Source organism: Populus trichocarpa, chromosome 2, assembly GCF_000002775.5.
Source record: "Populus trichocarpa isolate Nisqually-1 chromosome 2, P.trichocarpa_v4.1, whole genome shotgun sequence".
NCBI classification, from domain to species: Eukaryota; Viridiplantae; Streptophyta; class Magnoliopsida; order Malpighiales; family Salicaceae; genus Populus; species Populus trichocarpa.
Genome location: NC_037286.2, coordinates 1,259,850 through 1,399,162, shown reverse-complemented (window position 1 = coordinate 1,399,162; position 139,313 = coordinate 1,259,850). Strand labels below are relative to the sequence as shown.

Sequence of the window (139,313 nt, the reverse complement as noted above, 5' to 3'; positions counted from 1 at the left end):
AATGCCTAACAGCAATTTTGCAATAGCAGAACCAAGTTATATCCCAAAATCTAAAAGGAGTTTGAAGACGCATCATCAAACCTGGAGGACCCAGTGTGCACAGCTCAAAAACCTGGCAACTCCAAGTGCAAATACGTAATGTGCTGTGAATGGTTCAACAATCTGAAATCAGACAAAAGAAAGATGAGCAAGAATAGTCATGTGAAGGTCATCTACACATTAAAAAAAATACCAATATCATCTGGGCATTGACTAAGACGAAAATCTGCACAACCATCAGTCCCATATTTGCAAAAAGTATGATCCGTTAGAGAAAGTTAAAAAGAGTGCACATTTTATTCTCAGTCATACCTTTGTGTTCTGCATCACTCGCAGCTGAGGCAACACTGAAATGGATTCAAGGTAAACACAAAAGGCCCAGGAAATCCTGTTGAATATGTTATGATGTGTTGTTGGATGAATAATCAAAGCTAGTAAAGCACATGGTATCACCTGTTTGAGAAGAAGAGAAGACACGTGTTACTTCTAGGGGAAAAAAAACAATAAACAGCAAATTGAGACTAAAAAAATCATGATCAAACTATATTATAAGCCTGATTAAAAGAAAGAAAAGAGCTACTATATCATAAGAAATTTGTTTATTCCTTTCTTTGTGGGTTTAAAACATCATAAGCTAAGTACAAATCTTGCAAATTGATGGCAACACCAACATGAAACCAAGAATGCACATAGCGTGCCGGCCCACCAATTCAATAGGCGCACATCACGATGGTTTTCTTTAAACTCGCTTAAGCACTGCATGCACGAGTAACTGATAAAATCTTGAAGGGTGGCATGGTATAATCAGGGATGTTTAGTGTACAGGACAAGCTAGCTGTTTAAAGACCTGGGAAAAATTGCAGTTTAACTTAAATGCTAAAAATAGGCAAACTATTAGGTCTCCTATTAGAATGGTTTTTGGTTAAAATCATTTAATACTTAAGCCAAAGTAACTGATAATCTTGTTGAGTGGAGTAAAATCAGGAATACTTAACTAAAAGGATTAGCTAACTGATTGAATATCTAAGAAAACACTTGCAGTTTAACTTCCATACTAAAACATACTCACTCCCAAATCCTAAGTTCCTAACACTGAAATTCCAAAAAAAGAAAAGAAAATTCTATCTGTGGATTATTTCAGTTCAACAAATGCACAAGACTCACCAAATAGTAAATTGCAAAGTTATCTTTGTCTTCCATGTAACTGGACCTCAAGTTGAAGCGGATCATATAGATTACCCAAAGGGTTGTCAGCAAGGTAGCAGAATCAAGTAGAGTGTGTATGTCATACTCCATGACAAAACTGCAATAGAGCCTAGCAGCTAAAAATATAGCTGTGAGGTCCTGTGATTTCAGTGAAAGTCCTACAAAGTTCTAAAATTAGAAAAGTCCAAAATAGAGACAAAACAAAATACCAGAGTTGAGTTGGTGCGAAACACAGAGACAGAATGTAGAACATGCGCTTAATCGCAATGAGTTACATGATCGATATTGAAAACTATTGCACTCACGAGACAGATAGTAGCATCTACCGAGCAATTATCTATACATTATACAAAGAAATTTGATCTTGCTTTCTTCAATAAAAACTGCTTATCCTCAATTAGCACATTAGACCCTCACCCCTCAACACAAATTCTTGACACCAACAGATTTCCCCGTATGAAAAGATTAGACACCATATACAGAAAACAAAAGGAAACCCTGGTAAAACCATTATGCAAGATTGACGTAAACCCCGTGACTATTGCACCAAAACCCTAACATCATCCAAAAATCTTTGGATAATTTTTTATGGTCTAAGCTTTTCAGCTTGAAATTACCTGCAAAAGACTCGATGGTCCTCTTCAATAAAAGTAATCTCAAAAAACCAAACCTTTTACACTTTACAATCACAAATAGAACTAAAATGACTAAACTCATACCCTTTAACATCACAAACAAAAACCCAATTGCATTTCACAAGCAATTGCTTAGAAAATTAAATCAGCGGAATAAAATAAATAAATTTGAGATAATCATAAAAGAAAGAGAGAGATGCATCATATCCATTACCAGCACAAGTCTTCTCCTTCATGAGCTTGTAAATAAGAACAGAGATTCCAATAGAATGAACAGCCTCAGCAGCAACAAAGAGGTTGTCATGATCATGAACAACCATTCTGAGAAAAACCAACGCTGCCAACCCTGAAACCACCGCTAAGAACACCTTGATCTTCGGTGGTTGCCTCCTTGCCCATGTCGCCACTGCCTGGACTGGCCTCTTCGTTGCCTTCATTTTATTCCTCTTGCTAACACTCTCTCCTCTCTCTCTCTCTCTCTCTCTGCGCTCCTAATTTCGATGCGGCGTATCAGTTACGGGAGAGTGAAGTGATCACGTATAATTAAGTAGTTTTGTTGTTGATGTAGTAATAAATGCTAGATCCGTGGATCGTTGATGTCTATGGAGGAGGTACACGGAAGAAGGTTGTGATCAAGATCAGCTGTGGGAAGGGACAGGAACAGGAGCAAGGAGTGCTGATCAATGCGAGTTATGTTAGAACACGTGGAGATGAGGAGAGTTTGGTAAGAAGAAGAAGATGGACAGTGGGCTGCTACTTTGTATTTTTGCTGCAGTAATGGGATAGGCTGCTCAACAACCATTATAGTGGATGATTATGGTGGCAAGCCCACTTTGAATTTATGTGGTCACGGTGGATGGCCTCTTTTTTGTACGTGGTTTGTTAACGGAGCTGGTTTTTCGTGCGCACCGAAAAAATGGCATTTTCCAGGTGGGTGATAAACCGGTTACCGGTCTGCCGTATCGGATTGATTTATAAAATAAATCATATGAATGCATCAGATGATTTTCTGAAAAAATTAATCTGACAATTTCATAATATTTTTATTTAAAAATAAGGTTGGATTACGGATTAGCATAATAAACATTAAACTAATTAAGCATGTGGATGGTACGTGTGGGGTAATATATTTATTTAAAATGAACAGGTGGAAATTAAGGATTGATCTAATTGACCATAGAGTAATGAAGAATGTGTGTGCGTTGAGATTTTCTTTATTTGGTAAGGTATCACAATTAAGGTGAGTTAGGTGGCCTATCTTTTTTGGAAGTATTCAGTAAAATTTTAAAATTGAATTTTTTAATATTTATATTCTATCTAATATTCATTAAATAAATAATTTATACAATTATTTATTGAGTTTCAAGTATTTATTGTCTAATTATTATTTGTTATTTAATTAAAAATAATAGTATATATATATAAGGCATGTGTGTATTAAACGATATAAATTATAAGTATTATACTTATATATATGGATGTGTGTGTTTTATATTAATATTAAGATATGTATTTATCGTATTATTTTAAAAAAATCTAAATATTTTATAAATATATCTATACAATATAAATATATAATTTTAGATTAAGTTCTAATGAGTTTTTTATTGAATTTGATAATATTCAAAACCTATCTATTATCCATAACCTGTTCACTATTCAAAAAATAACCCTTACTGGTTTGGGTGAAATAATGGTCTGAGATAAATGAGATCTTAGTCAAAACTATAAATGAAATATTTAAAAATATTTAAAAAATATTTTATAATTATTATTTTTTTATTTATATATATCTGATAAATAAAGTTTGGACAATTTAAAGGAAAACAAGCAAAATGAAAGCAAAAACACATCCATACCAGTAGAGAGGGAACACAAAGAATCATAGTTATTAAACCCGGCTCGGGGGTTGACCCGGTCAAGGGGTCGGGTCCCGAGTTTCATGGGTCAACCCGAATCAATCCGGAAAAATTTTAAAAAAATTAAAGTTTTAATATTTCATATGAAAAAATCCATGTAAATATAAGCTATACATATTAACAATGAAGTTTAAAAGAATATTTTAAAAAGTTTTTTATCCCATATTATGTTAAGCTTTTAGGTTAAAGTATTTAAACCAAAAAAGTTTTTTATCCCACATCGAAAAAACATAATTTTTTTCTTGGAAACATAGAGTATATATACTAATAGGTTTCAAATCCCACATTGAAAAAATATAACTTCTTTCATGGGAACATATAGTATATATATGAAAGGGCTTCAAATCTCACATTGAGAAGATACTATATTATCCTTTTAAGTTGAAATATTTAAACCAAAAGGTTTTTTATCCCACATTGAAAAAACATGATTTCTTTCTTGGGAACATAGAATATATATACTAAAGGGTTTCAAATCCCACATTGAAAAGATATTATGTTATCCTTTTAAGCTGAAATATTTAAATCAAAATGTTTTTTTATCCTACATTGAAAAAACATGACTTTTTTATTTGAAACATAGAGTATATATAGTTATATACTAATAGGTTTCAAATCCCACATTTGAAAAAAAAAAAAAAAGGGTCTCGCCCAGGTTTGACCAGGTTATTGCTCCAGCCGGTCTTTTAGTAAACTTGGACCGGTTCAGCCACCGGGTCGACCCGCCGGGCCGGGCCGGGTTTAATAACACTGTAAAAAATGTAAACCTTGGTAATATAACAGATGAAAAGGGATCCTAAAGAGAGTAACATTAAGATGATACAAACATATATAAAGGGAAGAAGTAGGCCTAGGAAGTGACGAGGATCTGCTCGAAGAAACCTACACTACCTCCGTAAACATTAACTAATGAAAAGAACATGCTTTTTTCATGTCTGGCATGTTAAATATAGAAGGTAAAAAATGTTGGCTTGCGTGGAAATTTTTTTTTCTTTTTCTTTTTTTGTAATATGGATATCCGGGTTAATTTACAGGCATCTCAACTAATCCTACATGTTTTGAAGTTAATAATTATATAAATATCCAGTGATCCTAAAATTTATAGAACTTGAATTGATGATTTCTAGAAAGTAAATACATACTCTAACTAATTAAATTACACCTTTCAAAGCAATTTTCGTGGAAATCTTGTAAGATCTGGTGATGGCGTGGGAAGTTTCATGCATTAACTTGTCCTTCCAAAGTTTATCCTTCCCTTGAGAAAGGATAATAATTGGCATAATCTCCATTGTCTCAAAGACTTCAATTGGAAATGATATCAATTTTATTTTATTTTTAAGCAAGAAGTGAAAACTACCACACCATTTCTCTACTCGCACGACACCATGTCAAATTGTATATCGGCCAATTTTTAAAGCCCCCTGACGAAGCTCATCTTCTTTTGGAATAGTGTCATTCATTCCAAAATGGACAAGTGAAAAATTTGTCAGGGATTTTTCTCCAAGTGAAGAACTACATTATTCCCATAAATTCCTTAGAAAATCTCCAATGAATTTAATTTAGCTATGTCCTACTGAAGTATCCATCAAGATTTTTTTATAAAAAGTAATAATATAAATCATGGATTTATGGTGTGATGTGGGGCCCATGTGTTTTTTTAATGATAATAATAAAAATACATTGAGATTCGTTACATGTGATTGCATCAAAAATCTAGAAAAAATTACAATCTTTTAGAGCAGGTCTAAAATGATAAGAGTGTTTCTTCATTAATGCAATAAAATAACTGTTGCAAATACATTTATGGACTGAAGAAAATCTAAGAACATATATTTCTAAAAACAATTGCAATTGCATTAAATTCGGTAAAAAATGGTGCTGGCCAATGGGGATAGCCCAATTAGATCCATCACATTAGTCAAAAAGGGAATGAAAACCCAATTACATCAATGGTTTTTAATTGAAAACGCAGAGACAGTTCAGGCCCAATAAGCGCAAAATCACCATAGCTAGGAAAAGCCCAATTTCCTTATCCTTCTAAGTTTTAACTACGCACAGGTACTGCTCTAGGAAACCCTCTTTTGAATTTACAACGGTCGAATCCGCTCTGAAACAGTGAAAGCCCTAAAATCTCAATCATTCTCTTTCAATTCAAAAAAAAATCTTCATCTTCTCCTCCTCCTCTCTTCTTATATAACAATTCGATTCAAAAATGGGTACTTCAAAGCGCACTAAAGTGGTAACTTCAGATCGTGAAAAATGGGATAAAGTGTTTGGCGGGCTGGTAAAATTACTAAAGAACCAACAAGAACAGCTCGAAACTCTTTTAAAAGAGAGGAAAATCCTTGAAGATCGCATAAAAACGCAACATGAGAGATGGGTTTCTGATATTCGTCTCTATGATGATCATATTTTGCAGGCAAGTTTAATTTTTTGTGTAAAGTTTGGTTCTTTTTGGATTTTAAAATTAGGGTTTTGAAAGTTTGAGGCTTTTGCGATGTCCTGCGTAGATTAAGGGGGGTTTGGTGGAGAAAGACATGGCGTGTTTGCTTGAGGCTGCTAAAGGTGATTTGATGTTGGGATTGAAGCAGAGAGAGGTTTCTCTTCACAAATTGAAATTAGGTCAGTGACTTTTTAAAGGGTTTTATCCATTCTTATCTTGGTTTGTACATCATTAATATGAAAATAATGGGAATCTTGACGATTTAAGTATCTGCTGCAAGTTCTGATTTCAATATAATACTAATAGAGGCTGAATGATTAAAGATTGTCTTTATATATATATATATTCAATAAAGTATATGGAATGCATTCTGAAATTAGGTGATTGTTTTTTTTTTCAAGTGTTTTTATGTATTTTTTGTTTGAATTATATAACATAAATGGAAAAAAATTGAGAATTTTAGAATCTGTTGCAAGATTTTTGAATATGGGATGAAGTAAGTTGGGGCTAAATCATTCAATCTTTTTTCCATGCTATAATGAGAAGGGAATGCTTTTTATGATTTTAATGATGGCATGAACAGAAGGGGTAATAGAATATAGTAAGACACTGTTGTCCTTAAGATATCTTGTTGGCATAGGAGCGATACTCCTTTGACTACAAGTGGTTTTTTAAAAGTTTTATGAGAATTGCATATAAATCACTTCACAAATTTCATCCTTTCCAACTTTTCTGTGTGACTATCTTGATTCAGATTTATTAGTCTTTACTTAGGTGTTGATATGTGGTGAGTTTCACATAGATTATGTTGTTGGGAATGCACTTGTTCGTGGAGGGCTTTGTAATGACTCTACATGTTTTAAGTCTGCTTTATTTGATTGGTGTTTGTGATTGCAGAGCAAACAGAAGATGAATTGGCAGATTTCCAAGCATTGTTTGGCTACCTCTCTCAGAGCCTAAAAGTATGTTCCATTTCATATTTTGGTTCTTAGGGACTTTTCCTTAAATACCATCGTAAGATTTTTAATTCTCTGCTTGATATACATCAGGAAAATTCTGAAGAAACTGCCAATGGAAAGGGTCCCGGGCATAGTGATTTAAAGTCTGGTGAAGCTAAAAAGTTGGAAGCCGAAGTAGAAAGGCTGAAGCTTGAGAACGAGAAGCTTGTTTTTGAAAAGAATTCTGAAGTATCTGCTCTCCAGAAAGGGAAAAACTTTGTGTGGAATCAATATGATATTCTAGAAAGCAATCTCACCAATAAATTAAGGATTAAAGAAGCTGAAGTTGAGAAGGCAAATGAGAAGATAGCAGAAGTTCTTGCCACTGCAGAGTTGCTCCAATCTTCAAATGATGAGAAGAATGAAATTATTCAAAGATTGAATACTAAGGTGGCCAAGATAGAAGCTGACACAAAGAAATGGAAGGAAGAAACTTCTAAACTCTCCCGGGAGTTGGAATTGTTAAGAAAGTTAAGAACTGCCCAAATTACAACTGTAATGAAACCTTGTAGTGCACCAGTTAGAACTTTCACTTCGGGAGTCAAAAGCTGCGGCAGAGATTGTAACCTTGTTGACAGGAAAGTATTGCAATCCGCTGTTCCTTCCAAGGATGCTGAAAAGGTATTAAAGAATTAATGATGCATTATATGTAGTTAGATTTTGGTATGAGATGATGACTGACTTGGCATGTACATCATTGGAGGTCTAGTATAATCTTTTTTCTCTTACGTATGAAAGAACAAAAATAGATACCAGCTTTTAGAAAACCCTATCTGTTGGAAGACTATTGTATATGCATCTTTAGAGCGGAAAAAACAATCTGATTACCACCAGTCATTGCTTAAAAAATGCCCGAATATCAAATTTGCTTCTTGTTCATTCATGTTGTCATGTAGCATTGAGGCTCTTAATTAGATAGTCAAAAGTTGCATGTTAATCTACATCATTCTTTGTGATTTGCCCACAGCATAACCATTCGAACCTCAAAATACTAGACATTTTGTCTTGATCCTGTAAGCTAATTGTACTTCAAACCGTTTTTGATTTCAGAGTATCAGAAGCTTGAAGAAGAAAAGGATGGATGCTTCTGTTTTTGAAGCTCCAAGATTATTCTCTTCTTCCTTCAAAATTCCTAAAGTGAAGGTCCCATCTACTCCTGTCTAAATGACACCTTTCACGCCATTCTTTAACCTTTCAGCTTAACAAAGTTGCAGCTTCTCCATGCAGTTTTTCATTCAGCTCTGATGTTTGGCTCTGTATAATTTTCTTTTCTGTATTCCAGTCGATCTGATGTAAGTTAAGTTGTTGCCAGACCTTTGGGAAGCCATTCTTTTCTTCGACCTTATTGTGCAGTGTAAGTTAGCATAGGTTGCAGTGCTGGATTCAGTTGGCATTTGTAATGTCTTTCAATTACAACAAATACCTAGTGTGGCTCCGCAATGACTCTTTTGCCATTATCCTGTACTGAAACTCTGAAACAGGATTCTACCATTTTGTTATCTGCTAAAGTGAATATATAATATCTAAAACTGAAAAATCTGTTTTGCCAGATATCTATAAAATGACAAAACAAACTAAGTTTTCACTAGAATTTTACAAGTACAGTGGTAAAACCATAGAAGATTTCAACATATTCAAAGATGATGCACATAGCTGACGACTAAACGGACCTCCATACAATTGGAGACCACATGGACTGAAAAGAAGACCTATAATTTACCATCACCAGAAGCACCACCACCAACACCGCCAATCCCCAAGGCAAGTTCCAACTCCTATTATCCGCCGAGCCATACTGTGCTTTTGTGTTGGGAAACATGAAGGTCTCAACCTTAGACGCAAACATAGCCAGAAATATCAGGAGCACAGGCAAGAACAAGAGTAGCAACTTGAAGTTGATCAGTGCGTGCTGCATCTGGTTCTTGTAGCTCATAAATGATGATACAGACAGGAGGAGAATAATTATAAAGAAAATAGCAACTAAGGGGAAAGGAGGTAGAGACAAGGAGGCTAGAGTACGCTGTGTCCACTCTTGCTTCCATGCAGGCCCCCTTGTATGTTTCAACAGCCAAGCCATCTTTCTCTCTCGGGAGTAGCTTCCCTAGCCCTATATTTCTCGAGGTTACTTCTCTTATGAAATGGGTTATAATTATATAGGAGGATGGAGGGTTTTGAGTGTCTGCTTTAGCATAAATTCTGGGTTTCGATTCGATCCTCAACCGACTATATATCTTTTGGACTCATGCCCACTTAGCTGGTATTGATACCAAAGCAGCTGTTTAATAACTTTTATTACTTGAATATAGAGGTAGAGAAATATGGAAAGAGAAGGAATATATTCCAACAGGACTTCTTTGTCATTACCATCTAATTGTGTTTTTTTTTTAATTATTGATTTTTTTAATTTTAAATTATATTTTTAATTTTGTATTAAAAAATATATTTTTTGATATATTTTTAAATAAAAACTTTTTAAAAAAAATTACTTCAGTTATTAAATACTTTTTGAGGTGGTAACTTCAACGAACGCAGTAAAAATTTGAAAGACATGCCTCCCATGGATCTCCGGAAAAATGATACACTGAGGTCCACGTGTGATGCAAAGACGGAGCTAATTTTTCAAAGGATAGCAGTGGTTAATGTTTGAGGATAAAAATACAGATATAAAATAAATATAAATATATTTAATTAAATAGATATAAATATATTTTCAGAAAATTTAAAATAAGTTTTTATACTTTGAAACAAAAGGTACATAAAAATATGTTATTTTTATTCAATTGTTTTTGTCTCTTATGTAACAAAATAAAAACCAAATACTATCACAAAATGATTAAAACATGGATATTCTAATTTTTTTAAAAAATAAAGTAAATAAAATTAAACATTTTATTTAAAATTAATATGTTTTCATCTAAAAAAGTGGAATTTTTTCTATATAAATATACACGGACATGGGGAGACATGTAATCTAAGTAAAAACAAACTCTACCTATTAAAACAAAAAATAAAAGAAAAGAAAACTTTATACTAAAATTAATAGAAAAGATGTGGTATTTTTATTTTACATCAACACTTAAAGCACTATTTATTTTAATAGTATTTTTTTTAATTTTTATTTTAATATTTGATTTGTTAGAGATTAGGCTTATGATTTGTTTCGATTTGTTTTTTAAAAAGGTTATCCCAATTTTATGACCCTAGTCACGGGTAACTTTGGTTAATTAGAGTTATTTTTTTGTTTTCTTATGAGATTATCTCGGTTTCATGATCTAGATCACATGTTTGGTGAGTTAATCCAGATTGAAGTAGTTATTTTTTATATTTTTTTTAATCATTTGTTTTTTAATTTCATGTTTCAACATTTAACTTGAGTTTTTTTTATATTTTTTTTTAATTTTATATTTAAACACTTGGTTGATTATGAATTAAATTCATAATATGTTTTTATGGGGTTATTATAATTTTATAACTAGAATTATAAATTTAATAGGTTAATTCAGGTGACTTGAGTAAATTCAATATATTATTATCTTAAAATTATTATTTTTTTAAATGTTATCCCAAATATTTTTTTATCATACTATATTTTACCTATCAATCATATTAGATTAACACCTAAGAAAAAAATCAATAAAAAACATTAGCAACGCTGGACATTTTTTTTAACATTAAAAAAAATTTATCTACGCTCGAAATAATATGGGCCGATTATCTATTATTTCCTATATTGAAACTTGAATATCAAAAGATTCAACTTTCAAGGGAACGACGCCGTCGCATCAAGATCCGCAACTGCTACTACTAATCAATACGACATCGCGTAGGCTACCCCTGAAAGGCTGAAACAGCTCTTTCCCCTGACCCAAGTCCTGAATTCCCAGAACACAAGGATTTTACAGAACTCTCAACCTCCATAGAAGCTGTCTCCGTATCTTCTCCAGGTTTTCTCTAAATAGATGCCATCAGAGGACGCAAAACCCGTGAAGAAAGAAGAGTTAGTAAAGAAAGAACAAGGAGGAGAAGGAAAAGAGGAAGAGAAGAGCTTGAGCTCGAAGCCCAGAAAAAGAACCCAACAAATGCTGGTTCTTCAGCTACAAAAGCTGGGTCTAAAGTTATCAAATTTAAGAAAGAAGAGCCCCAAGATGACGATTTTGATGAACCCATTAAAGGAAAGGGCAAGGGTTCTTCTGGTTCTAGCTCTAAACCAGTAGCTAAAGTGAAGAAAGAAGAAGCCAATAGCGATGATGATGATGATCATAAACCCATCTTCAAAAAGACCCCTGCTTCCAAGACTGATAAGGTGATTTGGTTTTTTTTTTCTTTATTACGTGTGTTCCTTTTCTAAAAGTTAAAATTTTTGGTCTTGCATTTCATAAAGGTGTAGGTTTTATAATTTTTGTTCAGTCCCTGTGGCTTGCTGACAGACAGAAGTAGTGCGTGGAAGCAAATCTTTTAATTTCTCTGGTACTGAAATGGTGAAAAAGATGTGATTGAAGTGTAAAATTTTAGGATTATTTTATTTTATTGTTTTTAATTTAGATAGAAGAATGGAGTTATTTGATTGATGGGTGTGGTTTTGTACTATTTTGCGGATTGGTTTGAGATAAAGGAATTGAACAAGAAGAAAGTAAAAAAAGAGGAAGATAGTAAGAAGACAAAGGGGTCTGTGGCAGCTGAGCAGAATGTGAAGAAGAGGGAGAGGAAGGTTTATGATTTTCCTGGACAGAAGAGAGATCCTCATGAGGAGGTAATGTAGTTTGGTTGATTTGTTTAGGTTTTTTCCTTCTGATTTTCCTGATTTTTAAGCAAGATGTTTGTTGCCTTCTATGATTGCAGAGAGACCCATTAAGGATATTTTATGAGACTCTGTATGAGCAGATTCCGGATAGTGAAATGGCACAATTCTGGTGAGACATTCTGTCTTATTTATTTTTTTGGTGATGAACCTTCTTTAGGGTCCAGTCCCTTTGTTATCACACCAAAATCTCGGTCCTGGAAATTGGGAAAGAAGTTTGTTGTTAGCTAAGAAGGACCTGCTTATCACCTACAATGCCTTCCTTGACCCTCTTTGTACCTTTAATGAGGGCACCATGATCTTCCAAACTCTGAATCTATAGTTATTTGAATTTATCATGCTGGCTTAACAAATGATGGAATTGTTTGAGCTTTGATGATAAAGAGAGTGGTCAAACCACCCTAACTAAATTTACTTGAGAGTTTTTTATACGAAGTGGTTATGGAAGGCACTGGATAGGTTATATTCTCAACAGTAGACATAAAGGCGTGCCTCTTGGTAAGCAGATAGCACAATGTTTGCATGATTTTTCTGCCCATGCACATATGTTTCACATTTTACATAGGAATTGTACAGTGCAAGGTTGTAAACAAGAGTTTGCAAAAGGCTTGCCATGGCATAGAAGGATGCCGAGCATCGGTGCATAAAATCAGCTAAATGGATCTTGATGCCAAATAGAAATGTCATAAATGTCAGCTTAGAAGCATAAATATACTGCACCAGTGTGTACATATTTAGTCACCTTATTTTTGGTTTAGATTTTTCCTATTTTTAATGTGCCCAACAAGTATTAATGGGTCTAATTCCCTATTCAGCCTCTCGTTTGATGTTTGGTTGTTGAGGATGTGTAGACCATATGAGAAGATTGTGGACAACTTATGGTGCCTGCAATGTAACCATATGATGAATTGTGTAGAATCTGTTGCTTTTGCCAACGCTAACACAAAGATTTCTTTGATAATGTATTAAAACAACATCACTGTCTTATTTCTTGTACTTGTTTATATTAGATTATAGTAAAAGGGTTTGCTCCCTGAATTGTAGTTTTATTGGCATAAATTCACAGATTATTTCTGGGACATGGCATCTTTATATCCAGGTATCTTTAATAAAGGTCACAGTGTACTATTTTCATGTTGGATGTTTGAGCCATTTTTTTTAATGAATTCCCTTGAATTTGACACAAAATATGACGTTTGTCTAAAAGCAATCACAGCTTCTTTATTCTCAAAAATAGTGGTAGGTTCAGAAAGGGGAAATACAGCTGTTCATGATCATCTCATAACGGTCATGGGAGGAATGCATATATCCTTGTCTCAAATGTTATTCTTGTTTGTTTATCATACATGGTATCTGGAACTGAAGAACTGGGTACTAATTTCAGTTCTCTGAAAAGAAGTTGACTTTGCTCTTGGGTTCATCGCGCCCAGGTTTTATCTCTGCTCCATCATCTGCTACACCACTCAAAGTTTGGGTATGGTTATTTGTATAGTGTAGCAGATGAGCAGTTTAATTCTCTGGCTAATCACAACCCCTTTTCTTCTATAATGTATTGCAGCGCGGCCTCCTAAAAACATTCAACAATTTAGACTTTCAATGAAGTGAAAAGGTATGATACTGGTTTATGAGTGGTCAGATGAGACAGTGTTGTGAATGTTGACTCTCCTTTTTGGATTTGAAATTTGACTATCTTTCTAAAGATCGCCCATCTAGTTAGTTTTTAGGCCAATCAAAAACAAGTATACGGATCATGTCATGTAGTTTGACTTGATCTGATTGATTTTAGCAATCCAATCCATGTGGGCTATTGGGAGTGCAATGGCGATGTTCATCCCTTCAGAACTATTGTCTGCTTTATGATCTTGATACTTATATTTTGCGTGTATTAGGGTGCATTTTTAAACATTGCTGCATCTGACTGTAATTGCAGGTTGATGGAATCTGGTTTGCTCTCTATGGAAGTGGCCAAGAAAGTTTATGAGAAGAAACAGAAAAACAATAAGCTCACTTCGCCGTGAAAGCAGCTAGTGTCAATAAGAAAATTCAGTCTGCAACTGTTACAAAAAAGACAGCATCATCTGCAGTATCTTCAACCAAAACGAAGACAACAGTCTCCAAAGTATTGTCTTCAACTAAAACGAAGGCAACAGACTCCTAAGTTGCATCTAGACAGCCTACGAAACGCAAGGCCGGAGATGAAAGCTCCAAAGATGACTTCTTAATCACTAGGAAAAACACAAAGAAGCAGAAAACATCTTAAACTAACCAACATTTTCTCATTTTTTAACTCTCTCGAGGACTGTTATTGTTTTGGCTACTTTGCAGTTGCCAGTGCTGCATTTGTGGTGATCATTTGTTTACCTTGAATATTCCATGGTTTGATAAAGCACTGGCTAGCGATCCCAGAATCTTGAGAGAGGGCTCCTTACCATGGACATTTCAATTAATTGAAGCTTTTTTTTTTCTGGGAATTTTCTGTCTTCTTTTGGTGCTACTCGTATGATACCACTAATATTATTTGTTTTCTACTTCTTTTTACTATAATTAAGTTAATTGTAGCTTAGCTTTGTTGTTTATCAGAACTAATTAATTAGTTCTTGCGGTATAAAAAATATTTTAACAAGTTTTTATTTAAAAAATACATTCTTTCTTGTTTAATTTTCCTATCTCTTCTTCTCTAAATTAAAAAAAAAAATGGAATCCACGAAAAATATAAGTTATTAACAAATTTAGAAATAGAGATTGAATAATGATTTTTAAAACCACAAGACTAATTAATTGAATTTGTTAAACTACAGGAATAGAGTTATAATTAACTAATTAGAATTCTATCATATATATTTTTTTAATTATCTGTGGTCTGCCCAGAGTGTGGCTTGGCTACATGAACATGGCTTGCCTTTAGACTACTAAGAGCACGAAAAGCTTGCGGGGTAACCAATTTCCATACTGATTTTTACATAAATGCACTCAAATCACTTCAAAACCCAAAATTAACTTGGGGTAGAACCGTGGGCATTCGTGTAAAATCAATATTGAAATACAGTATAGCATGGATAAATTAATAATCTTGATTAAATAATATTTGTGTTGTATCTTAGTTGAGATTTAAAGTTTAAGTGATATCTTAAATTAAATGATATATTGATTAATTAATAAGTTTGCAAAAAAAGTAAAACATTAGGGGGGGTAGAATTATAATTGCCTTACGAGGATGCACTGAGATTTTAAGGTAATATACATAAAACTAGATTGAGACATTTTCCCAGAACCATTGATTAAACAACGTGGAAGAATGAGGTAATTGGAATTGGGGTTTGCGTGATATTTTTTAAAATATTTTTTATTTAAAAAAATATTAAAATATCTTTTTTATATTTAATACTAATATATTAAAATTATAAAAAAATATTAAAAAAATATATATTTAATATTTTTTTCAAATAAAAAATATTTTTTTAAAAAAAAACATGAGTTACAACTTCCAAGCACCTCCGATATCAAGATCATTGCTTACGATTGCAATCATCGTTACTTTAACGGCCATTGTTCGTGTCATCATGTCTCCAATCAGCTTATTCTGCCCCGGATAAGCTGAAGCTGGTCAGCATTTGAACACGCGTCACTATTGGAGAGTCGCATCACTCCTAGCATCGAGGAATTATTCAATTGCTAAATTTCGTGGATTTTTTTTTTAAAAAAAATAGAATAATAAACATAAAAAATTGTGAGGATAACATCTTTTAAAAAAAAATTAAAAAAATTTAGCAAATACTATAATGTGACTATTTCATGTTTCTAAAGCACAACATGGTCAAACTTCAATCATCTACCTCAGACGACCAGCTAATTAGATCTAATTTTATTAATTGGTTGACCGTTTCACACAAAAATTATAATTTTATAAATTTTTTCCTTTCAAATATATTTTATGAGTCAAAATATACATCTTTGTTTAATCTGTAGACTAAAAAATAGACTCCAATTAAAATCTTAAAAAGTTATTATTCACACAATAATAAATAATTCTAAATAGTCAGATATGAGTATGTCATGACTAAATGAGAATTTGCCCCAAACTAATTTCAAGAATGGTCTGACATATGCATTTATGAACCAGTGAGACAAGTCGAGACTTAAGAGGAGGTCTGGTCGCTCCAAATCAGAATAACAACTCAAAATAACTATAACTCTTGATCCGATCATTAAATCACACTCAATTTTTTACATGAGTTTATGAAGGTCGTTTTCCTATAGTGGTCATTATATCGCTACGTGGACTATCGAATCTTTAGATATTAAAAATCTTGTTAAGTCTCCTATTTTTAATAGTGTTGAGATTTTTCTTGTTATTTTTAGAACTGGTCAACCAGTTTTACTGACCGTTACAAAACCGGTTAACCAACTGAGATAGAATTAGCACGGTTTGACCATTTCATCCTTCAGAAGCATGATATGGTCAAATCGTGCTATTTTGCCAAAACTTTTTGCTCTCATGTCAATTCACCAATTTTTTTTTTTAATTTTGTGTGCTAATTGTCCAGTTTATATGAAATTTGTTCCTTTGTTGTTAGCATCGCTATAGCATCTTATGATAGTCCGTTTATTGGATGATTTTATTAGAGTTAATTTAAGCTTTTGTTTTTTAAATAAAATCTTTGAAACCATGTTCTTTTAAAAATATATGATTTTTTAAATCTTGATAAGGTTCGAATTAATGAGTTCTTATATCAAAGGTTTTGAAGATAATTAGTGAAGTGATATTCATGGGGTATTATTAATATAATGAGCTCAAGAGTTACGTGTTGTTTGTGGTTGTGTTCTAAAAAGTGTTTCCAAAAAACTTGAAAGTATTTGAGATTATTTTTTATGTTTTTTTTATTGTTTTAATGTATTTATATCGAAAATAATTTTTAAAGGAAGAACAAAATATTATTTTGATATATTTTTAAGTGAAAAATATTTTAAAAAATAATCACTACCATACTTCTAAATATTATCGTAGCCAGCACAAAAATTCTCATTCATTTTGTTTTCCGTGATTCTTTTGTTTCTAACCAATGCTAGTAGATGTCAATGGCATGAACCACTATGCTATTCTCTTACACCAAGCTTGACCCAGTAACTAACCGGGTAAATAACTTTGATGTAGTGAATTGATAAATTTGAAAGTATTTTTTTTTATTAATGTGAGTATTCGGGTTAGCTTGCGTATACCTCGACTAATCTCACGAGTCCTGAAGTTAATGACCATGTAAGCCTCCAGTAGCCCTAAGGTTTGTGAGACTCGAACTGGTTATCTTTAGAAAACAAATACGAGGTCTGACCAGTTAAACTACACCACTCGGGTTTAAATCTAAAAGTATTGATTGATATATTTGCTAGTCCAAATTTCACGAGGTGTCAGTTTGTCACATGCCTCAATATATAAAGAGAGAGAGACTATTTTTGGAAAAGGGGACACTCTCCTACAAAAAGTTGAAATAGTTTTGGAGGTACGCCGTGTCTTGTTTCTGAAGCAGGAATTCAGGGAGCTGGTGGTGGTTGCTGATACGTTAACTCACCCACAGAAGACCACTCTTTTCTCCTTTTCTTCCTTTGAGCTCTGTTTTTTTATAACCCATTTCAGGTGAAAAACAAAATAACCAATCCAAAATACAGTTTTCGAAAGCAAATTGCTGCGGTGATGGTTTCAGTTTCCGAACCTCCCTTCACTTGAAATGTGTTCGCATTCAATAACTTGCTCGGGTCAGATAACTATGGCGGCAAAGCTTTTGCGTGGTAGTGGCGCTCTCTTGCACGTAGCAGTGAATCCGCCACTCGGTCTCCTAACTTTGGTACAGGTTTTTTAAGATAATTAAAAGAAAAATCACGCAACTAACTAATAAAATTTAAATTAAATAAGAGATTGAAATATAATTATAGAAAAGAATTCAGAAAAATAACCGTGAAAAAAAAGTAACAATAATTTTCAAGCATGTTTTCGCCCTCAATTATCACAAGCAAGCTGGTTTTGTAAATAATTTACAAAAAATAGACAGGGTGTGAGAAAAATATTGGAGTGCTATTGAGAAATTATTATTGATTATAATAGTGAATTGATAATTTTATCCTTCATTAAATCATTTAGGAAGACTAAACTCAGGGTAAAATAGTCTTTTATATATGATTTATTTGTCATTTTTTTTCTGGAACAGTAAAATATCTTCACTACCCTTGAAAGAAAAAAAAATTAGATAATTGGTTTTTAAAGTTTTTTTAAATTTTCATATTTTTATTGCATAATAAATTTACTAAAATAACCTCAGTTTCAAATTTTATTTAAGCTTTCTTTGGGGCCAATTTTGTATTTTCAATTGGTATTTTTAGTTGTAATAAGGTTGGGTGAGGGGTAAAATAGTCTTTTACAATAGTTAAAAAATATTAAAAAAAACTGTTAGGCGTGAGGGAGAAGTCATGGCGCTTTAACAACGTGTGTGTCATCATACGACAATTACAAATTTTCTTTCACCATGTCATTGGATTTCTCACGGCATCCTTTTTCTTTTTAGGTGTTGCATGTTGGGCTTTCATGAACGGATTGTCACTGGAGTTGTTTCCTTTTTTCTTTTTTTCTTTTCTTTCCTTCCTCGAGATTCGCGCTTGGTATTTAAAATTTTTGGACAGTCCTCTTTGGCTGGGTATATCTGAGTATCCATCCTCATTCTTTTAATTGTTTAATTTTTGTTCTTAGCCCTTTTGTAAGATTTTATTTTTTAAAATTGCATCTTTTAATCTAGATTTTTTATTTTTTTGATTTTTTAAATTTGGTCCCAAGTCTTTTTTATTCCTTTATTTTTTTGCCTCTTTTGTAAACTTTCAATTATTTTTAATTTTACCTTTTAATACAAAAAAATTAATTTGTTGAATTTTTTTAGATTTGGTCCTCATTTTCTTAATGGTTTCTTCTTTAAATCTTTTGTGAAATTGATTTTTTTTCCAATTTAGATTTATTTTTCTTTTCAATTTAGCCCTTCAATCCAAATTATTCATCCTCTACTTTGTTTTTTTTTTTAATTTGATCATCTTTATTTTAATTACTATTTCTTTTTAAAAATATTTTTTGTTATTTTTTTTAATTTCATCGTTTGACATTTAATTTATTAAAATCCAGGTTTCATGGTTCTTTCAAGTTTGGTGCTTCCAATCAAATACCCCGAGTCACGGTTTCACATCGTTTTTCTTACTTATTTTCTTTTTCGATCTCATTACTCAACATTGATTTTTTAAAAAATAAATTTCATGATTTTCTTTGTTTTTATTTTTTCAAGGTTATGTTGATCTTATGACTTTGTTTGTTGGTTTGGCGGGTTAACCTAGGTGGCCTTGCATTTTTTTTAGCTTTTAATTATTGTTAATTTTCTTTTGAATCATTTTGTGTGGTTTCAATATTTGACATGTTAGTAATTAAATTTTGTGGTTTTTTCATGTTTGCTACTTCCAAACAAATGGCTTGAGATATGGGTTTTAAAGGCTAACAAGGCTTAATATCAATTATTATTTTTACTTGTTTTTTTTTCTCATCTCATAATTCAACACTGGTCTTTTTAAAATATGGGTTTCATGATTTTTTTTTATGTTAGATTATTCCGGTGTCATAACCTGACCTGTCGGTTTGGCGGGTCAACATAAGCGGGCCCAATCTATTTTTTGCTTATAATTGTTTTTTTATTTGTTTTTTTTTTATTTTCAACATCCGACAATTAATTTGTTAATAATTGTGTTTCAAGGTTTTTCCAAACTTGTTGCTCTTGGTAAATAATTCAGGTTATAATCTTGACGAGTTAACACATGTTGACATTATTTTTTTCTTCTAATCTAACATTTATTTTTCTCATTTGATATATATATATATATATATATATATATTAACGTGCTTGTATTGACCGAACAATTTTTTTTTCATGGGTCATAGAGCTAGTAGGGTTTATAAAATGTGTTGATGAAATTTCAAGCCGAACCGACTTGTTGGAAATATTTGTTAAATTCAACTTAGCCATCTGCTGTACATCTTCACCTGAGTTATCATGCATCCTAACCACAAAAAGCAACGCCACGTCAATCAATCACACGGTCCAGAGAATGCCCATGCTTTGTGATGATTTAAGTCCCAAAGATCATAAATCTCTTACTGGTATCATCATCACCATACATGTCAAACATTCAAAGTCAAGTCATTCTCCTCTTATTATTCTCCGAGGTAAAAAAGGAAAAACAATGCGGTAGGCTAGACCTTACCATATTTGTTTTTCTTACCTTCCGAATCACTCGATGAATTTTAACCGTTAGAAACTCACCGTGCATGGGTCAATGACTTCAACTAACCCTCAATTCTTACCCCTCTTAACCAGGACAGGAAAGGTACCTGGATCTTCCCACTTTCGAGGGTAGTTGTCAACAACTCCTCTCACGGTCTGATTGAATATATAACCTAGAAAAGAGTTTTTATCATTGAGTTATTGGTGATTCTTACTGGAAAAAAAAAGAGTCAACTGTAACTTTACCAAGAGTCCTTGTTAAAACTGATTCAAATTGAAACTCAATTCAAGTTAGAAATTAACAATTAATCTATTAGATCAAAGTTTGATATGTAAATTTTCAAGCATTATTTTAAACTTGAATTTATCCATATTCAAGAAAAAAACATCTAACCCGATCAAAAAAGTGATTCGGTTGATTTAATTCTGATATGGTTAAAACTCATCCATCAACTTGTTAATTTTTAAAAAAAATATAGGGTCGATCAGATTGATTCTCCTTACTTTGACCCAAGCAACCCGAGTTTTATTTTGTATGTAACCCGGATCGGTTTTAAAATCATGCTTTCAACTTTCAAGTAATATCTCAGGACTATTGTCTCCGTCTTCTGTTTAATTGCGCAAACTAACACACACATATCATCATAATAAACCCTAGACAGAAAATTCATCTTCCTTTTAACGACACGTGGCACATTGCCATCCCTTTTCCTGTTTCATAAACAAGAGAAACCCTGTCCCCAAGGAACACAATTTCTCCCTATATCTCTCTAGCTCCTCATATCTTCTCCTCTTAAAAGTGACAGTCTCTCTCTCTCTCGGCGAAAGAAAGAAACCCCCCATTTATTTTCTTTTTCTCTCTTGAAGGAGAAAAAAATTCAGAGGGAGTTGAACTGAGAGAAAGAAAGCAGAGAAACAATGGCATTCAGGCATGGTTACTGTACTCTTTACGATGAGTTTGGAGATGATGAAATCGAGGTTGCTGAAATCTTGTCAAGTTTCCCTCGTTTAATTGCTATGTCTAAGTATAGTTCTTGGCTTTCATACACATGGGGTGGTAAAAGGAGGAGATCCGCGGAGGCCAATTTGGGTCCACGACCCGCCGTTCAATCACCACCAACATCAGTATCACCTTCGCCGCCACCGATTTTATCTGGTTCCGTGGGTCCTGCTATTACTACTAACACTACTCGTATTGCTGCCTCTGAACCTGAGAGACCCATCATCGTCAAAGTTGAACCGGCGACTAGCCCTGCAACACCTCTTTCTTTCTTTCCTAGTGAATCTGACGAGAGGCCTAAGCGCTCGAACAGGAAAGTCTATACTAAAAAGGTGTGTTCTTTAAAATCTTGCTTCTTTGATGGTCCCTTTCAATTCCCTGTTTGGACATGATACGTGGATTTTTTTATTGATTTTTGTTTGATTTTATGGAGTTTTGATTCCTGTGTTTTATCTGTGATTTTAATTCTTTAATGGGCTTTATTTTCGAGACTTGACTATATTTTTTCTTTGACAAAAATAAAGATGCTTTATTTGCTAATTATTCTGTGGAACATATGCAGAGAAGAGAGGATTTGCTGAAGATTAAAAGCCAACTTACTAAGAGCAATGAATTGCTAACAGGGGTGAGTTCTCTTTATTTTCTTATTATTTCAAGATTTTTGGAATTCTTTTTGTCCTTTTCTTGGATTTTTCCCGTTCACGGAAAACAGTAGACGGGGTTACTAATATATCCTTCATGTTAAATTGTTGAAACAGGAGATACAAATGGTGACTCGACATCATGATCAATTGAAAGCTAGTAATTCATGGTGGATAGCAAGGAAACAAGAGGTAATTCATCGTTTTCCTGATGGATCAAAGCTCCTTTTTTAGTGTGCTTTTTCTTTTTCTGTTTTGTTTTTCATTGCTTTACCTGAGGCTGTTGCTTAATTATACAATTAACCTTTGTCTTATGTTAAAAATTTGCAGCTAACCATGGGTGTTATTAAAAGAGAAGATCAGTTGAATCTTCTACGAATGGATTTAGGCCAAGAAACTGTTAAATGTCCTGATCATGTTGTTGATGATCAAGCTCATCTTTCTCTGCGCGTGCCCGGCATCACATTTTATCAGCAGCAACCATTTATGCTAGATAAGAATGCCAACAATCAAGAAATGGGCTGCAACTATCCAAACCCTTATGGCCAAAGAAGAGTGTCCCTGTTCCCATCTACGACTTCTAGTACCAGTGATGATTTTGGCCCACGTAGCATCCCTGATCTCAATCTAACTATCGGGCAGCCTGCTTGGATGGACTCTGAAGTTAAACAACTGGTTGATGACAAGAGTACTGTGGTTAATGGGGCCATTGTGGGTACTGTGGTTAATGGGGCCATCACTGTCAGGAGTATTAATAAGGCCATCGCTGCTCAGGCAAGACGAAGAAGGATGCTCATTTGCAAGAAGAAGCTTTCTAATGTCTCCAGTAAATTACGATTCCCACTTTGATGATCTTGGTGTTTACATCTTCGATCTCATTTCCCCCCCTCTAATCTATATAGTAATTAATATTGAGATATCTTAGTGATAGTTCGGTGTCTAATTGTAAATTAGAAGATCTCCCAAGGAGATGATTTTTTACGAATTATATTATATTCTCACGTTTTTGCAAAGGTAATAATATAAGAGTTGAGAGGCTCAAGAGTTCTTAGTCGTTGCTTGGTTACTAGTAATGTAGCTTAAGCTTATTTTAAGCTTACTTTGTTTATTTCCTCTTTTGAATGATTATTGTCGCTTGCGATGGTTGGTAAATTATTTAATTAGATGTTTGGACTGACAAGCAGTTTAACTGTTTATATAAATAGTTAGTATATTGTATAGTTTGCTTGGTTAATGTATGGTGTTGATTTAGTGAAGGCTGTGGATTCAAGAGATGAGAAAATTAATATTTTATGTTAGCACTTTTTTTTTTTTATTAAAGAAAGGGACAAAAGCAAAAATAAAAAATAAAGGTTTGGGCATGCGAACTTAACTCCTGCATATGTACGCGGGCTATTTTATAATAGTCTCATGACTTTTTTAACTAGGGATTTTTTTTTATCTGTGAATATTTTTTTATCTTATTATTTAATATTAGATTGAATATAAATCAATATTTATATTTTATATCATATAATAAAATAAAAAATTTAATTTATTAATGGATTTCATAACTCGGTCATGATTTTGGCAAGTTAACTAGAATTAATCTTACAATTTTTTTTTTCTTTGGACCTACCCAACTGACAAGGTCATGTCGGAGCAACTCTCACACGATTTAATTTAAAATCCGAACTAATAAAGAGTCGAGTCAAGATTATTTTTTGCTCTTTTTTTTATCTTTTTCTTTTTACTAATTCCTTCCTTTAATATTTGGGCTTTTATTAAAAATTATCATTTAATATTTTGTATTTTTTATCTTATAGTAAAATAAAATAAAAATAATTAAACTAGTAGACCATAATCCAAGTTTAGAATTTGTCAGGTTGACTACAAAAACTTGTCATGTTTTTTTTTTAAACATATTCCGTTAACACAGACAAGTTAGAGTAACTCTCACGTGATTTAATTTAAAACTCGAGTTACATAAAGAATTGAGTTATAATTTTTTAAGTTTGGATTGATATACTAAGTTTAACAATAATATCAAATTTATTTTGATGATTTAGATATTAATTTTTTATATTCCAAAATTTTTTAATCTAAGTCACATGCCGGAGCTTAAAAAAGAGGGTTCAAATAACAAAAGCTGGAAGTGTGTACAAAAATGGAAGAGGAAAGATTGGGATTCCTCGCATCAATGGATTTTCACAAATTTAGGTTTGGTTTTGTTGGAACCTTTGTCTTGAATGAAATATTGTCCATTATCGTCTTCCTTAGTCTAATTAGTAAACGGATTTGCTTTTTAATGACATGTTTGATTAGAGATAATGGATCATCTGATCAATTATATTTTTATAATTATTTTATTTGATTTTTAAAATTTTAAAATTGCAATGCAATGGAGGATTACAACTGTAATGAGTTGTTGTTACGTTATATATATATATATATATATATATATATATATATATATATATATATATATATATATATAAGCTATGCAATGAATAATTATATGCTTGCAAGGATTTAGTTGAAAAAAAATCCATCATAAGGACTGAATCATTTTTTTAATATAAAATACAATGATAAGAAATTCAAATAATGATAAATATATAAATAAAAATAAAATATAAGGATTAAAAAAAATTATTTTGAAAATTATAAGGAATAGAATAAAAACTAGTTTTTTTGACCTGCACTTCACCGTGAGTAGGATAATGTTTTTGGTGAAAATTAAAAAAAAACATGTAAGCTTCTCAAATGTGTTTTTTTACAAAAAAAAATTCTAATTCTAAATTAAAAAGAATATGTATGCATTTAATTAAATAAATTGAGAACCATTTGTGCCAATAAATATTAAAAAATAATGTTAATACGTTTTTTCGACTTGCCTGGCTGCAAGTCAAATAATTTTTTTTTAATACAAAATAATTGATGTGTAGGTGTTATTGACATGTTTTTTTGATATTAAGTAAAAAATATAATCAAAAATAAAAAAAATTGATGCTTACATATAATAAAATATAGTAAAGATTATATTCATTAATAAAAACATGTAGGATCTCAAGCTAATTTTTAACATAGTAGAAAAATAGAACAATGTTATTATTGCTACTATAAAATACCATTTCTTTATTCTTTGTATAATATTAAAAAAAAAAACAAGTGTAAAGAAAAAAATAAAACATAAATTACAAAAGAATGAAGATAATAATAGAAAGAATGGTATAAATAGATCAAGTGTAAAATGATAAATACTCAAAGAGTAGAGAGTAAAAAATAATATATATTTATAAAAAAAAAAACATGAAAAGAAAAGAAAACTAAAAAAACATGACAGAAAAATAAAGATAAAAAAAAATAATGATAAAAAGAAAAAGTGTAAAATAATAAAAATAACAAGTATAAAAAAAATATATAAGAAAAGCTTGTTTCTTAAAAAAAAAAACATGAAAATTACAAATTTGCCCTACAATACCTGCTAGAGCAACAAAGTTTGAGAAAAATCTATTAAATGAATTTTTAAATTCTATCAAATGGGAAGCTTACCTGGAGAGCGTGACCTAAAAATTATTTAGAAAACAAATATTTTATCCCGATTTACATTGTAAATTGCAAGAGAATACTCCTTGCTGTGCACCCAAAGAAAAACAAAAAATAGCAAGCCAAGCTGGCTGATAAACCTAATTCATAGTTATCCAACGAAGGCCATTTATAGTTATCCAAACAAGCCCAATCCATCACAAATCAGAAGGTAAAAAGCTTGGTTATTGGATCCGGTCCGGTCCGGTCTAATGAATCTACCGACAAACATGCTCAAGCCAAGTCTCGTGATAAATTAAAAGAATTGACACAATATAACCCACTAAAAAATGCAATTAATTTTTATTTATTTAAGATAAATATTTTATTTTAAAAAAAATTTGAAAGATATGGTAAATTTATTGTTCTCCTAGACACGTGTCTTTTACTGTGGATGGAAATTGTGAATTTATCTCCTTGCTCTTTGGAAAAAAGAACTTTAGGCTAGATGTTAAAGATATGGTTATCTTCGCATTGAGGGAATTTTGACGTTTTTAAATTGACCGAAGGAATGGCAAATATCTGCCTTTTAAATTACACAATAAATTATAATTAATACTTTTAAGATTAATATATTGTTTAGTGTCATTTAGAGGTAGATTTATATTTTCACTTATAAACAATATACATTACAATAACCAATTTAACCTTATATATAAAATACTTTGACTTGCTAAGAGAGGTGTTTTGATCTTATCCTTTGAAATTAATTTTTCATGCCTTGGACATGAGAGTATTTTTGTTATTACACTATTGGTCTTTTTTTTTTTTTTGGTTGGGTAAAGTGAGGGTTGTTTTTTGTCTTTTGATTTATTTTTTTTTTTTACGGATGCATGACTTGCCATTTTGGATGGCAGGTGCAACCAATTTTAGCAACCAAAAATTTTATTACGGGGCGTCTTTAGCTTCATCTAGTTTGTCTTCTCCATGTAACGGTGATGCGTGTAGAAAACAAAGCTCTGGTTTGACTCTGATGATCTATTTTTTTTCTTTCCTCTCTCGATTCTTGTGCACAAGAATTGCAGGGGGTTGGTTTTAATTTCATCTTCATTTGATATTTTTTAACTTCTCTTTGTTTTTTATTTAGTCCCTGATAATTTGGTTGCTATATATTTTATTTGAAATAACTTATAAAAATAAATATTTATTTCAATTTCATCATTTGATTTTTTAAATGTCTTATATAGTCTTCATTTTTTAATTGCTATTTATGTCATCTGAGATAATTTTTATAGTGTAATTTTTGTAGCGATTTCACTTTCGATTATTTTTTTTCCTATTAGATTTTTTCCTGCTTTTTTAATTGTTTTTTTCTTTCTTTACCAAATTTTTTAGTTTGATATTTTTTTACACTCAATTATATCATTCAACATTGAATTGATTTAGATTTGAGCTTCTTGATTAAGTCTATTTTGAAATTTCACGGGTTGCATTTTAAAAAATTAACCCAACCCAAGGACATTCGCAGGGGTTGCCTCGGTTTTTCCTCTTATCATTATTTTAAGCTATTTTTTTTTCACTTTTATCCTTTGATAGTTATTTTATTAGAGCATGGGCCCTATGTTTTTTTATATGCTTTCTATTTTTTAAAAAAAAAATTGGTTAGGTTACCCGCGGTCTTTTTATGTTTTGTTTTTTGTTAAATATATTTTCTCAAGATAATTTTTTTCTTGAATTAAATAAATTTGAGTGATTGAATATGGAAGAATATTTACTTTATTATATTTTATTTAGTTTGCTTTTAATGACATTGTTCTAGTGAACCAAATAGCATTTTTAGATGTCATCTTACATCATTTTGCAGAGAAGTTTGAGAATCATTTTGCAGAGAAGTTTGAATTATCTCAGCAAACTCTTTTAGTTATTGGTGATGTCTACGGTGGAGTGGTGGTGGGTCTCCAATGATTTTTTTTTATTTTCATTAAATACATGATATTGATAACTCATTTTTTTAGTTAATTATTATCAAGTGTTTTATTATCGTTTATTTTCTACTGTTGTCTTTAATTTAAATCAAATTATTAAATTAATTAATTTTATTTAATATAGTCAAGTTAACGACCCGAGTATTGAATTTTTTTTTTTAAAAAAAACACCATCGTAGCCTCTCCATCCCTTTTCTTATGTTACAAAAACTAAATCGGCCTACGGCGTAGTGCAATTTTACAGTATAGTTATTCACATGACATGTGAACAGTAACTTTTATCAATTCTACCCCAGGTAAAGATATCAATAGTCAACCATCTAGGTGATGGCTCAGTGGTAAGAGCTTGGGACCCAGAGGTTTGCTCCCTCTGTGGTCTCAGGTTCGAGCCCTGCGGTTGCTCATATGATGGCCACTGGAAGCTTACATGGTCGTTAACTTCAGGGCCCGTGGGATTAGTCGAGGTGCACGCAAGCTGGCCCGGACACCCACGTTAAACTTTAAAAAAAAAAAAAGAAAAAAAAAAGATATCAATAGTCTAGAAGGAGATTCCTGCCAAATCTCAACAAACAACTGTGAGGCTAATATCCTCGTGCTCACAATCACTTGTATGTTTGCTACTTCTTGATTGGTCCGTGTAACACAAAGACTTTGATCCAAAGTCTGAAACTCAATGAATACATTATAAATCCAATCTTGCTGCGCAAAAATCTGGTCCACAGATAGCAAAGGAAATCACTAACTTTATCTCATCAATAACTCCACATCCTTTACAAAACTAACCATGGTTAAGTCTTGGCAGCCAAACTCTCAACCCTAGGGTTTTTTTTCCGCTCCTATAAAACCTTAGCGAAGGAAGCAGTTCCCAGTCGTCAGTTTAAGCTGCCTGCTTCGAGACCCAGATTAGCTTTTGTGCACCTCAATCTTTTCTCTCCTTCCTTCTCTCTATCCGTGCCCTTGTTTTTAATATTTTATGATTTATAATTTATTGCAAGTGGGAAAAATAAAAGGGAAGCAAATGACGAGATTATACCGGATTATGAGAAGCACGCGTTTATTTTAACGCGAGCAGTGTTTAACCTCATACTTCCATGACTCTGATGCTGCCTTTATTTTATTTTATTTTTAATATTCTATTTATTGTTTCTTGCAGTCCTTCATCGATTCCCTTTTCTTTCTCAGATTTGTTCTTACAATACTTGGCATTCATTTTGTTCTTCGTCGATCAAGATCTCCCGTGTTTTTTGTGATCTCTTCGAATCAAGTCCGATCTGTTCTTAACGGGGAGCTATACTGAGTATTGATTTTATTTCCTTCTTGGGAACGATATTCAAGGCGTTAACTCGATTTTTTTAAAACAATGAAAAGTCTTGAAGAAAGAAAAGTCAACAGAGTTTTCACGGGGCTCTAATCTGCCATGGAAGCCATTCATAAGCGATGATGGTCACAAACGGCTAAACATATCAAATCAGCAAAGCATCGAGCAGCTGTTAAAGCTTAAAACAATGTCCGATCGATCTGTAAACTAAACAGCCCATGCTAGAAGACAAACACTCACTTCCTTCAAGCCTAACGCATGAACATTGGCATTCTCAGGGAGCTAGAAAGGAAAGGCAGCGGAGAATTGAAATGCATGAACCTCCGAGAGTGGCTTGGAAATCTTGCTCTGAGAAACGAAGCATGGACAGCAGTAAACCCAAATGTGGATTTGACATCGGTGGATAATAAGAGCATGCATAGCTAATATTTATACAAAGCATCTGCACTGGTGGCTTTCACGTCCATGCTCATGTGCAGTAAATTCACAACTAAATGAACAATCCCCTGCCCCCAGGCGCTTCCAGGAAATAATTCCCGAGCGCTAAGGGAATACAATACAATTGCGGTCCCTTTGCGAAGAGGCACCGACAGATATGAAATTCCTTATTCAAGTGCTTGATAGAAAAGAAGTAACGAAATGACCCTGTGGAAGAGAGAATTTCAAGACAACAAAAGAATATAGTATTAGATACCCAGCAAGGTTGGCAGATGATGAAACCCCATTACAGCTTTGATGAAATAGCACAGCACAGATCATATGCTCCCTAGGCATCATAGTTCTCTTCACCTTCCTCCTCATATTCACCATCTTCCTCAATTGTTGCATCCTGGTATTGCTGGTACTCTGCCACGAGATCGTTCATGTTGCTCTCTGCTTCAGTGAACTCCATCTCATCCATCCCTTCCCCAGTATACCAGTGCAAGAAGGCCTTGCGACGGAACATGGCTGTGAACTGCTCACTCACCCTCCTGAACATCTCCTGGATTGACGTGGAGTTCCCCACAAAAGTCGATGCCATCGTCAGACCTTTTGGTGCAATATCACACACGCTAGACTTCACATTGTTGGGAATCCACTCCACAAAATATGATGAATTCTTGTTCTGCACATTAATCATCTGTTCATCCACCTCTTTGGTGCTCATCTTGCCCCTGAACATGGCTGAGGCTGTCAAGTAGCGGCCATGGCGGGGGTCAGCAGCACACATCATGTTCTTAGAATCCCACATCTGCTGGGTCAGCTCTGGGACAGTGAGGGAGATATACCCCTGGGAACCACGAGATGTGAGTGGTGCAAACCCTACCATGAAGAAGTGAAGACGGGGAAATGGGATCAGGTTTACAGCCAGCTTGCGAAGGTCAGAGTTGAGCTGACCAGGGAACCTCAGACAGCAAGTTACACCGCTCATAGTTGCAGAGATCAAATGGTTAAGGTCACCAACTGCAAGATTAGGCAGAAAGAAGCCACGGTTTAATATCAATATAATAGAATTGTATTTTTATCTAAAGATAGTTACTCCAACAGACAGCTAGTAACTCACAGCTTGGAGTGCTAAGCTTTAGAGTCCGGAAGCATATGTCATACAGTGCTTCATTGTCAAGAACCATGCATTCGTCAGCATTCTCTACCAACTGATGCACTGAGAGGGTAGCATTATATGGCTCCACAACCGTGTCCGAGACCTTTGGTGAAGGGAAAACAGAGAATGTAAGCATCATCCTGTCAGGATATTCCTCTCGGATCTTTGAAATTAGAAGTGTTCCCATGCCAGAACCTGTACCACCTCCAAGCGAGTGGCACACCTGAAAGCCTGGTCAAGAAAAATTGCAACAAGTGAGTTCTATCTCCCAACTCAGAATTAACAGAATAAATTCCAGCATTCACCAACAGCAAACTATAAAATATCAGTTTTATTGGGGAGTTATGTTGAAGGGATAATTATTTTCTTGCTTAAATCCCTCCTGACAAAGAAGTTGCTGACAGATGCATGCACATTCCCAAACAATAGCATTTTCAAAATAGTTCTCAAAATGTCAAGCAGACATGCACACCCCAGAAAAATCCTGAAGAGCACAAAGATATGCAAGATTCAGACATGAATTCATGCAACAACAAAAATTTATACAGATAGCTTTACAAGTAATTTCAAGTCACGGTTCACTTGTTTGGCTAGCCACCATGGTCAAAGTTTACATGTCCACCTTTTCATCATTCCAATGAGGATCAAATTCCTTTAACATTTAACGTTATCAAATCAACATTTAACGTAAAAGAAGACAAATGTGGAAGTAATTGTTGTTGCTACTATTTAAAATTCCCTTCCCATGTGTAATTCACATTCAGATCCAGGTCAGAAACTACAGACATGAGTCCAGACATTTTGACATAATCTGTGAACTACAATTCTCTTCATCACAAAACATTGGACAAACATGAATCAATGCTCATGCCATGTTAAACTAAATCTGTTGACACATGATTATTTGAATGAATGATTTCACTATTTTACTTTGTCTCTCAAAGCTCACTAATATGATTGTTACTTTTTTGAGTGCTCTAAATCTAACATCTACTTTTTAATGTTGGCATGATTAACGTAGAAAAACATGTCGGTGTGCTGTGTTGCTGGTCCATCACAACCATGATATGATAAAAATCAGACACTATTAATCCATATCTTTCAACAACTTGTAATATAAAAGCAGCCAAACAAACAGAACAATCATAATTAAGAATGACAACAACCTAATGAGTGATGACCCACCAACTGAGTACATATGCATATACAATACACATATAACATTCTTGATTATTTCAGTGTCATAATTATCTATAATACAAGGGATTTAAAAAAAAATGTTCATAATTCTACAAATTGCAATAGACATCACAGATTTCATTCCCGAGACTATGATTATGAAATTTGCAAATTGACACTTGATCAAATAATAAAAATTCCACATCATCAAAAAAGGTAATAATAATAATAAACATGAAAGTTATACCACAACATCAATGATGACAAACATGGCTAGCAGGACCCACAATAGGTCAACAACAAAAAAAACCTACAAAAATCAAAAAACCATGTTGGAGATATTTCTGCCGGGTAAATAGAGAAGAATCCGGCAGCTTAAGAACCATAAGATCCTACAAAAATCTTCCAAAATCTTTTTTTTTTTTTAAACATTGATAATCGATCGATTCTCTTCATACATTTCGCAAATTTATGATCAACATTTATTAAAATTCAGATCTAATAAATCCTGCGATCAGCGATGTTAAAGCTGTGTAAATAAATGAAGAAAAAATAAAAATAAATAAATAATATATCGATATACGCATATACCTTGCAAGCAATCACAATTCTCAGCCTCTTTTCTGACAACGTCAAGAACAGCATCAATCAGCTCAGCTCCTTCAGTGTAATGACCTTTAGCCCAATTATTACCAGCGCCGGACTGTCCATGCACAAAATTATCAGGTCTAAAGATCTGTCCATACGGACCGGATCTAATACTCTCCATAGTACCCGGTTCAAGATCCATAAGGACCGCCCTCGGCACATATTTTCCACCTGAAGCTTCATTGTAATACACATTGATCCTTTCCAGTTGAAGATCAGAAGACGCCGCGTCGCCGGAGTACTTTCCGTTTTGATCGATTCCGTGCTCGTCGCATATAACTTCCCAGAATTTGGCACCGATTTGGTTACCGCATTGGCCTCCTTGAATATGAAGGATCTCTCTCATGTTGTTTGGTTGCTTTTTCGAGAGGAACGAGTCTCGAGAGAGAGATGGGGGAGAGGAAGAGGGAGGGGGTTGATATATGGAAGGAGAGGGAGGGAGAGACGGGGGTTAAGATGGTAAAAACAGGAGAGCGGGACAGGATATTTTCAAGTGTTGTGCCGTTTCCATGTGAGGCAACAGAAGAGAGAGGGAACAGATGGACAGACAGGCGCTGGCTAACTGCCTCTAGGGAGGATGCTCACGTTAAGAAGGTGGGCCCTGTCGTAGTTTTGGATCACGATCTGGATTTTTTATTTTTTAGTGCAAAATCTTTATCTTAATTACATACCTAGCATAAAAATAAATTCTCAATAAGACCCTTCACTCGTTAATAGGAAATAAGATAATTCTCTGAGATTAATGTTTTGAAAAGTAATTTCGAATAAAATTCACACGGTGATCGGCCAGATTTTATAAATAAACACAGAGATCTTACGTTTGTTTATATAATTTATTCAATTACACGATGCGGGAGATTTTTTCTCGTAATTACTTAACTATTATATTAATTTACATTGACACAAGGACTTGATTGAGACTTTATTGATACTTTGAAGACTTAAGTGAAAAATATGTTGAGGATCTATTTGAGATTATCCTTATATGGTGGGAGTTTTTTTGAGGTTTGCCCTCTTTTTTTTTACCTGTATGTCGGTTGTCCAATAGTCTGATGCCATCCAGTCATTTACTATTATAAACACACGCACATGTGCAATGGGCATTTATTTATTTTTTTATTTATTTCTTTGGAGATTAAAGGTTTTCTGGAGTTGATAATCGACAGACAAAAAAATGGCACTATTTACTATTAAATATTTATGAGTAATTTATTTTGAATTTAATTCGATGATGATAATGCAGAAAAAAATACACTTTTTCCATCTTATTCATTTGATACCATTTCTTGTTTTTCGGTTTCTATTTTTGAAAACCAAATTCGAAAATAAAGACAAAAAAATGATTATTTTTGTCTAAAAAAACTAGCAATTGCTGTAAGAAAATTTCAAAATCAAAATAGAAAATAATTTTTTTATTTCTATTTTCAAATTTTGGGAATAGAAACCAAAAATGAAAAGAAAATCAATCATTTAAGTATGTGAGTGATTGATCGGTTAATTCAAATCCAATGAATTTCTTAAAATTATATATGAAATTACTTTTTATTTTTTTAATTTTTCCTCGGAATAATGTTTTTAAGTTTTTTTTTTATCCGTAAATAAATTTGATAAATAAGTAATCCGGGCTCTAAATTGAATAAGATCCAGAGCTAGATTTGACAGCTATGATATTTGCTGTACTGGGACATGTTATCATCGTCAATTTGATGTGGATTTGGCCCCATATAGACAGACAGGGGGGGCTAATGATGAAAGATGCATATATATTTGGTTTAATCCTTCCTGGTAGGATCATGAAAACCATTAGATGAATAAAATATGTTCATCCAGCTGGGTCCTGCGGCGGACTAAAGATCTCACCGGAAATACTTAATCTAACGGTGCCTCCGCCATTTTTACCGTTAATGGAAGCTTAAAAACGTAAGGATGCCACCACGGAGACAACCATTACAGTTATCAAGGAGTGCTCGGTGAATCCTGCATTCTGATATCCAGAGGAACCAGACAGTTTCTGAACTCGATGAGAATTCTAATGGAGCCACCATTAATGGCCGTCTCCTCCATCTCAACAATCTGCCACTGAACTATATACTTTACAGTACCAAAGACAAACAAGAATGCCTAAGGGAGGGAAAACCTGACATTTGAATGGATTATATTACTTTTTTATTAGAACCAGGGAAGAAGATAGCTTTAAGCAGGTGACAGCTAGCAATTTTAGTTTGGAAAAGTCTAATTAAAGAATTTTTTTTTTCTAAATTTCTGTTTTCAAGGCTAAAAATATAATTTATTGAAGGAAAAGGGCTGGAAATTTTTTTTTCCTTGCAAGCCCTATATATACCCTTTTTAGCCCCTCTAATTCGTTAGAAAGCATTTTTGTATAAAATTGATTTTTTTTTTTGTTAAAAATTATTTTTTTTTGTATTTTTTAATCGTTTTAATATAATAATATCAAAAATAAATTTAAAAAAATAAAAAACCATATTTTCAAATTAAAAACAACTTAAAAATCAAACGCTTGCAGGTCATAAATGTTGAATTTTGAGACTTGGGGTCATTCAATGACTAAGAACTAATCAATTAAATGATTTGATTAACATTTTATCTAGTAAATGATCATTTTCCCATTGTTTTCGAAATACTTAATACGTTAATAGTGCCATTTTCATTTGTTACTGAATCTTATGGTTCAAGATTCCATATGATTCACGGTATCAAAATTCGGTTTTCCAATTCAGGAGTCGAATCTCGATTTGACAACCATGGATAGATAATACTAGCAAACTTTTCAATGCTATCAGAACAGAAGAAAAACTTATTTGCCATCGAACTAATTACAACAAAAGGGAGGGCCAGCTTACTCCACACTGATTGAAAATGGTACTATTAAGGAGTTTCATGCAGCGGTTTTGGACAACTTGAATGGTGTCGGGTATTAGGCATCAAGGAAAGCTAACAGCTTCTCAAGACATTGCTCTAGTGTTGAAGTTGAGATTCGTTGCAGTGCCTTTTGAAATTTAGAGATTCATCCACCAAAAAGTCACTAGTAAAAATTGGATCACACAACAAGCAAACAGCACATGAAGGTGATTAAAAGGATTAGTTACTGGAAAAAAATACTAAAAAGTAAACGATTACGAACTGAGAATAAGAACTCACGAGATCCGCTCAGCCATTTGTGAGGGTTCCCATCTAGGACTCCATAGATACTCTGTAATCAGAGGTGACTTGACCGGGATGCCAAGGGAATTGAAATGCTAAATACAGATTACAAGCCAATCAGGAAGAGGACTTGCATGCAAACCAGTTGCTCAGTTAATGATAGGAAATAAATCGTAAATCAAACGTGCCTCAATTATTACTGCAAGATTTTCTAGCCAAATTGAGCAAATGACAATACAAGAGACTACAGCAATCGACTTTAGATTCCATAACCAGCATTCTTTAAATAAAAACTTAATCAATAGACTACCAAGAATATGCTGCACGTGAGAAATAGGATATCAAGTATGCAATGCATGAAAGTATCTGGTGGGACCTGATCCTGACTCCGCCCAGGATTAGGAGCGATACTGGTATTCTTGATAAATGGCACATGAAAAAGGAATTTGCACCAGATGCATGTCTTAATATCTTTCTAGCAACACCTTCATGGATGAAAGAGAATGGTTGGAATAAAGAAAAAAACATCACCTGAATACTTTGAAACATTAGAGAAGGCCGCTGTTTTGGAAACTGAGTTGAGAGGAAAAAATGCACCTGCAGTTCAAGAAATCAAGCACATATAAACAGCTAAAGTACGTTAAATATGTGCAGTGAAATATTTCCATTGAAATAAATCTGTGATGAATGGTACTTTCTAAACTTTTCCGACTATCCCCAGTATAAAACTGATTACCAAACATGATCTCAGCTTAGGCTCTCATTTGTTTCGTGTAAACTATGCTTTTGCAAATATTTTCCTCATTTTCTCATGTTTGCCTCACCTAGGAAAAGATGATCATAGGAAAAAAACTATATTACCCCCCCCCCAGCAACAAATATAAGTGGATTTGCCACTGGTGAATATCATACTATACCAGGAATGTAAATGGTCCAGAACAGACAAGAAATGAAGCCTTTCTGCAAAAAACCTGCCAAGGAAAAGCAATGGTTAATGCCATTCATTTGTGATAGATTGAAAGGTGTCCAAATATGAAGTTCCCAGGATGCATACTGGATCAGCTTCTAGCGGCCTTCCAATTACTGGAGATAATGCCTCGATAAACTGCCTTCTAACATCAATTAACGTAACTGCCTCTAAGACCTACAAAATGGGAACAAAAACCCTTTATTAGAAGAACTGGTTGTGAGCAATGTCTCAACTAAAGGCATCACAAGATGGAGGAAATGAGCTAACCTGTCTCTGAAGGAGTTCTTCCAGGTGGGGAAGATATTCAGCCATGCACCTTTTCGAAAAATAAGAAACAATAAAAACAATTCATGCAGATGTTCACATAAAACACAACATATAAATATGCAAAGCATTTGAAGCAAAAATTATATGCATAGCTTACATTCCATCCAACCATGCAGGAAGTTTGACTTCATCAATAGAAAACAGGGCTTTCAACTCAGGAGTGCACATTAATTTCAGACGAGGTGCTGAAGTAGCAGGTGCATACTTTCTACCAACAGGATAAATAACCTGCACCAATCAAAAAATACTCATGAAACTATAGCAGCTGTCATACAAAATAAAAGGAATGAGGAGAGAATAACTGGGACAGAAGGAAACAAGAAAAAAATATAAGAGAAACTATAAATACAAGGATGACAGAAGAAACATCCAACCTGTAAGTATATCTTTTGTGGATGACTCCAGGGGCATCCAAGCACCATTTTATTTATATTCATGTCCATTAAAGGCACAGCAAATTTAACCTCCCCTGGCTACGCTAAAATTCAAAGGCATCAAAACCAACAATATTGTTAAACACCAACCCAAGAGGTAGAAATATTTGATCACCTCATATAACCCAGTTAAGCGAAACAAAAACATTTTTGTTTCAACAAATACCTTTTCAACACCAGAACTCATATGCATTTCAATTCCCTGCAGCAGAGTGATTGAAGTTGCAGTGGCATGCAGAAAAATAATCACCATGAGCACAAAGAAAAGCAGTGACAACAAAGTAACAACACAGTAAACTTTTCTACATAAAACAAGTAACTACTCATGCTGTCCTTCCCAAATGTCAAGACATTAGCATCTACGAGATACAGACATAAAAGATGTGATGTAATTCAAAAAATTGTCAAAAAATTACCTCCCTAGATACAATAGTACTAATTTCAAACTTCAACCTATCATCATCAACTTCTCCCACGCGTCTCTCCTGGTAAGACCTATATTTATCCCTGGTAGACAGAAATCAAGATCTGATCAAGAGTCACAACCAACCACAAAAAAAGTTACAATACCACCAACTCCTAAACCACTCAGGTCCTCAACCTCAATTCCATTACGAGAGCCAACAGCCGTGAAGGATCTTTATTGTTCCAATCAGTCAAACTGTTCTTAACGAGCCTCGAATCCCCTTCCTCTCTTCCTACGACAATAAATGGATGGAAACCATCATCCTCGGGACCAAATATAACATCCGGCGCAGCTAATGGAAATTCAGCATTGTATATAATATCCCCTGTAATAAATAAATTAGAGATCAAAATCAACCCTGACCACAAAAAAATGAGTAAACACTTAACAAATTGATTAAAAAAAATGATACTAACATTTTATGTAGTCTAGACAGTAGGGAATGAGCAATGTGAATCGATCAAGACTTCCAGGAAAGTATCTGGTGCCTGACCAAGCCTGCTCAATCTGCAAAGCAAGCTAAGTAAGCCGAGAATTGACAAAACCCTAAATTGAAACTTCACAGATTGAAGATTTGATTAGCTTTTTGAAGAATATCTAGGGTTAGAGATTTTTGAGGCAGTTTTTACCTGGATCGTGTGAGGGAAGTGATTGAGGAGGTACTGGAGTTGAGACGAGATGAGAGGAGAGAATCCATCAAATGGCATGGTGGTTCTGCAGGCAATCGTTTAGGGGGTTGGTTTTAGTGAACTAGTTGCACCGCCGTTGATTGAGGGCGGCCTGTGAGGATTAAATTGCCGGGACGGTGTCACTCGCTCCTCGATGCTGTGGTGCGCCTGCTTTTGAATGCATACGTTGCTGCCCACCTGGCTTTCTGGACACGGTGGCGACAGGTCTGAGACTCTTATCGAGTGTCTATGAGTACGTTAGCTTTTATTTTTTATATTTTTAAAAGTATTTTTTTATTAATAATTTTTATAATTTTAATCTTAATTATTAAACTTAATAAAGGTTAGCCTAGAGAAAACAGGATTTTGGATTATACGTGGTAACTCGAATCAACTATAATTAATATAAAAAAATTAAAAAAAATTAGATTTTAATATTTCACATAAAAAATTAAAAAATAATTTTATTTAAATATATGTTATATATTTTATAAATAATAAAATTTCAAAATTATTTTAAAAGTTTTTAATCTTGCATTAAAAATATATTTTCTTCTCATTATAAATTGAAATATTTTTTTAAAAAATTATTATCTCACAATCTGTGAATAAGAAGTATATATCAATGAGCTTTTAATTCTATATTAAAAAAATCTTTTAATATTTATATAATTAAATTTGATATAAATAAATAACAAAAAAAATAATTATGACTGGGTATCGTGTATAAGATTGAACAAGAGAAAAACTCTCGATTGCTATCCCTGTACGTGAAGTAACGGGAATCTTTTGTTTCTAGCCCTTAAAGTAAAACCACTATTTTAGTAGTTTTTGTGAATTGATTTTTTTATTTGTCAATGGAAAAAATTATTTATAGAAAACCTGTACAAGCAAATATCTTCCACATCTAAAAATCACATTTATGCTAGTTATTTGTAGATTAGTTTTTGATTTTTTAAAAAAGATATTTTATGGATTGTATTGAATCAATTTTGAGTTAATTACATGCTCCAGTTTAGTATTTTTTAGACATGACCAGGGCCCAGATTTACCCAATCTGTAGGTAAACTTATCAGGCCAAACATGTTTAATAACTATAATTTTGATAAATTGATATAATAATAATAAAAATTATATATAAAAAATTATTTAAAAATAAAAAAATACTTTTAAAATATATTTTTCACAACACATAACACCGAAAAGGAGCTACGTCGTTATAAAAACCTAAGGCCACTTGTGTTTGATTGGTAAAATACAGTGTATTTGTTTTGTGCGAAAAAAAAAATCCTTGTAAATTCCTACATTTTAAAAAAAAACTAAACAAATGTCACCGTTAATTTATGAGACTATTTTGATATAAAAAAATATATCAATTGACCTCGAATAATTTATCCTTTGCGAAAATTATTTTTTCTATCAATTTTAAAAATGTGTTTTGTTTAGATGAGTCATGGTTTGAAATTTAATGATGCTCAACATGAGTTCTGTGTGAATATTTTATTGATGAAAGACATTCTAAAATATTTGATAATTAATTATATAAAAAACATGATGGCAATATAAAATGATATGTGTTACAATAATAAAATAATGATAGCGGGCGATTGATAATGATAAAGATAATAAAAATAATATTTAAAATTATTAGAAGATATTGCAAATTAATTGTTGTTTATTAAATATTTTATTATAAAATTTTTATGTTAACTAATTATTTTTCACATAAAAATCTTAAAAATACAAACATAAAATAAACTCACGGAATTTGTTATATACTTATGTAAGACTGCCTACCTACATGTACTATGCCTGCCGGGTCAGCCAACCAATAGACTAAACCAACCAAAATGCGACAGGTCAATTAAAATTCTCCTTACAACTAGCCCAATCGAAACGCAACACGTCATTTGGAAAACGCCCTGTTTGCACCGATGCTAATAATGCTAAACAAGCAGTAACCATACGCTTCAAAAAGTTCGAATGATAGAAATCAAAAGAACGGGACAGTATCGTCAACATAAAAAGATAACAACCCTAATAACAAAACCTCCAGCCTCCTATAAATAAACCGCTGCAGCTCCAGCTGCTTCCAATAGTTCGGCCGTGCCATCGCCACCAACAAAAACCGGAGTTTGTCCTCTCACTCTTGTCTCCTTTCCTTCCTTTCTCTATGCTTCTTGCGTCTGCATGCTTTTCTATTGCTTTCTTTGATCGTGAAATCAAGTGATGAATCTGGATTGTAAATTTCTCACGACGGTCGTCTGAGACACTTCGTGTCAACACTGATGTAAAGATCCAATGTTTCTGATGATTTCATCTTCCTCTTCTCTTAACACCTCAAAAATATTTTTTTTACTTTTTATTTTTCCTGCAGTGGAGCGAGCATCGTGATGATAAATGTGAATTTGTCCGATTAATTTCATGACAGGATTAATCACCTCCTACTCATACTGAATGCTCGCTAACCACTGAGTTTTTTGTAATCTTGATTTATATTATTGTTATGCATTTACTACATTGTTGCTTTTGTCTGTAATGCTCAAACTTTGTCAAATCTCATAGCCTTGCAGTTTTTACCCAGAAAACTCGTACCCAGAGCTGTCCTGGTTTGAATTTTAGTTGAATCAGATCTGGTATCGAGCCGGTGAAATCTAGACTTTTTTTATAAAAAAACTTGATAGATAATGATCATCCAAATACAATAAATATTGATCCGAACGGATCTTTTGGACCTATAATACATAGTTCTTAAACATGATAAAAAAATCCTATCAAAAATATATATTTTAGTATTTTATTTTAAGTTGAATAATGAATAATAGTAGGATGGATAATGGATATTATATCAATATTAAAACTTGTATAAATATTTAAAGTTTTTACCCGATAATAATTTAAAATGAATATCCATTATAATTCCTATAAAGTATCATTTTAATAAAAACTTTGTCTTGCGATGGTTTGGTGGTTTGTGAGTTGATCCTGGAACTCTGTAATCCACTTTTTGAGTAAGATCTAAATGCTTTTTTCAAAAAAAATTAAAATTTGAAATATTTTTGTTTTTAAATTGTGTTATAATATATAGATGTTAAAAATAAATTTTAAAAAATAAAAAATATTGATATAATATATTTTAATATGTTTTTAAATAAAAAAAACTTTAAAAAATAACTATTTGACAAATATCCGATCTGAAATTGGGTGCGAAAACCATGGAGCTTGAACAGAGTGAAAGTGGATGAAAACAAGTATACATGAATTGATTACATGTTTGTTTTCCAAAAATAATCTGTACGGATCTTGATAGCAGATTCCACTAGTCCAACGCCCAAGCCTGCAGACAGAGCAGAGAAAATGAGGGATGATCTAAGAGGAACTATTTAAGGTGGTCTGTAATACTGAGTTTGTCTATAACCTGTATCTTGCCATCAGAAGTACCGGCATAAAGCATTCCTCCATCCATATCTGATGCCAAGCATGTAACTCTTGTGTGTCCCCCGCCGCCGACTTCGATGGAGGCAACCCTTGTAACTCTCTCTCTCAACCAAACCTCAATGGTCCCACTTCTCGTGGCTGTGAATATGAAGTCGCCGTTGACTGAAATCCGCAGAATGTCGAACCCAGTTGGGAAGGATCCTGTTACAGCCTTGCTCGTGTGACAAAATACCTGCCATATGTGGAAATTGTTCACCCAAATAAGTGATCTTCCAAAGCATATGCTGTAAGAAATCAGAACAATTGTAGTTTCTTAATTACCTTCCCTGCTGTCCCATCAACTGCTGAACCACCAGCAAACAGAAGACCATCTTGAACATGTAGGGAATAAATACTTTGTTTCCCCAACATTTTTCTTGTTCCCGAGTAGAAAGTTGTTGATGTGAATTTGCTCAGATCCACCTCTTGGATACTGTAACCAGAGGCACCACAATATAATATATCCCCTGTCATGGCAAGGCACTTCACGGTTCTGTTGAAGTTTATGTGCTTTGGAACATCTGACCAGCTGTACACCTGTTAAAATACAATTTTCAGGTCACCGGATTCTGTTAACTGCTAAAGACTGCAGATTTGCTCCGGTTGCTGTAAGATAATTGGTGTGACTTGCCTTAACTCCTGGTCCTTGAGAAACAAAGCATGCAACTTTATCATTAGCTGCCAGCTCGTAAACTGCCTCCTTCACATCGTGAACCTGAATACAACGAATTTCTTCAGGTTTGATTGCCCAAACCTGCAACAAATTACGCAGGAAAATGACGGATTACATTAGTAAGGGTTCATTGATACAACACACGATATGTTCATACATGGCACGAAGTAATTTAAGAATCAACTATAAAGCAGAAAAGTTGTGGAAGTACCCGAATTGTTTTGTCCAAGGAACCACTGTACAATTTGTCTCCTGAAGATGGAATATACAGGCATGTGACAGCTTTTGTATGTTCACGAACTTCTTGAATTAACCTTAGAACCCTCTTTCCAGCATCCCACACCTAAGCGCGAGTACTACTTAGTTACAAAATTTCTATCTTATCTTCATCAAGTAATCATTAATGCTTATGCAACTGGTAATTGTGTTGATGCACAGGGAAAAGGGTCTGGCAGATTGTACCTTTATGGTTCCGTCGGAATGGCTGCTAATAACACGACCTTCCAAATGAAGCAAAGACAGCAATTTGCCATTGACACATGAATCTACCTCAACCACTTCGGTACAATTCCACAACTCTGTCTATAATACAGAACACATGGCTAATGAGCTCGTTTTTATAGCATGCTAGAAGCTAAAGACAAGTAGACAAGTAGTTTCCCACTTACTGCATTGACAGAAGACATTTTCATTAAAGATTTCAGTACATCAGTGACCACTGGTGAACTTCGCTTAAGTTTTCTCAAGGTTCTGTAGATGCATTTAGCATACTTCCCAAGCGCTTCAAGTGCAGCTAAGAATTAGGAAAGTTTGAGTCAGTAATTATTCTTAACCACTGGTAAGTATGCTTAGCTACACTAATCTTACCTGGGTCGCTTACGAAAGTTCTTAATGCAAGGGTTGACAAAATCTTGTCTTCCATATTTCTAGATGATTGAAGGACATTAATTAATTCCTCAAGCAAGGATTCACGAGCAGCACTTTTTACACCAGTGTCAGGAAGAACTGAAAGCATGTATATGAGCCATGTGGAAATCACAAGGCATGACTTTGCAGTCTCTAAGGAATTACTCTTGAAGCATTCCTGTAAAGCTTTAAAGATAGAGCCCTTTTCATGATTGCAAAGGACAAAAGCTACTCTTTTCTCCCAAGAACTTTCTGCTCTCTCTTCATCTTCCTGCATAAAAGCATCTAAGGCTCAGGATCTGAACAAATTTAATACAAGAGGATTCATGTTCCATACCAAATCGCAAAAGAAAAAAAAGCAAACCATTGATTCGGCTAAATTTGTTTCTGCTAAATCATTTTCATTCTTCGTCAGCTTCTCTGGCTTCATCAAAGCATTGTAAGGTTGGTCAAACCCTGCAATCTTCAGTAACCAGGTTTCCATGTAAAGATCCCCAGATGAAGTCCTGCGTGCAGAAAGAGATCCTAAAGCATCCAGAGCCATCATTTGAGAATTAGAGAATTCCTTTCTGTGCAGTGCTTCAATTAACGCCTCTACAGCTTCTTCCCTGTAAATGCTCATCTTTCGTGGCTCAGCCTGGAAACTCAGCGCATAGAAACCAAGGTTAGATATTCAAGTTTTGCTGTGGAAGTAAACGAATGAGGAATGAAAGCAAACCAGGAGATCAAGCTGAAGAAGAAGAGTGGCAAGGGAAGGTTTGTGCTTCATGGGAGCCATTTGGAGATAAACAAGAAAGGTGTGCATGGTACTAAATGCTCCTCCTTCTTTAATTATCTGCAAGATCTGGTTACAGGTTGTCCTCCTGAAACACCATGGAAAAGTAAGTACATTCAATTGTTGTTATTGGAAATGATGCTGAACAAGAAGAAAATAAACAAATCTTTCTACACATGGTGAACGGAAGCAATGGAAGAATCAAGATCCCAGGTCTAAAAGCATTCACTCGATTTCTTTGGCTGGCTTCAGTAAAAGTAGAGATGTGAAAGGTAAGATCAGCGTGCTTAAAAAATGATTTCTAGCAATATCCTTTACATACAAGAATATAAACCCCCATCCCCCTTCTCGCATTGACATTGCAGTTTTCCTTATTCAATGTTGTGGCAGCACCAAGTCAGATCAACCAGTGCAGGGCACTGCAGTAGCCCATTTTCACCCTCAGCCACCCAGCTATTGGCTGCTGGAAGATAATATGAATAGGATTCAAATTACATCACAGAAGGGAATATTTGATCTTCTAAATGGATGTGTACCTGCTTAAGTGAACTAGCTCAGACAGGAAGTCAATACATAAGCCTCGCACATTATCATTTCCTGAAAGAAATAATTCAAGCACAGGAGATGGTTCGACTGTACTTGCTATAAAGTTCCGGTAACTTCTATCAGCACGCATGCAACAGAGAAGTATTGAAACAATTGACCATCTTCCTTCCACTCTATCCAAACACTTGACCAGAGCTGGAATTCCATTTGCACGAATAACAGCAAAAGCACTGACAGACTGGCTGTTTTCATCCCCACCAGTAAGTATCTGTTCAAGCACTGCTATAGCAGCATCCTTGGGCTCTATTGCAAAGTGAAGATCATCCAAATCTTCACTTTTACTCTGGATTAACTGGACAAGTGAGGGTATAAAGTTGTGAGCCGAAAGCTGAGCAAATGCTGGCCTCAGTTGGTATATCAGAACAACAGCCTCAGCAAGCCCATTTTTTAACAAAGCGGCTAGGCAATCAAAATCATAATCTACACTGGTAAGAATCTCTCCAACACTTTCATCCAAAAATGTTAGCTCAGAGAGAATGTAAATTGAAGTTTTAAGAGCATCTCTGTTTACAGAAGCTGATAGTATTTCTACAATCCCATTTACAAACGTTGGCTTAGATAAAAATGTAAGAACTGCAGGATCACCCTTTGAGTCCTTCCACAATTTGGCTACTGCTGAAACTGCTGCTTCCCTTTCTTCTAAGTTTTCTGAAGTACAGAGACATGAAATATAAGGTTTCAACCCATTGACGATTGTTTCAATTGTAGCTTGAGAAATTTCACTAGTTGGTGATGTGGATACTGCTGTTCGGACAAATCTTTTGCTCCTCTGCTGCGTGTGACATTCTGTGCTGTTGCGACCGTAAGAATAAAATGTTCTTCTAGGATTAGACACCAAAGAAGTCTCTCTTGTGGATGAGTTCCTTGGTGTTTCAGAGTACGAAAATTCCTGAGCAAACTCGGGATGCTGCTCTTTCCAATATGTTATTAGTCTCTTCAAAACATAATTTGTTTTGGGCAGTGAATCTGCGGAGAGAGGTTGGCGGGTAATAGGGCATGTTGTGTTTCCTCTTTTTATCCATTCTTGAATTGCTTCTCTCTCATAGGTCTCTCCGGTTTCAAGGGTAACTGGGTCATTCAAAAGCTTTCCTGTGATAGGGCAAACAAAATCTTTTCGTGGTCTTGAACGGGGAGTCAACTTCTCAGATGTAGGCAGTGAAATGCAGCTCTCTCTTCCTTCATCACTCTGAATGAGAGAGCTGTATGATGATCAAAAGACAAAAAGTCTTTCAATACTGTAAACCTTAGCCCAAAGAAAATTAAATTAATTGGTGAAATTTTTAGATACCTATTCTCAAATATTTGGCCGCTCACGTTGTCACAACTCATTCTCCTTGTTCGATCACGGTTCTTCCTGACATTTCTCAGCAGACCCTGAATTGCAAAAAATACTATTCAGTAAATCAAACATTCCTATTTTCCAACTTGCTCATGCATGGACATATAGCCAAAGACATCAGGTAAAGAGGTAGGCGATGACTTACTATCACTTCACCATCCGAGTCTGGTGAGCTACTGCCGTGTTCCTTGCTCATGCATGGAGAATCAGGTAAAGAGGTAGCAATAGCAGAATCCATAGCACGGCATGAAAGAATCCGTAATATTGTTTTGGGTTCTCTTTTAGACTGGACAACTGAATTAGGAGAAATGATCTTTGGTGAAATTCTTGGGGAATCCATAGGAGAGCATATTTTGGGAGAATGCTTTTGGCTCTTTGCTTTAGATGGCCGTTTGCTCACTCCAATGTCCTTATTTTCGGTTGATTTTATGCTGGGAAGAGTTGTTAACTTGTGATTTTTATCTTCAGAATCAAAATAAGTATCACTCGGCTCGCAATCAGAATCATTTTCTCTGTCCTCAGGCTTGCCCTCCTGACATAATAAACAAGAACACAACTTTGGTTATAGCAATATGCTAAAGCCTGTAGTATTACATGCCATCAGGAGACTTATAGCTTCGAAACCAATTGTTCATGGCAATGTAACAGTAGTAATATAGTTCTCAGTCTTACTGGAGGAGGATCACACGTAGCAGACGACTCCTCTAAATTAGGTGAGAGGCTCGAGATTATGCCCAATCTGATCACAACCGCACCCATCATAACATAAACAAGTTAAATACACAAGAAAAAGTTCAGGGTGGATATACAATAAAACAAGAACCACAACAAGCAAATGGCTTTACTCGTATGGTCCTGACTGAATAACACAATTTCATTTTTAATGCTGGAGTAAAGCTAACCTGCTTTCTGCTTTCGCAGCATGTTTAAATCTAAGAACTGGAGAGAAACCAGCACTATGAGGCAAGATGGGACCAAATTTCACGTAGTCAGGAATAGACCGGCTAACCTCATGCAGAGGAGTCACTGGAGGCTCTGCTATTGGAAACATTGGAACCATCTTCTTTCTTGCTGTTGAATCCGAATTCATGCAATCCTTGTAGTATTTAGCAAAAAGCCGTGTTTTCTCGTCTAAGGATTCTCTGTAAAGCTCCTCCAGCTTCTGTAATTTTTCCACCTGATCCGGCCTCATTGAATATATCAAAGACTCATTGAAGAACTGATCCAAGTTAGCAGTAAATGACAAATCTGAAGAATCGGGAATTACTTCCATCATAAGCCTCTGTCTAGCCTCGGAATACCATCCAACAATAGAGCTCGTATGCGGAAGAAAAAGATCTTTCCAGAGTTCAGGGGCAAAATCAATTCTTGAGAAGAAGGGATCAACAATAAACATCTCAAGGACATGAAGAACAGAATTCTCAGTATTGTTACGCAAATTCCATAGGTACGAAAGGTAGAGGTGGGCCCAAGCAGAGAGATAGAAATTGGGGACTCCAGCTGTTCTTTGGTAAGAGTTCAACATGGCACAAACTTGCAGCATCTTCTCTGCATGATCTAATCGTGCCAGCTTAGTCTCCGTGTTGGAGGTGTCGATGGCTTCTTCAAGGGCTTCAATACCCCAATCCAAATTTGCTAATACTGCTTGATCAGAGTATAGAACCTCGGTATCTTTATCACAGCTCCCATCTTCAGCTGCTAATCTCTCAGCACACTGTTCTTTGTGCTGGGTTCTTTGCTCTTTACTGACCAAGCGATCTTGTATGAAACTTCCCACTGTGGTAATCAATAAACTCACAATATCCTTTTGGTCCATTGCAAACCCATAGCTTCCTGCCATCTCTGAGGATACAATCCCAGCTTACAGATTCCCAATCAACTAAAATTCCTGCCATTATGATTCAAAACAACAGCAGACATATAAAAACACTTCATCGGCGCCTAACTCCAGAGTTGAGACTGTATTTGAAGAGAGAAAAACAGCAACTTTAGACAGAGAAAATAACCTTTAACGTCAAGATGCAAACATCCCATCAAAAAATTGCAAGCAGCTTTGGCACAGACATTGACACGGTATGCAGTAGTCTGTCAACACCAATAACAACACATTCATTTGAAGGGGAGAAAAAAAAACGAGTGCAATCTTTTCAGGGAAAAGTTCTTACAGTTATGCTCAAGGCAAATTCATGGGAATTAAGACAATTACTTCAACGTCTAATTAAGAAACAGAGATTGAGATAGCCTATTTGACTCCAGCAGGAGTTGCCGGCTTTTTTTATAGTTGCTGTGTGATGATCAAAGCAGAATTTGGACTAATCATTTTATATTACTAGTCATTGTTTATATTGTTATTGTTAATTTCTTTTCTTAGAACGGTCTTTAAGTAAATGCCCTGGAGAAACATTGCCTTTTGGCTTAATCATTGGACATGCCTAATCATCCTTCGACCGAATCAACCTCTGCTAAAATCACTCTTCGACTCCTCGATATCGTTTGACTGGTTTTCTACGTCTTTTGGCGGGAGCCCAGTTCACATGAGCCACAGACCCGTGGCCCAGACATTTAGTGGTTTACAAAGCCCATTTACTGCCTATAATTAGAAGAATAACTTGTTTCCAGAAATGTTTTCCATATTTTTTTTATTTCGTTAAATGAATGAAATATATTTAAAAATATTTTATATATATTTAATACATAAAAAATATGTTCTAAAAAGAAAAGGAAAGAAATTAATTGATGTTGAGGCTCATGATTTATTGACAAAGTTAGTCTCATAAAATATTTTCATCTTTTAAGAATTGTAAATTATTTTTTTATTGTTTTAAGCATAGTTTTGAAACCCAGTCTGGTCCGGTGGGTCGACCTGGAGCTGGAACCGGGCCGGGTTGAAAAAAAAATAGGGATAGGAAAAATCCGGTGCGACCCGGTGGTTTGACCCGATAAGACACGGTCAAAAACCCGGTTACAACTCGTTGACTTTTTTTTTTTACTAAAACGACATCATTTTGATTTAAAAAAAAAAGAATCGACCCGGGCGATCCAGTGACCCGGTCAAAACCCGGAACTCGGGCCTTGGACCGGGTCGGGTCTAAAAACTATGGTTTTAAGCTTATTTTTCATTCAATTATAAAAGATTTTATATTAATCAAGTTTTTATAAATAAATTAAGTTTAGGAGTTCAGAGAAATATTTTTTAGAAGCATATTTTAGAGCACTCCGAATTTGGTCTTTCTTCTTTACTCATGCAGTTATTGAGTTACGGCACTCTGAATAGTTTTTTTTTTTTAATCTTATTCTTTAATAATAATTTCAATAAATTTATATATAATAAAAATCAATAACGCTTATAAAAATATATAAAAAAAACAAATAAACTAATATCAATCTATTTAACTAGGCCAGTCAAATAAGGATAAAAAATTTACGAATTCAATTATTTAATAAATACCTAGGTTTCAAATTTATTTACATCTCATACAAAAAAATGATTAAAACTAATTTTTAACACATACTAGATTTAAAATTTATTTATATTTTATATCTCGAATTTCAGAAAAAAAAGAGAGATTAAGGGTGCGTTTGTTTTGCACCTACTTTTACGTTTGCGGTGCAAAAAACACAAGAAGGTGTTTAGTAATTGTAAAAATTGCGTTTTATACTGTGGGGCCCACTAAAAATTAAGTTTGAAACGCAGTTTTTGTGAAGCATTTTTTACATGCTTTTTAACTGTGTTTTGTAAAACATTGTTTGTTTTTGCGTTTCAAAAGCGCTTTTAAAAAAATTTAATTATTTTTTTTCTTTGCTTCAAATTAATAATTTTTTTGTGTATTAGATCATTTTGATGCGTTGATATCAAAATTAATTTTTTAAAAATAAAAATACATTATTTTAAAGCATTTCTAAGTAAAAAACATTTTGAAAAGTAACCACAAGTTCGCAACCACATAATTACCAAACATTTTAGAATGTTTTTTACTGCACATAAACCTCAACCATAATTTTTACCAAACACGTATCTAAATCCAACTAACCACACTTTTTTTAAACCACAACCACAAAAGTTACCTAATGAGAGTGTGGTAATGATTGTTTTTCAAAGTGTTTTTCATTTCAAAATGCATTAAAATAATATTTTTTTATTTTTTAAAAATTATTTTTGATATTAACACATCAAAATGATATGAAAACATCAAAAATATATTAATTTAAAATAAAATTAAAAATTAAAATTTTTAAAAAATTTGAAAAGTACTTTTCAACCACAATATTAAATACTGCCTTGATACACTGCAAAATGCATAAAAATAATAATTCATAAACGGACCCCATCATCTTCATAACTACGAGATCTTCAAAGGACGCCTTTGGCATTGTTTATTTTTATTATTATAATCAGATTAATTTCTTACTAGTGATGAATATTAAACCCGACTCTCATCATTCTAATTACTAATTAATTATGTATATCAACTAAGAAAATCTTTGCCGAGGCAACTTGGTATAAATAAATAAATAAATAAAAACCAGTCCAGTGGAGACGTTGTGGGACAAGGTACGCATGTCGGCCCAATTGCCATCTATGGACAATTGGATGGAAAGAAAAATAAATAAATATCAGGCCGCCCCTCACTGAATAAAATAAATAAATAAATAATATTGCCACGTGGAAGATAGAAACCTCACTTATCAGTTGTTCTCTGTCACCGCTTATTAGTGTTGTCTGACATTGAGTTCGGAATATTTTTTTGGTTAAAATTTGAATCTTTTTATTTTAAATTAATTAATTTATTTATTTTATATGTTTTGATATGTTAATATAAAAATTAAAATTTAAAAAATAAAAAAATATTATTTCAATATATTTTAAAGTAAAAAAACACTTTAAAAACTAATTTTTAGTACGCTTTCAGATATCTTATTAGCCATTTGATATTGTATTGTATCCATATTTTTTTAAAAATTAAATATTTTAGTTAATGTTTATGTGAACTATAAACAAATAAATGTTTTGCAATAATTAAAATATTATTTTAATATATTTTAAAATAAAATAAAAACTTTAAAAACTAACTATTATTACCCTAGTTATTTAATATTACACCGTGTTCATTTTTTTTTTAAAAAGTTAGTTTTTTGTTTTTTTAAGTTAATTTTTTTTGTGAACTATAAGAAAACGAATGTTTTGCAATAATTTTGATCCATTATATATAATAAATCATAAATTTTAAAAAAATTTTAAAAAGATTATTTTAATATATTTTAAAATTAAAAATACTTTAAAAACAACTTTTTCTGTAAAACACTAACTTTAACATCTAAAGATTCTCGCGTCAACCACACGCAGTCCCGAGAAGAGTTTTTTTTTTCCAAACCCATCATATCCATCCACGTGTCCACTACAAGCGGTCAAGATGAAACCTCCAAACTAGAATCTAGAAACCCAACCTCCTCTATATTCTATAAAACCAACCCTCCCTACCTTCACCTAACATAGTCCACATATTTTCAATGGCAAACCCTAGAGTCTACTTCGACATGACAATCGGCGGCCAACCAGCCGGCCGGATCGTGATGGAACTGTTCGCCGACACAACTCCACGAACCGCAGAGAACTTCAGGGCTCTTTGCACTGGAGAGAAAGGAAAAGGCCGAAGCGGCAAGCCTTTACACTACAAAGGCTCGACTTTCCATCGAGTCATCCCTGGATTCATGTGCCAAGGAGGAGATTTCACTGCAGGGAATGGAACCGGAGGGGAATCGATCTACGGATCGAAATTTGCTGACGAGAATTTTATAAAGAAACATACTGGGCCAGGGATTTTGTCCATGGCCAATGCTGGGCCTGGGACTAACGGGTCGCAGTTCTTTGTCTGTACAGCCAAGACTGAATGGCTCGATGGAAAACACGTGGTGTTTGGAAGAGTAGTGGAGGGTCTGGATGTTGTGAAGGCTATAGAGAAGTTTGGGTCGTCTAATGGAAGGACCTCTAAGCCTGTTGTTGTTGCTGACTGTGGACAGCTTTCTTGAGCTGAAGAAGTTTTATTATACCATGGTTGTTATCTTTATATTTGTGTCTTTAATATTTCTTTTCAAGTTGCTCTGGTTGTTGCCTTTTTATGATAATCTACAGATACAATAAAATTAATGAATAGTTTTATATTTTTCTTCCCTTTGTGTGTGCTAAGGGGCTGGTTGGAAATATCCCTTTTTATTATTATTATTGAAGGACTGGTTATGCAACGAGGGTTGGAAAAAAAATAATGATTTTTGTGAAAAAAATATCAGATTTTTTATATAATTTTGATATTTTTCTATCATAATATATCACTTTTAATTTAAAAAAAAAGGCAATATTTTTCCTTTGCCCGTTACGGTTACATTACATGACAAAAGAAACTAAAACTGAAGGAAGTGATTTTTTCTTATTTTTGTTATTTTGATCCTTAAAGTTTTGTTTTGCATGATTGGATTTTTTGGTGGCCAAATTGAATGACAATTGCTTTTATTTTGTTAGGAAAGAGCAAAATTGAAACACAGAAACCTTTTGTGGCTGTTTCGAAATTGAATCAAAATGTTAACTTTAGTCTTTATTTTGCAACTAACTTGTTTCAAGTCCTTTTAGTTTTTAAAATATTCTCTTTTAGTTTAAAACTTTATTTTTTTTATTTTTTTGTTTCTAGTTTGAGATTGGAGAGAAAGAGGTCACTGAATTTTAGTAATAGAGAGAAAATACTAATTAACATCGATTATGATTGTTAAAATGGTTATTTTTTGCGTGAATGAGTTTCATTTCTCAAAGGCAGTTCTATTTCACTCTTGCCAGCTTTCTGTCCAGAGTGTCTCGTTCTTGGAGTGGTATCGTGCTAAGAGGTTATTTCACATAGAAATTATATAAGACAATAGATATAACTTTGGAAAGTTTTAGGGTTTCATATTGATTTTTTCTAAAAAGGCAAGACGAGTTTATTTAGGTCTATATAGTGCTAATCTAGTGTTACGAGGTGATAGAAATGATTTAAAATTAATTATGGGTGTGAAACATCCCTGGCTTGATTTCTTGATCACTATGATCGTTAAAACCCGGATAAAGCAAACGACACATTATTTACTTATTTTTTCTTAAAAAATCATCTAACCTGTGTTAAAAGGAAAAAAAAATAATGAAGCACACGCAGGCTTATGACTGTGTGTGTTTGTTTTGCACCTGTTTTTGCGTTTGCGGTGCAAAAAACGCAGTTAGGTGTTTGGTAATACACCAAACTGTATTTTATATTGTGGGGCCTGTCAAAAAATTGAGTTTGAAATATATTTTTTGTGAAGCAGTTTTTACATGTTTTTTGAACCGCGTTTCGTAAAACTCTATTTGTTTTTGCATTTAAAAAGCATTTTTTAAAAAAAATTGAATTTTTTATTGTTTTTTTCTTTACTTCAAATTAATTTTTTTTTTGTATTTTCAGATCATTTTAATGCGCTGATATCAAAAATAATTTTTTAAAAATAAAAAAAATTATTTTGATGCATTTCTAAGTAAAAAACACTATTGAAAAGCAACCATAACCAAACATTTTATACATGTTTTTTTGTTGTACATAAACCTCAACCACAATTTTTACTAAACACGTACCTAAATCCAACTAATCACATCTAACCACATTTTTTTTAAACTTATTTTTTTAAAACCACAACCACAAAAGTTACTTTAAAAACAAACACACAAAATACACCAATAACCAAACTTTTCTTATTACGGCTAAGGCGTGCGAGGCCATTCAGAGGCGCACGGGTCTGGGCTAGGTCTCTTTTATTTATTTATTATTTATTTTATTATTATTATTTAGTTTTAAAAGAAATTCTTAATTAATTATTTTTTAATTTCATTGTTTAATATTTATTTTATTTTAAATTGGTCCATGAAGTTATTATTATCCTAGATAAACTTTTTATCATTTTATTGATACTTAATTTTTTAAAATTTTATTTATTTATTTTGTCCAATAGTTCAAGTTGTCTTTAAATGAATTAAATGGATACATCACGTTACACTAACATCAACGTGAGTTAAATATTTTTTTCCCACTGGAAATATGTTAGCAATGCATACGGTTTTTTTTAGTGACTTGAGCCATGACATAGCACGGGCCCATCGATATTCTCTATACTATAGTTTTTCAAGATGCCGAATGAGCAGATGGTTTGGTAAACGCTTTAGAATTTGGGCCTTCCTGGATTCCATGGAAATTGGTAGGGGTTGGTAAGAGATCAAGGTCTGCTTAAGTTGTATCTAATGGTTGAGGATTAGGTGAAGTAGACTGAAACTAGGCGGCGCTGTTAAAGAGTGACTATTTTCATGGCGTCGCAGTCCTACTACACGGTGGTTTTAGCTCGAATTTCTCCCATGTATGCAAGCGGGGCAAGATCGGACCAAAAAACTTGAGATGCTATAAATTGACATGCAATTAAAGGAAACAAGATGCCCAGGAACCCGGGGCTGGTAGGGGCTTTTCCAGCTCTCTTTCACAATTCATAAAACAAAAAGTCTTTTTCTCTGATTTGGCCCCCTAACTAAAACCCCTTCCCAACTCCGCCCCTGGCTCTAGCCTGGTGAATTGCCACGAAAATAATAGAAAAGTCGGGACGGTAGTGCTAGGGTTCCGTTCAGGAACGCACAATTCTCAAAACATACGTGTGTTTCACTAAGCCCTTACTCAGCCTACGGCATTTAAAAGAATTTTCGGTTTTCAACTCCTATCTTGGTCGGAAACATCCCGGGTACAGAAACGAAGGTGACTGTAGGGATATTAAAATCTCAACTGCGTTTGATTTGCTTTTAAAAATACCTTTTAAAGTATTTTTTATAAAAAAACTAAATAATTTAAATATTTACAAGCAAAAACCATGAAACATACTTAAAAAAACATAAACTAGATACATTTTCTAAAAATCAAGGATATGAAATGAGCTCAGGTGGCTTTCTTCTTGACGATCAGGTGATCTAGCATTTAATTGTTATTTCTGAACAGACAAAATAAAACATTTATATTTTTGTCATATACATTTCTATTTTTTTATTTGTCTTTTCTGTTTTTTTGGTGAGTATTTTAATAATGTTTTGAGTTATGTTCTTACATGCATTTTAAAAGTAAATTTACTTAAAAAAATATTAAATTAATATTTTATCTAGTATGTTTTTTTTATGATTTTAATAATATATATATATATTTTAAAAATGCAAGTAGCAAACAATCATTGACCGAGTACAGCAGACAAAGACTTTGAATATCTTAAACGCCTCGCTAACAAAAGTCAAAGAATCACACGTCAAACCTATCTCTACTAGCTCTAAAAAGTAAAATCTGGGCAGATAGGTCGTACTAAGATGAAGATAATTAAGAATCCAGGGACCGAAGTGACCAACTGTAACTGGCCAACGGGAAGAGAAATAGTGCGATTGGGATCCTAACCAATGGAAGGTCTCCACGTTGTTAATTTAAACTCCTCACGGCATCACGTTTTTTTGAAAAGGTCATGCACTGAATTTTCGAGCCATTACATCACAGACCAGCAAAAAGAGCAATGGCTGTGGCCCAGCAGAGAAGAAGTGTCAGTTTGAAGCTAAAAGGGAGCTCTTCACTGTGTCCCGAACAATGACTATTCTCGAAAAGTCTTCTCTCCTTTTCCCTCTCGTACGCAATTTAAATCGAAACCGGATTGGAAAAGGTCACGCGATGCTTTTCTTGCTTTCACGGGGAATTCTTCTTTTTAGAATACAAAATTCGTAAACTACACTACTCCTGCCTTCGAGCTGCCGGCAGAGACTTCACGTTTGGTGATTGTTTTATAAGGATTTAACTTGTTGATCTTCTTGAAAAAGATGGCTGTTTCCCCTTTCTTTAGTGTTTTCTGATCTAGAAACAGTAAGCTCGGTGTTTCCATGCTATTTCTTTTTGTTAATCTGTCGGATCTCAATCGGTTATAAAACTCGATTTGGTTTCACAAGTCAGTCCGATAACTTCAAAATTAATTAAAATCAGGTTTTATCTTGAATAAAATTTTAAAATAATATTACTCTAATAGAAAAATAAATTGATCTTCGGACATATAAATTAACTATGCCAACCAACAACTTAAGCAAAGATTATGAATTTGATATTGTGATACATAATATATTTTCAAGAGTGTTTTTCAATTAAAAATATATCAAAATAATATTTTTATTTATTTTTTTCATCTAGTCAAAATCATTGAACCATTATAAAACATTAATTATATATATTATTAAAGTTAAATATTGTGTGTTTGGGAGTGTGGTTGCGGTTGCTTTTCAAAGTGCTTTTCACTCAGAAATATATCAAAATAATGTGTTTTTTATTTTTTAAAAATTATTTTTGATATCAACGCATCAAAATGATCTAAAAACACCAAAAATATATTATTTTGAAGCAGAAAAAAATTAAAAAAATTAATTTCTTTTAAAAACACTTTTAAAACGTAAAAACAAACCGGAAAAACACCAATTCAACACACAAAAACATGTTTTATATCTCAAGGAAAGGGGATTTGAAGCTAGAGACTAAATCACATCACATCACATTCTTGTTTTGTGGTGAGATTATCAATACAACTCCAACTTCCCTTACCAATTAATGTTATGGTTAGAGGTTAGTAGTCAACTCTCAAATTTCTCATCTAACTAGCACGAACATTTCATTCTTATGGTCACAACTTCAATCTTTATAAAATACATACAAAGGATCCCCAAATCCAAATTATATATATATAAAAAAAACGATCAATTTAATGATGGCATCTAGCCCACCATCAACAGCCATCTCTTATCTTAGAAAATCATTGACTATTCGGAAAGAAATGTAGAATATCAATAAACATCAATTCAAGGTAGAATAGTAAACACAAGGTGCCATGGTTATGGTTTATTATAGCCTTTCCTCTCGATCTCAAGAGTCATGAAACATGACAAGGGGCAAAACAGTAAAAGAAGAACGAGCTTAGACTTTAAATTGTCTTTTATAAGTGTTGTGAGTACAAAAAGTAAATACAGAAAAAGATGAAATATATATCTAGTTGAAAAAACAAAAGCAATGGTATAAAAATAAATATAATTTTTAAAACAAATTTATATCTTTTAGAGCAGAAATAACGTAAGAACATGTCTCTTTTTATTTGAAATTTATTTATTTCTGCGGCGAACAACGCATTTAACTATATATAATTATTTGTTTTTTTTTTCTTTTTATTCCGAACACAATAAATTTTAGAGGGTAGACTTTAGTCAGAGACAGAAACACACCAAACTCAGCCAAGGTAGGCGGGGATGACTTTCAGTTTCACATACGCCCACCACCATTTCTTTCTCTGCCGCTCATAAATTTACACATTCAGAGAAACAACAAGAGAACAGTCAACAATTTCTGTTTTTTTTTTTCCCTTCCTTCACTGTCTTGCATTTCTCCATTCAAAATTCCATATGTCCACGAGACTTCCGTTTAATTGCCAAAAAAACAACGCGTTTGTTTCATTCATTTATCGAAATTAATCACAACAACCGCCTCTAGATTGCTAGCACTGTAGTTTATCTGACTTTGCATTCACTTTTGAATACTTTTTTGGGTTCTTCTTCTTGATTCTGAAGTGGGAGTTTTATCATTTATGGGATCTTTTTGAATTCTTTGTTGGAGGGACTGTAGCTTGGAAGGAGGGAAAATGGGAGGGGTTTGTCCTGGTGGAACGAAAAGGAAGAATGTGAAGGCTGTGGAGGAGAAGAAAAATAATAGTGGTAACAATACTTCAGGGAAATTAAGGTCATTACACAGTATAGGCAAGAAAAGAGAGAGTCCTTATAGGAATAATAACGGGGATGACTTTCGCAAAACGATGCCAGAGAGGTCGAACTCTGGTGAGTTTTTATCGTCTTTCTCAAGGGAACTTAAGCCATCAACGCCTGCTAGGACAGAGGCCAACAAGGTATGTTTTATGATTTTGTTTGTCATGTTATGTTTTTTCTTGATAATGTTTGTTTTGATGTCCAATTCTATCAATTGTTGGCTTATCTTTTGCCTTTGGTTTCTGTCTAGATAAATCAAAAGAAGTCATTTTTAGGGAAAGCTGGGACAGTGGGACTGGAGAAAGCAGTGGAAGTCTTGGATACTCTAGGAAGTAGCATGTCAAATTTGAATCCCAGAGGGGGATTTGCCTATGGAATGGGTTCTAGAGGGAACAGGATATCGATATTGGCATTTGAAGTGGCCAATACGATAGCCAAAGGCGCAAACTTGTTTCAATCTCTTTCAGAAAAAAATGTTGAGTTCTTGAAAAAAGAGGTACTACATTCAGAAGGAGTGCACAAGTTGGTTTCTACTGACATGAAAGAGTTGCTCATAATTGCTGCTTCTGACAAAAGGTTATTGCTTGTTAAAAGAATCATCTGACTTGGTTACTTCTAACGTAGTCCTTGTCTTGTAATCTCAGTATTTAATAAAAAGAATTGGGTACTTTTGTAGAGAGGAATTCGATGTTTTCTCACGCGAAGTGATTCGGTTTGGAGATTTATGTAAAGACCCTCAATGGCACAATCTGGGTCGATATTTTTCAAAGTACGGTACATTCTTATTATGTAATATTCCCTGATTACGTTCTTCATGTTTTCTAACAATGCAACTATCTTTGTAATATATCAGATTGGATTCAGAAAACTCATTTGAGAGGCAACACAGAACCGAGGCAGAGGTGACAATGCAAGAGCTGACCACTCTGGTGCAGCACACTTCTGTAAGTTTTCTTTCCCGCAGGAAGTAGATGCTTGCGTTTATGTGGATAATTGTGTTGTGCCATGTCTTTTTGGGATGCTGCTACTTGTTGATCAATGTCTGTACAGTGCCGTAGTTGAAACTTGGTCACTGGCTATAACTACTGTTGGAATTTGCTTCATTAATTAACTTCAATTATCGAATTCTCAGAAAAAGCATTGCTGATTTTCTTTTAATCACTCGTTTAAGTATGCTGTACAGAGTCCATGTGAACATTGCAGTAACGTGTTTAACTTATCTACTGTATTGAACTGTGATGTTGAGCAGTTTGCAGTTGTGTTTGACGTGTGCATTATGGATCTTTTTGAGAATTTGTCGGATCACTAATCTCGATTTTTGGCTTATTTAACCACAGTTGAAGAATGCCGGGCTTTATTTGGGGTCTTCATATTAGATTTTGTTCCTGTGATCCTGTTTTAAAATCTCTCTTCATGTGCAGGAACTATATCACGAGTTGAATGCTTTGGACAGATTTGATCAAGATTATCAGCGAAAGCTTGATGAAATGCAATCCCTAAATCTCCCCCAAAAAGGTTGGCATGGATGAACCTTTTTCTCTTCACTTGATTTTTCTTTCATTTTTATGTTGTGGTAGTATGTGTGTCCATGATGTTTTTACACATTTGTGACTAATAAGCAATATCTAAGGTGATAGTTACATTTGCCAAGATTAAGCATTGTTGAGATATTCAATTCTTAGGAGTACAATTTTTGTGTCCTTCTAGTTGCTGAACATACCCTTTTCTGCAGCTCTGATATCAATGTATTTTACCTACAAGGATATGTCCTTCAAAGTGAATTGCATGATGCTTTATAATCAGTTCTTGTTGATACCCAACCATTAGTTTTTGCTCATTACATTTATAATCCTTTCATTTTTGGGCATCATGTCCAATACCTGCTTGATACCTGCTAACCATAGTGATGCAGCTATTTTATTAATGGGCCATTTTCTTTGTAATTGCAGGAGAAAGTCTCACAATTTTACAAAGTGAGCTAAAACAGCAAAAAAAGCTTGTAATGAGCTTGAAAAAGAAATCCCTTTGGTCTAAAACTTTGGAGGAGGTAAATGTCTATGAGCCACTAGTCACATCTGCTGAGAAAGTTGATCATTATTGTTTTGAAGATTTTATTACAATTTTTCCCTCTTTTATGCCTCGTAACGGACACTGTTACAATCTTGGCTCTAACCCCCTCACAACAATTATGCCTAGCTGCCTTGATCGGTTCCATTGTCGGTTATATGGAATACATGGCAGTTAACATTAATTGAACTTGTTATTTATATGAATATGTAGCTCATCTCATTAGATTGATTTAACATTTTTCAGTTACATTTCAACCCATGAGAATATTAGTTGCTCTGTCTCAAACAGTAGAGCATTATGTAACTTTCTTTGTGAACTGCAGATCATGGAGAAGCTTGTTGATATTGTTACCTTCTTACAACAAGCGATCTTGGAAGCTTTTGGAAATAATGGTAGGGCAATGATGTCTCCTGATAAAATTAGGAAATTTGCATTAAAATCATAATTGGATGGATTTCCATGTCCATGCATTTATGTCGGCAAACAACAATGATTTCCTTTTGTTTTCCCAGATCCGAACCACAGTGTTTTTTCATTTGTGCATGATAAATGGTTGATTATTTGTGGAATAATGGGTTTCATGTGGAGCTATTATCCGAAACCGTTGCCCAGAAATGTGTGCATTTGTGCGCTACTATGTCTGGGAAATTGTATTTATTAGAAATGAAAGCTGTTTCTAACACCTGAATAATAAAAGAGGTGAATGCCATGGCAGAAGATACTATCTCAGCTCTATCTGTGTACTACATATATTCCACTGTTTCTGAGGCACAAAAACACTCAGACTAGAACATGTACGACAGGGTGGGATCAAGAGGATTTATGCAGGCAACTGATGGACATATAATCTGAATTGCAGCATTAGTTTTGAATATTCGAACATGTTAGTGAATTGTGCTCGTGAAAGAACAGTACTATCCTTTTCTACAATGATCTGGTCAAATATAGAAGAAAGATGCCATTATAGAAGCCTTTTTTATTTTATTCTACTCCCTTGCATCGTAACAGCATACAATTCAATGTTTCTGGCTTTGAAAGATGTGCTCTAAATATTAATTCTTAGGGATTGACAACCCATGGCAGGTGTTATATTGGCTGACAAGGAAGCTGGCAGGGGTCCTCAAAGACTTGGCACATCTGGTCTTGCATTGCATTATGCTAACATGATCAACCAGATAGATAATATTGTAAGTAAAGCTCTTTATTTCATCATTAATCACATACATATTATAGATGGTATGATTTTTCTATGTTGAGATTAATTCAACTGAAATATCATATGTTATTAGACTTCTCGACCCACCTCCCTACCTCCTAATACGAGGGACAGTTTGTATCAAGGGATGCCAAACAGTGTTAAGGCAGCTCTACGCTCACGGTTGCAGATGGTTGATTCCAAGGAAGAGGTACGCGCGCGCATATTTTTGTTCTGCCTGTTTTCTACTTTTTTCTTCAAATGGAGATTGAGGATAGGTGTTTGTTCTTTCTCTTGCCTCATGCTCAAACTCATTACATAGCTGCTTTCCACTATGTTTCTCTGCAGTTCACAATGGCTCTGGTCAAAGGTGAAATGGAAAAGACTCTCCATTGGCTTGCGCCCATTGCCACAAACACGACCAAGTAGGTTATATAAATGAGAGTCTAATTTAACTTCCCTCATATTCCTTAAACACGTGTAAACAAGATAAGGGTTTCATTTGGGAGTGGTTTTCACTGCCTGGCTTTTGGTTTTCTTTATTCATTTTCCCTCCTTGAGAATCGGCATTATTGTCTTTGCATTTGTGTTATGCTTATTTCCTTTCTGTTTCAATTGGCTCCAGAGCACATCAAGGCTTTGGATGGGTTGGAGAATGGGCGAACACTGGGTCAGTGAACGCCTTTGTGCTGTCTTTGTGTTGCGAGGGTGTAATTCACCTTAGCAGCAGATGAGTGACACTGTTTTTTCTTTTTTGACAGAAATGATTTCGGCAAGAATACACCCGAAAATACTAACCTGATCCGCCTCCAGACACTCTATCACGCAGATAAGCAGAAGACTGACCTATACATCCTTGAACTAGTGACATGGCTTCACCGGTTGATAAATTTAGTTAGACAGAGAGATCATGGTTTCTCATCTATGCCTGTTCGATCTCCAGCTCGCAGGGGACTGGTTTTCCGCACCAAGATGCAACGAATTCAATCCCAGAACCACGATGCCCAACTTTGTCAAGAAGATCGAGATTTGTTAGCCAATGCGTGTCAGAGGAGATTGGTCCCAGGAAAAAGCAAAAGTCAGGAATTTTCTTTAGACAAGAAAAGAGGGCAGGTTTTGACGTTGAGCAGGAGTGCCGGAAACTCACCGGTTAGAAGGTTTGCAGCAAGACAAAAATCAGACCATCAAAAAACTAATATTATGGATGTTATGGATGGCCTAGATAACACAATATAAGACCATACTTAATGTAGTTACACTGAAGGCATTTGGCTTCCCTTACGAGTTACGAATCTCATCTGTCATGTATATTCTTTTGTTAAATTCCCATTCTATTGTATATACCTTATATATATGATAATATTTATATGCAGCAGTATAAATATTTTAGTTTTACTGATCTCTCAGTTCCATTCCTGGAGGTATTAGAAGAGATGGATGGCCGGTTCTGCTATAGTTTCCAGCATCAAGACTTGTATATTATTCGGTGAAAAAAACGAAGCCACCAGGTGCAAAAGAAAGCCACAAGAGAGGCAATTAACCACAGAGAAACCTATACCAATCTTTGGTAACTATGTACAGGCAATTTCATCCTTTCTTGGTACACAGCCATGCGCAAGAATCACAAACCTTAGTATTAAAAATTTCTGATATTTCGGCACGATGCAAGGTAGACTTGATTTCTTTTCCTCTATAGAATCAGTAAGGTCTCATCTCTGTTCTTAAATTTTGAAATTTCTCAATTCTCAAAGCAATTTTTGTAGGTTCTATAATGTTTATTGTTAACTGCTAATGGAATATGGGGGTGAGCTTAGCTTTTGAAAATCTTCTCTCTTAGGTAATTTTAGACATTAAGGTATTTTGCTGAGATGTTTATCATGGGATTTGAAAGGAGATGAAGTAAGATAAAGAATGAAGAATATGATTTTTTTTTTTTCATTTCAAATGAACTTTTACATTAATTATTTAACCGTGGGTAAAATACTGGTAAATATAGCACTTTAAAAATTTGGAATTTAAAATCTAATACGAATTAAGATTGATTAAATCAGTTTTTATGGCTTGATTAACCCGGTTAAAATGGGTTAAAACTTGGCTGTCAATCTTAAATAAAAAATGAATAAAGTAATATGTTATTATTTTAATAAAAATTATTTAGCCAATAATATATAAATTATAAATTGACGTAATAATCCATCTAGTAAGTTACTTTTTCGAGATAATTCTCATGTAAAATATGGCAACTATGCTGGTAAATTTTAAACCATAGGACTAGAAGTATCAAAATCCCTTACTTATTTTGGGCCGAATGGCGGTGGCAGGAGAGCTGTCATGGAGAGCTGTCATGGCTCGGCAAGCACTCCCTCTGTTCGAAAACTTTAGCCACTGCCTTTGTTCAGCCACAAAAGCTTCTTTATCACAAGCACATGCCCACATCCTCAAAACTGGCATTTCACTGCCGGAGACCATTCAAATATTCTCAAAGCTCAATCATTTTGGTCACGTAATCCGCGTCTTCTCTTACATGCTCACACAAGGTATCGTGCCTGATAGCCGTGTCTTGCCTACTGTCATCAAGACATGTGCTGCGCTATCGGCATTGCAAACCGGAAAACAGATGCATTGTTTTGCATTGGTATCTGGGTTAGGTTTGGACTCCGTTGTCCTGTCCTCTTTATTACATATGTACGTTCAATTCGACCATTTAAAGGATGCTCGCAATGTGTTCGATAAATTGCCTCAACCAGGTGTGGTTACGTCTAGTGCTTTGATTTCGCGTTTTGCGCGGAAGGGGCGTGTAAAGGAGACAAAGGAGTTGTTTTATCAGACAAGAGATTTAGGTGTTGAGCTTAATTTGGTATCGTGGAACGGTATGATTTCAGGTTTTAATCGTAGTGGCAGCTATCTTGATGCGGTTCTTATGTTTCAAAACATGCACCTGGAAGGATTGAAGCCTGATGGAACCAGTGTTTCTAGTGTGCTTCCAGCTGTTGGTGACTTGGATATGCCGTTGATGGGGATTCAGATTCATTGTTATGTTATTAAGCAAGGTTTAGGACCGGACAAGTTTGTGGTTAGTGCGCTGATTGATATGTATGGTAAGTGTGCGTGTGCTTCTGAGATGTCAGGAGTGTTCAATGAAATGGATGAGGTTGATGTAGGAGCTTGCAATGCTTTAGTTACCGGGCTCTCACGAAATGGACTTGTTGACAATGCGTTGGAGGTATTTAAACAGTTTAAAGGGATGGATCTGAATGTCGTTTCATGGACGTCCATGATTGCCAGTTGCTCTCAGAATGGAAAAGATATGGAGGCTTTGGAGCTTTTTAGAGAGATGCAGATTGAGGGAGTTAAACCGAACTCTGTAACGATCCCATGCTTGTTGCCGGCTTGTGGAAATATTGCAGCATTACTGCACGGGAAGGCAGCCCATTGCTTTTCACTTAGAAATGGAATCTTCAATGATGTTTATGTGGGTAGCGCGCTGATTGATATGTACGCTAAGTGTGGAAGAATGCTGGCGTCTAGGCTTTGTTTTGATATGATGCCCAACAGGAACTTGGTTTCTTGGAATTCATTAATGGCTGGGTATGCAATGCATGGAAAGACTTTTGAAGCTATAAATATTTTTGAATTGATGCAAAGATGTGGGCAAAAGCCTGATCATGTTAGCTTCACTTGTGTATTATCTGCATGCACCCAAGGTGGCTTAACGGAGGAAGGTTGGTTTTATTTTGATAGCATGTCCAGAAATCATGGCGTTGAAGCTAGAATGGAGCATTATTCATGCATGGTGACCCTTCTTGGTCGTAGTGGAAGGCTGGAAGAGGCATATGCCATGATCAAGCAAATGCCATTTGAACCAGATTCTTGTGTTTGGGGTGCTCTACTTAGTTCATGCAGAGTTCACAACAGAGTGGATTTAGGTGAGATTGCAGCAAAGAGAGTCTTCGAGTTAGAACCAAGAAATCCTGGTAATTACATTCTTCTGTCCAATATTTATGCTTCGAAGGCCATGTGGGTTGAAGTAGATATGGTGAGGGATATGATGAGAAGTAGAGGTTTGAAGAAAAACCCTGGCTACAGTTGGATTGAAATCAAGAACAAAGTGCATATGCTCCTTGCTGGAGACAGTTCCCATCCACAAATGCCCCAAATTATTGAGAAGTTGGCTAAATTGACCGTGGAGATGAAAAAGTCAGGTTATGTTCCACATACTGACTTTGTGCTACAAGATGTGGAGGAGCAGGACAAGGAGCAGATCCTCTGTGGCCATAGTGAGAAGCTGGCGGTAGTGCTGGGGCTTCTAAATACTAAGCCAGGATTTCCGCTTCAGGTTATCAAGAACCTTAGAATCTGTCGTGATTGTCATGCTGTTATAAAATTCATATCCGACTTTGAAAAGAGAGAGATTTTTGTTAGAGACACAAACCGGTTCCATCAGTTTAAAGGTGGAGTTTGTTCTTGTGGAGATTATTGGTGAACGAGTAAATGCGTTTGTGGGATTGCTGCTATGATTCTTAACAATACTGAAGATCCTTCTTGTAGAACGACTGGGAGATCAGGTGAGTATTGTCTGATAAAATCTGAAGCTGACTAAATGGAGTTAAAAAATTTCACTGGAGAAGGATTTACATTAAAACCTTTGTAAATGTTTTGGCTCCCTGGGAAGACCCGTCAGTGCTACCTCTAGTGGAGCTCGTTGACAAGAACTTTTGGGCATTTTAAAATCACCATCAGCACTCATTTTGTTCATCCAAAATATTCTGATTCTGAATTGGTGATGAAATGAAAATATCATGCTGAAACCAAAACCAAATTCTACTCTCTGACCCCTTCTCCGGGCCTCTTCACATCTGTGCACGTGTATGTAACGACACTGCATCTACTGTGAAGTGCTTCTGCACTTCTGTGCTCCGCTTATTGTTTTGATGTGTGACCTTCTCTATTGTGAAGTTTTGGAATTGTATATTATCCAGGGCAATTGTTGAACATTCATAGTCAGCTCGAGGCAATCCAGCTGAACCTTTAATTTTCTTTTCACTTGATTATGCTTTTTATTCTGTTAATAACTTAAAGTTGTTCATATGCCCTGGCTGGCTCTGAACTTAATTCATCTGTTGATTATAATCATATCCACACGTTTACACACTGTAACTAATCATCAAAATTCAGGAGTTCTCTGCGGCCAATAAAAAGAGGGAACTTTTGGGCATTGATCTGGAGCACTGAAAACTCTCCGGTTGGGGAGATTGGTGCTTGGCATGGCAATTTCACCCAAAGCAGATGGACCTAAACCAGGCCAAATGGTTAGGAAATTCTTAGATCCAATCAGGTTTTGAGCCGGGTTCGGGTAAAACTTAAAGGCAGAAAATCAGGTTCGGGTTGGTTATGGATATTGGTCTATCCAACTTGAACCCGAACCCGAACCCGACCCGAATCTGAAAAAATTACAAGTATACCAAGCTAATACTAAATAGTTGTAAATTATGACATTCAGGTGTTTGTGTTTTGAGGTGTTTGTGTTTTGAGTTTGGGTAATGGATATCCTATTGGTACTCAAAACCTAAGAGGATCTGTATAAAAAAAAAATCCATACATATTTAAGGCAGGTTTAAATAATTATTTTGGGTTTAGATTGGGTATCAATAATATAAAATCTTAACTGTAGGCATCCATTGTCATCCTTAATGGATGAAAGACAACATGGATCATCAAATACCTGTATTCGGGATGTAATAGATGGCCTAGATTCCTAGCAATAAGAGTTTTTTTTGTCTAATCCTGCTGCAAGTATTGGCTTCCCTTCTGAATCGCATCTTTCCATGCATACCCTCTTGTTAAATTTCCCATTCTAGTCCACAAGGCCCTTGTTTATGATGATATCTATGTCACAGCAGTAATAATGACATTGATTGGTAGCTAGTGGATCATATATTTTCTGGTTCAAAATCATAGATATATGGCGTTCTATTTCTGAACAGCAAGATGGTTTTATTGCAAGATTATAGTTGTTGAACTAGTTTGGCTTGCTTCACTTGCTTTCAACTGCTTCCTCTTTCATGCCACTTCCTATCCCAACTGCTCCTACTCGAGTTTAGCAGTTAAAACTAGCAACGTGTGCTAAATTCCCTGGTTATATAAGGTCTCTGGTGCACGAATGCATTGAATTCATTACAATGGGGGTCTCCAAGTCACGCAAATATTGTATTCTTCTCTATGTTTTTCTCATCTTCCTCGTTTCTTTTATTTGCAACGCACAAGCTTTATCAACAGTTGCAGATCAGCATGTCCTAGACGTGCCACCAAATGATGAAAATACACCGGCTCGTGCTTCTCCTCCGGTTGCTGCTCCTATTCTAAACAACGTGCCTCCTTTTGGAAAACCATTAAGCAACCAAGGGCAACAGTCTCCACTGGGTTACCGGCAGCAACAAGAGCTGAATAATCCACCGCAAGACATTAATCAGCCTCGGTCAAGCCTTACTCAACCACTTTCTTCTCTGAACCAGCCCCTCTCAGGCACTAGTGTGCCCTTTTCTGCTTTGAATCAGCCTTTCGGGGCCAGTGATTCCCAAAACTTACTGAGAAACCTTCCTTTTGCCAGTGGAGTTTCTGTGGAGAAAACCTCTACTGATCTGGGAGTCGTTTTATTTCCCCTCATTACATTGATGGCTACGCTCTAGTTTGCCAGTATAGCCGATTTAGGACCATCATCAGCCAATCTGCCTTCCAATCTTCCATCCCCTTCTCGGCGGTCGGCAACTTCCATGTTACCTTTTATTTTTTTAAGTGATCGTGTTCGTGTTCATGTTCATGTTCATGTGAGGATGGTTCCACACCACACCAGTGTGGAGAAACATCTGAAACCTGTACCTTAATATGATGATTTGAACATATTAAAATATGTTCTCTTCATCTATGTTTTATAGATGTTATTTGTATTTATTTTTGTGTTTTAAAAATATGTTAAAAAATTATATTTTTATATTATTCTGATGTTAAAAAAAATTTAAAAAATAAAAAAATATTATTTTAATATATTTTTAAATATAAAATATTTTATACTTTCAAATAAACTACTAGATTGTACATGCTATATCTCTAGTACGAATGAAATTTGTTATATATAAAATAATTAATAGGAAAATGTTTTCAAATTTTGTTATATTTGTTTTGCATTAAATATTTTATAAAAAAAATTAAAATATTTTATTAACATCAACCCCACCTCTTTTTAGTTATTATTGCCAGCATTATCAACACCTTTGTCACAGCAGATAACACCCCGTTATTGTTATTTTATTATAACTATATTTTTCATTACATTGTTAAATTTATGTAAATATATTTTTTATTCGTAAAATATTTAACGTAAATATATTAAAATATAAACTCTGTAAAATATTTTATGCAAATCACACACCCATTAAATATATTAAAAAGTTATTTATGCAAATCACACATGTATTAAATATATTAAGAAATTAAATTTAGATGTTTACATTTTACTCACGACTCGGAGCAGGAAGAAATCTAGTCTCACGGGAAATTCTGTTGGGGCACATAAGAAAATTAGATTTTACTAGTTTTAGAGTAAAAAATTAAAATTATTCAAACAGAAAGCTGAATTTTTTTTTCCCGGAGAGCCGGCCCGGACCCCTGCCAGTCCCGCTTGTTTCCACCACTGCTCATGACGCAAAATCTAAGTGTTTAAAAAAAAAAAACAAGCCACCCTCGAAAACCGAGAGATATTCCTTCGTTTACCAAGCTGCATCACTATCGGTTAGAATTCCTCTCGAATGTCTTGTACGCGGCTGCAAACTTGGAAACATTAAAGAAAGCTGAATTTTTTGGTGACTCCTTCAGCTTAAAAAAGGAGGGTGGTTGGGCTAGTTGACTCGGGGGCTGGAAGGCAGAAGCTAACAGCATTCCTTATGTCTTGTACGCGGCAGCAAACTTGAAAACATTAATTTTATGCACTCTTTCACCGTTATTGGCTGATAAGGTCTTTCATAATTTATTTGCATGTTAGACTGATTGCCGAAAAGAGTCTGTCTTTTCTCCGCGTGATTCCTTGCCCTTCTCCGAGTAAAAATTTCAGTTGACATGGAGAAAAGGGTCCTTTTGAATAGAAGTCAGTGATTGTTTGGTGTTATTGTTGAATTGTTTTGCTATTTAATATAAAAAAATTAATTTTTTTATATTTTTTTTATTATTTTAGTGTACTAATATTAAAAATAAAGTTTAAAAAATTAAAAATAAATAATATTATTTTAATATATTTTTAAGTGAAACACAATATCTATAATATTTCTGAAAAAACCATTTTAATCTAAAACAAAGGTGTTGGGAAACTAAAAACAAACGACAATTTTTTATGAATTTTATTTTTTAGTTTTAAACTAACAAAAAATTAGGAATTTTCTTAATAAAATCTCTTTAAAATTTATTAAAATTTTATAAGTTCTTACACCTGCTTCTAACTTGCCAACTCAAAATTAAAATTTTTATTTTGGGAATTAATCTTATAATCAGATGATAACATTAAATATACACAATAACAAAGATTTATTTTTTTGTGGATCAACATTTATTAGATTAATCTATTGTCAAATCATAATAACTTCTAAATTATACAACAAGGATCAGCGAATCTTTTCAATTTTACTTCCGTAAATTTTAATCAATTGACCTCCCTTCCATAAAAAAAAAAAATTCAATATCATTTATGTTTAGAGAAAAAAATGATTTGTATGAGAGAAGTCTTTCGAGAGAAATTAAAATAATATTAGTGATCTCTTACAATGGATTACGTGGTAGCTTCAAAAACTGCCACGTATATGTGGTTAACTTCTAAAGCAGGTAGTCTTAACATTACGAGGTTTTTTGTTTTATCTCTCAAGAAGACGGGCCCATGTTTTCCAAAGCCCTGCATTTCCTATATAAAGAGCAGCATTGATAGGGAGGGAGTCATGGGGAAACTCAAAAAAAGAGTCTGGTATATATGATGTAAGGGAGGGGGGACAGAAAGGCACGAGAAAGGGCCACAAGGAAGTAAGAGTAGAGTTAGAAGAAATGAGAGAAGAGTCTAGCCAAACTAAAAGAGAAAACTAATATAATCTCTCTGCAGAATGCTGCAAAGCAACATCGTCTAGATCTAAAACATAAGATCAAGCCGAAGTTGGTTTGCTGCACTCTGCTGGGAGATTAGATTAGTTTCCTCTTTTAGTTTGGCAGCCTCTTCTCTTGTTTCCTCAAACTTTTCTCTTACTTCCTTTTGTCCCTCTCTTATGCCTTTTTGTCCCTCGCTAATCTCACCCATCTCAGATTTTATGTGTCAATATAGGTCAATATTGATCGAGGAATGACCCTCGCAAAATATACCAGACTCTTTCTTGAGTTGCTCCATCATGTTACTTTGTTCACCAGAGAGTATAAAGCTTTAAAATAGAATGGTTATTTTCCTGACACCAGCCTGTCATCTTGGTTCTGAAGCTGAAGTTCCATTTCCATCTTCAACGAATCACTAATTTATCAGGTATGCTCTTTTTTTTTTAGGAGTTATGGGTTGCTCTTGGGTTGTTTTCATGGACTTTTATAATCTGCAACAAGCCCCTTCTCCAATTAAATGCGTGCAAAGATTTCTATTTTTAGTTCTGCATCAAACAAGGGATAAAGAGGATTTTTCATTCATGAGATTTGCTGTTTTCTGGTCAGGAATTGTGATTTTCTTTGAAGTCAAAATAATCAAAGAACAATAAGAGGTGTTTGTTCTGATGGAACGGAAAGTGAAAATGCAAAAGCAGGGGAGAAAAGAAGAAGATTTTTTTCTGTACACGGAATGGTCGAGAAGAAAGAGAATGGGATCTGGGAAAAGGACACCGCAGAGGTACAGTTCCTGGGCCCTTTTCGCTGCGAATCTATGGTCAACCCCTCCCAGCTGTTCGCTCAACAAGTGATAAAAATATGCTCTACTTGTTTGGAAAGCCTAAAAGCAAGCGAGGAAGCAGTCCAAGTAGGGCTGCCGATAGCAACAAGCGACAAATGATCCACAAAGAAACCAAAAATCCTACTGGTTTAACACGTGACTGTCACACATCTTCATCTTGTCATATTTTGGACCTTACATTGTGTGATCTTCCACCAGGTAGTTGAATTAAGAATAAACTTTTTTATTTATTTCCGACCATTATACAAATGAATAGTACAATGAGTTGTTTCCTTGTTATGTTGTTAGAAGAATGTGGTTTTTTTCTTTCCATTTTCTTTATCTGAACCGTCCCTTTTCCGGCCTTTTTGAGTGTTTCCTTTTGGGGCCAGTGACGATGGAGGAATGAGGAGGAAGGTAAACATTATGTGTAGCTCTGGACTAGTATGCTAGAGGTCCCATGAGGTCTGTGTAAACCATGGCCTAGCCGCCCTAGCATAGCTGATGAAACCTGTCTGAAGATTAACAATTGCTGTCTTTTTTAGGTTCAACTCCACGAAAACAAAAACTGGGTCGACTGAAAATAGCCCAGATCAGGAAGCCTTACCCAGACACACTCCCGTAGCTCTTAGAGATTGATCTTCAATCTTGACCGAAACACCCTCAACCGCCCCCTTGATTTCATCCTAATATGGCAACCAACATAACTCTTAACATGATGGAGGATGTTCTTCCACCATGCAACAAAAAGCAACAAGAAAGAAGAATAAAATCCAATCATATCTTTCACAAATGTGAACCCATCTCCTCGAAGTAATATCCCAATTAATTATTAATTGCGGGGTTTTGTCCCTCTTGAGAATGTTTTTTTTTTTTTTTGGCTTTCAATCAACCTTTATGGTTATGTAGCCAGCAGGACTAGATTACCAACAGTTCCTCTTCAGAAAAAGGTTCCCATGGCCTTATACGTTTGAAGTCCATTTATTTTCTAGATGGCTACTTGGATTACCGAATATTTTAAGTTTTGATGCCCCGACCTAACTAATTAAACACACACAAATAGGATTAAATTATCACGTATTGCTGCACTATTAATTTTTAAGATACATTGTACATATGAAGTCGACCCAATCCAGAATATGGGAGGAGCTCAACCTTAAACAAGGTTATACAATATCCGATTTGATTTTAACCCTATCTAAAATGGGTATGGAAATAGAGAGCATAAAAATCTAACTCAATCAACCCGTTATAATTGTCTCTGTTTTATCTTTTAGAGTTGGAGTAGTATATATTTTTTAATATGTGCCTGCCGAGCCTGTAAGGCATCCGATATTTCTTTCCTTCCCCTCACCTTCATTTTCTTTTTTATATATTTATTTTCGAAGTCTTTTTATCAGTATTTATTGCTGAAGTTAATTAGTGTTACAATTTAGATTCAACTTTAACAAGCTCGAAGGTTGATGAACCTGGCCAATGAACCTCGTAGCTTCATGACCCTAATGCCAATAAATAATTAACAATAATGTGTTCATGCAGCCTCCTTTGGCAGGATCAATTCTTTATTCTAAAGAAAAAGGGGCGGTCGATTGTTTATTCAATCAAATGATTAAGTAGAAATGCAGCGGATTCCAAAATAAAAATAAAAATAAAAATAAAAATGATAGAGACCAACACTGTCCATTTCATTGTACTTAGCTCATGGGAATTTAAAAAAAAAAGGACTCGGGGAACGAGATAGATGGTTTTTTTTTAAATATAGTCAAATTAATAAAAATTATTTGTTGCTATTGAATTTATATATTTAAAAATAATAAAATTTAGTTTATTTTTTTTTTGTATTACCCTCCCTACCTTTTTCTTATTTCTTCAAAAGTCTTTTTTTAATAAAAAAAAATGGACGGGTATTTTTTTAAAAATAATTTTAATATTTTGTTTTAGAATTGCAAATTAAAGGAGTTGATCTCTTATTTATTTTTGTAGCATTTTTAGATAATAAATTCTATTTAGAATTCAATTTTTAATTAATACTCAAAAAGATTTTAAATATGAAATTTCATTGAAATCTCTTAATTGTGAAATTTCATTGAAAATAATTAGCCTAATTCATTTTTGAGTTTATGGACTAGTTAACAAGTTTAATACAAATATTTAAATTTGTTTAAATAATTAATTTAATAAAAATTATTTTGAATGTGAATCTTTTCACGTTTAATTCTACAATCATGGTTATAGAATTAAAAAATTAACAACACGTCAATTATACAAATGATATGAACAGTTTTAATAAGATTTAAGAAATTTATAAACTTAATTCATAATTTGATGCGATAAAATAGGTTCAGCTAATAGTTTTTCAAACATGGAACTGATAGGTTGATTTGTGATAAAAGCACCTAGTTGACCCATGAGATGCTGGTTGGATCAATTAGTAATTTAATCGGTTTATAATCTATCAATTATTGTCTATCATAAAATATATATTAAGAAAAAACATTATCTAAAATGTGGTGCAATTTTACGTAAAAGAGTAGTAATATATAATAAAAAAAGATATAAGAAACCACAAGAAATTGATTATTAAATTAAAAGGATTAAAAATACTAATCAAACACACATATAAATAACTCAGTATTTAAAACTCGGTTACCCCTGGAAAAAAACTCTTTTAAAATTACCTCATTGATTTCCATCCCTATCAAGATTATAAAAACAAAAAAAAATAACTACATGCAATAAAAAATTACATAAATTTTTTACAAATTTATCAACCGCCATAAAATTACTCGAAATCATAGTCAAAGTGCCGAGATTCCTCGAAGAGTATTTTTTTAGTTTCTACCCAATAACAGGGATATTTTTTTCAGCGATACCCTTAAAGAATTAACAACTTCTTTTATTTATTTTATAGGTATCCTCTCTTTTTTATACATCTGCTATTCTGATAACTTTTGTTTTTTATATAATCAATATAGATAAAAAAAATATTTGTTTAATTAAATACCGTCTATATTTTGTATCGATATAATTGTATTTCAAACTTTAATTTTATATAAATTAAAATATTTTTTATTTATAATAATTTATTTTTGCATAAAAAAATCTGTTTTCATAATAATTTTAATTAAAAACGTAATTTTTAAAATCACAGTTAAAAATATTTTTTAAAATCTATTTTTTAATCGCAATAACCACCATCCAAACACACAGTTTTATTAATTTGTTGGGGGGGGGGGGGGGGGGGGGGGACCGACCAGTTGATTGCGTGGTACCCTCAAACAAAGAGTCTGGTATATATGATGCAAGTGTCATTCCATAATCAACGGCCTAGATTTTGATTTGATCTTTTTTTTTTTTTAGGCAAAAGGAAAAAGGATGAGGTTGATGAGATTAGCAGGGGGCAAAAATGCATGAGAAACTGAGAGAGGGCCAAAAGGAAGCAAGAGGAGAGTTTGAAGAAACGAGAAAAGAGTCACGCCAAAGTAAAAGAGGAAACTAATATAATCTCTCTGCTTAATGCTGCAGAGCAACATCAGCTAGATCTGAAACATAAGATCAAGCCGCAGTTGGTTTGCTGCACTCTGCTGGGAGACTAGATTAGTTTCCTCTTCTAGTTTGACAGCCTCTTCTCTTATTTCCTCCAACTTCTCTCTGACTTCCTTTTGCCCTTCTCTTATGCGTTTTTGTCCCCTGCTAATCTCACCCATCTTATTACTTTTTCCCATCAGACAGTAATTCAGAGATTTAAAATGGCATGGTTGGTTTTTCTGACACCAACCTGCCATCTTGGTTCCGAAGCTGAAATTCCATTTCCATAATCACTGATTAATCAGGTATGTATGCTCTTTATTTCTTTTGGGTTTTATGCGTATGCTCTCGTGTTGTTTGCAAGGATTTTTATAACCTGCAACTAGCACCTTCTCCGATTAAAAGCATGCAAATTAAGATTTCTATGTTTTGCTCTGGATCAAACAGGGAAGAGTAATTTTCTGTGAAAGCAGTGTTTTCTTTGTGGGTTTACTTCGCTTGGAATAAGCAACAAGAAAGAGGATGGACTCTGGTAAAAGGACACCGCAGAGGCACAATTGCTCCGCAGTTGTCTTTTTTCCTGCGAGAACTTTAGTCAACTCCTGCCAGCTGTTCGCTGAACAAGAGATAGAAGGTGCCCTACTTCGGAGAGACAAAGGACAAGTGAGGAAGCAGTCCAATTGGGCTGCCAAGTGACAAGAGACATGTGATCCACGGAGCAACAAAAAATTCTACTGGGATCCAATTGCTTAGACTCTTTTAGACTTTTAGTTGGTTAAGAACAAATTTTTTCTTCACAAATCTTACCATATTTTACACTTGTGGGAACGCCCTGCAGGTAGTTGAATTCAGAATAAAGTTTTGTATTTCCGAGAATTATACAAATGAATAACAGTACAAAGAGTTGTTTGATTGCTTCCTTGTCATGTTGTAAGAAGATTGTGGTTTTGATCTTTCCATTTTCTTCGTCTGTACCATCACTTCTCCACCCTTATTGGACCGTTTCCTTTTTGGGCCAGTTACGATAGAGGTGTGTGGAGAAAGGGAAACACTCTGTGTGGCTCTTGTTTTAGTTTGTGATTCTGGACCGGTATGCTAGAGGTCCGATGAGGTCTATGTAAACCATGGCCTAGTTTAGCCCACTGAAGCTGATGATGCCTGTCTGAAGATTAACAATTGCTGTCTTTTTTTAAGTTCAGCTCCCGGAAACAGAAAGTCAGTCGACCGGTAAAAGCTCAAATCAAGAGCCCAACACACACATATTCTAGTAGCTCTTGGATAGCGATTAGTTACTGTTTTAAAATAAAAAAATAGAAAAACATAAAAAATATACATATTTAATTGAAGAGAAAAAAACATATGTATAAAAATAAATTTCCCAATAAGATAATTTTAGAGTGAATTTCTATATTTTTAAAATAAAAAATAGAAAAAGAACATGTCTCCATAAATAATATTTTTTATTTTTTATTTTTAAAATATCCTTGATAAAAATACAATTCTGTCCTTGTATTTTTTTTCTATTCTAGAATAACAATCACAAGCTACTTTGAAGATTGATATTAATATTAAATCTTCATGAAAACACCCCACCTCCTTTTTTTCTCCTAATATGAAACCCAACATAACCATAACATTCCAAGTCAGAAAAGCAACAAGAAGCAAAATTATAGAAGACTAGAACCCAATCATATATGTGAACCCAACACCTCTAAGTAATATTCAGAGTATTAATAACCATGTAGGTGGTAGTCCAGTGGTAAAAACTTGGGATTAAACGGTTTACTTTCTCTGTGGTCTCAGGTTCGAGCCCTGTGGTTGCTCATATGATGATCACTGGAGAGTTACATGATTGTTAACTTCAGGGTCCGTAGAATTAGTCAAGGTGCGCAAAAGCTGACCCGAACACCTACATTAATCTAAAAAAAAAAATCATAGTATTAATTGTTGGATATTGTCCCTTACGAGAATGTATTTCTTGCATCGAATCAACCTTTTTGGATACGTAGCCGGTAGGATTACATTACCGACCGTTCCTTTTCAGAAAAGGTTCGCATGGCCTTCCACGTTTGAAGTCCATTTATTTTCCAGATGGCTATTTGGATTACCCAGCGAATTAGTCCTCCTCTTACTGACCATTGCAAGTCTTGATGCCCCAACGCGACTCCTTAATCAAATACACACGGGTATGATTAAATTATTATTATTACTGCACGTATTAATATGTACTAGTTGTTTTTTACACGTAATATACTGCGGAGGGTCGAATTATTTTTTAATATTTTTTTTAAAAAAAATATTTGAAAGTAAAGATTTTAATACATAATAGATGAAAAACTTTTAAAATATTAAAACGGTGACATATTAGTTGATATATCTTGTAGAATTTAGTTTTTTTTTTTATGTGTCAGATGTTTTTAAGGTAAAAAAACACTTAATCTTAACTTTTCTTATTATATGAAAATATTTAATGTAAAAATCAATTGTTTAGTTGGCTGAAATTTTCACCAATAATAATTTTTTCTTTTTAAAACAGAATCCAGTGACGTCCTCTCTAAAAAAATTAAAGGAACCGATTAAATCTAATAACTTTAAAAGATAGGGAATTAAAATGAATTTTTCAAATAAATTGCATAGATATTAGATACAACCTATTTTACCTGTGTTTTCCATTTAAATTATATATCTTTTAATTCAACTTTCACCTCAAAAAAATATGTAATTGAGTTATAATTTTAACTGAGATAATTTAATTGCGTGCAAACAAAGTTTAAGTATTAAATTAAATTATTTTTAATTAAAATTATTTATTTCAATTTACAGTAATTTGTGAGAGAGCACGTAATCAAGATAGAAATAGTGACAATGCAATATCTTTTAGCTTTGTACTTAATAACTATAGATTAATATATTAAATTTAAAAAAAACTATATATGAACAGCTGATCCAATCAGGAATACGACAAAGATTTAATCTGAAACCGGGTTATACAATTTCCGAATCAATTTCAACCCGGTTTAAGATGAATATGGAAACAGAGGAGGTAAAACTCTAACACCAACAAATTGTAGTTTCTGATTTTATCGTTTAAGGCTGGACTCTTTAGTATATGTTCGTTGAGGTTGTCAAAGATATCCGATATTTCATTCCTTTCCCTCACCTCCAGAGGTCTTTTTTTATCAATTTTTTACTGAGCTCAGCAAAGAACCTCGTAGCTTAAAAACCCTGAGATATCCTTATTTTCAAGTGTTCTTAAGTTTAAACTCTGCCTTTAATGCCAGAAAATAATTAACAACAATGTGCTCATGCGGCATCCTTTGGCAGGATCAATTGTTTATTCTAAGGAAAAATGGGATTGAATAGAAATGCACTCACTACATAAAACAATAAAAGAAAATTTAATTAGAGACCAACACTATATATATATATATATACCTTTTTTTGCATTACAACATGTTTTTATTTAAAAATATATTAAATTGATGTATTTTTAAGGTTTTTTTATGATTGCAATGTATTGATATAAAAAAATTATTTTAATATATTTTTAAATGAAAAAACTAATAACACATCAATTATAAAATGATACTGAGAAATTTAATAAGAAGTAAAAAACTGATTGACTTGCTCCATAATATTAAGATGATGAACTAGATTCACTTAAATATTTCTTAAACATTAAACTGCTAGGAAAATTTGTCATGGAATCACCTGATTGACCCAATAGACATTGGTTTGATCATCAATTTACTAGTTTTAATAGTTTTTCAATTACTAATCAAGCTCACATATAAATAATTTCTTATCCAAGAACACCCTCAATCTCTTAGGTCTCGCTCGTTTTTGTGATTTGCTTGGACCACGGTGCTTTTAACCAATAAAAAGATTTGTAAAACGGAAGCATCTTTTCTATATTAAAATTATATTATTTTTGCATTTGAGAAATCTTTTGAGAGAAACTAAAATCAGATTTTACAGTGGATCACGTGGTTATCTCAATAACTGCCACGTATACGAGGTCAAGTACCGAAGGACGGCGTCTTAAGAAGTTACATTTTCGAGGGAGAAGACTTTTTGCTAGAAAATTTTAAATGAAACCTAGATTTTTTTCTGTGAATAGTTTTTATAGTGGTTATTATTTTTTAAAATATTTTTATTTGATAATAAATTAAAATAATTATTTTATTTTTAACAATTTATATTTAATATTAAAATATCAAAACAATCTAAAAAATAAAAAAAATATTTTCCTACAAAAATAATTTCAAACAATAAAAATAAAAATAAACATAAACGTATATTAGCATGCTGATTAGCTTGAGTTTTTATTTATGATATAAATAATCATTCTTCGACGAGGAATAGTTTTATGCTTAAGTCGATATATATATATATATATATATATATATTAAATAAACCCAATTCATATTTAATATCATGTACTAACTAACAAATTTATTAAAAATTTATCCAAAACCATCAATTTAATATATTATATTTAAAATGTAAATATTTTCCTATTTAATATCATAATCATAATTATTAAAATGGGAAAATTAATAACACATCGATTATAAAATGATATGGACAAATTAATAAATTATATTTAGTTTCTACACAAGTAACGAGAATAGTTTTTAGAGTGATCCTCGTAAAGTATTAACTACTCATTACTTTAATTTATTTCGCCCGTCTCGCGCTCGTCTTTGTAATTTGCTTGGGGCTACGGCACAGTGCATTACGTGGTAGCCTCCACAACTGCCACGTATAGGAGTTTTTCTTTTTTTTGGTTGACATCACGTATATGAGGTTAACTAGCAAAGAATGCGTCTTTGAGACTGTAGACGTTTTTTCTTTTTCTTTTTTGTTTTTTTAAGAAGACGTCGGCCATCGTTTTCCAAAGTCGTGCATGGGGTCCATGCGTGTTTCGGTAGGAAAGCTCTCCTATATAAAGAGAATTGCCTTCGAGTCATGGAGACTCAAACAAAGAGTCTGATATATACGATGGAAGGGATGAGATAGGTGAGATTAGCAGGGGGCAAAACGGCACGAGAAAGGGCCAAAAGGAAGTAAGAGTAGAGTTGGAAGAAATAAGAGAAGAGTCGAGCCAAACTAAAAGAGGAAACTAATATAATCTCTCTGCAGAATGCTGCGCGCAAAGCAACATCGTCTAGATCTGAAACATAAGATCAAGCAGAAGTTGGTTTGCTGCACTCTGCTGGGAGATTAGATTAGTTTCCTCTTCTAGTTTGACAGCCTCTTCTCTTATTTCCTCAAACTTCTCCCTGACTTCCTTTTGCCCCTCTCTTATGCGTTTTTGGCCCCCGCTAATCTCACCCATCTTGTTACCTTTTTTCATCAGACAGGAAACCAGAGATTTAAAATGGCGTGCTTAATTTTTGTCATCTTGGTTCTGAAGCTGAAATTCCATTTCCATAATCACTAATTAATCAGGCATGTATGCTCTTTATTTCTTTTGGGTTTTATGCGTATGCTATCGTGTTGTTTGCAAGGATTTTTGTAACCTGCAACAAGCACCTTGTTCAAATAAAAGCATGCAAAGATTTCTATATCATGCTCTGTATCAGACAAGGGAGAAAGGGAAATTTTCATTAATGAGATTTTCTGTTTTCTGGTCATGAATTTGGATATTCTTTGAAGTCAGAATAATCAAGAACAACAGGAGATGTTCGCCCTGATGGGACGGAAAGGGAAAGCGCAGCAGGTGGAGAAAAGAAGACTAATTTTCCGTGAAAGCAATGTTTTCGATTTGGGTTTACTTCCCGTAGAATGACCGAGAAGAAGGAGAATGGACTCTGGCAAAAGGTCAATGCAGAGGCACAATTCCTGGAAGCTTTTCTCCTTTTTCCTTCAAGGGCGCCTATTGTCAACTCCAGCCAGCTATTCGCTGAACAAGTGATAACACATGCCCAACTTGTTCAGAAAGACTAAAAGCAAGGGAGCAGTCCAATTGGGCTGCTAATAGCAACAAGAGACAAATGATCCACAAAGCAACAAAAAACTCTACTGGTGTATCGGTATAAACATGCTGTTGTCACACATCTTACCATATTTCGGACCTTATATTGTGTGAACGTCCGGCAGAAAGTTGAATTCAGAATAGTTTTTATTTTTTTTAATTTCCAATCATTATACAAGGTATATTACTCCCCTAACAAATGTTACAATGAGTTGTTTCCTTGTTATGTTGTTAAGAAGATTAGGTTTTGTTCTTTCCATTTTCTTTAGATGAATCATCACTTCTCCAGGCTAACGAAGACCGTTTCCTTTCCGGGCCAGTGTCGATAGAGGTATGTAGAGAAGGGTAAACATTCAGTGGAGCTCTTGTTTTAGACTTTTAGTGGGCGATTCCGGACTACTATGATAGAGCTCCGATGAGGTCTATGTAAACCGTGGCCTAGTTTAGCCCACCGAAGCTGATGAAGCCTGACTAAAGATTAACGATTGCCGTCTTTTTTAAGTTCAGATCCCCATGAACAGATATTGAGTCGACCGAGAAGAGCCCAAATCAAAAAGGCCAACCCAAACTGAAACACCCCCTCCACCTCCCTTTTCCCCCCTCCCTAGTGTGGTACCCATCAATCATCATGACTCTAACATGATGGAGGATGATCCTCCACTGCATAAAAAGAAGAGAAAGAAAAAGACAAACATCCAATCCTATGATTCTTCAAATGGGAACCCAACAGTTGGGTTTTTGTCGCTTTAAAGGTATTGCTTGCATTGAATCAACCTTTTTGAGCAACTAGCTAGGAGGACTAGATGCCCAACCGTTCTTTATCAACCGATCCTGCTCTTTCTGACTCGTGCAGGACTGGGTGCCCCAAACTAACTCATCAATTAAATACACGCATAGGATTATATATTATTGCACATATTAATTTTTATTATATATAAATATATCAAATTATTTTTTAAAAAATATATATAGAAAGCTGACTCGATCTGGAATATAGCATGGACTTAGTTTTAAACCAGGTTATACAATATCCGATTTATTTTTAACCCGATTTAAATGGGGATAGAGAATAAAAAGAAGAAGCTAAAAATCTAACTCATTCAACCCTCATTGTTGTCTCGAGACATCCAATATTCCCTCCCTTTTCCTCACTATGACGGGAATATTTTTTAGTAAAATCAGTGAAATGTTGAGAGAAATTATTAGATAAATATAATCCATCCATTAAAGATCATGGACCACCTATAAATTTATTACAAATAATAAAATTTATCAGCGTCATTAGCTTAATAAATCATATTTAGAATGTGAATCTTTTTATGTTTAATGTTAAAACAATTAATCATAATTACGAAATGAGAAAATTAACAGCATATTAATTACGAAAACGATGTGAATAAATTCAATAAGAAGTAAAAGTTTTATTGACACTGAATTGATAGGAGGATTTATTGTAGAAGCATCCAGTTGGCCCGTTATATATTGGTTAGATTAATTTAATAATTTAATAATTTATCTATTATTGTCCATAGAAAACCGAAGTTTCTCCTCTACCATAAAAAAATATTGACATTACTCTGATGCCTCGTTAATAAAAGTTTAAGATTAAAGTATTTATTATTTAAAAGATTTACTTTCTTTATAATTTTATGTAATCTCAAATTCAAGTCATGTGGTTACTAATATTAATAGTCATTGAATGCTTATTTAGTTATTAATTTTAAAATTCATAGAAATTAATCAAAATACATTCAAACTAATATAGAAACTCACATGAATAATAATAATAAAAAGCATTGCCATTTCTCCTCATATTTAGTAAAAACATGAACCGAACTCCAAAACCAATCACGACTAACGTCGGAATTACTTGAATCGTTGTGAGGTGGACGTAAGCTTCATGTTCTTAACCAAACCAACCAATTAACTCAGGCCACTTAACAGCCCAAACCCAATTCAAAACATAATTTTAACATAAGGTTTAAATAATAAATCGCACAATTAAATGAATGAGGATAATTATTCATGCCTTTTGCCTTTTTGCCATTTCATTCATAAAATTATCAAAAAGGAAAAAAAGGCGAGATCAGGTGAGAGGTTGACGTTGGGAGTTTACTCATCTCTCTCTGATAATTCGTCTCGTGCGTTCAAAAACATAGTGAGTGGTGGTTTCCTGCATCATCTGTTGATCGTTGACTTCTTCTTTTTGTTATTTATTTAAGTTTTTGCAATAAAATTTTATTAATTATTAGAAGCATAAAACATTCATGCCGTGTTGATCAAATTATTTTATGTCCTAAACCCTAATGCTTTCGAGAGGAATGGACCGTTTTCCCGTGTGCCTCCCGTGTCTCTCTAACCCCCCAGCCAGCGTTCGAGGAAATTCCAATCAACCGTAGAAGGAAATTGTCTTTCCTTTATTTTAAATGTTCGAGGAATTACTAGATATATCAAAAACAATATATATTTTTTTTAATACAAACATAAGAATCATCATGAAATTTATTCATGGATTCACCGATACGAGAAATTTCCTGGGAGAGAGAAAATTTCATTTATGAGATTTTCCGTTTTCTGGTCAGGAATTGGGATACTCTTTGAAGTCAAAATAATCAAGAATAATGGGAGGTGTTTGCTCTGATTGGACGGAAAGGAACAGCGCGAAAGCTGGAGAAAAGAAGATAATTTTTTTTCCGTCAAAGCAATGTTTTTTTTTCTTCTTGCCTTTATCATATGGAAAAAGCAAGAAGAAAGAGGGAGGACTCTGGTAAATGGACACCGCAGAGGCACAACTCCTGGGAACCGTCGTCTTTTTTTCCTTCGAGAGCTATTGTCAACTCCTGCGTGCTGTTCGAGGTAGTGCTCGAGGAAGCAGTCCAATTGGGCTGCTAAGTAACAAGAGACAAATGATCCACGAAGCAACACAAAATTCTACTGATGTATAAACAAAATTTTATGGGATTGTGGTTTTGTTCTTTCAATTTTCTCTACCAGACCCATCACTTTTCCAGCCTTACTGGGCCGTTTCTCTTTTGGGCCAGTGACGATAGAGGTTCGTGAAGAAAGGTAAACTTTCGGGTTGGAGAAAAACATTTAAAGTGTAAAAAACAAATTAGGTATTAATGACGTGTTTTTTAAAATAATAGATATTAATCATGAATTAAATGATTTTTTTTATCTAATATTGAGATAAAAAAATGTCATGAGATGCAAAATTTACAAAATTAATCTAAAAAAAATAAATTGAAAAGTTAAATCTTTTGAAATCAATATTAATTGATAAAATTGATAAAAAAAAATAGCATTTATTTTTTAAAAAACTAAATAAATTTGAGTTAACTAAACAAACTTGCAACGTAAATTATGTACATCATCGGATTTAATAATTTTTTTATCCCATTAATTATTTTTTATTTAATTATACTATAATAAAATGCATATTAATTTTTTGTATCAAATATTTTTCTCATAAGTAAAAAAATTATGATAGGCAAATATTGTCGGGATAGTAAAAGTATATAATTAATAAAGAATAATGAAATTGTATTAAAAAATAAGGGGCGGAAAAATTATTAAAAAAAACAAAAAAATATTTTATTGCTAAGAATCCAACTCATTCAACCCGTTGTTGTTGTCTCAAGACATCCAATATTTTATTGCTCTCTTCCTTTCCCTCACTGTCATCTGTTTTATTTATTGTTAAAGTTATTAATGCAACTTAGATTGAAATTTAAAGCTCAAAGATTAATGAGCGCGGTCAATGAACCTCCTAGATAATCGAGAAGGTGTTTGTTTACGCGTTAGTTTTAATTTTTAAAATAAATTGTGTAAATAATGCGTTTGATAATATTAAAATTTAATTTATTATTTGTGTGGGACCTATATATTTAATGTTAGAACCGTCAGTTCGTCCAAAGCAGCTGAGAGCTGCTTCTCCCACTACCGCGTCTATGCCAGGTGAATTAATTCACCTGGCACTATTTAGTTCACGTGAACAGTGCGAAGTGAATTTTACTTTGTACCGTTCACGTGAACAATGTCTTCACTGTTCATTGGACCGCGTCCGGCCCAGTAAAAAAATGATTTTTTTTTAAAATTGTGTTTTACTCGAAAAACTATATTTAATATTATTTAATAACACTATATAAATTAGAAGGACCTTGCATGATGATGTAGCATTCGCGGAATTTGATCGCAATTTCAATTTTATTTCTAATGATATTTTACCCGATTTTTTTGCACGCTCAAAAAACCATGGAAACTATAGTCCTTATCAGATAAATTTCATACGTGATGAAATTGTAGATAAGTTAATGGAATAATAAAAAATATTTGATAAAAAATATTATTTATTTAATGATATAATAGTGGTAGTTAAATCTACAATATTTAAATTAAAAATCATCAATATTAATATATATATTTTTTAGTTATTTTATAACCTCAATTTGAAAAGCATGTTAAACCAAACACATTAAACTACTTTTTATTCAACCTCAATTTCAACCACAGTTTTAACCAAACATATATAAATACCAAATCAACCTCAACAAAAAGTATTTTTTTATAAAACATCTTTTTTCAAACCACAACAACAAAAACTACCACAATACCAAACACATTCAGCCTGAGATGTTGTTGGCATAGAAAAACACTCGATTCCTGGAAAAAAAATACGAAAAATAGAAATAATAATATCATGAACTAGTCAATAAATTTATTATAAATTATTAAGATTATTTAAATCATCAATTTATTAAATTATATTTAGAATGTGTATTCTTTTACATTTAATAACAATGATAAATGAGAAAATTAACAGCATATAAATTACAAAAAAGAAATAGATAAATTTATTAAAATGTGAAATTTTTTATTGCTGTGCGCAGAATCTTAGATAATAAAGTGACAAGAAGATTTGCCACAAAGCACCTAGTTTACCCATTAGATATTGGTTATATCGATTTAATGGTGTTTTTATTAGTTTTATAATTTATCAATTATTGTCTTTCATAAAATAAATAAAAAAGATAGTATTTAAAATATTGTGCAAAACTCACGCAAACAATATTTTATCAATTATTTCCAAATCGCAAGGCTTACAATCACTAATTAAAAATATACATAAATATATTAAAGAAATAAATATTCATGTCGTTTTATAATTTAGTCCAAATTACAATTATTTATCAATTTTTTTAAAATTACAATTTATAACTTGAATTTTGTTGCGTGTATATCAGTTTATATTCTAAATTATTTTATAGATTAGTTTATTTTATATTGATCAATAATATAAACTATGATTTTTTAAAAATTTATTTTTTAAAAGTTAATAAACAAGTGTAATTTGATTAAAAATAGAATGACAGAGGTAATTCTTTCTATATTAAAACTCAAAACCTAATTACATTTTTTATTTTAAAAATCTCTTGTACATATCACATTAATTCTGCTGACAGCAAAAATCACAGACAAAGGTGGCTGCCGTCACAAGGAATGCCGTTAATCTCCCCCCAATAAATTATTGCGCCGTTACTCCTCTCTCATGCTGTTGCAGCGTCCATGATACGTACAGCTAGGAAAAACATAAGCCACCTCCAAAAGCCATTCGGTTGCTTGAATGCTGTAAGGCGTGCCTAAGCTTTATGTGCTTAACCGAACCAACCAATTAATCCATGCCACTTAAAAACCAAAACCCAATTTAAGACATAATTTTAACTTAAGGTTTAATTAATAAATCATCCGTTGGTCGTTGACTTTGTTTTCTTTTTACAAGACAAATTGATTAATTACTAGAAGCATAAACATTCATGTCGTATTGCTGAAGTGTATTTAATGTCCTAAATCCTAATAAAATCTTACTCTCGAGAGAAATGAGCCATTTTTCCGCGTGTCTCTCGTAGAGGAAATTTCAATCAACCATACAGGGAAATCGTCTTTCCTTTGCTATATATTATTTTCTTTGTAATTGCCTCTTTTCTTGCTTACTTAATTTCCTAGCTTCTTCTTTTTTAGTGATAAGGAGAAATTAATTATTAGAAATATAAAAAATAATATTATATTTTTTTTAATATTAACATATGATTCACCATGAAATTTATTCACGAATTCACTTTTATATGAGATAAAAGAATGTTTCTAATATATTAATAATTTATTCTCCAATAGAGTAATTTATGATATGATTTGGTATTGCTTGTTTGATTTTTTTAATCATTCTTAAAATGTATTTGGTATAATAATTTTAATATATGATGATATTAAAACTAAAAGAAAAAAAAATCATAAAATCGGTAATTTAATGACTTTTGAAATGAGATTACTTTATAAAATTATAATTGGTGTATGAACATAGAAATTGAGTAAACCGACGGATTTTCCACGAACATAAAAAATCGGTTACGTGTCGAAATTTCGAGGTGGATTCCTAGGGTGTAGATTTTCTCCTATAAATTGCAATTTCGTGTGTACAAGTTTTACATGGAACAACGAAGAGCAACAAGAATTTCAGGAAGCAACTGAGATGGATTGACAACATGCTAGTCAAGTGTCGTTCGAATGAGTATATATACTTGAATCACCGGTGAATTGATGGATGAGATTAGCTGGGGACATAAACGCATAAGGATCGAAGTGGTGCAAGAGAAAAATCTGAAGAACAAAGCAGTAAAAGAATTTGCAGAAAACTTGCTACTTTTGCGTATCTTTATGCGTTTTTGTCCCTCGCAAATCTCATTCATGTCGAAGGTCTAGATTGGCTTGATTTGACAAGGGATTAAAGCATTTCCTCAAAGAAGGAATGGTTGGGGGGGGGGGGGGTAACGTTTTTTTTATCCAAGCCTCCAAGGTACATTGTAAGTATTTATGTTCTTGTTATCTCTTTGAAGGAACTTCATAATTTGTTCTTTGTCAAACAGGTTAATTATGATCTGAATTCTTCGTTAGGTTAGTGAATTGGGATACTTTCTGAAGCCGAAAGAAGGTGGAAAAAAAAAAGAAATTGAAGGGGGGGTTCTGGTGGAACAAGAAGGAAACGTGTGAGATGGAGAAAAAAGTAGGGAACGTTTTCCGAGGTTGTCATGCAACAAAGGCAAAGGAAAAAAGATTTCCTTTTTATGCTTTTATTTTTTTCTATGCCTTTTCTTTTCTTGTCCAATTCTCATGAATATTGTCTTTTTTTCCAAGACTTGAAGCCTCATAGTCTGGCTGGTGCTGCTCCTAATTTGATACCATCTTGTCTCCTTTGGGGGTATAACGATATCACTATCAATCTATAGTTTTTAAATTTGTTTCAAAGCGCGTGTAATATCTTGTAAAATTGCTGGAGGGTACTTAATAAATGACTTGCTTTATTTTTTTTCTTCGTTAAATTGTTATTCTCTTATCTTTTCTTTTCTAAAAATCCAAATACGTTATATTTTTTCAAAGAAATTCATAAAAACTTGGGGCAAAAAAAGAGTTAAACAAGCTCTCAATTACTTGTTGTTACTGGTTATTAGCAAGCTTGCACGTTATTAAAGTAAATTGAACAATTAAAGTTGACACTGCGATTTTCGAATAATAAGAGCTCAAGTAGATCAGTGGGAGAATTATAGTACTAAATTGTACTTTAATTATACTTGATTCTCGTAGCTTCCTTGTGGTTTCAATTTATGAGATAAAAAATATTAGCCACATGACACAGATTTCCCTTTTTTTCAATGAGATGATCATCTTAATTTACATAAATACAAACATAAATTAAATAAACAAGGTGAGGTCGAGTTAAGTCAGGTTGGCTTGTGACCAGGCTAGACAGTAAAGTGGTCGAGTCCAATGATCCTTTCGTCAAACCAGATGTTGTGACCTTGGTATGAGCTAGCCCCCCACGGTCCCCCCTTGAATTAGAGGGGCTCTCATCCATCATGGATTGGTGCCAAAAAAAACCCAAAAAACAAGGTGGGAGAGGCAGGATAAGCTCACATAAGAATCCAATAATCATGGGTTCCACGAGGATGTTGAAACGAATTACATGAATATATTGAATGGAGAATTAAATTCATAAAATTACTTACATAACAAACAAGATTTAATTCACTAATTTCAATATAAGCATGGATCCTTCAGATTTATTTGTAGAATATTATTATTGTATTTTTTCAAAAAAATTACTGATTTAGTTATTGAAAAGTCTCTAAAATATTATGGACACTCAAGAAAAATAAATTAAATTGCTAAAATTAAAAGATTAACTGATAATTTAAAATATAAATTAAAAAGTATAATTGTATATTCATAAAAAAATCAATATGGTTTGTGTGAGAAATTGGAAAAGACTGAAAAAGAAACTGAAGTAAACGGAAGGTTGGGATCTTGATGGTGACGCCATTTCAAATAATTGATCACAGTCTGAAGACTTTTTGGCATTTTCTTCAAAATTTTCTCTTACTGTCCTTTTGGTCCCTCCCCTGAGCGTTTTAGGCCCTCGCCAATGTCAGGTTGTCATCTGGGATCGATGAGTGGCATCTTTCTATAGGTAATTAGCTGAGTGCGTCCTCCGCACCCACTGCCCTCAAGGGACTTTTTTTTTTTTCTGACGTTGCTCATGCATCAATGAACCAATGAGTAGCATTTCCAGATAAAAAAACAAAACAAAACAAAAGAATTTGCTCTAACAAATAATTGCTATCATTTTCTCCAGGTTATGATATGATCCGAGACCAATGTGTAATCGGAATAAGTTTTTTTTGTGAAACTTTGGAGATATTTATTATAGAACTCCAATTCTTTTTGGAATTGCTTATTAATTAAACTTTATTTGGTATGAATCGAGAATTTTGAAAAATAAAGTTATGATATATATTTTAAAAAATCATAGCTAGTTTAAGAAAAAATAAACTATTAGATATTATTTATATATAATTTTATTATAATTTCTAACATACATTGTTGTCTCATGCATTCTGGGTCATCACTTGGTGTCGGTTCAATGGGACAAGAAGAGGGCATGTCGAATTGGAGAAGAAAAGCATGTTGTGGGGTCGTTCCGCAGCTTAGCCATTAAATAAGAGAATTGTTTTATATAGGTTTTTTTTTTCCAGTCCAATTCTTCATTAATGCGAGTATAATAATAGGAAGGAATTTAATTTCTGGAGAAAAAAAATGCGGGGTTAATCCATCATTTGCCACTCCACTCTAACACCAATCTGCGGCTCCTTTAGACTTTAGAGGCGCTTCGAGAGAACTTCTCAACCGAGTTACCAACAGCAACAAGATCGACAAATTAGAATACTGCTTTTATTTTAAAATTTATATTTATTTATATATAATTAGCTAGATTTTATATAAAAAAAAAGTGAGAAACCACACACACAAAAAAAATTATTTAGTTTACATATATATATAACAAATGATACAGTATTGTGGTGTTGCATAAAAATAAATCCAAAACTTACACCACCCTTTATCTAGTTGGAGTACAGCCCATCTTATCTACCAAAATCCACTAAATTATGTATAAATTTTTGTTCTCTCTCATAATTTGTAATATATTAGAATTAAATAACATGGTTAAATGTATTTTTTATATATATAAATAACTTAGGAAAGTAATTGTAAATAAGGCACAACAAAAACAGTTTAATTAATTAATATTATTGAAAAAAAATTACAATAAGAGAAAAACTAACGTTTACTTCACACATGGGCACCAAAAAGTGGCTTTTGATTAGACTCAAAAGCGGCACAGACTTGGGTGCTTTTTTATGAATCTTTTTCTTCGTTTTTTCGGTAACGTATCATGAGTTGATAACTATTCTATAAGATCCAGTAGTCACGCAAGCGGCAGAATATCTCTCTCTTCTATTAATGGAAGAAAAGATGAAGCAGCTTCACAGGAAGAGGGAAGGAAAATTGTCTGCCTCGAGAGTAAATTTCTAAAACATTTCGTGTTTTATACAGCACCATCCCGTGTAGGAATATTTAAAACGCTGCTTCTTTCTTCTTCTTTTTTATGAGGATATTGGAAATTAATTCTTCTTGCTTCTTCAGATTTTGTCTTCCAAATACATACATCAAATGTTCTTTTATTCTTCTTTGAAGAAAAAATACAAGCGAAAATATTTCACTGGAAAAAAAATAGAAGAGAGCTCTCCTTACATTAGTTGTTACTAATTAATAACATGTGTACACATCGAAGTAATCATGAACTTGGTGTTGAGGTTTTTCCAAACAACGGCAGCTAAAGTACAAAATTGCAAAAAATTATAGGATCAAAATGTATTTTAACCTTGGTTTATACATAAGAGATCGGCATGCCTGTTCCTAATTTCCTTGCGGTTTCATTTGTCAAATGCACAGGAAATTGTAAAATACAGCAGGAGAGGAAAAAAGAGTGGCCAAGGGACTGCGTTTGGAGACTTTAAACCACCACCATCTAATTTCTTTTAAGCTTGGTTTGCCAAGGGAGTTTCCGGGGGCGGACTCCTTTTTTTGGCATGTATAGGGAAAAGACTAAAATAGAAATTGAAGTAAGACTATTCTCAGTGGTTGGGAATGGTTTTATGGTAAATTACGCGCGGTCCAAGACTCTCCTTCATGTTGCTTGTACGTGAAACAAGTAAAGTAAAAGGTATATAATAGCGATACAATTTCTAAGAAACCGAGCGAGAAGCCATGAATGGACCTCCCTAGAGGAAATTGCTTGGCTGTAATCTGTTATAAAAGCAGCGTTATAGGTGCTTAAGTTAGCTCGATATAGGCAAAGAGGAGCATGGATTCCATGAATTGAAAGAAGAGATAGTCAGGTACATAGTTTAGTTTCCTTGATGGGTTATTACAGATTCTATTTTCATTATAATAATTCGTTGCTCTCCGCTATGCTTCTTTTTTTCTTCTTTTGTAAGATTTCTTCTAACATCTGATTTTATCTTAGCAAACAGAGAGCTGGAAGAATAACCGACTGATCAATATAGACAGGCGAGATTAGCAGGGGGGGAAAGCGCATATGAGAGATCCAGAAAGGGACATGGCAAGATAAATTTTTAAAGAAATGTGAAAAGAAATAAGCAAAACTAAGAGAGGAAACTAGCCCGGAGGAGCCTTGCCAACCAGCATCTACCAGATTTTGGAACTTGGCATGAAGCCTATGTTGGTTTGCAGCTATCTGCTAAGAGATTAGATTAGTTCAACCCACTTTTAGCCTATGTTGGTTTCCTTGTGCCTCTCTCATATGCGTTTTTGTCCCTCGGCCGATCTCATCCATGTCAGCTGAGATCTATACAAGCATTATTCTGTTCAAAGACAGGGATGGTATGATTTTATCCAGGTCATGATAATCTAGTTTTCTTCTGACTATTATGCCTTGTTGGTTTCCTTTCTCTGTAATCAGGTAGCTCTTGTGATCGGAAAAGAAGACATCTTGGTTTGCTTTCCCTGTATCAAACTGAGGAGGAATCTTATCATTTATGGGAAATCTTGAGGTCCCTTTTACTTTTTGTTCTTCTTCTATTCACCGAAATTTGGAGATCCATAATGCTTACAGAAATCCATTTCCCTTTTGAATTTATTCTCAGGTGTGTAAATTGGGACTTTTCTCAGACCTTTCAGAACCGAGTCAAGACAAGCCCTTCCTTCGAAAACCGCGGATGGCTCTGTGGCTCACAAGGAAGGAGGAGATTTTGAATTCTTGTCGGGATTTTCATCAAAGTTAAAGGAATTTCCAAGAGTAATGGGATTGGTTAGTTCTGGTGGAAAAAAAGGAAAACGTGGGGAAAGTAACTTCTATGAGAAGCAAAGGTCAAGATATAGCAAGGGGCAAAAAGGAAGGAAACATGATTTTGGCAAAAGCAAAGTGCAGCCGCAGAGATACGATTCATGGAAGCTACGGAACTGCTTCCCAAGATCCCATCCCATCATTTGCTACTCCTATTTTCCACACCAGCTCGCCTCCATTTGAAAGACTATTCATTTTGAAAAGTCCCGTTTAGGCTATTAATGGCCCCAGCAGTCAAATAATCCTTGTGACAAGGCCACTACAAACTTTCCACTGGTTGGGAAACCATGTTACAAGGAATCATTCTTGAAAAAAGGAAAGAAAGGTTAAATATACGGATCTGTTGCTATTGTCCTTCAATATTTTAATGCAAAATTTCAGCTATTTTTGTTTATAAACATGCTCTTTTTTTTTTAATATTGATGAAGTTAAAAAAAAAAGGGTAAAATATCATGGTTTGTATATGTTCTAATTAAAAAACATGACATTCAATTTTTTTTTAATATTTTTTTTTAAAAAAGAAATGGGATGTAGATGAGGAGAGATAAGAGAAAAACAAATAAATAAATCTTGAAATCATATCAAACTTTGATTGCAACATCATCTGTGTTATTGAAAACATTTTAACAAGATGAATCTAATAATATTAAGAAATGTTATCGACAATGATCTAATGGTGCCGCACTTACCGTCTAAAGGTGGTGCATGACTCACTTGTCTTTGGTAGCAAGTGTGGTTTCCTCTTGTCACCGTTAATGATTTTTATTGATGTCGTTGGATTTATTTCATCGAGATCTATTCGATGATACTTGTAGTGTCGTAATTGAAATTTTGGTTTGCCTCCAAGATCTTTTTCTTTTTTTGTTTCTCGTCTCTTCCCATTGTAATTTGAGGAGAGAGAGAAAAGAAAAGAACTTTGAAATCAAAACAAAATTTTGATTACAACACCACTATTATCATAAAAAATATCTCAATAAGACAAATTTAACACCACTTATAAAGGTCACCAACGGTGACTCAAGCGAGTCACGCTTGCTATCAAAGATAAATGAGCCACCCATCATCTTTAGGTGGCAAGTATAGCACACTTGGGTTATTATTGGTGATTTTCTTGATGTATATAGATTTATCTTATCGAGATCTTTCTGATGATACTGGTGGTGTCGTAATCAGAACTTCAATATGCTTCCAATGTTTTTTTTTATTTTTAAAATATATATATTTTTTTATTTATCTCCTCTCTCATTATGTGCATCCCATTTCATAGCTTTTTTTTAAATGTTAGCGACAAGCTTATTTTTTAATTTGTGTTATCCCACCAATATTTTTTTAAAAAGTGCTATTTTTTTATAAAAATCCAAAATTTCAATATAAACTATTGTGATCGTTCTTTTATTCATTTCTAATACTATTTATCACAAAAGGCACACATCATTTTGTATAAAAAGTTAGTATAATTCATTCCTCTGCATCTTACTATCCATTTCTAGTCAATAATTGCTTCAGTTTTGTATTTGGGATCAATGACTACACAGTGCCTTGTTTTGTAGACAAAGTTAGGGTTTTCGGTGGTTGATTTTTTTGCCCTAAACAATTATTTCCTTACGTGGACCATCACTTCTCACGGCTTTAATGGACCCTCCTTTTCTATCTAGTTGGGCAAATTTTACTCCCTCAAAGGCCTCTAAAAGTAAACGATCACCCTTAAACTCAGCAGGCGAGGCCCCGAGAACCAGACCTCGTTAGGAAACAAATTAGACAGCATATACCTAACAGAAACCGCAACATAGAGCCAATAAAAGACATTAAACCTAGTAACTGTTCCAAGGAATCTGGAGAACAGAAGACTTTCCAGTAGAGAGATTTTATACTGGGTGCAGGGGACGCCTTCAGTTAGGGATCAGATTGGTGAAGATGGGAGTGCCCTGTTGTCGTAACCAGGGAGTGGGTTGGACACCCATATCGCATGTTTAATTGCGAGTACTGACCACTCATCATATCCCGTTAAACCCTGAAGGATCATGCTCTGTAATGGACTAATTTCTCTCTTTTATAACGAGCTTGGAGACCTCCATCTTACTATCTTGCCGATGTGGGACTAAAATCCTCAACTGCCTCAGCATCCTTTGTCCGTTCTATGTCTTATATTACATATGGCAAATGACATGTCTTCGATTTATTTGAATGGATGAATATTTGTTTTTTGCGCCTTTTCTATCTGGATAAGTGTTTATTATCTAGAAAAAAATATAAAAAGCTTATCTCAAGCTTTCAATTTCAAGTTTTTTTTGGCTTGATGATATATTTAAAAAATAAATCTCACGATTATAAATTTTATGGTAATTTGAGATAGATAATAAACACTTATGTAAAACTAGCTTCCACCGTACGACTAAAAAGATATTAGCAAAGAAACAAATTAAAAATTATTACATCTAAATTATCTACTAGATAATCTAGTGGTAAAAACTTGGAATCAAGGGGTTTGCTCTCCTTGTGATCTCAAGTTCAAATCATGTGGTTGCTAATATGATGGCCACTACAGACTTAAATGTTCGTTAACTTCAGGGCCTGTGAGAATAGTCGAGGTATACACAAGCTAGCCCGGACACCCACGTTAATTAAAAAAAAAAATTGTTACATCCAAGCTCCATTTAAAATCTAAATTAACAAAAAAAAAAAAGAATTTACTATAAATCTTAGGATTGGAGAGAGGAGAAATAAGTAAAAATAATAATTTTAAATGAGAAAAGAGATATTTTTTTATCTTTTTCGAAAGTCTGGATAATTTTCTTAAAGCACCATAAAAATCTCGAGATATTCTTTAGTTAAAGAGCCGAAAAAGCTTGATTAATATTTAAGTTTTTGCTCAATATATTGATCACAAGTCTACCATCACTGATTTGACAGGTGTTTTTATCAACAAAGACAAGGAATTCAGGCTTCTAGAGATTCGGATTTAAATAACTTATAATTAATCACCAGATAAAAGTGCATGAATTAATAAAAATGCATCTAAAATAATCTATAAATAATCAACAGATGAAAGAGTATGAATTAACAGTCTAATAAAAATGTATTAATTAATACATAATCTAATAAAAACGAATCTAAAATAACGTTTGCTGTAAACCAGAGATTTCTCCACACAAGATGGCGTTTTCAGGAAGTGGAACTTCATCTCTAGCAGGAATGGTTGATGGATCCTCCTCTCCAATGCCTCTGACTCGCAAGTATAACTCTTGCCCTAGATACCATCTCTCCACATCCTGTGATCTCAGATTCCACAACCCTTGATTGTCCAGCATAACCATCACTGCCGTCCATCCGAATGGATAAACCTATCAAGTGATCGCAAATTTGTGATAAAAAGAGTATTAGGCATATCGTTTCACATCCCTTGATCAATAATTGGTGTTCAATGATCTGCAAGTCAACAAACCTGAACTGTAGAACGAGAAACAGCATCATTCAAGTTATATGTAGCCTTCATATCCTCTTCCCATGATGATGTACCAAACTCCATGCTGCAATTAGAATTCACAATATTTAGTGAAGGGATTAAACGAATCAAATTAAGCTTATCCCACTAATAAATGGCTTTGAAAATCCCACTAAAACATGGAGCATGAGAAGCCTCACCCAACAACAAAGAAGTTGTAGCCGTCAAGGTGCCATGTTTGCAAAGATGGGGTAGGATTTTCAAACACCAAATGGTAAAACTCTCTGTAATTTGCATTGATAACTGAAGTATCCAATGTCGAGATACCATTACCAATTGGAGTATCTGGAAAAATTCCAGTCTTCAACGTTTCAAGCTCGAAATAGTCTGCCATCTTTAATGGTGTACCTTGGCTCACAAATGACACCCCATTGACCGTATACAGGTGTCTATTTATATCGGTCTCGCCGTTCCTGAGGACTATTGTACGGGACACGTTGATGCTGCCATAGTGATATGAACCTTGAGGGTTTGGCCTAGCAGCTCCCGCTGACAAGTTCCACCTGATCAAGCACCAAATTGACAACTTTTAACCATATGTTATTCGTGTTTTACTTGGGATTAGCGATGCATACCTTATTGAACGAGCTTGTTCAATGGAGTAAAAATAATCATGTAACTGTGGTCCTGGGGGAAGTGGGCCGGATGGAAAATCATCAGAGTTCGGGTAGCGAATGACGCCGACTCCAAAAAGTTCAGCGTCAGTTAAGCGGGAACTTGCAACCATGTAGTAGGACTTGCCACTAGTTTGATTCTTTGCTGTAACTAAGACTGAGTAGGATTGACCAACATGGATGTCCAGATTACTATACGTTTGTTGTGCTGTGTAAGACCCTTCTGTCTCCACTAACAACATTAGATGGTCTTGAATCCTGAAGTTCAACGAAGTTTTCAAGCCCACATTTGAAATCCTTAGCCTGTATGTAGCCCCTGTAATCCAAGAAGATCATAATCAAATAAGTTGTTCCTCTGAATTCATATATAGTTTCTGTTGTCGATTGCACAGCAAAACATTATAGTAAAGGCTGGTGCCCAAAACAAGAACTTGCTTGGTAGCCAAGGTGATTAAAATGCCAAGGAGCTTAGATAGGAAAACGAAAACAAGAAGGAAACCTTTCCTAACTTCATTTGTTTCTCAAGGTTCCATTTGGATTGGGCCTGAAGTGCAACTTGGCTCTAAAATACTTGATATAGCTTGAACGACAATCAGCATGATAAAAAATTTAGGCTTGATATGTAATTGATGCAGGATAAAAGAGAATAAAATCATCAAAATAAGAAAATTAAAGTAGAATAGAGATCAAAATCACCGACATGAGATACTACACGTTCGATTTTGAAAAAACAAATCAAGAGAGATAAAACTCCATTTTTAAGAAAGTAAAATAAAAGAGATAAACTCAATCTTGAAAAACCTAACAAATTCTTGTTGAATAAAAATTTTAAAATTTAAATTTAACTACTAGATAATAAGTACCAGCATTCTTAAATAAAATAATCTAGAATAATAAACAATCTTAAAATTCTTAAATAAATAAATAAAATTTCCGTAATAAGGTATATGTGAATTCACCTGGTTGAAATTCAAAAACTGTTTCATTAGGACCCCGTCCATTGATAAGAATTCCACTGGGATTCTGAAGTCCAGTCCCATTATCAAGCAAAGCCCTCAAATCCTAGAGAAAAAAAAAGGGCATAACCATAATTGTTGTAACAATTTATATGTGAAAATATGATAGATCCCTGGAAATCATACCCGGTGATCTGCACTGTACCAATCTCCAATGAGGACATCAATATCTCCATGAGGTTGTGGAAATGGAATAGGAATAACCTCACGATTATTCACACGAATGGGACCATATCCACCAGCAGCTTTGTGCAGGAGAAGTGATGGGAAATAAAAGAAACTTCCGATCTGATCCTTCACTTGAAAACTGTAAGTCCAGTTTCGGCCAGGTAGTATTGGACAGTTAGTCTCTTGCACCCCATCTTGCCATGAATTCCTTCTCATTTGCAGTCCGTTCCTACATTGTATTTATGCAATCTCACGCTGTCCTTACATGCGTACTAAAAATAGAAGAATCTGTGCTTGATTGTAAATGCATACCATGTCATAAGGAATGGTTCTGTCAAGTTGTTATGAATATTGATGTTTAGCACATCATTTGTTGTTGCATTCAACAATGGTCCCGGAAATTGATCGTTGATCACAATCACCTGCATAATTGAAAACAAGAAGAAAAGATAACAGTTGTACTGAAAAGTGAAACAAATTTTCAAGCACATGAACACTAGCAAGTACAAAGGATGTAAGAAAAGATTGAAGAACCTGTTTGGTAAGAGCAAGAGGAGCACGGTGAGAGAAGGAAACTGTCCAGTCATAGGAAAGCGATTTGCCATCTACCAACACAGCGAGGGAGGAGAGGTAGAAAAGGAGGCTGAAAGGACTCATATCTACGTTCTCTCTTTTGGTTTGCTTTCCTGACTATGCCATGAAATATATATAACCTAAATATATTTCTATCAACGGAGAACTAAACTTGAAGAAGCCAACTCGTAAGAGTAGAACTCTTCATATACATAAATTCATTTGTTTTTATAATTTATAGATGGATTCCAGATAAGTTTTGTTTGTGTACAGGTTATCCACGAATACAACATTGTTTAAATTTTTAATGTTTTTGAATAATATCGTATATTAATCAATTTCTATCACTTATTTAATATTTAATTAGAGTAAGGATATATGTGTGTGTGTGTGTGGCCCAACAAACTTCAAAAGCAAATGCCCAATGAGCCCAGCAAGTTGGAAATAGTTGCAAGCCCTGTCATTGAGTTCACTCGTGATTAATTCGTGTTTTAAATTTCGTGTTCGTCAGCAGTGGCAGTTAGCTCATCTAAGAGAAATGGGTAAACAACATTTTAGTAACATTCCACTTCAGTCCTTATAATTTAAAGTTTCTTTTTGATAACTCTATTCATTACGCCTTGCACCTTTTTTAAAAATAAAAAAATGAAGTCTCTGTATTTTATAAATTATTCAATTCAGTCTCAAAATGTCTCTCATACTCTATACAAAAAATCTCTCACACACACACACACAGGTTATGTTTGTGTTTGGTTAGCATGCAAAAAGAATACAAACATGTTTGTTTACAAAGATAAAAACATAAAATAAATATATTATCGATTAAAATGAATTTATATATTTTTTTAAATAGAAAGTACAAAAAAAACATATCCCTCCCTTATCCAAGCATAAACACTATTTTGATTCTTTATATTTTACTAACTGCAAACCAATTGATTTCGGTAGTGTTTATTACTTTTCAAAATACTTTTTACTTAGAAATACATCAAAATAATATTTTTTATTTTTGATATTAATATATCAAAACAATCTAAAAACATAAAAACACTCAATTAAAAAACAAATTTAAAAACATGAATAAATTACAAAAACAAACAATATTTTCATTGTGTACTTTTAAAAAGTTTTAATATTTGATAGGTGGGGCTATGACCCTTAAAGTTGACTTCTATTGATTTGTGATATTAGCATTGTTCTGAAAATGTGGTAATAATTGTTTTTTAAAATGTTTTTTTTATTTTAAAATGCATTAAAATAATATTTTAAAAAAATTATTTTTAATATGAGCATATCTAAATAGTTTGAAAAGACTAAAAAAATATAAATTTAAAAAAAAAACAAAAACAAAAAAGCTTTTACTCAGTCTCATTGTTGGTCTGCATTTCTAGGCCTTGCAAACATGAGAGCAGAGAGCCAGAGACTCCTCTGTACATCGATCTACTCACTTATTAGTCTATAGATCGCCATCATTACTCGAAATGTTAAACCCTATGTCTCATAAAGCCAGGACGCTTTCGCCTAACGATCCAGGTGATCATCCAAAGACCATATATTAGCCCAAGGAAGGATGCTCGGTGGCTAAGGTCAACGACTGGGACACTGATTCCTTTCAATGTATCACTTATGAAAGCCTCAAGACAAATGAATCAAGGCATTATAAACAAACAGCAATTCATCTACTGATAACCACATAACAAAACAAAAAAGAGGTATTCGCAGAGTATCAGCACAACCTTGTAATCCTCCCTGCTGATAAACAAGATAGATCTTCTCATGTTATCCATTCATTAAGTGAACTGGGGGCCTCGCAAAAAAACACAGCCGTACCAAGAGGCTAAAGTTCAACCAAATAAACCATGAATAAATTCAAAGCTGGTGGTTAGTTAAATGTCAATCCAAGCTCCCAAAAAAAAAGGGTTAAATGTTCATCAAATCAGTCGAAAATCAACATTCCTCTGCCACAGTTATTTAAATACAAGCTCCTTGCATAGTTTAGGTGGATATCTCCACTTGTATTTCTTTTTCATTTTTATCCTCTCTTCCCCACCACTTTGTTCTAGCAAGTTCAGGTGGTTCCCTGCAGCTTCCTCAAGTTTTCAAACAGTCAGTAGGCTACAACAACCAGCTGTCAAAGCATGCACAAGAAAAAGTATGGAAGGCCAAACAGTACATCCACCTATTATTTTACATGTGCTCTAATAAACTCCTCCACCTGAGATATCTCGCCAGTCAAACCAGAAGCTTCACCAATGGTAACTTTATTAATGCATTGCGAGAATGAAAACACTTCACCAGGTATTCCAAGAGTATAGTCATTTGCGATATCAGCATCTGATACTCCGCTCCTTGATACCCGCAATTTTTCACTGAAAGATAGAAAACAAATGGACTAAGTATACTTGCATTTGCATTAATCACAATGAAATGCACAGCCGAGAGAGAGAGAGAAAACAAATGGACTAAGTATACTTGCATTTGCATTAATCACAATGAAATGCACAGCAGAAAGAGAGAGGGAGAGAGAGAGAGATGCATTTTTAAATGGGATTAAAGCAAAAATCTTATCTGAACACAACTACAAAAACATCCATTAGAGCACCAAATAACAAACACAACGGTTACATTTTTTAAGGGAACAAGCAGCTGTAGATAGGTCTCATCCAGTCCTAGAGTTTTAACTAATGTACGGGTTACAGTTTGTTAAACTGTGAAAGACTTTTTAAAGCAACAAGACTTACTTATCATCCAAGGCACAAGGCCGAACTCCTGGTGCTTAACCCAGTAAAACCACGCACTTGTTTAGCAATGTGTATATATTTTGCAAAAAATAATAACAGGAAAAGCTGGCTTCACTAAATAATATCTTCCTACAAAGGCTTGACCAAAACATATGTTTCACAACTTCATACATATTCATTTCCATTGATAACAAAATCCATAGCTGAAAAGGCCTTTTCTTTTGTTTTTATATAGAGAAAAACACAAATATCATTAAAACAACACCATATTAAAATCATATAAAAATCATAAAACAGAAAGCTATATGATTAAAAGTGCTTGAGCAAATTTGCAAACCAGACCCTATGATGTTCCATCTTTTTAAGTTAGAATATGTTATCAAATTGACACAATACTGTCAAGTGTAGATTTTGAATAAAAATTGCCCCCTACGCCTGGCACCTTGCAAGAAGCATTCGCCTAGGCAGCACCCAAGCAAATCACCTTGCCTTGAGGCATTCAAGGCAGGGGTGCTTTGTCTCACCTTAGCACCCAGGTAATCGCCTCTAGTATCTCATATGATGGCTTTGCATTAACAAAGGGGCATAAAAGCCTAACTGACCACGTGATCTCAACAACTTCTCATTGAGATGCCAATAGGAAATTATTAATCGGAAGTGCAGGACAATGGAGAATATAAGGAAATTGAACGCACATTTCTTTCTCTAACTGTTTTCGGATGAATTCCTTGGTATGTGCTGTCACTTTGTCTGTCTTGTTACAGCAGATGAGAACTGGAAGTTTTCTTTTTACGACACTTGCCTTGGTCAAAATATCATACAGATATCTGTAACATACAGGCCATCAAAATTAGAATACCGCATTTCTATATCTTCAGAGTGCAAATACATGTGCGCTTTATCTGAAACTATGTGTTGAAGTTTGTAATTACTCTGTAACTGCACTCAAGTTGGGTAAGAATTCCAAAGCATCAACAACAAACACGATGCCAGCTGCTTGAGGCAAGAAATCGTCTAGTTTGGGTCGAAGACGAGAATGACCAGGAACATCAACAACATGTACAGGCTTTATTTTTCCCTTCTGTTGAGGACATAAAGAAGTGGAAAAAGGAAGGGTTAGCACTGCCTAAAATGCCTGGCTGAATTTGGAAAACATATTCCCATTTCATGTCATTAGAAATCAACACAGCCTGAGTCAAATTTGAGCACATCAAGTTAAAATATATCACCTTAGCACTCTCGGAATGTAGTAAGAAAGTGCCCTCATTTGGTTCCATTGAGGTGACAGTACCCTGATGTGAAGAGCCATCTCGAAGCTGGCAAATGCATCAGGGATGTAAATAAAATTTAGAACAAAAACTGTAATGTACAAACAAGATTACTCTCATAACTAAACTTTCAAAAGTCAATGATCAAACTCTGAAATCTCAAAGGAATGTGAGGGATTACTTGATAAAAAAGAACAGTTTTACCACTCCCACTAAGCCCAGAGAGCACAATGGTATTGGATTTTGTGCGTTTCAGCAAGCGAACTGCAAAGAAAAGTATAAAAGAAGAAGTTAAATATGATTCCAAATCCAAACATCTAAAAAAAGAAACAATCTGCATTTTTTTCTTAAAACATTTGCTAAACATGCAATGCAGTTGAAACATAGAAAACACAAAACAGAGATCATTAATTCAGGGGGTCTATTCAAATAACAAGGATAATCCTCTCTCTTTCCAAAAACTATTCGATCCCTTGTAAATAGGTAGTGAAACATCTACGTTTTTCATTTGATATCTTCAAGAGAGCCCCAGCTAGACCTCAAAACCAGTCCTACCACGATTTTACATCAATTTACATCCATTAGTTCCGTAATCCTAAACAGCAATCCTGCCCACAGAGTTAAATTTACATGGAAATGAAAGAGAGTTTTACATGATCAAAAGTTGCAACACCGGACATCCTTTACAGATTTTGCTGCCCAAGTCCATGATATTCTTAATAAAAAATGAGGTCCAATTGGCCAGTACAGATAACAAATTACAGGCCATATTGCAACATCAAGTGCTCTATTTGATTCTTCCTCAATCCCGACACTACATAATTCTGCTTCACTTTATGAGGTCAAAGATTTCCAAATTCCATATAATCACCACTAAGTATCAAATTGTGTGCTTAAGTTCAATCTCTTTAAGTTACAGCAAATAGACGATCAAGTAAGAGCCATTTGCGTTACGCTACACAATTAGAGATGAAACAAACATAAGCAAACAGAAGTAGAGAATTACTTGTTAAGAGCAAAAGGGTGGTGAAAAGCAAGACAGCGACAGCCGCGTACAGTTGAGTAGGAGGTAGTTGATGCGCATATTCAATCCCCTGTTGCAACCATTGCTGCGCTTCAGTTTTCCACTGCTCTATTCCTTCCATTTTAGATGCTGCGAATCCACGTTTTACAGAAATTAAACCCAAATTTCATGTAATTTTACAAATGGGATTCAATTATCAGCCAGATTTCCGTTTCAAAAAAGAGAAAAAAACACTGACAGATCGAATCAGACGATAAAAAAAACCCACCAAAAGAAAAGTGTGTTTGAAGGCTGTGAGGCTCACCGCTAACCCGCAAGGGAATCGGAGTTGAGGAGGGTCGGTTTCTTGTGTTTTTCCGCTATTACTGGGGTTGTCACAGTCGCTGCTGCTTCTCCGATCCTTATCTCCGCTGCTTGTCGCCCTTTCCGGCGCGTGTGGCTATTGAAAGATCGGGAGAGAAGAGAGAGAATGATTTTTATTGCTTTTCTTTATTTGGATTTTCTATTTTTATTTTTACTTTTACTTTTTGTTTGGAGAGAGGAGAGTTTTTTTTAGGTTTTTTATTTTTAATAAAACACGAACGGGTAGCCCGTGTTAAATGTAGGAAATTATATTGTAAATTAGTCCCCCTACTTTTGAAATTTACAGGCTAGTTCAGTAGGCAAAGTTGATTTTGATTTTTTTTTTTAAGTTTCCCATATTTCCTTTTATAAATGATTTTTTGATTTTATCTATAGTGGGTGAAAGTTGAAGCATAAAATTTTGATTATAAGTCTGGGGACAATGTAGGAAAGAAACAACCAGATTGTCAAAAAATATAAATATAAATACTGAGTTACAAACGAGTATGAAATATAAGGACCTAATAACTGAATGTTTTAAACTAAACGGATGATTAGTTATTTCACTGAAAAACAAGGATAAAATAATAATTTCCTTTCGATATCTTCTTTTTCTTGCCTCCGCTCTCTCTCTCTCTTGATTTTTTAGACTTTGATTTTTTTCTTCCTTTTACCTTTTCTTTTCCACTTGCTTCCTTTTTGTCGATTAACAAAATATATTATATAGTCAAATTTCGCATTGAAAAAAAAATCTCAAGTTAATAATAAAAAAAATAATTAAACACGTCCCCACACACATGATCCGTGTCCTTAAATAACAGCGGTAAGGATATTTTTAGGTTAATTTTTTATATAACAGTGATAGAATCTTTTTTTTTTTTCTAATAGTAAGGATATTTATAGAATAGTTTTTTACTCCGTTAATGAATTAAAAAAATATTATTAAATCCATAAAGAATAAAATATATTTAATTTCATATCTCTATGCATCCTTGTTCCTTGGATCGTGATAGTTGATAATTTTTGTGTCATTTTCAAGCAAAAACTAATCGGAGTTAATGATAGTTTGTTTTTGTATTTTAAAAGTATTTTAAAAAATATATATATTATTTTTTTCTTTGCTTCAAATTAATATTTTTTTGGTATTTTTAGATCATTTTGATGCGTTGATTTCAAAAATAATTTTTAAAAAATAAAAAAATTATTATTTAGATACATTTCTAAATGAAAAGTATTTTGAAAAGCAATCATAACCACATTTTCAAACAGGCATCATGGTTCGTGATTCCAATAATATTTACTAAAAAAAAATCAATTTAAAACCTGAAATGGAGCAAACCCTAGATCTAGTCGGCCTGAATTACACTAACCCCTCGACAAAGGCGGAGGCATGTATAGGCTCGGGTGGGCTCTAGCCCTGGTCAAGATTTTATCAATATTTTTTTACTAGTTTTATGTGAAAAATTTTGTAATTCTCGATTGAGGTATCAAAAAATTCTGAAAATTTGAGTAGAGCCTTCTAATATGATGCTTTAGCTTGGGTTAAATTTTCAGAATTTTTGAAGAAATTCAGAAATTTGATAAAAAAAAATCACAATTTGACCAGTTTTACGTTATTGGGTGTAATTTTCAATCCGGCCATCAAATTGAGCTGAAATTTTACGAGGGATCTTAAAATATATTGAATAAAATCTGGTTAAAATTTTAGGATGAACAGAGTTTGGTAGTGCTAACAAAAAAAAGACCGTCAAATAAAAGTAAAACAACTCATTAAAGGTAAAATTGTTATTGGCCATTAAAAAATAAAACAAATATGTTCTTCCTTCCTTTTATATGTTGCCGAGTGGGCAGGAGCAGAATAGGAAAAAAAAGAAAAGAAAAGGCGAGAGAGAAAGAGAAAAAAGTAAGGGAAAAACATTAAAAAAAATCTAGGGAAAAAAATAAGAAAAGTGAGAGAATAACCTTGTAAATTTACAAAGTCCAACTTATAAAATATTAATCCAAGGAAGAATCAAGTGAAGGAAGGAGGAATTTAGAGAGGAAAAAAATTTAATTACTTTGTTTTTCAGTTGACATGAGATTGTTATACTGGTTGAGGGGTTGTTATAATATTGATTCAGATTTGATTATAAATGAATTATATTTCACAAAACATCGAAGAATGTAACTTTAATAGTGAGTTTATTTTTACTTTCACTTTAATTTTATGTACTTTCAAATTTATTTTTTAATATTTTGGATAGTATATTTGAATTAAAACTTTACTGTTAACTTTAAAAATTCATGTACATGAGTTAATAATTTATCTTAAAAAAATATATATATATTTATTTAATAACCCGGGACAAGAAAAATTCCTGACTCCGCCCTTGCCCCTCGAGATTATTATTGTTATTGCTATATAATGATTTAGAGTTGTTGATTACTTTGTTTTTTGAATAAGTAAAGTGTTTCAAAATCTAGTTATAAAAAAATAAATTAAATTAGATGAAATAGGTAGTAACTTAAAATCATGGAAGAAAAAATGATAGGTGTGGATAGCATGGAAGATTATGGCATGATTGATGAGATTTTATTGAGCTTCGAAACATTAATTGGGCTGCTGGTGCATGGTTTTTTCTCGGTCTGTGCTTTTACAGGATAGAGATTTTATTGCTTTTGCCGATCCTAATTGAAAAGCTGGATCAAATGTAGTATTATACTTTGCTAGTCGACTAGGTTTAAATCTTATTTATCCAAGAGCTTTATTAACATACCATTTATTTTTGTATTTTAAATTACACTTGAAAGCGTTTTAAAAATATATCAGCTTGAAAAAACATTAAATTAGTTTTTTGTATTTTTTTTATAGTTTTGATGTATTGATATATAAAAAAATTATTTTACTATATTTTCAAATTTTTCAAACGAGAAATATTTTTAAAAAATATTTTACACTAGAATATAAAACACACACTAAAAAGCAGCAGAGAGAGATTATTTAAGGGCTTTTTTACTGTGTTGTAAATTTATAATTGAAAGTTCACTAAAAAGGGGAAAAAATAAAAAATGAGATACTGGCTGGATGCTTAGTATTAAACCAGTCATGAAAATGAATTTTGAATGTACATGGACCTAATTATACAAAATTAAATATTATAATTAAAAATAAATTATTGCAAAGCATATTCATTGAATTCTTGTTATCTCACATGATTTATCATATTAAAAATAAATTAGATAATTGATATACATGCATATCCAGTTAGCAAACAGAAAGTAAATGGATAAGAAAGTTTTTTGAAGTACACTCACCCTCACCGTCTTCTATACAAACTCTAATATTGATAATAGATTGATTTTATGATAATTCATTGCTATTTATACATAGTGATTATGCTTATCTTAGCTCGTTGGATCAGGCTGGTTTTAGGATACGTTATGCTCCTCACCACCCTCTAACATATGATTGTTGGGATGAGATGGCTCTATTTTCGTGTGAGAGATATAGCCCTCACAACATTTCAAGAAAAAACTGCTTACAGGTCAGTTACGGTCGCTAGCGGTTTTCTCCTCCATCCACCATTGGATCCTGCTTAGTTTGGGATATGTTGGTCATATTGATGAGCTCTTCATGCTGAATAGTGGAGATCGAGATTAGAGACTCCGATGAGAAGTTAATTATTGGTGAAAAGTATAATGTCAATTTTCAAGTCATATTGGTTTTGTTTCGATCCAAGGAGATCTTTGTTATCATGCTCTGATTTTTTGGTATGTGTCGTATGACATAATAAAGGTTAACTTCACCTTTTGAATTTTATTAGTTCTGATTGAGTTAGGAGAAACTTTTACCATGCTAAAACTTTTGTTTAGATTAAGTTAGCAAGAATAAAATAAATGGAAAGTGTGGTGACTTGATTTTTTTTAAACCATCAAAAACATGTTAATTATGATTTAAATTAAAGAAAATCATTGGTGTCTTTCCTTGGGCATATTCGGCAGATTATTGGTAAGGAAATGAGATGGTAAACATTATGTACATCTCATAATGTAAATCATAATTAGCATGATTTTGATGGTTAAACATAAATCAAGCCACCACACTTTTCATTTATCTCACTCTTGTTAGCTTAATTTAAAAAAACGTTTCAACAAGGTTAAAGTTTATCCTAAATCAATCATGACTAATCAAATCCAAACGGTGAAATTAACCATCATTATGTCATGCACACATACCCAAAACTCAGAGCATGGTAACGAATAGATCTCCCTGGATCAAAACAAAACCAAATTGGCCTGAAAATTGACAATATAATGTTCACCAATGAATAACCTTTAGTAGGAGTCTCTAATCCCGATCTCCATCGTTCAACATGAAGAGCTCATCACTATGACCAACATATCTTAAATTGAGCAGGATCCAACGGTGAACGGAAGAGAAAACTGCTAGGGATCATGACTGACATGCAGATAGTTTTTTCTTGAAATGTTGCGAGGGCTATATCTCTCACACAAAAATTGAGCCTTCAGATCCCAACAGTAAGATGTTAGAGGATGGTGAGAAGCATAACATATCCTAAATCCAGACCGATCTAACAGTGAAATATTAAGAAATGGCCATTTGAGTTTCTGCTCTCAATATACTCTCTCTCACACACACACACACATTCGGCCATCATATGTATTTTTTGCATAATTTTGCTATTTGTGTAGCAAATCTATCTGTATTTACTAAAACACTCTTATATTAAGTTTGGGTATTTTTTTCGTTCAATAAAATGTCTTTTCTTGGTTCACTTTTAAAATACCATGCGAAAAATCTTTCTTTTTAATTTTTTTTCTAATAATTCAATACCATTCCATTTTATTTTATTTTAACTAACCCATCTAATTTCCAATTCTAAATTATCAATATTTTTAATAATATCATAAAATTTGATCGGGGTTTACAATTTACCACTATTTCTATTTTATTTCTCATTATTCAATTCATTATAGTGAAGTCTTTTATTGGGGTTTTACAGAGTTTTCACTGCGTTATATGCATATTTAAATTAGAAATTACTGGGGTTTCACAATGTATATATATAAAGAAAGTTAAATGGCGTGTGGTTTTCACTCTAGCTCTAAACAGAGATTACTGTGGATTGCGACAGTGAAATTTACTTGGGTATGGTGTGTAATTAAGAGATCCATGAGGGCATTTTGGTATTACCATGTTGTCTTTTCTATTGATTATTCAAAAAGTTGTTGGCGTGTGTTGAACACGCCCTAGCGAGTGGGCGGCGCTCGCGCCGTTAAAAAGGCGAGTGAGATGCCTCCCGATAGCCAAATCTAGTCATTCACCGTCTAGTAGGGGTGAGCAAAAAAATTAAAAAACAGATTAAACCAAAAAAACCAGAAAAAAAATAACTGAAAAAACCGAACCGTGAAAAAAAACCGATTAAACCGATTAGAATTTTGAAAAAACCGACCGGTTAAGTTCAGTTTCGGTAAAACAAGCCTAAAACTGAAAAAACTGAACCAAACCCAAACTGAAAAAAACCGAGCCAAACAGGAAAAAAACCGAGCCAAACCGGTTTTTGTTTTAAAAAAACCGAACCAAAACCGGTCGGCTTGAACCGATTTCGGTTTTTTTTTTTAAATCCGGTTTGGTTACTTTTTTTTGATAAAAACCGAACCGAACTGAAAATAATCACCCGTACCATCTAGATAGATGCGCAGACATGCCGTTTTCTACATGGTCCGGCGCGTGTAGACATATCAAGCTTGGATTACCGCTGGTGATCGATTGTTTATATTTTTTTCTGTTGTCTCTTATGACAACTAAATTGCATATTTGTTCTCTGTTTGTTTATTGTTTACTTGGGTTTAGTATGACCGCCAAACCCAAGTTTGTTAGGTTTGGCATGACAAGCAAACTCAAGCTTTTGGGTCTGCCTTGGCCCCCGATCCAAAAGCTTATAAAAAATAAATAAATAAAAATTAATTATGATTTCTGTTTATGATACTTCAAGAATAGTTTAAATTTTTTGTATAAAAAATAAAAAATATATATAAAAAATAATTAGGATTTATGTTTATGATACTTCAATGATAGTTTAATTTAAAAACAAATAGAAAACAATTATAAAAAATCTTTTTAGAATACTTCAATAATAGTTTAAATATTTTTTTTTATAAAAAAATAAAAAAAATAATTAGAAATTTTGTTTAGGATACTTCGATAATAGTTTAAATTTTTTTTTTATAAAAAATAAAAATAATTTATAAAACAATTAATTAGAACTTCTGTTTAGGATACTTCAAATATAGTATAATTTTTTTTAATAAAAAAATATATAAAAAAATTATTTATGATACTTTAAAGATAATTTAAATTTTTTTATAAAAATTAAAAAAAGATATATTTAGGCAGCCCTATTAGACCCAAGCAACTTGGAACTAACAGCCATGCCTAGTTATTTTTTATATATATTTTTATAAAAAAATAAAATTTAAATTATTCTTGAAGTATCTTAAACATAAATTCTAATAATTTTTTTTAAAAAAGTTTTTATTTTTTATAAAAAAAAACCATTTAAACTACTGTTGAAGTATCCTAAATAGAAATTCTAATTTTTTATATAAATTTTTTTATTTTAAAAAAATATATTTAAACTATTATTGAAGTATCCTAAACATAAATCCTAATTAATTTTTTTTATATAAAAAAACATTCAAACTACCATTGAAGTATTCTAAACAGAAATCCTAATTATTTTTTTATAATCTTCTTATTTTTTATAAAAAAATATTTAAATTATCCTTAAAGTATACTAGGTAGAAATCTTAATTAATTGTTTTTTATAACTTTTTTATTTAAAAAAAAAATTAAACTATCGGTGAAATGTCCTAAACAGAAATTCTAATTAATTGTTTTTATAAATTATTATTTTTTAATAAAAAAAATTAAACTATCACTGGAATATCTTAAAAAGAAATCCTATGTAATATTTTTTATATAAAAAATATTTTAACTATTCTTGAATTCTAAATAATTTTTTTATAAATATTTTCTATTTAAAAAAAAAAACAATTTACTTTATCCTTGAAATATTATATACAAAAATCCTAATTTTTTAAATTTTTTATTTTATTTTTTATGAAAAAAACATATAAACTATCTTTAAGATATCCAAAATAATTTTTTTTTTAAAATAAATTATCCTTAAAATATCATAAACTGAAATTCTAATTTTTTTTTATATAAATTATTTTTATTTTTATATAAATTATTTTTATTTCCAGAGTATGTATAAATCCTATTGTAATGGCATCTTTATACATACATTCATATATTATGACATAACCCAATTTTTTATTCCTTCTATTTTTGTGTGAAATGTTAAAAATGAGGAATAAATTGAAATTTGAAACAACATAATTTAGAAATTTGGCGCCTTAACTGGACTTGGAATTATTTAATTAATGAAATCAGGGATCTAATTGATAAATTTCAGAAGTTCAGGGACCAAAGTGAAAAATAGTCATTTCCCCAGGATACCAACGGCACCGTTTGGAAGCACTGTTCATCACCCCTTCCTTTTCGCGCGGAGGCAGCCGATTCAACAGGGAAATCCGCAGCAATTCAATCCTACCATGGACCACGCCTCTTGCCCACGATCCCGCTCGTGGATTGATTAACAGGGGAACTGGTTTTTGCAAGCTCTCTGGCTCTATAAAAGGCAGAGCAGAGCGGAGGCAGAGGGGGAAGCAAAAAAAACAGGGGAAAACAGAACAAAAAAAAGCGTAAATTCACAGAGAAGAAAAGGAGAGAAGGGAAAAAAAGAGCAGAACCGAGGAGACGAAAAAAAAAAAAACGCAGGAGACAGAGAGAACGAGAGCAATAAAACAGAGAGAGGGAGGGCGACCGAGAACAAAAAACTGGGGGAGTGAGAACACGAAAAAGCCAGGGGAACGAACAAAACGGAGACGAAGGAGCAGGAGGGAAGAACACTGGGAGACAAAAAAAAGCAGAGCAAAAGAAAGAAAAACAAAAGCAGAGGAAAGCCACCGAAACCAGAACCATTGTTGCTACTGTCTTCGGTATTTCCAGAACCAGGTAAGTAAGCTTCTCTTTCCCCGCTTTTCATTTTAATTCACTTCCTTTATCTGCTCATGCACGCGTGATTTAGTTCACGCGTGCTTCATGTTGCCCAGCCGGGTCACTGGCTTGGGCCAGTGACCGGGTCGGGCCGGCTGGGTCTAGCCCAGCCCATATGGGCTGAGCTGGGCCCAGCCCAAAAACATTAATAAGAAATAAAAAGTATGTGTATGCATGAATAAAAATAACATAAATTTATTTTATTGGTTTATTTACTGATACCAGAGTCAGAAATAAAAATATTAATTTATTTTTATTTTTATTTTATTGTTTTGTATTTTATTTCATTTAGCTAAAAAATATAATAAAAATATGTGCGTGCATAAAAATAAATTTATTTATTTTTTTATTCACTAACGTTAGAGTCATGAATAAAAATATTGATCTAAATTTTTTTTATAGCTACGTAATATTTACCAACGCCAGAGTTGGAAGTATCCGTAGTTGAATATTCACTGGCACCAGAGTCAGGAATATTATAAGCAAATTATCATAGCATAAGCTAATAAACGTTTAGCAATTTAAGGCAAAACCAACAATGCAGTCTGCCTCAGGCAGGACGTTCAAGGAGTGATAATATCTTTCCTTTTACGTAACCAGTCCCGAACCATAAAATCTCTGTTGATCAGTTAGGGTTCCTAGTAACCATAATACTAGGTGACGACTCCCTAAACATGATCATTCTCCATCAAAGAACAAGTTACCAAAAATATGTTCTTTCCATGAAATATTATTTTTAAGGTCGCCGCGATGTCGGATGCGACATATTGTATGTATGAAGGGGGCCAAGTAGGTCGGGGATGTTTGCTACTTTACAAGTATAAATCGAAAAAAATCTAAATAATAATTTAGATTTGAATGTTTTCATGTATAAAAAAATTAACAAAAATGTATTTCTTTAATAACAATTATGGTTGTGGGAACATCTCTACATGGGCAGGCCTCAGATATCGAGTTTGCCGAACATAACAGTCCAAACTATGAGAGTTACATTTAATCTCTCATTAGAATGTAAGTATTGCGATGCTATTTTTGCAACTATATACATTTATATTTTGTTATTTAAACTTTTAAAAAATAATTAAACTGACATGTTTTTAATGTTAGGTGGTGTGCTAGAAAAGTTTTTGAAAATAATCCATAACATGTGTTGGCATTTTATCGGAGTGAGCTCTATAAGTAACTTGCTATCCATGTATTTTTTAAACTATTTGTTAAGTAAAATAATTAATTACACAAAATTATTGTTGTTTGATATTTATTTAACTTATAATATACAGGTCATTTGAATGCTTTACTCGAAAGAAAGGTTAGCCGTTGCTCTAACTGTCTACACCAGCAGGATGAATATATTGACAATAGTGGTCCTGTTAATATGGTTTAAGATGGTCAAGCTACATTACCTAGATCGTGTAATACGACAATTCAGCGGATTCAACATCACGCATGTAATAAAGTCTTTTTATGATTAATATATGTTAACTATTGAGTTTTATGTATTTACCTTTTAAGTTAATATTAATGTCTTATTAATATTAGGTTGACTTCTTGCTACGAGAGGGTCGAGATCCCACATCTTATCTTTATAGTACTGACAAAAAAAGAAAAGTTCACACCGTAGCGTCCAAGTAGTTAAATATATGTCATATTGGACTCGAAACCTTTGAAGACAGGCTAATTCTTGATGATGCTGTGGTAGAGGACGAGGCCACTGTGGTAAGAGCTCGAGCTGGATCTGGTTATGCGACTAACGAGTCTGGATTATCCAGTTGACGATGTAAACGTAGATATATAGATGACTTATGTTTATATATTTTATGATTATTTGAATATTGTATTGTTGGATTGTTTTATAATAATTTTGCATGTATATGTTTTTTTTTGTGCATCTTTTGGCCTATTTTTTTATTATGAATTATGAGAATATGTTGAATTTAGTTAGAATTTATTGACTGTGGTTATTGTGATTTTTTGCAGGTTTTTTTAAGCGAGATAAATTTTGGATATAGTTCCTACACAGAGGAAGTTTTATCCAAATTTTGATAAAATTATAAATATTTCAACTCTATAAAACCATAAAGTAAATAAAATTTTAGATTAACAAAAACTATGATTTTATAATTTTTTTTCAGGCTTAAAATACAAAAATAACCAAAAACCTTAGAGTAATAAAAAATATCCAGTTATTTTTCAACAGTTATGAACCGCGACATTTCAATATCTTCAAAATATATTATTTTATCAAAACTTTTTTATCTTTAGCTATTTCAATATTTAATTATATTTTGGATCCTAACTTCCTCATTTATCCAAATAAATCCATCCTCTGTATTCATGTGCTCCCCATGTGACTCGGGAATGCGACATCTCGAAACCTGGGGCACTTGTCGCCCCCCGAATCGCTGGATACTCAATGTCACCAGTTTCCCTTTGTCTTTTTTCACTAAGTTGTTTTTAAATCTTTGGCCTGACCAATCAAAACAGATTCCATGCTAGAATTCATGTGCCATCGACAGTAATACTACCTGTCGGTCCCATGGTTCCCGGTTACAATAACAGATACAACGGTTACTAGCCAAGTTAAGTAGGGCGGTTTGTTTTTTTATTTTAAAAGTATTTTTTTAAAAAAATATTTTTTTATTTCTTTTAAATTAATATTTTTTGATGTTTTTAAATTATTTTGATGTGTTAATATAAAAAAATAATTTTTAAAAAATAAAAAACACTATTTTGATATATTTTAAAGTAAAAAACACTTTAAAAAGCAACCACAACCACACTCTCAAACATACTCACAACTTGACGGGTTAACCTAGTATTTCACTAATTCGGGGGTTAATTTGATCTTGGCTAGTAAAAAACTTGGATTTTTTTAAATAATACTGTTTTTTTTAAAAAATTAAAACAGTATCATATTAATCAGATTAAGTCATGCAATCTGTCATGTGAGCCTTAAATCAGGTCAAAGCAATTCTTATAGCTATACCATGTATCCAGCAAGGGTTACATTTTTTACCTGGGTTTCGTTTATCCATGGAATATGTTTAATCCTGAGTGGTAGCCAACAACATGAACAAATTAAACCTTTCCGCATCCCAGACACGGAATTTAAACGGTGAAACAGTCTAAGATGACGCGGCTACTGGCTACTGGCTACTGCCCATAGAGCTAAGACTTATGTTTGTTTTGAAGGTATTCTCGTGTTTTTTTTAAAATTTTTTTTAATATATTTGTATTGTTTTGATGTGAATAATAAAAAAATTAATTTAAAAATATTATTTAATATATTTTTAAATAAAAATCAACTTAAAAAATAATCACTTCTACAACCGTAAATCCACAGCTTTGCCTTGGCTGTGATTCCATTCCTATTCATTTACATTGACTACTTATTAATAAAGTTTACATGACATATGAATACCCCTCCTGGGATATTATTAGAGTGAATTTTTATATTTTTAAAATAATTAATTGTAATAAAATACGTCTGATCTATTTTTTACTGTTATGGTTTTTCCAGAGACAGTCAAAATTATAACAGTGGAATATCAAATTACCAGCCACAGCAGTCGCACTAGCAATAGTGACCTTGCATTTACCTTTATTGCAGGAGTATATCATGTTGTCATGGCTGAGTCAGCTAGACAGGCTTGTCTTGCCCTATATAATTGGACTAGTCAGTGCTCGTCGTATCATGTCTAGACAATTGTGACGAGGTGGAGTTGGTTTTTGCCACTCCAACTGAAGGTTTCTCTTTAATTATTTTTTAAAAATTATATTTACTATCAAAATGTTCTAAAAATATTAATTTTAAATAAAAAAAATTATTTTTTTTAAAATACTTTTAAAACACAAAAACAAACAGTTTCTAATCCAATAATTATATTTCATATTTCAGTAACATTTTTATAGTGTGAACGAATCCAGAGCTACACCGCTTGTACAAAGATTAATGACTATTTATTTTTTTGTGTTTTTAAAAATTATTATTATTATTATTTTTAAATTAACTATTTCTAATATTTTTAGACTGTCTTGATATATTGATATCAAAAATAAATTTTTAAAAATAAAAAATATATTATTTTAATATATTTTTAAATAAAAAATAACTATTAATACAGTTACATATATTGATATATTTTTTTTTAAAAGATCAACTCTTTAAGGAAGCAAGACCACGACATATAATAGCCAATAGATGGCAAAGTCTGATCAGATCTAAATAGAAGATTTTTGCCGCTATTTTCTTAGTATTTAATTTATGCCAGACTCTTTTCATACCATTTCCATGAAAATCTAGTCTTTAAAAGCTATGAAGTGACATCCAGTGGAATGAGCTCTAGGAGAAATTAATCTATGGATTCATTTGGAAGGATGTGTGCACAAGGAAATTAGAGTTCAGAACCCAATAAGATAGAGTAAATTATTCTTTAGTCTCTGTGTTTTGAACTATAATACAGCCCGGTCCTTAATTTTTAAAAACCTATAACCTAGTCCCTTAACTCTAGTTGACCATTGTTATGTTAAAATATTTTCTGGTCTTTTCTTAACCCCTAACATACCAATTCATAATTTAAATTCCTATAGAAAATTATACATGGTGAGAGTTTACAGTCAAATCTTACAATGATCAACGAAAATTAAGAAATTAAGTTATAAATTTTCAAACGAAAAGGATTAATTTATAATTGAATTTAAAATTCTGGGACTAAAGACAATTTACTCAACAAGTTTCGAAAGGGAAGGCTTCTAGAAAACAATTCACAAGCATCCAAAACATACCGTGGGCTGCAAACGTGTTTGTCTGCCTGCGAGGTACAATATTCTTGCAACGCCGACGGTTTTCTGAGTCAGCATGTGACAGATCCAAAAACCACCGAATGGATAAGCCCACGACAATTCGTTAACCAACCAAACTAACCATGGTTAACCAATCCTCAACTTCTCTATAAATAACAAAGTCACCCATGCCTCATCTCCTCAACATACTTGATCAACACAACTCGGCAAAACACGCTTTACTTTCCAAACATGGCCTCCACAACTTGTCTCACGTCTTTTAGCTCCTCCGCGTCTCCTTTTATTGGCTCAAAAGTTTCCACCAATCAGTCTCATTCACCACCACCGTCTCGCGTCAGCTTCCGCCCCTTTCGAGTATCCGCCGCCTGCGCTTCAACCGCCGAGAGACCCACATCATGCATTGCAACACCAACATCTGCATCATCTCTTTACGAAGTTCTTGGAATTCAAATGGGCGCCACGTGTCAGGAGATCAAGACAGCTTATCGAAGACTGGCTAGAATCTTGCATCCTGATGTTGCAGCTAACGGGCAAAGGGAGGACAAGGCTTACGAGTTCATGAGAGTCCACGAAGCTTATGAAACCCTGTCTGATCCTGAAAAACGTGCAGATTATGATCGCTCCCTTTATAGACGAGGAAGGCAAATGGGCTCTCCGTTTGTGATGTCTGCTGCTACTGTAACAACAATGGCAACAGGATTTTCTGGGTATACAAGTCAGAGATGGGAAACTGACCAGTGCTGGTAACTGGGAAAAGAGGCTGTAAGATCATAGATCCTAATCGATTTTAGTCCCTTAGATTGCTAGATGAAATTGTAAGATACAGTATTGACCCCCAAATATTGGGGGATTATTTGCTGCTGTAAATAGTCCAGATTGGACCTCCATCTCTTGTATCATGTCCCAAGGCGGCATTTTTTCAGCCTGGAATTATGAATTCTTACTTGTGCTAATGCTATGATTTTGACATTGAGGTGCTGAACAGTAAAATTCAAGCCCTCTGTTCTTGAAATTATAATACTACTGGAACATACTCCATTTCAAGGAAAATGAGTTTTCTTTATGCCGACAAGAGGAATGGACTCGGATTCTTTTTCATAGAGAATTGGATTCTTGTTTATCTTGGTCCGAGAGGGATCTGGAATGATAGATAAAGCTGAAACAGACTTGGAAGTTTCAAGATTTTCTATCCACTATTGATGGAGCGTCCAATGTCTATAAGCCATATGCGTGAATTTTGTCCAATGATTGAACTAGAGGTGTAGCGATTTGAAGTGCCCAATTCCTCTACTTTTAAAGTGGAAACGCAAAAAGATGGAGCAGTTCCAAAAAGCAAAAGCAAAAGCAAAAACAAGAACAGTGACCCAAAGACAGGCTTTGCCAGACAGAAATATCAAATACACTGAAAGAAGCACAAGTTCTAAGACTCGCTCGCACTCTTGGTTTGAATTGAAGCACAGAGCGAAAAAAACAGCTCAATGCATGGAAAAATCCATGCCACGTATTAACAAGCAAGACAGCATTTCACCAAAAACAGAAGAAAAGAGGAGCAAGACAGCAAGTACAGGCAAATAAACAAATACGATGGGAACTGATACCCATTTTCGTTCTCCAAATATACAACCACTAGTCTACAGCCTCAATGAACTGGGTCAAGCAGACTTGGGCCTCACTTTCAATTGGTATTTACGATTATGGGCCAAGGCTGGACTCATCTCTATAAGTGTCCATGGAGCATAGCGAGTAAGCACGTAGCAATGGCTTGATCGGTACAGCCTTCAAGTCAATGGCTCCGTTGTCGACTTGTCGGTGTCTTGCGTTTGGTTGCAATCGAACTGAAATGGGACAAGACCAGACATCCTTTCCTGACGCGGTATCTCCAAATGTGGATGAGATGGCAGCCACAATCACACGGATTAGACTCAACAAGCACACAGCTCAGTCTTAGGTTAAACGAATCAAGTCCAGTGCCCTTCAAGCTGGCAAATGGATTGAGTTTTCAAGGACCACAAATATATCAATATATGGACCCTTTTAGCTACCAACCGATTTCGGCTGTATTTAATATTGTAATGTATAATGTTTTTAAAAGTTTTCTTTTAAAAAAATATATCAAAATATTTTTTTTAACTTCTAAAATTAATACATTAAAATTATTAAAAAATAAAAATAAAAATACCAATTCCATATTTTTTAAGATAAATATTATTTTTAAAAAATATAATTAAAACAAAATACACCGAGCTGCCAAACAAGTATTTCCTTTTCTCCGTTCATGTTGAAGGCAAGGCAATAAAATATTGACATTAAAGTATTTCCTTTTCTCCTCTTTCTTCGCCCTCATTTTTTTTTCCCGGGGGGCGGGGGGGACATTGCCACTCTTCCACGACACCATGGTTTCTTCTTATCCACATCCATGGACCCACAGAGATGAATTTCTCGTCGTCGACTAAAATTTCGTGGTAGTTCAAGAGACATCTTGTTAGTCAACTATAAATATTTACATTAATATGACTGAAAACTATATGCTATAATTTATCTAACACTTTGCTAAGGTTAGAGCGAAGACCTTAGTTGGTTAATATTAATTTATATATTTATGGAATCAGTATTATATATAAAAATTAAAAAATTAATCCAATATATGTCCTCGAAAAGAATTAGAACATGGAAAAAATCTTAGTCGTTCCCTACTCCATTACCCTGCCTCTTGTTTATCTTACTATTCTCTCTCTAATTAATCAACTTCTACGGAGCAATCTCTTACTCATCTAACGTGGGTCTGCGTCACACCTCTGGAATCTGAATCATTATAGGCGCAGAAGTACTTTAAGTTTTTATTTTTGTATTTACCATAATAATAGTATTTTCTATACTTTGTGATCATCTCTGAGTCAGCTTGACGGTTTATCTAGACGATCCTATCCTATATTATTGGAACAGTTGATGTTCGTCTTATGTTTTACTGTAAGCTTTGTCGAATGAAACAATTTATATCAGGAAATTTGTCTTTTGTCCCTTCCTATTCGAGAAGAATTATCCCAGCATGAAATGGCTCTAATCTCATTATTTTTAACAACCTTTACCTGGTTTTAATGCAAGGCTCAGCTTTTAAAATGCCCATGGCATTGCAAGTTGATGCTCAAATATGGTTCTTGGAGACGAGACAAAGAAGTCCGAACGCGTCAAATACGCGATTAGCAGAGCACAAATGGCTGGAAATTTTATTTATTTTCATAAAACTTGTATTATCAAATACAGGTACAAGCTGCAAGGCCAACTCTTGATAATTCATAGTCACTAATAACTAATAAAAGAGATACATGCATCCATCAAAAACATAAAATATGATGATAACCCCATAATTGTTTTTACAGAGAATCGTGGTTTCTAATCTGTGAAGACAAGTTCACAAGGGTACTGCACAATCAGAGTGATAATTTTTGCCCTCCTTTAAGATACAAGATCCCTGTAAATAGATAAGTCCATAATTCGCCAATCCACCAAACTAACCATGGTTAATCAATTTCCCGCCTCCTTATAAATAACGACTCATCCTTTCCTTAACTCCTCAACCTCCTTAACCACACAGCACACCAGGAAACACAAGTATCGTTAGTGTATTTTCAATCATGGCTTCCACATCTTCTCTAGCGTCTTTCAGCTCCTCCTCTTCTCCTTTCATTGGCTCAAAGTTCTCGACCAATCAGCCTCATTCGCTTCCATTTCGTGCCAGCTTCCGCCCCTTCAGTGTCTCTGCCTCCTGCGCTTCCACCGCCGAGCGACCACCATCCCGCAATGCCACGCAAATATCTCTCTACGAAGTTCTCGGGATTCAAATGGGTGCCACTTGCCAGGAAATCAAGGCTGCTTACAGAAAGCTAGCAAGAACATTGCATCCTGATGTTGCAGCTAACGTTCAAAAGGAAGACACAGCTTATGAGTTCATTAAAGTACACGAAGCTTATGAAACTCTGTCGGACCCTGACAAACGTGCAGATTATGACCGTTCGCTTTTTAGACCTGGAAGGCAAATGAGCTCTCCGTTTGTAATGTCTGCAGCAACAATGGAAACAAATGTTGTAGCTGCTGGATTTCCTGCCTACACTAGGCGAAGATGGGAAACTGATCAGTGCTGGTAGCTGCAAAATTGTTTACTGGGCTGGATTTAACCCTGAATTATAGATACCCTAATCAGTTTCAGCTGATACAGAGGTGATGATTCCAACTGGGGATGGATTCAAGTAGCCACGATCGGACCTCAATCTTGTAATCATGTAAATAGTTGCCTTTTTTACGGCCTGCAACCATAGATTCTTATCTGCACATGCTTTTGATATTCATGCATCAAATATTTCAGGGCCTCCTTTTCAGATATACCACAACCAGTTGTCCATGGTCCAAGAATTATTGTTTGATATACATAGCCTAAAGATTTAATTTAAGTTTTTTTCCTCGTCAAAACCTTCAAATACCAAAAACAAAAAACAACTAAATTCTTGATTTTCTTGAACCTAAATACGTCTGATACGTTTGAAAAAGCTACTTAACATGGAAAGTAAATAAAAAAATCAAAGCAAATCCTAAGATTATCTCCAATTTCTCTTACCTAATCAAAACAAAAGAAAGTTTACAAAATCAATTAAAATATCGACAATTAAATATATATTACGATAAAAAAATCAAACCATAAAATTGTGTCCATCGGTCCTCAAATATCACACGGATATTGCATTTGTAATTTACAAGGGAAAATAAGACTTCCCTTTTCACTTGGAGCTAGCATATAAATCCTTTTGATAAATGTTTTATTGCGAGATGGGATCTGTGCTAGAGCTGAAATTAACTTTCAAATTATCTTGTTTGTAATTGATAGCATGCCCATTTGGATAAGCCACAGTATACAGATTCTGTTCAAAACGTGATGGATAGAAATTTACATATTTTCTTGGAGTTAGAGATAATTACTGGCCTCGATTGTCTCTCTATTTATGAAAAGGATGGCTTCTGCCACTTGAAAAATGGATAACTACAATTTCTTGGATAAGGATGGGCAGACTTCTCAAGTGAGAAAGCCGAAACGACAGTGATTTTTCTTTCTCAAACAAAAGATAAGAAGTCCGACGACATGACCCCATCTTTACCTTTTCGTTTGTCTGTTTTTTTTTTTCTTTTTTTCCCAAGAAAAATAATGACAGGAGTCAGTTGAGCTATGGATAGCCATAACAGCTCAGGATACATTTGATCTGCACTTGTCAATTCTCAATATCGGCAAAGATAGGCCAGACCTCGAGTATGAGACCCCGATTTATTTTTTTGAATTAATTTTAAAAGTATATTTAATATGAAAAAAATATTAAATTGATTTTTTTAAATTATTTTAATATCTTGATGTTAGAAAAATAAAAAAATATTTTGATGTTTTTTTTAAAAACTAAAATTTTAATTAATTCAAGTTAATCTACTCCTCAAATGGAACTCGAGTATTACTTTGAGTTGACTCTCGATTCAGATTTAATATCAGAGTAATGGAGAGAGAGTAGATGAGGGTGTGGCATGTGGGAGAAGCTTCGTGGAGAGTCTGCGGGGGAGGGGAGTGTATGATAGGCCACTCGTCTTCATTTATCCATTTCTAATAGGCCATAGCTCTAGGCCCACGCTGTATGGGTTTTCAAAATTACCGGGCGTGGCTCGAACTCTCCTTTCAAAAATGACTTGCCATGGCAGCATAGCTGCAGCGCCTCAAAGAAGCAGCAATTGTTAGCAATGGCTCGTCTGATCCGGCAATGGCCGTTTCTACGTAACCATTGCTTCTGTCACGCTGCGTTCAACTACCTCCTCTCTGAATCTTTAATTTTATCCATCAAAGCCACCTCTCCTCATCTCTCTCTCACTATAGTTACAGCTTCTAATCGTAACGCGCATTTTCTATCACGCGGTCCAGAAAAAACTTCTGATTTTTGGACAAGGAGGAAATGCAAGCGATTCGGATTCTGAATCATACAAAAGCCGCAAACAGAAAAAACGCGAGGCTCGACTTGCCATTCGTTGGGGCATGGAGCTGGCTTCTTCTTCTCCACCTCAAATCAAACGCATTATCAAGTGATGAACGCAAATTAACTTCCCTTCTTTTTTTTCCCCCCAAAATCACCAACGTTAAAGCTATTCTTTGCAGTTTAAATTGTGTCTTGCTTGGGATTTTCTAGGGTGGCTTCACTTGAGAAAGACGTATTCGATGCGTAATGTTAGTCAAGGTACTTCTGTGGTAATATTATGTGTCTTTACTTCGGAGTGCGTTGATTTTTTAGCTGTTTTATGTTTTTAGCGAGGGAGGCAAATGAAGACAATGTGCGTGTTTTTGTCGCAGAGACCAGGACCGGATGTGCGGCAAGGAAAGCGGAGGCAATATAATTATATCGGTAGTGAGCTCTGTATCTTTTAAACACTATCCTTGAGTAACTTTTTTAAGAGATTATGGTTGGCTTAGCTAGCTACGTTGTCTGTGTTTGTGTTTTGCCTTGCTGTGAAATATGGGATATCAAGTTGAAGCAAATGCGTGGAAGTAATTAATCTTAGCTTTGGTGCATGCTAATGCATTTAATGTTACTAATCGTGGAACAAGACTTGTTGCGTATTTAATGAGAAAGATGTTCGTTTCATGGTGTGGCTTTTATTTCTCTCAATCAAGTAAACTGTGTGCCATGCAAGAACATCATAGGTGTATATCTTGTCTTGTAGAGAATCTTTAACATCGAGTTTTAGCATTATAAATGTGTTCTTAAATCTTGATTGCTATGTGCAATGTGTGGGTAGGGAAATTGTTGCGGGATGTACAAACTGAACTGATGGATGCTTTGATTCATGCCTACAGAAGATGGTGATTAATGGAGTAGGCTGCAGGGATTTTCTGGTTTGGAGGAAAAGATTATTGGCGATGACAATGAAGAATCTGGAGAAAGCGAATACGATGTGGAAGAGGAGGCATGGTAAGCAATTATTACCTTCGGTTGTTGTTTTGAATAGCAATACAGCTGGGGTTATGGACGCATATGTCAAATTCTTCAATCTTCTTCTGGTCTAACTCCAATTATGAAATCTGTTAATTGAAGACACTGATCTTATTTTAACTTTCTCCACTACCAATTCGGTATTGAACGCAAACCTATCATTACAGCTCTTTTCTTGGTCTTCAACTTATGGATGCAATTCTCACTTCCCTAGTCTTGATCATGTCTCATTGCATTTAGCTTCCACAAGCAGAAGCTTGCATAAGCGTGGTAAGTGGAAATAATGAATTAGAACTCCAAGGAAGCTGGAGATTGTATTTGAAGATTTATGATGATTACACATGAAAATGGAAAACAAAAATTCCAAGATGACACATTACATGTTTCTTGTACCGTTTTCAGGGGTCACACGAGTACATTGATATAGCAACCAGTTGGTTCGGTGGCCTGATTAACAGACATAAAAGTTATATCAATGAAGTTTATGCACTTCGAAGCATTGATTTTGACAGTCAGGTCAGTGAAATGTCACCCTAAGTGTATCAGTTACTGCATATCAGAGTCGTTCATGAGATATCTCTAACAATGGGCTAACGATTCCTACTGCGAGTTTGTTGATGAAAACATGTTGTTTGGAAAGAAAAAAGGGGGTGAGAATTCATATAAAGCCACCACATGAACCATCACTCGGCTTTCTTTCTTCTTTTTTTCCCAACTGAAGAAATAAAGAACTATCAACAGGAGACTTTATTGCTTCCCGGACGATTACTTGGCTCTTGTGAACCCAGCGTATTTAACCCTACACATTCTACGCATGCTTATATCATTATATAGTCCAAGAAGCAGAGACCATGGTCTGTCTGTATAATTTGTTGCAAGGATGCCTTCAAGGGTAACGTTGAATTGTTTATCATCTATCTTTCCTATGATAGAATGATCTATCAAGTAGGAACTACATAAACATGTGCGAAGAATGCATGCAGTTCAAGAACGCAAGGGAGTTGCAGAAGAAAATGAGCAGGAAGTGGAAACTGCAATCACAGCTGCCAAAAATTCCCTCGCCCGTTTCCTCCATGGCCTTGATGAGCAAATGCCGAGTGAATCTAATCATATTGATTTGTAATATAAATAATTTTTTATCATTGCATATTTTCTCCACAAAGCGTCTAATACGTGTCTCATTGATCTCAGCAATTTATACTGGGCACAACACTGACGAGCCACCTCATAGAATTATAGACTATATAGCTTGGGCTTAGGCTCGTGGATGTAAACACGGCTTGTAGAGTCATATCTTTTGCTTTTGAAGGCCAGGCCCATTACCATTCCCCTTTCCTTCCCTTTTCCCTTCATTCCTTTTTGTTCTCCTTTGTTTTTTCATTTTGGACGGTGAGAAACATTGGGAGTCTGGGACTTGCAAAGCGTTGGACACTTGAGCTGATGTATAGACCTAAGAAAAGAGTCCTAGATGGTCCGATATGCATTTACTTGGATAAACTTGCGTGGTTCTATCTTTGCGCTAAGGGCTATACCGCCACACAAGAATGGTACTGGATAATTACTTATTTACTTGAAGGAAAGAATCATCTTAAAAGCGTGCTATCATTGTGTCGTATATGGCCGTCCAGTACCTTTACTAAGTTTTAGTGAAGGTAGATAGCAATAGCAATAATAATCCACGGTCCTCTTCTGCCCTGGTCTGTAGGTGCGTGTGGGCACATTGCTAGATAGCAATAGCAATAATAATCCACGGTCCTCTTCTGCCCTGGTCTGTAGGTGCGTGTGGGCACATTGCTTACTCCCACACGACAGGCTCATCAATAATGATCTGCCTAGAAGCTAACTTGACATGCACCTTTGTGTTTCATTTTTTCTGTCTCTTTCCCTGCTTGGGCGATACTGGGGGTCATAGTTTCGTAGGACATGAGGCAATACATAGTATAAGATGTAACGTATTTGTCATGATAGATAGCTACGAGGTGAGTTGTTCAATTCAGCAATATTTTTACTCAATAATGGTTCTACTTTGATATGCCTTTTGCATCAGCTGATGCCATACCATCCAGATTGCTTAATTATTGTTATCACTTGTGTCTATGGAAAGCTACAAAGCGCATGATGATAAAGCTGTGATTAGTCAGCCAGTACTGATGCCTATACTTAGTTTTCAAATGGTGTGAATCAGATCTATATAATGCCTGATGATATTTGTTTTGACAATTAACTTGGACGGCATCCATTCTTTGTTTCTAATCTCTATATGCTTGCATCACATTCATACATATCAGTGCGAGTCTGTAGTTGCGTCTATCATGATCCTGCTGTATATCACAATGGTGCTATTGCTTCTACCTTTAAAATTGTTTTCCCGGATTGTCTACTGCCTAATTTTCAACATTTTCGGCATCAATAGGTTCCCGAGATTCCCAGAAATGTTTAGCTTCACTGGAGTGAAAATACCTTTTTCTCTAGTGCCTAAATTTCAACATTTTACGCTCTAATTCTTCAGCTGGAACTGTTACCAATACCAATTACTAGCCATGCAAGGATCACATCCTAGAGGTAGTTTTACTGAGTTAGCTAAAATTCTGTTGAAAATATGAAATTTGCAGGCAAGTGCTTCATGCCAAAGTTATATCAGATGCCATAGTCCCAAATACTTGGGGGTTAACATTCACTATTAACTTAATCATAAGAATTAGGAAATTCCTCTCCCAACAATACGCAACGATGCTTGGCAGTGAAAATAATGGCACTGAACTCCGAAGAGCTAACATTTTAAGGTTCATTGCAGTTTGTACTAAGGACAATTTGTTTTTTGCACAACAAGCAGAAAAGAAAATGCCAATTTGAGTGATGCTGCATGCCGTCCAATTGCTTAACCTAACTCCAAAACAACTTGACCCTACAAGAGATAAGAGTTTCTCTGGCGGGGGACAAAAAATGATAAGGTAGGCAAATGGCGAATTAAATAAGCTGTGCTGCCGACCACTTCTCGAATTAACCAAGACGAATACAAGAGGAACTTTTGGAAAGCCAAGTAAACAAAACTGGGAGTAAGTTGCTCCTTGGGATGCCCTCTAAATTGCAATTTACAGCACTGGGTTTATGTAAGAAACTGTTCTTGCTCATTTGGAGCAAAATTATTAAACTCGGCCGGCTTGATTTAACTTGAGTTATAAATTAAATGGTTATTCAGTATTGATATATATATATTTTTTTATGATTAGCTAGCATGAACTAGAAGCCGGGCCTAAAATTTTATCTACTTCAAGTTTAATAACTTTGATTTAGGATATGTTTAGAAGTTTATTATCAATTATTTTTTAAAGTATTTTTTATTTAAAAATATATTAAAATAATATTTTTTATTTTTTAAAAATTATTTTTAACATTATACTATCAAAATAATCTCAAAACACCAAAAACTATTAATTTAAAATAAAATAATAATTTTCATTTAAAGTAAAATAATGTTTAGAAGTGTGTTAACAGTTACTTTTTAAACTATTTTATATTCAAAAATATATTAAAATAATATTTTTTATTTTTTAAAAATTATTTTTAATATTATTCCATCAAAACAATTTAAAAATACCAAAAACTATTAATTTAAAATAAAAAAATAAAAAAATTCTTTTAAAATTCATAAACAAACAAGGTTTTGAGAGACTTAGGACGGCAGTCGTGAAATGGCCAAGGGAAAAAAAGATGCACAAGAAATCTATATCCTTGTGAGCTATAGAGTATGAAACAAGGGGTAAGATACAAAATAGAAGAGTTTTCGTCATAAGAAACCAGGGAATTATTTCCTTCAGTTTGGTTTTTGTGTCAGAAAGCAAAATAAATATGGAGTTTCTCAATTTGTTGTTTGCAGGACGTCACAGAGTGCGACTTCTCGTCGAGGATTAGTGGCAGCAACAGTACTGTGACAATGATATATGGAATGTATTAAAAATATTTTATAAGAATAAATTTTTAGAATACAGATAAGAAATTAAATTAACTACACCTTCTATTTAATATCATAAATTTATAATCTTTAAAATTATTCTCATTATTTTTTTTGTTAAAAATTCATCCATATTAAAAAATAAAAACAATTGAATACGATTCGTCAAGGGTATCATTACTCTAGATTTAGATTTAAAGTCAAGTGAGTGTCCAATATCATCCTCCCGTTGATTAATTTGTTTCACATTCTCCAAATATGAAGCGAAAGCGATTGAAGAGCAGCCCTAGTTTTCTTCCCTCTCTTCTTTTAATGAGTAGATATTCTAAGCTGGTTCTTGCCAAACTTATCGAACAGCAACCCTTCAGAAAACAGGAATGGATTGAACACATTGTTCTAGTTCACTGTTTAAGACTGTCCCAGAACATTTTTGTTAAAAAAAATGTTTCGGAGAGGGAATGTCCAAAAAAAAAGAAAAGAAAAACGTGTCGGTTTGAAGGGTCTCTGGGCCGCCATTTAGGTTTACTATAGGTAAAGGTGATCCCATGGCGAAGAAGAAACAATCAATTACTCAATCAATTACATGTGTGCATAGAGTTAGCATGCCAAGATATCTAACTTGCAAGAGTTAACACAACCAGTCTAGTCTAAGCCGGTGGCTTAATTAATACAAAATTCTCAAAACTACTGCTATGTTTTTGTCATGTTGGATAGGGAAATCGAACTTTTATAACTTTATGTCTGAGATATTTCCTATATTCGATGGGCCTCGATTAGATATTTGGAAAAGCAGATATTTCTTGATGCCAAATATCTACCAGAGTAGTTGCTTTCGGGCAAGACTTCTAACTTCTGGGCACCACGCCTTCATCCTTGAGAAACCCTGATTGGCGCTAAAACTACCCAAGATATTATGAGATTCGGGATCTTGAATGTTGTTGTAAGTTGAACCCAACTTTAACTGTCCCTCTTGCAACTCAGGGACATGTAGCATCGATCGTCGAGCCCGTCAGTAGGTTTGGGTTGGTGCTGATTGGCAATGAATTGTCAACAGACATGAAGAGCCTGGATTACAAAGCTTGACCGTCGACTATTCCGAAGACAGACGTGTCATTGTTGAAAAGCTAACCGAAGATTACACTTCCATTAATTGTCCATAATGCTAAGAGATTATAAAACACCCAAGAATGCCGCGTGCCGCATTCGACTCCCTTCATTCCCATTTTACCATTTTCCGAGTTTCCAAACTCCTATCACTTGTTTCCATAAATTTGTTTCTGAAACACTTCTTAAGCATTTGGATGGCATACAAAACAGGAAAGAAAACACTTTCTTACAGATAAAAAAACATTGCCACAACTAATAACCATGCATGCATGTCCATGGCTTTGTAGCGTGCAACATTCTATTGTAGGAGTCCGCTCACGTTTAGAGAGTGGTGTTAAGCTTACAGTAAGCTAGCTTTCTTACCCTTTTCTTTCCCCGTCACCTGGCTTCTCTTCCCTTCTTGTTTAAAGCTGGTACTGGATTTAGAGAGAGGTGCAAACCCGTTCCATGCAAATTTAATTTTTTTATGAATTTAAATTGTTTTAATATGTTGATGTTAAAATAATTTTTAAAAAATAAAAAAATATTATTTTAACATATTTCTAAATAAAAAATATTTTTTAAAAAAATATAGGTGTCGGATGGAAAGATAAAATGAGAAGAGAACCAAAAAATTAGTTTTAAAATGATCAGATGAAGATATTTTTAATATTTTTAATAAGATTAAATGTGATTTTTATTTCATGTTTTTATTTGTTTTATTAAAGTGAATTCATATAATAGCTAATGGTATTTAATGTGATAATTAATGATGTAAAATTTCTCAAAAGGAAATCTTAAAATAGCAAAGAAATTAGCAGTTGATGAACTGTAGTACCATCTTCTCATAATTATGACTTGTTGCTGGAGGAAAGAAAATAATATAATATAATATAATCAATTTAATAAGGTTGGTGCTAACATGGAAATATAGTGCTCGTAACAAATTTGATGGGATTTGGTAGGATGACTTTCATATTTGCAAGACAAAATTTTCCCAAGAGAGTAGTTCAATAGTAGTACATATCTTCTAGCGATTCTAGGTTAAAAAAAAGTACTAAGAAGTAGTGTTAGGTATAAAATCGAAAGACGCCACTCACCTAATAATTTATTTATTTATTTTTTAGTTAAAATAATTATTTAATATAATATTAAAATTTTAATGATTAAATATTTACAAGTTTAAATCCTATCATTTTATTATATTTAATAAAATTAAACACTTAATTATACATAAAGAAGAGTAATATGAAATTATTACGAAAATATCAAATAATAGCTTAAACTCCTAGCTTTACCTTTTAAATTTTTAAGTTAAAAAAGTTATTTGACATTTATTTACATTCATCAGAATATTTAAAATGTCAATACACAGCAGCAACACTTAAATTAATTCTTCGTAGTTCAGATAGTGCTTCCATTCCACAATATATATTGGGGGATTTTTTCTATCCAAGCAGAAGGTGCTGGGTGCTTACTGGCAAACAGCGGTTCAACCAACTCCCTGTTAAACCGTTAAATTGTCACCGTGTTTAAAATTATGTTATGTTTTATAAAAGTATATTTAATTTAAAAAATATTAAATTAATATTTTTTTTATAATTTTAATATGCTGATATTAAAAATAAAATATAAAAAAATTATTATAATATATTTTTAACAAAAAAAAACTTTTTAAAATACCTCACACCATAATATAAAACACGCAATTTCCCATTATTCCACTATCTAAATAATTTATTGTATGATTTTCTTAATCAATTTAGCTTCCAAATTAAAATTTTAAATAATTTTTAATTACCATATCTAAAAAATCCTTAATTACCAAATCAATTTTAATCACCTAAACAAACTATTAACTACTATATTTAATTACTCAAATGCCATTTTAAACGATGCGGCTCTTCGTCACCTTAAATTTTGTTGGCCCATCTCCTATCCTCAGCCCTTTAGGCCCCATCAAATACCGATTTTTTTTTTTTGATACCCTGTTCTGTCTATAAATATAGCAGCTTGAGGTCTATAAATACCCTGTTCTGTCTTCCCATTACCTCATTTCCATACACGACACAAGAAGAAGAAGAGTTTGGTGTCATTGCTAATCACATTACTAAACACTTCTCTTCTTGTTGTTACCTCTCAACATTTCTCTTATCAATTCTTCTTCAATGTCTCAACGAACTTTACTTATCCCTTTATCATCCTTCTTCATTGCCCATTTACTCATTTCGGGTAATTATAATATTTTCAAGAGAGTTTTTGTAATTATAATTGGTTCGTTTCTTTGAGTTCTTGAAATTAATGTTTAATTTTTTTTTGTCAGGTGTTGTTTCAACAACTTTTACATTAACAAATAAGTGTGGCTACACAGTATGGCCAGGCATTCTGTCCAACGCAGACGCACCAGCTCTTTCCACGACTGGTTTTTCCCTCCAAAAGGGGGAGTCAAAAACCATTACAGCACCAGCTTCATGGGGTGGACGTTTATGGGGCCGCACATATTGCTCTCAAGACTCCACAGGAAAATTCTCTTGCCTAACAGGGGATTGTGGCTCTGGAAAACTAGAATGTTCAGGCACTGGTGCAGCTCCTCCGGCTACGTTAGCAGAGTTCAAGATTGACGGCTATGGAGGGATGGATTATTTTGATGTCAGCCTTGTAGATGGGTACAACTTGCCATTGCTTGTTGTCCCCCAGGGCGGTTCTGGTCAGAATTGTACAAGCACTGGATGCGTGGTGGATTTGAATGGCGCGTGTCCTTCGGAGCTTAAGGTTACTAGCACGGGAGGCGAGAGCGTGGCATGTAAGAGCGCTTGTGAAGCGTTTAGGTCACCACAGTATTGTTGTAGCGGTGCATATGGTACACCCGATACTTGCAAGCCTTCTTCGTATTCCGAGATATTTAAGAACGCCTGTCCACGCGCTTACAGCTACGCTTACGATGATAAGACTAGTACCTTCACTTGTGCCTCCGCCGATTACCAAATTACCTTCTGCCCCGCGCCTAACACCAGGTAAATCTCCTCTCCACCTTGGTCACTTTTTTGCAACGTTAGAGGGTTTGTTTGTCCGAGAAAAAGTAAAAAAGAGCTTGCAAACATGAACGTTGAGGTGACCGTTTTGTCCTCATTTACCACCTGACTTTTACGTTACTGCCAGCTGAAGGAACGTTTGAGAAAACGTCGTGTCAGTTTTTGACATATATGAAGTGAGCCGTTGAAAAATCATATCACTTCAGCCCTACGCTAACATTTTTTTTTTTGCAATTCGCGGCATAGATTATGCTGTATTTGATGACATGGAGGAGGAGGAGGAGGATTTTTTTTAAAAATATTTTTTATTTAAAATATATTACAATAACTTTTATAAATAATTTTTTATTTGTAATATTAACACATTAAAATTATTAAAAAATATAAAAAAAACTTCATATTTTTTTCAAAATAAATATATTTTTAATAAATATCTGAAAGTAAGGATCTATCACGAGATAAATAATATTGTTTAACATCTTGCCAGGTTTCCTGTAGAGTGTTTTACAATGTCTTTCTCAATCTCGAGAATTCCTTAAAAAATATTAGAATTTACCGATGAGAATCTTAGTTATAATGCTTTCGAACCTAGAAAATTCGGCAGTATTTCACTGTAGGAAGTAAAGTAAAGCATTTTTATATAATGAGATGGGCAGTAGGATCCGGTTCCTTTTCATGAAAAAGAAGGCATGTTGCCTAAATTAATGCACGTCTCTGGCAGCATGCAATAAGTGGTCTCCAGAACAGGTGGCTGTATCCGAAACATTGACACAGAAGACCACACATCCTTCCAAATCCCCACAATAAATTGAGTTATTTACTCGGATTTGTAAAGTGAATGAATATCGAGGGTGCTAACGGTTATGTTTATGGTAAATTGTGCAGCCAAAAAGCGTCACAGGAGCAGAACTCTGAGAATACGAACACAAATACCAATACACCACTCATCAACAGCACAATGGTGTACGAAGGCGCCTTGAGCCAAAATGGAGCATCACCATCCATGTATGGCAACGTGTTAGGATCACACGTTACTGCGGGCATTGTCAGCTTCACAGTTGCAATTTGGCAGTGGCGGCAGCTATTCTAAGTCCTATATACACTAATATATATTTACACACCAGAGCAGGCCCCTTGAAATCTCTTTCTTTCAGTCTAGTTTACGCTCTTTGGAGGGCATGGACCTGCAAAAATCGGCCATCCGAATTTTTACGCAAGTGGGGCTGTCGGTTCTTATGGAGTGGACCCTATTACTTTTTGAGCTCTTTTTCATGCATGGCCCATGTGACCCTACGGGATGGCCGAATTGACGTGGAATACGTGGAATTGAGTCATGATTGAAAGCTCACACGTCCATTGAAGATCACTCCATCCACTCCTCCATAAAGGAAAATCCAATTTCATTGTTGTCCTGTACGGGGGTCAAATACTACTCAAGAGGCTGAGGAGATGGTGTGGTTAGTGATGGTAGTGGTGCAAAATGCATGAAACTCTTTCCTTTTTCTTTTTAGCGTTTAGGTTATTGTTATTATTATTACTATTATTTTATCAGAGGGGATGGGATTCATTTGTTGGTTTCGATAGTGTGTGAATTGTATTGCGCTACCACCGCATTTGGTGCCCAGATAATAAAACTCTCATCTAATTTCATGTTTGTCTGCATATTTGATGTCATGTTGCCACTGGCATTCTTTAAACATTCATGAAATTGAGAGTTTGGCAATAATTGAAACTGTTCTGAAATTAGGTATTAAATAATCGTGTAAGGGTAGATTGGATAACATAAAGAAAGCAGTAGTGTTTTGAGCGTGGAAGGTGATGCTAGTACTTGCCAGCAATAGATAAGAGCCATTGTGGGGATGTAACCCATCAGACTATCTCTGGCATATTCGAGAACCCCACAAAAAATTGATTCTTCAGCTGTAATAGGATCGGCTTAATTTGTTTATACTACAAAGAACAATTAATTTAGGCCTCTAGCCAACAAAATCTCAACGCGTTATTTTACTGTTAGCACGAGGGTATTGATCGTGCTATATTCCAAGCTGAAAGAATCATATTCATATTCATAAAACTTCATCATAAGTTGATTCGAAGATTTTAGAATCTAGAACTTAACTCGGGCTTATTTTCATTTTGATTGCATAAGTTAATAGTTATTAACATGATAAAATTTAATTAGTTCTATTAAATTTTTAATGATCCGATTAAAATAGTTCAGACATGATAGTTAACATCAACACCATAAAAAAAGCAACATTAATTAAAGTGATTTAATAACTTAACCAACTAATTTTCAAGTTGATCTAATAATTCAATAACCCAGTTTCTTTTCGGAGGCCATTCCCAAATCAAATTTAATAGCTATGATCATGATTTTTCTCCCTGAAAAACGAAAATTTTTAAACTCCAAGCAATGGCTGACAAGGACTCAACCAATCCATAAACAGATGTTAGCTAATCTCGAAGGGCAATTTTTTCATGCCCGAGGGTGGGAAATTAATAGCCTGGTCAAATTAGGAGTGGGAGAAAATTCTGTCTAGTTTGGTGTCGATTGAGAAGGTAATTGGAATTGAAAATTTTGATCAAGAGGGTACTGTCGCATCTCATACCTGCTCGTCAGTTCGATATTGAGGGCACGAGCATCACGAACGGCCATGTTCTGTAGTTTGATATGTTTCTTCCAGGCCTGGAACATCACATGTAGCTTAGCAATCATGCACATTAGAATTCAACGATAAGTGCCCGATGCCACCGGCAAACTCCTAGTTCACACCGGGTACGACTGTCATCCACTGATTGATTAATTACATATTCACGAGTCACAAGACTGACGGCCTAATATTCATGTTTTTGGACATATCTTTGCTTTAAATTGATTGCATCCCTTTCTTTCTTTTTTAGCCTTGGCTTTCTATAACCTACGATTTAGCTTGAATCTGAACTTGTTAGACAAGACATTCGACCATCACGCTTCCTTGTATAATTTCCTGTGTCAGTGGATTACCACGTATGTGCCCAATTGTAAGAAACAAGGCGGGTAATTGTTGAGTCTAGGGCACAATTGTGAAATCTAGATCGACTCAGCGGGTCAACCCCAAACCTGAACCAGCCCGGTCAGCACCATGGAAAAAACAAATGTTGTTGAGTCACCATAGTCACGCATGTTAATTAATTTCCTCGGCTAAATCGTTGTGCACCATTATTGCGTCTCTCTCGTTGTTGAAGAAAGGAAAACAAGCATTGCGGCATGCATGCTTAGCCGTCGCATTAGGACAATGGGCAGACCAGGTGCAAAGAGGACTGAAAGTCGAAGATAACTCACATTCGTTTGACAAGAACCCACAAAAATTGACTTTGAATAATTCTCTTCCTTAACCTTTTTATTTCTAACGAATCCTTTGTTGTTTGATTAAATTCTTGTCAAATCTGTAAAAAATCATGAAAGTAAAAATAATGATATTGTTAAAATATGGCCGCCACAAGGATAAGGAATAAATTATGAATAAAAGGGCATTGTGAGACCGTGAACTTGAAGAGAATTAAGTGTTTCTGTGTGCAAACAAAAGAGGTTTACAACTATATATCTTCGTGTTTGTTACTTGAAAAAGACATTTTTTTGTGTGCTTGCATGAACACTACCTGTTTGCTGCCTCAAGAAAGTTTTTTTTTTACTTTCATGTGTCAAATTTTCAAACATGAAAATCATTCATAATCACGCTTTGAACATTGAAAAAAGACAGATGGCGTCTCATAAAAAAAATAAAAACTTAAGCAATCAACTGGTGATAAATAATTAAACCATATAGTCAAGAGTAGCTACCTGAGGCAGAACCTTAATTGCATATTTGTCAAATTACAAGGATAAAATAATAGTTATTAACCTTGGTATGATTCATCCTTAGTCCAGACCGAGTAAAAACAAAATCAATATAAAATTGATTAGATCAACATGAAAAATTAACTCATATTTTGAACTCTTTTTTAAAGATATCATTTAGAAAAAAAAAATATTAAAACAATGTTTTTTTTTTATCTAACTTAAGTTAATTCATTAAATTTCTAACCCGACTCTTAGATTAAGTCGTATACCAAGCTAAGTTTAGTAATTTTGGATAGCTTTGAGGACCTTTTGAACAATTTTGAAGTGGATGCCAAAGAGTTCTTTCACAAATTACGAATTATGAAGGGGAAATGATTGGGATCCATGCAGATGATATGATCCGAAAAACATAATACTTGGGTTGATCCATTATATTCTCCCATCCCTTCTGAGGTTCATGGATGGTCGACCCTTTTGTATGTCCTTTTTAGCCTTGTTTGTTTTTTTATTTATTTATGGCTAGAAAGTATTTTTATAAAAAAAAATTTAGTGTTTTTTTATTTTAATTTTTTTAGTGTTTTTAGATATTTTAATATGTTGTTGTTAAAAATAAATTTAAAAAAATAAAAAAAAATATTTTAATATATTTTTAAATAAAAAATACTTTAAAAATCAAAATTAATAACAACACATCGAACATGTTTTTAACTTCAAGGAAGTGCAGAGTTAATCTTCATAAACTTGGCCCATTGCTTGTTCCATTGAAATGAAGCCCACCCCTGTACGGGCTATGGTGTCCAAATAATTTTAGAAAATGTTGGGCACCTTCAAGCTTCCTGCTCGAGTCCCCATTGATTCTCCGAAATGGTTGAATCTACTTTCCAATATTCTTTTACACGGTATCTTCGAATTAAATCTAATGAGAGTTGAATAAAACCATAAACGAATCACATGTGTTGATCAGTTTCTTTTGTAAATGTAATAATATTCAAAGCCAAAATTTATGGAAGCTGCTGCTTGTGTCTAAATATAATAATATTGGTTTGCATTGAATAGTAAGTCAAGCAAAAATCTTTAATTATCGTAGAAGCAGCCACACTCCTCCCTTTGATTTTTCTACTTATAAAGGGGCAAAATCTTAACTTGGAAGATAGTGCTGAACATCTCAGTACAGCAGTACTGTTCCCAGAGATAATGAAAAAACATGGAATGACATGCTCAAATGACAAAATAACACATCCTTCAAGCACTTTATACACATGCATTCCCTTTTTATCTTGCATTTATATCCACTTGAGTACTCAGACACGTCCCTTTTGTCCTTGTCTCGAATTACTTCATGTAATCTAAGTGAATGTTCCAAGGAAGCTTCATCTGATTTAAAGATGGCAGATAAAAGCATGTCCACTGATCCTTTATTTGTCGACATACCATTCAATCCAAAATGTATGAGATCATGTATGCACGTATGGTGCTCTAGTTAGTTGAATTGACCCCAAAAGTTGTATTTTCTTATTGGTTCTTTGGTCATCTTCAATTTACTTATAAGATATTTCAGAATTTAGCTGTCAAAGAACCATCTCAACCTAATAGTTTAAGCTGTTAGGTGAGGTCCCAGGATATGATTTATATTATTCTCTAACACACCCCCTCAAGTGAAAGCCCTTTGGGCTTGAAACTTGCACAGACCCACTTTACCTTGTGCTTAATTTTTATCAAATAAATGGGGATTGTGAGATTCGAACTCGTGACCGCTTGCTCATCAAGACTTTGATACCATGTCAAAGAACCATCTCAACCCAATAGCTAATAGCTTAAGCTATTGGGTTGAGATGGTTCTTTGAAATTAGCCGAACCCAAATTAACAAGAGATGAAGTAAAGTAGCAAAGATTGCTAAAAACTGACATTACAAAATTTTAAAAGGCAAACACTCCTTTCTAGGTCTTCAATTCGCAGACATAGCTATTGTTAGCGTGACGCAATTCTTTTATAAAGATAGCAAAAGGAAATGGTTAAAGGAAGTTGGGAAGATTAGTTTGTGATGATGATAATTATCTAGACGTACTTTACACGACAGAAAACATGGCAAAGGACATTCTGATATGTCGAAAGAAGTATATGCATATGGCTAAAAGGAAAGAGATGGAGATTATCAGTTTCCTTTTCTTATTGGATATGTTGCTGACACCCCCCTTCTCATTCTGCTTTTTTCAAGATTTCAGGCACGTTTGGACAAAAAATTATGTAATAAATTCGTTCTTAGGATCGCCAAGTAAGAAAACTATCAGCCTGGTTATGGTAATTAGTGGTCTACGCAACTTACATGTACGTACAATCCATGCACATTGTTTAGAATTCAAAACTCATTGCAAGATATACTGTTCTGCTCACACTTGCTAATTAAGGCTTGTAAGTATGCATGCATGCATGGCATTCATTTGATCATCTACTCACGCGCGCGCACTTATCTTTAAATATAATTAAGAACCCTATGCTGTCGACGTCAGATGTGCCATTTTTCTCAATAGCTAGCTTTCACCTCATGTATACGCAGCAAGGAGTGTACCAAGCACTACTAATTAATCTGACTGGACATGTTTTCTTGTCTAAAAGATACAGGGCCTAGTATGGAAATGCCTCGGGAAATTTCTTGTAATTTAGCACATGGTAACGACTATGGCAGCAAACCCCAAACACTTTCAGAGTAGACATTCCACTTTTGCTTGTCAGCACGTATATTAATACCCCATAAAATGCCTGTGAACAAGTCTTGCATGGTCAAGGCTCTTACTTTGGCAGCTAAAGATTTTCAACAAACATCATCCGCAAAACAAAATAACCCTGTTGATCTCGTGGCCTATGATCTAATCCTTATCCTTATATTAACAAACAACTGCTCCACTTTTGTGAATACTGGCTAGCTTTTTTGACACCCTTGTGTCATAATCGATTACCACGTAATTGCAACTTAATTGCAATATATTGGTCACTTATAAGTTAGTTAATTAGTCTTTCCTTTTGCTTTGTTTGACTAATTATCAGCACGATCTCTTAAAGTAGAAGCAGCTTTTCATGCTTAGCAGAGAGAAGAAATCATCTCGATGACTTGTAGACAGAATATGATCAGTAAACTTCAGCAATTATATCTACAGGAAACGTATCCTGATCTTTTTGCTCGTACTAGTACAATGTAGAAAGATTAGCAAAAAATTATATGTTGCCATAAACACATTATTTTCCTTGTAGCTTAGTGTGCTAGTTGTGGATGCTCTCCGGGGTTCATTCGAAATTGAACTGGATGGGAAAGACACAAAACCTTTACAAATCATAGCCAGCATGGTTACATAAAGAATGTCTGAATCAAACTTTTGTGCCATGTAAGAACCTCTGAATGAAAAGCATTCAACTTTTTTATATTCAACATGGACTGTCACCTTTCTTTCATCAAATTAGCATGTGCTCTATGAATATTCCGGACGTGGATTGTCCACAGCCTTTGTATCATTGGGTAACATCTTGGTTGCCACTGCACAAATTCCATTTTGTACCATGCATGTTGGGTGGATGGCAACTTTTATTTGGTGCCCTCTTTCGAGGACCAGAACTTGAGTCTGGCACCTTAAACCAATCGGTCATCCTGACTTGATGGCTGCAGAACTGTTATGTTTCACATAAGTAAATTCAAGAAATGATCGGTAAGCATGGCCAAGAAAGATAAACCGGGGGTGCAGTGCCTGTAAGTAACGCGGAATTTGATCAAGATGATCGGTCAGCACAGCCAAGAAAGATGAGCGGACGGGTCCCACGAACAAGTGACTTCCAAGGCACCATGGACTCACTGACGTGGATGAGCATCAACATTTTCAAAACCGAGGCATCTTTTTTTTGCTAATTTCAAAAGCAAAGGCGGTTCCTGAATCCTTCCTTTTGCTTTAAA

The 139,313-nt window shown here is 33.8% G+C and overlaps 15 protein-coding genes, 6 long non-coding RNA genes, 3 other non-coding genes and 1 pseudogene across 34 annotated transcripts in view; 18 read left to right on the top strand and 7 right to left on the bottom strand.

Annotated features, from left to right (window-relative positions):
* Positions 1–3,026, bottom strand: part of LOC7479677 (uncharacterized) — a 4,001-nt gene extending 975 nt beyond the window's left edge. The window contains exons 1-4 of the mRNA XM_002300669.4: positions 2,095–3,026; positions 1,204–1,403; positions 352–492; positions 82–162 (exon numbers count right to left, since the gene is read on the bottom strand). Of these exons, the coding sequence (XP_002300705.1) occupies positions 82–162; positions 352–492; positions 1,204–1,403; positions 2,095–2,317 (645 nt within the window). The 5' untranslated portion in view covers positions 2,318–3,026. The remainder of the gene's footprint in view (positions 1–81; positions 163–351; positions 493–1,203; positions 1,404–2,094) is intronic.
* A 2,848-nt stretch (positions 3,027–5,874) lies between these two features.
* Positions 5,875–8,739, top strand: LOC7490651 (uncharacterized). The gene is made up of 5 exons (XM_002301942.4): positions 5,875–6,218; positions 6,310–6,421; positions 7,140–7,204; positions 7,292–7,861; positions 8,291–8,739. The coding sequence occupies exons 1-5, from the start codon at positions 6,012–6,014 to the stop codon at positions 8,402–8,404; spliced, it is 1,068 nt and encodes a 355-aa protein (XP_002301978.4). The 5' UTR covers positions 5,875–6,011; the 3' UTR covers positions 8,405–8,739.
* A 2,333-nt stretch (positions 8,740–11,072) lies between these two features.
* LOC7479676 (uncharacterized) lies at positions 11,073–14,582 on the top strand (annotated as a pseudogene).
* Positions 14,583–21,048: 6,466 nt separating this feature from the next.
* LOC7479675 (uncharacterized) lies at positions 21,049–23,156 on the top strand. The gene is made up of 4 exons (XM_002301940.4): positions 21,049–21,667; positions 21,898–21,960; positions 22,094–22,168; positions 22,307–23,156. The coding sequence occupies exons 1-4, from the start codon at positions 21,254–21,256 to the stop codon at positions 22,823–22,825; spliced, it is 1,071 nt and encodes a 356-aa protein (XP_002301976.4). The 5' UTR covers positions 21,049–21,253; the 3' UTR covers positions 22,826–23,156.
* Positions 23,157–29,159: 6,003 nt separating this feature from the next.
* On the bottom strand, positions 29,160–32,751 carry LOC7479116 (tubulin beta chain). The gene is made up of 3 exons (XM_002300667.3): positions 32,139–32,751; positions 30,330–30,599; positions 29,160–30,229 (listed from the first exon to the last, which is right to left on the bottom strand). The coding sequence occupies exons 1-3, from the start codon at positions 32,539–32,541 to the stop codon at positions 29,553–29,555; spliced, it is 1,350 nt and encodes a 449-aa protein (XP_002300703.1). The 5' UTR covers positions 32,542–32,751; the 3' UTR covers positions 29,160–29,552.
* A 2,086-nt stretch (positions 32,752–34,837) lies between these two features.
* On the bottom strand, positions 34,838–38,460 carry LOC7490649 (uncharacterized). Of its 2 annotated transcripts, XM_002300666.4 has the most exons (13): positions 38,184–38,459; positions 37,971–38,061; positions 37,690–37,879; positions 37,505–37,595; positions 37,255–37,290; positions 37,029–37,127; positions 36,752–36,882; positions 36,595–36,643; positions 36,412–36,501; positions 36,275–36,328; positions 35,889–35,954; positions 35,355–35,452; positions 34,838–35,238 (listed from the first exon to the last, which is right to left on the bottom strand). In XM_002300666.4, the coding sequence occupies exons 1-13, from the start codon at positions 38,259–38,261 to the stop codon at positions 35,172–35,174; spliced, it is 1,140 nt and encodes a 379-aa protein (XP_002300702.1). In that variant the 5' UTR covers positions 38,262–38,459; the 3' UTR covers positions 34,838–35,171. The 2 variants fall into 2 exon arrangements, with proteins under 2 accessions (XP_002300702.1, XP_024450292.1); XM_024594524.2 differs by lacking the exon at positions 37,255–37,290 and having other exon boundaries at positions 38,184–38,460.
* A 1,981-nt stretch (positions 38,461–40,441) lies between these two features.
* On the top strand, positions 40,442–40,538 carry LOC112326709 (small nucleolar RNA Z161/Z228). The gene has a single exon (XR_002980639.1). It is a non-coding gene; the product is annotated as a small nucleolar RNA Z161/Z228 (small nucleolar RNA).
* A 69-nt stretch (positions 40,539–40,607) lies between these two features.
* On the top strand, positions 40,608–40,679 carry LOC112326702 (small nucleolar RNA Z105). The gene has a single exon (XR_002980632.1). It is a non-coding gene; the product is annotated as a small nucleolar RNA Z105 (small nucleolar RNA).
* Positions 40,680–41,399: 720 nt separating this feature from the next.
* Positions 41,400–48,395, bottom strand: LOC7490648 (putative E3 ubiquitin-protein ligase LIN-1). 4 transcript variants are annotated; one of them, XM_024594865.2, is made up of 17 exons: positions 48,164–48,395; positions 48,005–48,083; positions 46,901–47,886; positions 46,671–46,737; positions 46,144–46,530; positions 45,948–46,033; positions 44,590–45,858; positions 43,997–44,141; positions 43,643–43,915; positions 43,240–43,549; positions 43,041–43,165; positions 42,835–42,954; positions 42,584–42,715; positions 42,331–42,453; positions 41,982–42,236; positions 41,641–41,892; positions 41,400–41,559 (listed from the first exon to the last, which is right to left on the bottom strand). In XM_024594865.2, exons 3-17 carry the CDS (start codon positions 47,836–47,838, stop codon positions 41,542–41,544), a joined length of 4,500 nt encoding a protein of 1,499 aa, XP_024450633.2. In that variant the 5' UTR covers positions 47,839–47,886; positions 48,005–48,083; positions 48,164–48,395; the 3' UTR covers positions 41,400–41,541. The 4 variants fall into 4 exon arrangements, 3 of the variants coding, with proteins under 3 accessions (XP_024450633.2, XP_024450631.2, XP_024450634.2); XM_024594863.2 differs by having other exon boundaries at positions 48,005–48,395; XM_024594866.2 differs by having other exon boundaries at positions 46,901–48,083.
* A 3,070-nt stretch (positions 48,396–51,465) lies between these two features.
* LOC7490647 (peptidyl-prolyl cis-trans isomerase) lies at positions 51,466–52,157 on the top strand. The gene has a single exon (XM_002301939.4). It carries the CDS (start codon positions 51,507–51,509, stop codon positions 52,023–52,025), a length of 519 nt encoding a protein of 172 aa, XP_002301975.1. The 5' UTR covers positions 51,466–51,506; the 3' UTR covers positions 52,026–52,157.
* Positions 52,158–57,302: 5,145 nt separating this feature from the next.
* On the top strand, positions 57,303–62,877 carry LOC7490646 (protein PSK SIMULATOR 2). Of its 3 annotated transcripts, XM_024595397.2 has the most exons (13): positions 57,304–57,980; positions 58,091–58,416; positions 58,517–58,609; positions 58,694–58,784; positions 59,262–59,355; positions 59,790–59,887; positions 60,233–60,302; positions 60,994–61,097; positions 61,200–61,316; positions 61,454–61,530; positions 61,731–61,775; positions 61,867–62,389; positions 62,513–62,877. In XM_024595397.2, exons 1-12 carry the CDS (start codon positions 57,720–57,722, stop codon positions 62,339–62,341), a joined length of 1,851 nt encoding a protein of 616 aa, XP_024451165.2. In that variant the 5' UTR covers positions 57,304–57,719; the 3' UTR covers positions 62,342–62,389; positions 62,513–62,877. The 3 variants fall into 3 exon arrangements, with proteins under 3 accessions (XP_024451166.2, XP_024451165.2, XP_024451164.2); XM_024595396.2 differs by lacking the exon at positions 62,513–62,877 and having other exon boundaries at positions 61,867–62,500; XM_024595398.2 differs by lacking the exons at positions 61,731–61,775; positions 62,513–62,877 and having other exon boundaries at positions 57,303–57,980; positions 61,867–62,500.
* LOC7496921 (pentatricopeptide repeat-containing protein At1g20230) lies at positions 62,647–66,148 on the top strand. Its single transcript, XM_002301937.4, has 2 exons — positions 62,647–62,774; positions 63,427–66,148. The coding sequence occupies exons 1-2, from the start codon at positions 62,768–62,770 to the stop codon at positions 65,586–65,588; spliced, it is 2,169 nt and encodes a 722-aa protein (XP_002301973.4). The 5' UTR covers positions 62,647–62,767; the 3' UTR covers positions 65,589–66,148.
* Positions 66,149–67,284: 1,136 nt separating this feature from the next.
* LOC7496920 (uncharacterized) lies at positions 67,285–67,791 on the top strand. Its single transcript, XM_002301936.4, has one exon. The coding sequence runs from the start codon at positions 67,285–67,287 to the stop codon at positions 67,789–67,791; it is 507 nt and encodes a 168-aa protein (XP_002301972.2).
* A 2,298-nt stretch (positions 67,792–70,089) lies between these two features.
* On the top strand, positions 70,090–71,336 carry LOC112326589 (uncharacterized). The gene is made up of 2 exons (XR_002980311.2): positions 70,090–70,646; positions 70,826–71,336. It is a non-coding gene; the product is annotated as an uncharacterized LOC112326589 (long non-coding RNA).
* A 3,009-nt stretch (positions 71,337–74,345) lies between these two features.
* Positions 74,346–75,481, top strand: LOC112326464 (uncharacterized). Its single transcript, XR_002980033.2, has 2 exons — positions 74,346–74,869; positions 75,012–75,481. It is a non-coding gene; the product is annotated as an uncharacterized LOC112326464 (long non-coding RNA).
* A 4,013-nt stretch (positions 75,482–79,494) lies between these two features.
* On the top strand, positions 79,495–80,797 carry LOC127904969 (uncharacterized). The gene is made up of 2 exons (XR_008058461.1): positions 79,495–80,022; positions 80,230–80,797. It is a non-coding gene; the product is annotated as an uncharacterized LOC127904969 (long non-coding RNA).
* A 10,298-nt stretch (positions 80,798–91,095) lies between these two features.
* On the top strand, positions 91,096–92,697 carry LOC112326591 (uncharacterized). 3 transcript variants are annotated; one of them, XR_002980316.2, is made up of 3 exons: positions 91,154–91,331; positions 91,467–92,006; positions 92,100–92,697. It is a non-coding gene; the product is annotated as an uncharacterized LOC112326591 (long non-coding RNA). The 3 variants fall into 3 exon arrangements; XR_002980315.2 differs by having other exon boundaries at positions 91,155–91,331; positions 91,460–92,006; XR_008058472.1 differs by having other exon boundaries at positions 91,096–92,006.
* A 1,498-nt stretch (positions 92,698–94,195) lies between these two features.
* On the bottom strand, positions 94,196–94,302 carry LOC112326706 (small nucleolar RNA Z279/snoR105/snoR108). The gene has a single exon (XR_002980636.1). It is a non-coding gene; the product is annotated as a small nucleolar RNA Z279/snoR105/snoR108 (small nucleolar RNA).
* Positions 94,303–95,299: 997 nt separating this feature from the next.
* Positions 95,300–98,421, bottom strand: LOC7490645 (monocopper oxidase-like protein SKS1). Its single transcript, XM_002300664.4, has 8 exons — positions 98,134–98,421; positions 97,912–98,021; positions 97,558–97,828; positions 97,375–97,477; positions 96,377–96,731; positions 95,942–96,304; positions 95,742–95,826; positions 95,300–95,640 (listed from the first exon to the last, which is right to left on the bottom strand). Exons 1-8 carry the CDS (start codon positions 98,254–98,256, stop codon positions 95,410–95,412), a joined length of 1,641 nt encoding a protein of 546 aa, XP_002300700.3. The 5' UTR covers positions 98,257–98,421; the 3' UTR covers positions 95,300–95,409.
* Positions 98,422–100,015: 1,594 nt separating this feature from the next.
* LOC7490644 (uncharacterized) lies at positions 100,016–103,729 on the bottom strand. Of its 2 annotated transcripts, none has more exons than XM_006386109.3 (7): positions 103,474–103,729; positions 103,188–103,334; positions 102,363–102,445; positions 102,143–102,229; positions 101,846–101,994; positions 101,609–101,740; positions 100,016–100,541 (listed from the first exon to the last, which is right to left on the bottom strand). In XM_006386109.3, the coding sequence occupies exons 2-7, from the start codon at positions 103,324–103,326 to the stop codon at positions 100,355–100,357; spliced, it is 777 nt and encodes a 258-aa protein (XP_006386171.3). In that variant the 5' UTR covers positions 103,327–103,334; positions 103,474–103,729; the 3' UTR covers positions 100,016–100,354. The 2 variants fall into 2 exon arrangements, with proteins under 2 accessions (XP_006386171.3, XP_006386172.3); XM_006386110.3 differs by having other exon boundaries at positions 103,510–103,728.
* A 7,332-nt stretch (positions 103,730–111,061) lies between these two features.
* LOC112326460 (uncharacterized) lies at positions 111,062–113,555 on the top strand. Its single transcript, XR_002980029.2, has 3 exons — positions 111,062–111,630; positions 112,953–113,120; positions 113,212–113,555. It is a non-coding gene; the product is annotated as an uncharacterized LOC112326460 (long non-coding RNA).
* A 3,091-nt stretch (positions 113,556–116,646) lies between these two features.
* LOC7490643 (chaperone protein dnaJ 11, chloroplastic) lies at positions 116,647–117,428 on the top strand. The gene has a single exon (XM_002301935.4). It carries the CDS (start codon positions 116,707–116,709, stop codon positions 117,220–117,222), a length of 516 nt encoding a protein of 171 aa, XP_002301971.2. The 5' UTR covers positions 116,647–116,706; the 3' UTR covers positions 117,223–117,428.
* Positions 117,429–120,035: 2,607 nt separating this feature from the next.
* On the top strand, positions 120,036–120,852 carry LOC7490642 (chaperone protein dnaJ 11, chloroplastic). The gene has a single exon (XM_002301934.4). The coding sequence runs from the start codon at positions 120,108–120,110 to the stop codon at positions 120,615–120,617; it is 510 nt and encodes a 169-aa protein (XP_002301970.1). The 5' UTR covers positions 120,036–120,107; the 3' UTR covers positions 120,618–120,852.
* Positions 120,853–121,993: 1,141 nt separating this feature from the next.
* Positions 121,994–125,136, top strand: LOC18096088 (uncharacterized). Of its 2 annotated transcripts, XR_008058576.1 has the most exons (3): positions 122,013–122,729; positions 122,843–123,461; positions 123,885–125,136. It is a non-coding gene; the product is annotated as an uncharacterized LOC18096088 (long non-coding RNA). The 2 variants fall into 2 exon arrangements; XR_008058575.1 differs by lacking the exon at positions 123,885–125,136 and having other exon boundaries at positions 121,994–122,729; positions 122,843–123,605.
* A 5,412-nt stretch (positions 125,137–130,548) lies between these two features.
* LOC7490640 (thaumatin-like protein 1b) lies at positions 130,549–133,214 on the top strand. The gene is made up of 3 exons (XM_002301932.4): positions 130,549–130,752; positions 130,844–131,534; positions 132,438–133,214. Exons 1-3 carry the CDS (start codon positions 130,689–130,691, stop codon positions 132,640–132,642), a joined length of 960 nt encoding a protein of 319 aa, XP_002301968.2. The 5' UTR covers positions 130,549–130,688; the 3' UTR covers positions 132,643–133,214.
* The last annotated feature ends 6,099 nt before the right edge of the window (positions 133,215–139,313 follow it).

Excerpts from the sequence above, each read along its gene's own strand:
- LOC7490645 (XM_002300664.4), bottom strand. The coding sequence starts at position 98,256 with ATGAGTCCTTTCAGCCTCCTTTTCTACCTCTCCTCCCTCGCTGTGTTG. Across the intron at positions 96,732-97,374 it reads AGTTTTTGAATTTCAACCAG|GGGCTACATACAGGCTAAGG; the intron begins GTGAATTCACAT and ends CTTGGATTACAG. Across the intron at positions 95,827-95,941 it reads TACAACTTCTTTGTTGTTGG|CATGGAGTTTGGTACATCAT; the intron begins GTGAGGCTTCTC and ends TTCTAATTGCAG.
- LOC7496920 (XM_002301936.4), top strand. The coding sequence starts at position 67,285 with ATGGGGGTCTCCAAGTCACGCAAATATTGTATTCTTCTCTATGTTTTT.
- LOC7479116 (XM_002300667.3), bottom strand. The coding sequence starts at position 32,541 with ATGAGAGAGATCCTTCATATTCAAGGAGGCCAATGCGGTAACCAAATC. Across the intron at positions 30,600-32,138 it reads GAATTGTGATTGCTTGCAAG|GCTTTCAGGTGTGCCACTCG; the intron begins GTATATGCGTAT and ends TTTCTTGACCAG. Across the intron at positions 30,230-30,329 it reads AAAGCTTAGCACTCCAAGCT|TTGGTGACCTTAACCATTTG; the intron begins GTGAGTTACTAG and ends CTAATCTTGCAG.
- LOC7490640 (XM_002301932.4), top strand. The coding sequence starts at position 130,689 with ATGTCTCAACGAACTTTACTTATCCCTTTATCATCCTTCTTCATTGCC. Across the intron at positions 130,753-130,843 it reads TGCCCATTTACTCATTTCGG|GTGTTGTTTCAACAACTTTT; the intron begins GTAATTATAATA and ends TTTTTTTGTCAG. Across the intron at positions 131,535-132,437 it reads TGCCCCGCGCCTAACACCAG|CCAAAAAGCGTCACAGGAGC; the intron begins GTAAATCTCCTC and ends TAAATTGTGCAG.
- LOC7490647 (XM_002301939.4), top strand. The coding sequence starts at position 51,507 with ATGGCAAACCCTAGAGTCTACTTCGACATGACAATCGGCGGCCAACCA.
- LOC7490648 (XM_024594863.2), bottom strand. The coding sequence starts at position 47,838 with ATGGCAGGAAGCTATGGGTTTGCAATGGACCAAAAGGATATTGTGAGT. Across the intron at positions 43,166-43,239 it reads AACTTTCGTAAGCGACCCAG|CTGCACTTGAAGCGCTTGGG; the intron begins GTAAGATTAGTG and ends CCTAATTCTTAG. Across the intron at positions 42,454-42,583 it reads CCTTGGACAAAACAATTCGG|GTTTGGGCAATCAAACCTGA; the intron begins GTACTTCCACAA and ends AATTTGTTGCAG.
- LOC7490643 (XM_002301935.4), top strand. The coding sequence starts at position 116,707 with ATGGCCTCCACAACTTGTCTCACGTCTTTTAGCTCCTCCGCGTCTCCT.
- LOC7490646 (XM_024595397.2), top strand. The coding sequence starts at position 57,720 with ATGGGAGGGGTTTGTCCTGGTGGAACGAAAAGGAAGAATGTGAAGGCT. Across the intron at positions 57,981-58,090 it reads CTAGGACAGAGGCCAACAAG|ATAAATCAAAAGAAGTCATT; the intron begins GTATGTTTTATG and ends GTTTCTGTCTAG. Across the intron at positions 59,356-59,789 it reads CCTAAATCTCCCCCAAAAAG|GAGAAAGTCTCACAATTTTA; the intron begins GTTGGCATGGAT and ends TTGTAATTGCAG.
- LOC7490649 (XM_002300666.4), bottom strand. The coding sequence starts at position 38,261 with ATGCCATTTGATGGATTCTCTCCTCTCATCTCGTCTCAACTCCAGTAC. Across the intron at positions 38,062-38,183 it reads ACTTCCCTCACACGATCCAG|ATTGAGCAGGCTTGGTCAGG; the intron begins GTAAAAACTGCC and ends CTTGCTTTGCAG. Across the intron at positions 36,502-36,594 it reads AAGAACTCCTTCAGAGACAG|GTCTTAGAGGCAGTTACGTT; the intron begins GTTAGCTCATTT and ends CCCATTTTGTAG.
- LOC7490651 (XM_002301942.4), top strand. The coding sequence starts at position 6,012 with ATGGGTACTTCAAAGCGCACTAAAGTGGTAACTTCAGATCGTGAAAAA. Across the intron at positions 6,219-6,309 it reads ATGATGATCATATTTTGCAG|ATTAAGGGGGGTTTGGTGGA; the intron begins GCAAGTTTAATT and ends TGTCCTGCGTAG. Across the intron at positions 7,862-8,290 it reads CTTCCAAGGATGCTGAAAAG|AGTATCAGAAGCTTGAAGAA; the intron begins GTATTAAAGAAT and ends TTTTGATTTCAG.
- LOC7490644 (XM_006386109.3), bottom strand. The coding sequence starts at position 103,326 with ATGGAAGGAATAGAGCAGTGGAAAACTGAAGCGCAGCAATGGTTGCAA. Across the intron at positions 101,741-101,845 it reads AACTTGAGTGCAGTTACAGA|ATATCTGTATGATATTTTGA; the intron begins GTAATTACAAAC and ends TGTATGTTACAG. Across the intron at positions 100,542-101,608 it reads AAACAGTTAGAGAAAGAAAT|TGAAAAATTGCGGGTATCAA; the intron begins GTGCGTTCAATT and ends TCTATCTTTCAG.
- LOC7490642 (XM_002301934.4), top strand. The coding sequence starts at position 120,108 with ATGGCTTCCACATCTTCTCTAGCGTCTTTCAGCTCCTCCTCTTCTCCT.
- LOC7479675 (XM_002301940.4), top strand. The coding sequence starts at position 21,254 with ATGGCATTCAGGCATGGTTACTGTACTCTTTACGATGAGTTTGGAGAT. Across the intron at positions 21,668-21,897 it reads GGAAAGTCTATACTAAAAAG|AGAAGAGAGGATTTGCTGAA; the intron begins GTGTGTTCTTTA and ends GAACATATGCAG. Across the intron at positions 21,961-22,093 it reads GCAATGAATTGCTAACAGGG|GAGATACAAATGGTGACTCG; the intron begins GTGAGTTCTCTT and ends TTGTTGAAACAG.